Source organism: Ahaetulla prasina, chromosome 6, assembly GCF_028640845.1.
Source record: "Ahaetulla prasina isolate Xishuangbanna chromosome 6, ASM2864084v1, whole genome shotgun sequence".
Taxonomy (NCBI): domain Eukaryota; kingdom Metazoa; phylum Chordata; class Lepidosauria; order Squamata; family Colubridae; genus Ahaetulla; species Ahaetulla prasina.
Genome location: NC_080544.1, coordinates 107,980,379 through 108,093,838, shown reverse-complemented (window position 1 = coordinate 108,093,838; position 113,460 = coordinate 107,980,379). Strand labels below are relative to the sequence as shown.

The window sequence follows — 113,460 nt, the reverse complement described above, 5'->3', positions numbered from 1 at the left end:
TATAATTCCAAGAACTAGGCATTGGGGAACTGATACCAGACATTGGGGGAGGCAACACAATATGTTTGTTCTGATACCAGACTTCAGTTGGAGCATGACAAGAGGATATGGTTATCTAAGCTCAGCATATTTATGGGTGCAACTTGGCCTTCCTATGGTCATATATCAAGCTGAGAAAGCGGTTTCCTTAATATAGCTGACAAGGCATTTCCTTATGCAGGGGGAGCCTGCTTGACCAAAGTTTCTTTCCAGGCTTGAGGCCTGTTATGTGTACCTTTGTTTTGAACAGGGTTTGCAAGCCACCTTATTCCCTCCTTTGTTACTCATCTCAATCCTCGAGAAGAGTAACATATTCAGGTTCTTCTGGTACCTCGGTGACCATGCGCTCCAATTGCCACATAGCCATGACCTGGGCTGTAGCCTTTCTTTCAGCTAAGAGGGATATTGTGTTAGAAATAGTTCGCACAAAGATTGGCATCACACAGGGTATGAGTACACAGCCAGCAGCAATCAGGCCAATGAGAGCCACAATTGCCTGTAAGCCTGGCAGTTTGGGAAATCAAGTACCAAAGACCTCTTGCAGGTTGAAGCCCTTCTTCCATACCTGGTCAGGATTATAAGTGAGCTGCCGGATTTCAGTAGTCAACTGTTTTATCACTTTTCCAGTCTCATCTATTTTCAGACAACAATTAGAAAGGTTAAATTTACCACATACACCTCCCTCCCGGGCTAGGATATAGTCAAGGGCAAGCCTATTCTGATAGACTGCAGTCCGCAGCCGGTCAGTGGTGTCTGACAGTATGCTCAGGGCATTGCTGATTCTCACTCCTGCCATGTCAAGGATCGCTTGTAACCTTATAAGCCGATTGAGTAAATAGACCGGAGTACGATACCCCTATGAGCCATCTTCGGCCCAGGTTGCTCTCCCATAGGTGCATACAATTCTTTCGTTGGTCCACCTTTGTTCATTTTTTGTATCAAGTGCTTCGTACTCGGCCAGATTCTTACAAGGAAAGGAAGAAAATGGTGAAGAGGAATCATCAGTGTCATATTTAATGGACCTCGTTTGTCTGTGTCCTAATTGCTCATATACTGGTACGCCCAATACCTGTCTTGATTGAATAGGCAAGAGGAAAAAGGAAGGTTTAATCCAGCCCAAGATACAGGAGCCTGACCAATCATGAGGCAGTTGTTCATATGCCAGCTTTCCACAGATCCAATACATGTTTTCTGGAGCAACCCACATCTGGTTAGGGTCGGACGTATTAAGATAGGGTAAGTAGGTTCTGTCAAATTTTTCAGGCTGTGAGGTGTTACCTGGTGACTGCCAGATTGTATAGGTTTCATCCCAGGAGCCAAGACATATTAAGTTACCTACTTCATTAGACCCATTGCGGGCAAAGCAGTTGCGTCCTACCAGGTTTGTAGTTAGTGTCCAAATAATGTCTTGTCCTTTTTGTCTAACCGATATATTACCAGCTTTCGACATGTTATTGTATAGTGAAGAGGTTGTTTCAGTTGCTTCCCAGGGCCATTGTTCACCCATGTTTGTACCTCCACACACAAAACAGTTCTTAACAGTCAGGGCTGCACCTTCTGTTTCATCTTCTGCTTCGTATACAACTTTGTTTTTGTGGCTTCTGGACGTTTGCCAGGAAGGGCCTTTGGCAGTTTGCCTAATTAGACCAAGGTTTGTGAGATAACTGAGGAATTTGTCTTGGGAGGCATTTATTTTAATTTGAGTTGAATGGCGCTGGGAATGAAGTAATTCCCAGCTGTTCGAATAAAGTTTGTTTTTCCACGGACTGAGTTTATTACTACTTACTTGGGCCTGGGTCACAACATAGGCAGAGAAATTACGGTACGGCAGTGTATATCTGGAGTGTCTGATAATTGGAAATATGGCGGCCGCTCATGGGGCATGTGACCTCAGTATTTAGTACTGGTCTCATGTTTTGCCCCTTCATTTCATTCAACTCATTCACCTGATAAGTAGACCTGGCCTGGGTTTAGACTGTTGTTTTTAAATGCCAGGTCAGCCTAAACAAGGCTGTGCGAAAAGGAAGATAGTAGGACCAAATGGAAAGTAACGTATTTATTGGCATCCAAAAGAAAACTAAGCTAAAATGTAACAAACTTACTTAGCGTATTATTCACACCAGACCTCCTAGTTGACCTGGTTAGGTATGTTTCTGAATCCAGCAATAGGCTGAAAAAGTTTTAAAGTACAATAAATGAAAGAAAAAGAATAAATTAAGTGAAGGAGCATATAGGAAACAGTTTTATGCTTTTTTAGAATAGAATAGAATAGAATAGAATAGAATAGAATAGAATAGAATAGAATAGAATAGAATAGAATAGAATAGAATAGAATAGAATAGAATTTTATTGGCCAAGTGTGATTGGACACACAAGGAATTTGTCTTGGTGCATCTGCTCTCAGTGTACATAAAAGAAAAGATACCTTCATCAAGGTACAACATTTACAACACAATTGATGGTCAATATATCAATATAAATCATAAGGATTGCCAGCAACAAGTTATAGTCATACAGTCATAAGTGGAAAGAGATTGGTGATGGGAACGATGAGAAGATTAATAGTAGTGCAGATTCAGTAAATAGTCTGACAGTGTTGATGGAATTATTTGTTTAGCAGAGTGATGGCCTTCGGGGAAAAACTGTTCTTGTGTCTAGTTGTTCTGGTGTGCAGTGCTCTATAGCGTCGTTTTGAGGGTAGGAGTTGAAACAGTTTATGTCCAGGATGCAAGTGATCTGCAAATATTTTCACGCAAATATGCAAATAAATCTGCAAATATTTTATGGTGTTTTTAAAAGTTTACGCCTGTGTGGGAATAGCACACAATTTGTAAGGGTGGGGATGCGTTGATATCTCTGCAACAGGGGTTTCGTTGAGTTTTTTCACTCCTTCAGGCAACCGGAAGCTGAAGGCCCTCAACAAGCTGGTCAGAAGGATGAAGATCTCAGTTCTTGCCAGCTGCTGTCCCACACAGACACGTAGACCTGTAGAGGAGACAAAGCATGGATGAAGCAGATAACAAACCAGAGTGTACCCCATCAACAAGGAAATCTGAAACATCTGGTAATAGCCAAAACAGATTTCCATGCCGAATCCTAGTGTCTTCCAGCAGATTCCATTCTTAGTGACGTTATAACAATAACAATAACAACAACCGAGTTGGAAGGGACCTTGGAGGCCTTCTAGTCCAACCCCCTGGCCAGGCAGGAAGCCCTACACCATCTCAGACAGATAGTTATCCAACATTTTCTTAAAAATTTCCAATGTTGGAGCATTCACAACTTCTCCCGTGTTTTCTCCCATTTAACTCTGTTGACACCTATCAGAGGGATGACTTTAACTCGGGTCCAGTGGTGGGTTGCTACCGGTTCTCCCCAGTTCGGGAAAGCTGTTAATGTAGTTGTTGATGTGAGAGTGAACCGGTGCGCTCCGACCATCAGCTGGGCCCTCCCACCCACCTCTGTGCTATATGTATCTTTATTCCTTCGTTTTTAGCCCAGCTCAAAGTCACAGCAGAACAGCTGTTCCAGAGATTCAATGCGCGTGTGCAAAGAGAACCGGTGATAACACCAGTTGGAACCCCCACCACTGCTCAGGTCGTACTAGACAGCAGACCATTTCAAATTGTTTCCTGATTGCTTATTTGTACACTATGATTATCATTAAGTGTTGTATCATTAAGTGTTAAATTTGTACCCTATGACCATCATTAAGTGTTGTAAGTGTTGTACCTTGATGAAGGTATCTTTTCTTTTCTTTTATGTACACTGAGACCATATGCACCAAGACAAATTCCTTGTGTGTCCAATCACACTTGGCCAATAAAGAATAACAACAACAACAACAACAACAACAGAGTTGGAAGGGACCTTGGGGGTCTTCTAGTCCAACCCCCTGCCCAGGCAGGAAACCCTACACCATTTCAGACAAATGGTTATCCAACATTTTCTTTAAAATTTCCAGTGTTGGAGCATTTACAACATTCTATTCTATTCTATTCTATTCTATTCTATTCTATTCTATTCTATTCTATTCTATTCTATTCTATTCTATTCTAAAGGCAAAGCTATGCATCCATGAAAAAACTGATCAGGCATATTTTTCCAGGGAGTAGCCTACAAAAGGGAAGTCACTTTCTCACCTTCTGTTCAATAACTTATTTTACACTGCATCAGACTACAACTGGAGTAGTGGGAGGAGTTATGGACATAATCTATAGGAATTCCCTTTTCACTGATCACAGGCCTATTCTTGTTATTCTTTGCTTGCTCCACCTGGCTATCTGGACAATTGTGAGAATAATAGTTAATAATAATAAAAGTCTGCAAGGCAGCTTTTCTTCCTGTCCTCCTCAGAGTAATTGAACTGCATTTTTTATTTATTTATTTATTTATTGGCCAGGGACTTAAATACTCATGCTCATCTTGTCAGTTCAGGAATGGTCCAGGATGTCACATTTGCCATGGATCTTCCCCAACTACAAGAAGAAGTTAGGATTCCGTGATTTCCTATTCAGAGCATGATAGAATAGAATAGAATAGAATAGAATAGAATAGAATAGAATAGAATAGAATAGAATAGAATAGAATAGAATAGAATAGAATAGAATTTTTAATTGGCCAAGTGTGATTGGACACACAAGGAATATGTCTTGGTGCATATGCTCTCAGTGTACATAAAAAAATAGAATACAATAGAAAAGAATAGAATAGAATAGAATGGGATGGGATGGGATGGGATGGGAGAGAAGAGAAGAGAAGAGAAGAGAAGAGAAGAGAAGAGAAGAGAAGAGAAGAGAAGAGAAGAGAAGAGAAGAGAAGAGAAGAGAAGAGAAGAGAAGAGAAGAGAAGAGAAGAGAAGAGAATTTTTTATTGGCCAAGTGTGATTGGACACACAAGGAATATGTCTTGGTGCATATGCTCCATTGTACATAAAAGGTACAACACTTATAACACTTAATGAGAGTCATAGGGTACAAATAAGCAATCAGGAAACAATCATGTTTGATCCAGATTATTTTCAAAACAATCATTTATTTCTTTTTAAAATTTAACCAGATTTCCCAACTGGTTGGAATTAAAATCAGGAGATTGACTTGTCTGCGGAGAGTCATCGGAATTTTTGAATTAAATCACCAATTTATCTCAATTGACCTCAGCACAACTCAGGTAATGTGGTGGCAGGAATCCGTAAGTTGTAAGCTGCCCAGAATCACTTGCTAATGAGATGCATGGAATATAAGTAAATGAAATAAGAAATGAGCCTCTTTGGGCTCAAGTATTTACCTATTCCAAAGGGCAGAAACTCTTCCCGTTCAATGAACTTCCCATTCTTATCTAAAAAGTGATTTGGGTTGAATTCTTCAGGTGTCTCCCATTTTTCAGGATCAAGAAGAACGGAGCGCAAGTCTGGGACAATAACGGTCCCCTGTTTGTTTGTTTTTTTAAAAAGAGATTAAACAGAACAGTTTCATAAAGGAAACAGGGAAAGTAGTTCAAACAGTATTGATAAAACCGTTGCTCATAGCTTGCCTTTACTGATACATGTTTGTTCATTTCTCAGAGCAGTTTCTGAGAGCAGTGGCTGCTCAACAGCTTAGCTTCCTTTCTCTTAACTGAAGTCACCTTGTTTCTTGAAGAAGGGGACAAAGAAGCATGGGTATTGTTGTGCCTCGCCCGCCCCCCTCTCCGCAGCCGGGCCCCTCTCATCTCCTGTTATCTCAGCCAGGGACTGATAGTGCAGACGAACGGCCTGGCATGCCTCCAGCCCCCAGTCCTGGCACCATGCCCGGACAGACCGAGCAAGACGAATGGCCTGCCATGCCTCCAGCCCCCAGTCCTGTCACCATGCCCGGACAGACCGAGCAAATAAACCCCTCCCCCACAGCATGTGAACATGAGGAGCCTGAAGCCAGTCACGAGCTGGAATTGCTGGCAGCTGGAGGGTGGATGGATCCACGCTTCCGGAGAATGGAGAGGCGACGTCAGCAAAAGGAAGGGAGGGGCAGGCCTGGATAAGTGCTGAGTCATGGAGCTACACCCCATGGCCTATATAAAGGATCTGCTTTCTGGCATTCTTTGAGTCAGGCAAAGTCTAATTTGGATTGCTGAAGTCACATCTTGGACTCCTGCCTGCCCTGAGAACTCTGACAGAACTTTGGCAAAGCTGCAGAGGCTTTGTGGCCACGCTTGATACAGACTTCCCCGACCCGGCCATCAGAGGAGGAGTGGGACACGACAGGTATAGATCAGCGGTCACCAACTGGTGGTCCGTGGACCACTGGTAGTCCGTGAGAAAATTTTGGTGGTCCCCAGAAAAACGATTTGTATTTTTTATATTGCACTAAATTAGAGGTCCTCAAACTACAGCCCCTGGGCTGGATATACATGCAATGAACGTTTGTGTTGCTGCAGAGTCTCCCCCTTCGGGGTCCTTTTGTTACGGTCAGAAGGGGGCAGTTATTCTGACTTGGAGTCTGCTTCAGCCTCCTGGTGCAGGGCTTTGGGTGGAGGGAAGTGCTGTTGGTGGCAAAGAGCCGGAGGACCTTGTTCCGGTGGGACTGCATCATGGCCTGGAACTGACTGACCATTTCAGCCCACTGAGCCTCCAGGCGCTGGCACCTGGCCTTGCACTCCCACAGGTCTTCTCACTTCTTGGAAAGCCTATGCTCCTAGTCCTCAGTGAGGTGCTTCTGCTGAGCCTCCTTCTCGGTCAGATCCAATTTGAACTGAGCTCTTTTGCCAACTCTTTATTGTGGTGGCTGCTTAGCTCCAGCAACTGCTTCCTGTTGGGGTCCTAAGGAGCCCGGGTGGGCAGGTGAGGAGTGGCTGGGAGGCGAGGGGCGAGTAGAGACTGGAAAAGCACCCCTCGACGTGAGTGACATAGAGTTGGCAACGCCCACCCAGTCACATGACCACCTAACCACACCTACCCAGATGGTCATTAGGCAGATCATATTAGTGGTCCGCGGGATTTAATATTATGAATTTAGTGGTCCCTAAAGTCCGAAAGGTTTAGTGGACCCCTGGTATAGATGACTATCATTCTGATCTCAAGCTCAGCCCCTAAACTCTTTATCATCTTCCTAGGATAAAAATAAGTGCTTAAGGTTGTAATTTTGAAATCTGAGTGGTGTTTGGATTTAAACCCATCATTCGTCCCTCCAAAGTTTTTGCTTATTCTCGCTTATTCAGTTTTGCACGACTAATTGTCAGAGACCAGGACAGAGATCTGCCTAGTGCCTTATTCTCTTCTTCCTTCCATGTTGGTTACTGCAATGCAGCCTGAATACGTTTCTCACCTTTGGAATGTGATATCCCCTCATTGTCACATCCTTTGCGCTTTGCCTGGGAACCCCATATAGCAAGACATATTTTAAACGCTGCATTTCATGAATGACAGCGTTGGTATAGGGCAGCTTCTTCCGATCCTGATAGGATATTGACCCCGAGGAACCAAACACATCTTCAATCTCTTTCTGGACTTTCTCTAGGAAAACAATAATAGAAACAGAACCTTCATATTCAATATTGTATTGTTGTTTTTTTCACTCCTTTGTTCATTTATTTATTCGTTTCCCAATTTTAATCCTCAGAAGTATCAATCAATCCTTTATTACGGTCACAGACCAGAGTTAAAAATTAAAACTTTTAAAACAATTAAACAGAACAAGACGAAATATTACATTGCTATGTATGGTGAGAACATCAAGAGATGGCCTAATTTTACCTTCTTATAGAATAAGTTAGCTACATTCAAAGAAACTGTCATACTGATCCAGTAGTAACACCTGTGCATAACAGAGATGAGAATCTCCCAGAATATATTACCAGGTAAGAAGTTAAAAAGGGCCTCTGGTGGCTCAGACTGCTAAGACAGTCTGTTATTAACAGCAGCTGCTTGCAATTACTGCAGGTTCTAGTCCCACCAGGCCCAAGGTTGGCTCAGCCTTCCATCCTTTATAAGGTAGGTAAAATGAGGACCCAGATTGTTGGGGGCAATAAGTTGACTTTGTATATAATATACAAATGGATGAAGACTATTGCTTGACATAGAGTAAGCCGCCCTGAGTCTTCGGAGAAGGGCGGGATATAAATGCAAAAAAAAAAAAAAAGAGTGCAGAATCCTTATAGACTAGAGGGAATAATATAACAGGGCCTGAACTGTATTTTCAGGGGCCCCTTGTCCACAGGGGTACGTCAACTCATAAACTATAAATATCAAGGTTGCTCCTGTCCAGTTATGTCTGACTCTAGGGGGCAGTGCTCACCTCCATTTCTTAGTCCAGGGAGCCAGCATTGTCTGAAGACATTTCCATGGTCATGCTCATGTGGCCAGCATGACTATACACCGAGGCTCCAGAATGCTTTTACCTTCCCACCAAAGTGGTATCTATTTATCTACTCTCCTTTGCTCTCTCTCGAACTGCTAGGTGGGCAGGAGCTGCAGCAAGTAACAGGAGCTCACCCTGTCCTACAGCGCTCGGGTCTCGAACCTGGAGTTTTTATGGAATAGTTCTAACCCTTATTGGTTTATCGTTATCCTATGTAAGAAAAGAGCTCAAAGCTGTGGGAAAGAACAGTTAATTCAGTAATATAGCTGGTCAGGGCTTTCAAGGCTATATGAATCTGGCTCATATTAATCTATGAATAATGTTTGTGGGAAAATACAATGTCATCTGTATACAACAAATTTGTAAAATGCCTTTTTGCTAACTTTGGAGGGTGACCTAATCCAGCGGTCTCCAACCTTGGCAACTTTAAGACTTGTGGACTGTGGGAGTTGAAGTCCACAAGTCTTAAAGTTGCCAAGATTGGAGACCCCTGATCTAATCAATTCAATTTTGCCCCAAGTGGATTTATATATACATTAAACAAAAGAAGACTAAAATACAACCCTGCCTCACTCCTCTCTGAGTTGGGATCCTGTTGGCATAGTGGCCTTGTATCCTGAAGTGAACTTTGGATCTCGAGTTCTTATAAAAATAATGCATTAGCAGTAATAACAGTCTATTAATAGCATCCCCAGTAATATTTTTAGGATGTAGAATAGTCTTTAGACTCTAAAGTGTACTCTACAGTATTTATTTCTTTTTTCTTTTTTTATTTATTTTATTTGTCAATCATATACAGTATAAGATAACAGGTAAAAGTATAAACATAATTTGGATACATGAAAAGAGTAAGTAAAAAAGAAATATTAGGACAGGGACGGTAGGCACGCAGGTGCTCTTATTCACGCCCCTTACAGATCTCTTAGAAATGGGGTGAGGTCTGGCCTTTGTTCCCAGAGCCCAGATTTTGCTCACCTTGGGTGTCGGGGTGATTTGTCAAGAGAAGCAGTGCCCACATCATAGTTGTAAAAGTTGTGTCTGTTCCAGCAGTAAAGAAATCGAAAATACACTGAACCAGGTTCTCTTCACTGTAGGTAGAGTCGGGGTCATTCCTGCTCTGATGTTTAAAACGGAAAATGAACATTACAATGAATTCTATGTAGCTTTCCTGTGGTTACTTTTGTTTCTGGGGGTTCTCCTAGACTCACAACTCCTGCTCGAACAGCAGGTGGCAGCCGTAGCTAGTAGAATCTTTGTGCAACTTCACGTGGTGCCTTTTCCTGGATCATGAAGCCCGTGCAGGCACTCATGTCTTGGTTGGATTATTTTATTTTATTTATTTATTAATCATACTTTTATACCGCACCATCTCCCGTAGGACTCAGGGCAGTTCACAGGCATATTAAAAGACAATATAATAAATAAGCATTAAAAACCCAATAGCTAATTCTTTTTTTCCCCAATATTGTCCAATCAGCAGCCTTGCTGCTGTTATTAAGTTCAAAATCAATTTAACCTCAGTCACTGTACAATCCGTTATAATTCCCTACAGGAAAAATTGCGGCAGGAAGTTTATCTTCTTCTTCAAGACATTTTGAATAATCCACCAAATTCTTATCCAAAAGGCCTTAATTTTCTTGCAAGTCCACCAAATATGAAAATATGTAGCGTCATCACAGTCACATCTCCAACTAAATATTATCATAGCCAAATCACTAAAAACGGTAAAAAACGGTTAAAAACCCCATTAAAATTTAGCTAAAACATTTTATTCTTAGGCTAGTCCAGCGCGCTGAAATAATAAAGTCTTCAATTCACATCTGAAGGTCCGGAGGTCGGGGAGTTGTCGTAATCCCGGAGGAAGCTCGTTCCACAGGGTTGGTGCCACCACAGAGAAGGCCCTCCCCCTGGGGGTCGCCAACCTACATTGTTTGGTCGACGGCACCCTATAGCATGTTATTGGAACATGCTCTACATGGGGCTACCCTTGAAGAGTATTTGGAAGCGATCACGGGTGTAGAATGCAGCAATGGTGAAATCTGAACCAATTAACTACCAGTTCGCTGGCTGGGCATGCACACTGTGTGCCAAATGCATGCTGTGCATGCGTATGCACAGTGCACGCCATGCATCAAATGCGAGGTATGCGTGAGCACAGTGCACGCCAAAAGGAGGCATGGGGTAAGTAGAACAGTGCATGGAGGGGGTGTGATCAGCTTTGGCGCGTGATTTTTTTTTTTACTTTTAAAAGCATTTTTTACAACATATTTGGCCGAATAGGTTGTCAAAAAAGGCTTTTAAAAATAAAAAAAAAGTCTCTGACGATCGCGCAGCTCAGCTGTGATCATCAGAGCCTCTTTTTTTACCTTTTAAAAGCAATTTTTTTACAATCTATTCGGCCAAATAGGTTGTAAAAAATGCTTTTAAAAGTAAAAAAAAAAGGCTCTGAAGATCAGGCAGCTCAGCTGGGATCGTCAGAACCTTTTTTTTTTTACCTTTTAAAAGCGTTTTTTAAAAGAAGCAGCAAGAGGGCAAGTGGACAACCAGCAGGCATTGGCGGGGAGGGATGGCAGGGATTTTTGCTACGGGTTCTCCAAACCACCTGCTGTCATTGCTACTGGATCGGCCAATGTGGTCCGAACCGGGAGCCTTTCACCCCTGGAATGCAGCGGTGTAGACAGTTCCTGAGACCACTCAGGTGGCCCCTGTAACACCACTGTTGTATGAGCCACGCTGATTGCCAGTTTGCTTCCAGGTCCAATTCAAGGTATTGGTTATTTTTCCATAAAGCCCTTTATGGCAGGGGTCCAAGGTATCTAAGGAGACAACACGCCCCAATGAGATTTCCCTATCCCACTCAATCCAGTAGAAGAAGCCCTCTTCAGATTTCATCTGCGAAAAACATTTCCAAGGGAAGAGCCTTTCCTGCTGTGGTCCCTGCCCCATGGAATATTTTCCCCCTGGAGGTGAGGTTGGTCTCCAGTCTTATGATCTCTTGAGAAAGCTAAAAATGTGGTTCTGTTATTTGGTCTAGGGCAGGGGTCTGCAAACTTGGCTCTTTTAAGACTTATAGACTTTTGGACTTGTGGCAAAGCTGGCTTAGGAACTCTGGGAGTTGAAGTCCACAAGTCTTAAAAGAGCCAAGTTTGCAGACCCCTGGTCTAGGGTCTTGTGACTGTAAAGAAACTAAGAACATATGCAAAGGTGAGCACAGTGCTAAACTGAGCACAAATTGATAAGTTACTTCTAACAAAATCATTCTGGGTCTTTTCCACAAAACATTGGAAAGTATTGTGTTGCTTGAAATAGATTCAGAAAAGGATTTGGTAAAGGATTGTATGATAAAATGGGCACAGAATATTCAGGAACCAATAATGTTGGAAACATGGGAGAATATCTGGGTTAGAAATGTTAAGTTTACACAAGGACAGAATCTAAGGGAAAATTTTTATAAGATGTTTTATAGATGGCACTTAGATCCCAAAAAATTATCATGTATGTACCCTGATATCCAAGCGAAATGTTGGAGATGTGACTGTGATGACGCCACATATTTTCATATTTGGTGGACTTGCAAGAAAATTAAGGCCTTTTGGATAAGAATTTGGTGGATTATTCAAAATGTCTTGAAGAAGAAGATAAACTTCCTGCCGCAATTTTTCCTGTAGGGAATTATAACGGATTGTACAGTGACTGAGGTTAAATTGATTTTGAACTTAATAACAGCAGCAAGGCTGCTGATTGGACAATATTGGGGGGAAAAAGAATTAGCTACAATAGAAGAATGGATATTGAAAGTTACTAACTTGGCTGAGATGGCTAAAATCTCAGCATTTTTGAAAGACAATACGCAGGAAAGATATTTAATTGAATGGAAAAAATGGATTGATTATTTACAAAACAGATATCAGATTAAGAGATATCAGACTGCCTTTGAATAATTAGGATGTATTATTTTAGAATGTAATGGTGGAAGTTAGGAAATGAAAAGACTCGGATGAGGTTAATTGGATTAGAAGGGAAAATTTTACTCTATATTTGGTTCATGTATAACAATACCTTGTGATTGACCCGGGAAGCCGGGGGGGGGGTGAAGGGAGGAGGGAGGAGGGAAGGGGGTTTGGAGGGGGGGAGGGGGGAGAAAGGGGAAAAATATTTTTGTTTGTTAAAACTTTTTCAATTAAAAAAAAAACATTGGAAAGTATTACCTTTTTCCCCCCCTTGTTTTAAAATATTTTACATTTTTACTTATGGCCAAGGTTATGAAAGTATCCTTTTCTTTCCAATGGTGGGTTTCAAATTTTTTTACTACCAGTTCTGTGGGTGTGGCTTGGTGGGCGTGGAATTGCATGGTGGGTGTGGCATGGTGGACGTGGCAGGAGAAGGATACTGAAAAATATCCATTCCCTCCACAATCCAGGGGAAGGATACTATAAAATCCCCATTCCCACCCCACTCCAGGGGAAGGATACTGTAAAATCCCCATTTCCTCCCGATCAGCTGGGACTCAGGAGGCAGAGAATAGATGGGGGCGAGGCCAGTCAGAATTTTTACTACCGGTTCTCCGAACTACTCAAAATTTCTGCTACCAGTTCTCCAGAACTGGTCAGAACCTGCTGAAACCTACCTCTGGTCCTTTCCCAATCTTTTCAGGGATTAGGTATGAATTAATCAAAATCCCTACCCTATTAATACTTTTTCCAGTGGTGAAATGTAAAATTTGATACTATCGGTTCTGTGGCCGTGGCTTGGTGGGGGGGTGTAATGTGACTAGGTGGGCATGGCCAACTTTTTTTTTTTACTTTTAAAAGCATTTAAAAGCATTTAAAAAGGCTTTTAAAGGCTCCAATGATGATCCGAGCTGAGTTGCCTGATTGTCAGAGGCTTTTGTTTTCTTTTAAAAGGTGTTTTTTTTGTCTTTAAAAGAAAAAAAAGGCTCTGACGATCAAGCAACTCAGCTGGGATCGTCAGAGCCTTTTAAAAGCATTTTTTCTACCAAAGGCTCTGACAATCAGGCAACTCAGCTGGGATCGTCAGAGCCTTTTAAAAGCATTTTTTCTACCAAAGGCTCTGACAATCAGGCAACTCAGCTGGGATCGTCAGAGCCTTTTAAAAGCATTTTTTCTACCAAAGGCTCTGACAATCAGGCAACTCAGCTGGGATCTTCAGAGCCTTTTAAAAGCATTTTTTACAACCTCTACAGCTAAAGAGGTTGTAGAAAAAAAAGCTTTTAAAAGGCTCTAACAATCCCAGCTGAGCCGCGCGATCATCAGAGGCTTTTTTTTTTACTTTTAAAAGCATTTTTTCGGCCGAAAAATGGGGGGGGCAGGGATTTTTGCTACCGGTTCTCTGAACTATCTGCCGCCATCGCTACTGGATCGGGTGATCCGGTCTGAACCTGGAGCATTTCACCCCAACTTTTTCCTTTATAATGGAACTTCTTTAGAAAAAGGAGTGGCAGGAAAACATGAGAGGCTAACAAACAGGAGCCATTGATTTCTGTTTTCACCCACCTTCCACATTTAACAAAAACAGAGGCACAATATAGTTCTCATTTCAAAGCATAGGATATATTCGCAATTGGAGCTGAATAGGAAAGAAAGAAAAATCCAAGATGAAGGAATACGTTATCAGTAGCTCTGCCTGTTTATTTACAGCAAGGGATGTAATAATTCCTTGCTCGTGTATTGAACCACTATAAATCCATACCTTCTCCATCTGAAGGAAATAGTAATCAATGAAATCTTGTGGCTCGTGCAGAGAGTGAGATTCCTTGTGTTTCTCTATTTCCAGCTTTGCAAACGCATGGATAATATCCACAGAAGCCAGGGTTTTCTTGTGAGGGCCTGGGAGGTACCTCATTAATTGTGGGAACAAATCATACAGCTAATAGAAAAAGAAGAGGACAAGTTATTGATTCCCTGCCATAACTGAAGCAGGGAAGGGTCAAACACATCATAAACACATCATAAACACATCATCGCAAAAAAGGCATTAAGAGTTGTTAACCTAATCTTACATAGCTTCTTCTCCAGAAACACTACACTACTAACCAGAGCTTATAAAACATTTGCTAGACCAATTCTTGAATACAGCTCGCCGGTCTGGAACCCACACCTCATTTCAGACATCAATACAATTGAACGTGTCCAGAAATATTTTACAAGAAGAGTTCTCCATTCCTCTGAATACAACAAAATACCTTATGCTACCAGACTTAAAATCTTTGGTTTAGAAAATTTAGAACTTCGCCACCTTCAACAGGACCTATGTTTAACTCATAGAATCATCTGTTGCAATGTCCTTCCAGTTGAGGATTACTTCAGCTTCAATCACAACAATACAAGAGCAAACAATAGATTTAAACTTAATGTTAACCGCTTTAATCTTGATTGCAGAAAATATGACTTCAGTAACAGAGTTATTAATGCTTGGAACACACTACCAGACTCTGTGATATCTACTCAAAATCCCCAAAGCTTTAACCAAAAACTGTCTACTGTTGACCTCACCCCATTCCTAAGAGGTCTTTAAGGGCATAAGAGCACAAACGTGCCTACTGTTCCTGTCCTACTGTTTCCTTTCATTATATCCAATTTATATAGTTATTACATACATACTCATATATATGCTTATAAATGCATATATATGCTTATATACTCATATATATTCTTATATAAGAAGGACTAGGGGAGACACGATAGCAGTGTTCCAATATCTCAGGGGTTGCCACAAAGAAGAGGGAGCCAAACTATTCTCCAATGCACCTGAGGGTAGAACAAGAAGCAATGGGTGGAAACTAATCAAGGAGAGAAGCAACTTAGAACTAAGGAGAAATTTCCTGACAGTTAGAACAATTAATCGGTGGAACAACTTGCCTGCAGAAGTTGTAAATGCTCCAACACTGGAAATTTTTAAGAAAATGTTGGATAGGCATTTGTCTGAAATGGTGTAGGGTTTCCTGCCTGGGCAGGGGGTTGGACTAGAAGGCCTCCAAGGTACCTTCCAACTCTGATATTATTATTATTATTATTATTTATTATTGTTATTGTTATTGTTATTGTTATTGTTGTTGTTGTTGTTGTTGTTGTTGTTGTTGTTGTTATTATTATTATTATTATTATTATTATTATTATTATTATTATTATTATTATATAGTTACTTCATGCTTATGCTTATATACACTGTTGTGACAAAATAAATAAAATAAAACAAATAAAATAAAAAATAAGTCCCTGCATGCCCACAAGAGAATGCCTTGAATGCCTTTCTTTACTCCCGCAAATTTCCCTGGGCCTTTAGTAGCTCAGATTCTTGTAGAGAGCTTGCGATAAAACTTTACACTCATTTGAATTGCCTGGCTGTCCTGATTTCCTTGCCACTTGATAGCAGAATACCGATGGCTTATGGGCTCAAGCTGTTGGAAGTTCAAGATGGATATTACAAGCTATTAGACTGAAATAGTCAAGCTATAGATTCATGAGAAAGGGGACTATTTAATGCTACTCCCGAGACATTTTATTGGACAATTGTCCCAATGCAGACCCACACAGAGTTGCCTTTAGAATTTAGAATAGAATAGAGCTGGAAGGGACCTTGGAGGTCTTCTAGACCAGCCCCCTGCTGGTCTGTTTGCTTGTTTGTGTGAATGGAAAAGAAAGCCCTCCCACCAGTGGTAAAATTTAATTTTTTTACTGCCGGTTCTGTGGGCATGGCTTGGTGAGCGTGGCAGGGGAAGGATACTGCAAAATCTCCATTCCCACTCCACTCCAGGAGAAGGGTATGCGAAATTCCCATTCCCTCCCCACTCCTGGGGGAAGGATATTGCAAAATCTCCATTCCCAACCCACTCTGGGGCCAGCCAGAGGTGAAATTTGTCGGTTCTCTGAACTACTCCAAATTTCTGCTACTGGTTCTCTGAACTACTCAAAATTTCTACTACCGGTTCTCCGAACTACTCAAAATTTCCGCTACCAGTTCTCTAGAACCTGTTAGAACCTGCTGGATTTCACCCCTGCCTCCTACCCACCTGCTCACCCTCCCTCTCCCTCCTTTTCTCTCTCTCTTTCTCTGTCTCTCTCTCTCTCTGTACTTAGTGTATGCAGCCAAATGTTTAACCATTTTTCACATGAGATCACATGAAAAGATGCTAAAATATGGGTTGCACATTGGGACAGAGGTGACTGAACAATAGCACCCAATGAGGACCTACTGTATGACTTGCTCTACTTCAGGCTATAATGAGGTATTGAGAGGTATAACTGTCTGGTTCGGTTCTGCAACCCAACAAGAAAGACACAGACTTCAGAGGATAATTAGAACTGCAGAAAAAATAATTGCTACCAACCTGCCTTCCATTGAGGATCTGTATACTGCACGAATCAAGAAGAGGGCCGTGAAAATATTTACAGACCCCTCACATCCAGGACATAAACTGTTTCAGCTCCTACCCTCAAAAGGACGCTATAGAGCACTGCACAACAGAACAACTAGACACAAAAACAGTTTTTTCCCGAAGACCATCACTCTGCTAAACAAATAATTCCCTCAACACTGTCAAACTATTGACTAAATCTGCACTACTATTAATCATCATTCCCATCACCCATCTCTTTCCACTTATGACTGTATGACTGTAACTTTGTTGCTGGCAATCCTTATGAGTTATATTGATATATTGACCATCATTTGTGTTGTAAATGTTGTACCTTGATGAAGGTATCTTTTCTTTTATGTACACTGAGAGCATATGCACCAAGACAAATTCCTTGTGTGTCCAATCACACTTGGCCAATAAAAAATTCTATTCTATTCTATTCTATTCTATTCTATTCTATTCTATTCTATTCTATTCTATTCTATTCTATTCCACAAGGCTGTATTCTGGGCCTTACATTACTCTCTCTCTCTCTTTCTGAAATGACAAAAAAATTACGAGTGGCCCCAAGGATAAGAACACATCTTAGAGAACAGAAGAATCTTGAAAGGATCCATGCAAAAATCTTGCATACGAATAGGAAAAATCAAAGGAATATAAAAGCTTTATGGGAAATGTTATGTATGAAAAATATCTAGCTGTCTTGTTGGATCATTAGCTGACCATATGCCAGCAATGAGATGGAGCTCAACAATGACTTAAATCAAGATATTCATGACTCTTCCACAAAGGTATGTGTTATGGCCCAGGTGGTCACGGTTAAGAAAGCCTCCATAAAGTTCTTAATTTCTCTTGGGAAAGGTTAAACAAATGACCCTTCACCAAACAGTAAGTCTTCAAGGCTAGGACAAAACCAGAACAGTCTTCAAAGCAAGGCAAATGTCCAGGCTGAGGGAGTGTAATCTGAAAACAAACACTTGTTCCTGGCAAAAGCACGGCATCTCCCTAAATCCTATTCCCCAAGTGAGCCTTGTGAGGAAGGGCAGGACAACCTCCACCCGAGTAGTCAGGTCAGCCTGCGCTGACTCTGACTCCTCTCCATTCTCCAAGCTCAGGATGAGGCAGGGTGTTCTGTCCTCCTTCGCCTCCATCCAAGTGATGGCTTAATTAGCCGGCACTATCAGCTCTGGCAGCAGAATAGCCAGCGTCTGCCAAGAGCCTTCGTTATCTTCCATGACGCTGGTGAGTCACCCAGGAACAAACTTCAGCTCTTAGTCAATCAGTGGATTTGCCTGTTACAAAGAGACACAGCAGCTCTCGCTGCCTTTTATATCCTGTGGGGTGTGGCTCCATGACTCAGCACTTCCTAGGCCTGCCCCACCCCTGCTTCTGTTGTTCCCTCCTCTCCTGCCTATGAAACCTAGGGTCCAACCAAGCCTGATTGCCATCAGCTGGGTCTGAAGGCATGGCCTGGGGGGGGAAGAGTCAGGGGACGGAGGCCTCGTTATCTCTTCCACTTGGCCTGCCTCTGGCTCCTGGAGCTGAAACAGGGAAGCCGGTGCTCCCGAGGTAAGTCCTGACGGCCCTTCCCCCTCACTGTCCAAGTCACTTTCCGGCAGCAGGCTAATCCTAATCAGGCACAAGTCGACTAGGTGACCTTGAGCCAGTCTTTAGGAAGTGGCCAATGCTAAACCACTCCCAAAATCTTGACAAGAAATCTGTGGAAACTTGTCCAGGCTGTCACCAAGAGTCAAGACTCATTCGAGGATACACACACACACACACACACACACACACACACACACACACACATACACAAAAGAAGAAACTTTCGCTATGCCATCCATTTTAGGCTTCTAGGAAAATACTGGTGGTAACATAACTCGTTTCGGGGGCTTTATTTCCTTAGTAGAAAACATAACTCACCACATGAAAAGAGTTACCAATGAAATTCAAAATAATTTTAAGGGCTTGAACCAGCTTCTGGAAGTTTTCGTCTTCAAGATCAAACCGATGTCCAAAGCTCAAAGCACATATGACATTAGAAATTGCGTTTAGGATTGAAAATGAAGGGTCAAATGGCTGCCCTGCAATTAAAAGATATTTCACAATGAATTAGATAAAGGGGGAAGGAGCCCAAACTGAGTAATCAGTAATGAGAAGAAAACGAAACTTCAAAAGGATCCCATCTAACTTATCAGGCAGTAAAAGCAAATTGCAGGAGATCGCCTTCGACAAGACCTAAGTTTAATTCATAGAATTATCTATTGTAATATCCTTCCTGTTAAAGACTACTTCAGCTTTAACTGCAATAATACAAGAGCAACCAACAGATTTAAACTTAATGTTAACCGCTTTAATCTAGATTGAAGAAAATATGACTTCTGTAACAGAATCATCAGTGCTTGGAATACTTTACCTGACTCTGTGGTCTCTTCCCATAATCCTAAAAGCTTTAACCAAAAACTTTCTACTATTGACCTCACCCCATTCCTAAGAGGACCATAAGGGGCGTGCATAAGAGCACAAATGTGCCTACCGTTCCTGTCCTATTGTTTTTCTTTTCTTCTTCCTATATATATATAGATGCTTATACCTCCTAATATTTACTCATATATATGTTTATATATTATAAAATCCTTTTATATGATGTTGTGACAAAATAAATAAATAAATAAAATAAATCTGTGCTTTCAAACTTGCAAGACTCTGTTACAATAAAGTAGAATTAGTTAATCTTGTCATATCCCTTGTCTAATCAATTTGGGAAGGAAGAGAAATGGGAAGTCTGTTTTAAAAAAAATAAGAAAATGCATCTATTTTTATTTAAAATACTCAAAATGGAAAAGAACTTGGCTGATGGGGATTTGAGTTACTACCCGAAATGACATACCTTCTGTTTGTCTAAAGATCTCCACCAAAGACTGAGCCACATCTTCTATCTGATGCTCAATGCTTTTCTTCCCCAGGCCCAGCTTCCGCAGAGAAGTGACGCCAATACGTCGCTGCTGTTTCCAGGTGTGGCCGTTGGAAAGAATAATTCCTGAAGGTATCAGCAGACAATGATAAATAATTCCGGATTACCTTTGTGTTAAAAAAACAGTGAGGTCCAGTTCTTGCCAAACATCTCTCTGAATTTCTGGTGGGAATACTAAACCCTTGTGACCTGTTTGCCATTTTTGTTTAATTCTGGGCATGTTATTTTTTCTTTACAAAATATCCATTTATTTTGGGATTCATATGAACACTAGGAGACATACGTGCTGTGGTGACCACAGGTGCATCGCTTGCCAACCTCTGTCATGTATGATGAACATCAAAACCTTCTAATTGTTCTTGCACAAGAACTTCTGTTATAGGCACCAGAGGCAGGATCTTCTCACAGATTGCAGAGTCCATCTGCACCTTCTTCCCACAACACCGAAACCAACCACCAAAATAGGCAAATGGCTTTTTTTTTATTCATCTGGTTTAATCTGCAATGTTTTCTACATGGGGCTCCCCTTGAGGTGCACCCAGAGACTTCAGTTGGTTCAGAATGCAGCCGCGCGGGTGATAGAGGGAGCCACTCGTGGCTCCCATATAACACCGATCCTGCGCAGGCTGCACTGGCTACCTGTGGTTTTCCAAGTGCACTTCAAGGTGCTGGTTACCACCTTTAAAGCGCTCCATGGCATAGGACCGGGATATCTTCGGGACCGCCTTCTGTTACCACATGCCTCCCACCGGCCGGTACGCTCTCATAGAGAGGGTCTTCTCAGGGTGCCGTCAGCCAAACAGTGTAGGCTGGTGACCCCCAGGGGGAGAGCCTTCTCTGTGGGGGCACCTACCCTCTGGAATGAGCTTCCCCCAGGACTTCAACAACTTCCTGACCTCCAGACCTTTCGCCGCGAGCTGAAGACGTATCTATTCTTCCGAGCAGGACTGGCTTAAATAGGGTTTTTAAATAAGGATTTTATTGGGGTTTATTTTATATTTTGTATTGTATTTTAAATTTTAGGCCATATTGAATAAGTTTTTTAAAGAGTGTTTTTATTGTAATATGTTGTATTATTTTATCTGCCTGTTCACCGCCCTGAGTCCTTCGGGAGAAGGGCGGTATAAAAATTAAATTATTATTATTATTATTATTATTATTATTATTATTATTATTATTATTATTATTATTATTATTAATCACGTTCCTATTGCATTTATGTGTCAAAGATTAATTAAAACAGTTTAAAATGCTTATTATGGGCCTTAGTTTCACTGGTCAGTTAACCCAACCAAAAAAACAACAACACCTTTGATGACCCAGGTTCAAGTCTCTACCCTCCCAAGCTTGTCAGGATCACAGTAAAATAAGTACATGCCACAGATATCTCAATAAATTTCAAGCCTGGGTTGGAAGAAATAACCATCTGGTTCAGTTCCAAACTGGGAGAAAGACACTTGGAAACATGGAGGGTGATTGGAAAGATGGTTTAATGATGAAGCAGAACTCCATGGGTTTGGCTGAAGTTTGGACTCTCTGAGATGATGTAATGAAGAGGCTTGTGTCCTGAAAGGACGCTGGGCAATCCCTATTGTGTCTTTCCTCCTGTTTTGGATCCCAGGTGAGGAGTAATCCCATTCTGCCTTTGTTCAGACCTGCAGGGAATTTATGCCTATGAATAGAGCTATCTCTCTCTTTATCTCTTAAGTGCTGACATCTGCTGTGGGGTATTAAGGAAGGTGGGGGCTGCTTTCTCCCTCTAAGAAAACATGTTTCTCCATTTCTCATCCAGGGAAATATATTCTTTCTTTTTACTATTACTCAAAATGTTTCATTCTTCTATGTAAGAATTGAATAGTCTTTGTGATTTCAGGACTATTCCCATGAAGATCGATAGGTTGGTGTGATTGCACGACCGCTTTAAGAAAGGATGCTGAATGGCTGCTTTCAGATTTATAATAAAGGTTTTAATAAATGCAAGAATATAATGACAACTATAGAACAACCTCTAAGGATGTTTTGGGGAATGAGGGTAAGATTACAGATTAAGAGAGGGAAGGAAAAAAATGAGTATTGAAAATTTAATAGGTTATTTTTCTTACTCTTTTTTGCTTTTTTTTTTGCTTTCTAAGAACATGCGAGGAATTTAAAATGTGTAGTGATAAAACTTCCACGGGAACAGTAACAAAAAAACCCCTCTCAACTTTAAGCTGGTTTTTGTTTTTGTTTTATTGAAATTGATGATATTGAAGCATATATTATTTAGAGGCAGAGGAAGTTGACAAGAGGGAATAGTCTTTGTGATTTCAGGGCTACTCCTAAATGAGATGGAAATGTCTATGTGATTGCAGGGCAGCTTTATGAAAAGGTTTTTAGATGGTCTGACCTCTGATTAAAAGTAATTTAGATGTGTTTAAATTTGTGGAATTTAAGAAGTTAATAGAAGAATTATTAATGAGGTTTTGGGGGATTTAAATTGGGGACTAGACTTCATTTAAACTTTAATGGTACGGAACACAATTTTTACTAGAGACGTGCAATAATTATTAATTTGAATGAAGGAGAAGGGAATATATTGTATAGAATACAATCCAGGATGAAATTTGAAATGTGTTTAAGGATATACCTGACTGACACTCTGTTCACAATGATGTTTTTTATTATTATGTTTATAAAAAATAAAAAAAATTGCAAAATTTTTTTTTATTCTTCTAGGAGAAGGGTGGGTGCTAATTTTCTATAATTGGTGCCATGTTACTAAGCCTTGTTATCATGAGAGAAAACTAAAAGAATTGGAAGGAAGATCCACTTACTATCAGTGAGCAATCATGTCGCCTTGCCCACTCTGAAGCAATGCAAGAGACTCCTGTCCCAAACGTGCTTTTTCAAGAGGCAACTGGACTTTCTGGAAACCAAGGAAGTCCAGTTGCCTCTTGAAAAAAAGCACCTTTGGGACAACCATGATCTGGACGATGCATACTGCAATTTATCCTTGCAATCCATTTGCAAGAATACTGCAGAATCCCCATTTTCTCCCGATCAGCTGGGACTCGGGAGGCAGGGAATAAATGGCCAGTCAGAATTTTTACCACCGGTTCTCCGAACAACTCAAAATTTCTGCTACCGGTTCTCCAGCACTGGTCAGAACCTGCTGAAACCCACCTCTTCTACAGGCCACCCAATCAAGCAGAAAAAATAGCTGTACTTTTTGCCAACTAACTAACAGATATGTGTAGGAAACACAGGGAAGGCAGCTGGGGAATGGGAGTGGTTGGCAGAGGAGCCGCTTTCGAGCCATTGATTTTTGCTGGGTGGAGAGTCTCCCCCTAGTTACACAGGCAGAGGTGCGCTTCCCATATCGGTACGTAGGAAGTTAGCATTCACCCCTCTCCTAGAAGAATGAAATATTTTAGAAAATATTAAAAAGGGCAGAATATTATATTTCCCTGGATGACAAATGGAGAAACCTGTTTTAAAGACAAAGCAGCTTCCTGCCTCCTCACACCTTTGTCAATGGGCCATTAAGGCTTCAACCAAGCTCACTCAATCCCCCCACCTTTGTCAATGGACCATCATCTGCAACACAATAGGACCCATCTAACAACAGAAACTCACCACATGGCAAGGCTCAAGCAAGCTTGAGAGGCAACCTACAAAGTTAGCTAAGACCCCGTAGACCACCTGGGAGTTTGACAACCAATCAGGGTACATTTCTTATGCAGGAACAGCAAACACCAAGGTGGGGCCCCACAGAGAGTATAAACTCAGGCACTCAGCATCTTCTTCTCCCCTTCATCTTCTCTTCTCCTTTCTTCTCTGGTTCTTCACCCAACACCTTGAAGCATGCAATCACCTTTTCTACTCAGGAACGCAAGCCACATGCTCCTGTTCAGGAACTCAAGCTATGTGATTCCTGTCCACCATTAAACCATCTTTCCAAGCAGTCTCCATGTTTCCAGTGTCTTTATCCCCATTTGAAACAGAACCCAGATGGACATTTCTTCCAACAGGTAGCCCCCCATGGGGGAAAAAACGTGGCTTGGGCTAGGCTGCCGGGCTAGCGGCAGAACCTCGCCACCCAGGATTGACCTGCTATGCCACCCAAACATGTGTATCTGCCGGCAGTGGATGGTGTTTACAAAATAAGAGGCTTTACCTCCCCTGGGCAATCGAGCAGCATCTTTCGGTGGTGTGCTTTTCCTCTTTCTTTCTTTCCTCCCCCCCACCCACCGGAGACTCCTGAATTCCCTCCCCAACCCGGCGTGGCCCATACAGGCACCACCCACATGAGTGATGTCGAGTTGGCCACGCCCACCCAGTCATGTGACTATCCAGCCACACCCACCCAGCCGGTGATTAGGGCAGAGAGCCGGTTGTTAAATTACTTATTTATTTATTTATTTATTTTGTCACACAGTATATATAAGCATAAGCATGAAATAATTATACAATATATAAGCATATATATGAGTATGAGCATGTAATAACTATATTAATTGGATACAATTAAAGGGAACTTTAGGACAGGAACGGTAGGCATGTTTGTGCTCTTATGCACGCCCCTTATAGACCTCTTAGGAATAGGGTGAAGTCAATGGTAGACAGTTTTTTGTTGAAGATTTTGGGATTTTGGGAAGACACCACAGAGTCAGGTAGTGTATTCCAAGCATTAACAACTCTGTTACTGAAGTCATATTTTCTGCAATCAAGATCGGAGCGGTTAACATTAAGCTTAAATCTATTGTGTGCTTGTGTCTTGTTGCAATTGAAGCTGAAGTAGTCTTCAATAGAAAGGACATTGTAATAGATGATTCTATGAGTTAAACTCAGGTCATGTCGAAGGCGGCGTAGTTCTAAATTTTCTAAACCCAGGATTTCAAGTCTGGTGGCATAAGGTATTTTGTTGTATTTGGAGGAGTGGAGAACTCTTCTTGTAAAATATTTCTGGACACGTTCAATTGTATTGATGTCAGAAATGTGGTATGGGTTCCAGACAGGCGAGCTGTATTCAAGAATTGGTCTAGCAAATGTTTTATATGCTCTGGTTAGTAGTGTAGTGTTTCTGGAGAAGAAGCTACGCAAGATCAGGTTTACAACTTTTAAGGCCTTTTCTGCAATGTAGTTGCAGTGGGCTTTGGCACTTAGATCATTTGATATGAAAACTCCAAGATCTTTAACAGGGTGGGGGTTATCAGTAAGGTAATGTCCATCAAGCTTGTACTTAGTGTTTACGTTCTTTTTTTCAATATGTAAGACTGGACTGGTTCTATAGAACCGGTCGTAAAACTGGCGGGAGGCTCTGCCCAGTGACCCAAACATCATCAAAACGCTTCTGCTCATGCACGGAAGCTTCTGCGCATGTGGGCAAGATTTGAACCAGTCGTAAAGGTAAGTAGAACCCACCCATGCACCACTACCTACAAGGTCGCTTCCAACTCTGTTAATCTATATCTCTATCTGTATCTGAAAACGGTAATGCCTAAATCAATATAGGAATGTAATATTCCAGACAGAAAGTTAGGGATAGGTATAATCTTTTGGTATAAAGTAGATTAAGCAATATTTCTTTTGCTTGTCTCATCCCAGTAAATCATTTTGTTTACTACATCTTGCTCTTTTTTTTCCTATGCTACGCATAATATTACGACAAATAGAAAGTTTCATAGTTAATAATAATAAATAATGTTTAATAAATAGCAATGACAATTATTTGCACTTACCCTTTCTTTTCCCAAAATCATTCATGAACGCAGTCTCTACTCGAACTGAGAATTCTTCTGGGAAATTGGTCATTCCTTCTTTCACAGCTTTGAACCCAGACAGCACTACCATCAGTTGTTGCCCATACCACAAGGAATAAATATTTCCATATCGTTTTACAGGCTATCAAGTGAATCAAAGATGAGACATGTTACGATCAAATACACGGATTATTCCCATTTAATACTATAGGCCAGGGGTCTCCAACCTTGTTCCCTTTAAGACTTGTGGACTTCAACTCTGGGAGTTGAAGTCCACAAGTCTTAAAGGGACCAAGGTTGGAGACCCCTGCTATAGGCCATCTACAGCTGTTCTTCAATCCTGAATTCTAAGATTTTTCACCATATGCAATTCTTTCTTTAGATAAAGATAAAGGTTCCCCTCACACATATGTGCTAGTTGTTCCTGACTCTAGGGGGCAGTGCCCATCTCCGTTTCAAAGCTGAAGAGCCAGCATTGTCCAAAGATGTCTCCATGGTCATGTGGCCGGCATAACTCAACGCCAAAGGCGCACGGAATGCTGTTCCCTTCCCACCAAAGGTGGTCCCTATTTTTCTACTTGCATTTTTTAGGTGCTTTCGAACTGCTAGGTTGGCAGAAGCTGTGACAAGGAACGGGCGCTCACCCCGTTACGCGGCACTAGGGATTCAAACCGCTGAACTGCCGACCTTTCGATTGACAAGCTCAGCGTCTTACCCTCTAAGCCACCGCGGCCCTCTGTTCTCTCTTTAGAATTCTTTTTTCTCTCTCTAAGATTCCTGCCAAGAATTTCTTTCTGATTTTCTGAATTATTTTTCTAAGAAATCACATCTTTTTATTTTTTTATAACTAACCAAGGAGAGAAGCAACTAGAAATTTCCTAACAGTGGGAACAATCAACCAGTGGAACAATTTGCCTCCAGAGGTTATGGGTGCTCCAACACAATAATGGAACCCAGGCGAAGAATATAATTTTCTTCCCTAGGCCAAATTCTAAGAGAACATGGAGCTGGAGAACATGCAGTGCGAGATGCAGTTAAATTAGACTTTACAAATACCAATATCTAGGTCATACTATATCACATACAAAGCAGATATAAGTGTCTGTTAGGAGAAAACTGTTCTATTCCTGTCTTCTGCACCTAGCTATATGAGTCATTATCTAATGTATCTAAAATAGAAATTGCTCTTCAGAACTCAAACCCAGAACATTTTTGAAATTATTATACATTTGCAGAATTAGCCATTTAGGCTATAAGGCCATTTAGGCTATAAGGTTCTACTTACTGTCCACCATAGGAACATAGAACAAAGCACTTTTAAAGTGCTTCATGGCATAGGACCGGGTTATCTACGGGACCGTTGCTGCTACCAATAGCCTCCCATCGACCCGTGCGCTCCCATAGGGAGGGTCTCCTCGGGGTGCCGTCAGTCAAACAATGTCGACTGGTGGCCCCCAGGGGGAGGGCCTTCTCTGTGGAGGCTCCTGCCCTCTGGAATGAGCTGCCTCCAGGGATATGTCAACTCCCTGACCTCCGGACCTTCTGACGCGAGTTGAAGACATTCTTATTTCATCGCGCAGGGTTGGCTTAATGTAATTTTAATATGGGTTTTATTATAGTTTTAGTCTATTCTCGGCCTAATTGAATTAGTTTTTTAAAATGTTTTTAATTTTTGTGGAATCTGTTTTTTATCTGGCTGGAAACTGAGTCCTTCGGCAGAAGGGCGGTATATAAATTGAATGAATGAATGAATGAATGAATGAATGAATGAATGAATGAATGAATGAATAAATAAATAAATAAATAAATAAATAAATAAATAAATAAATAAATAAATAAATAAATAAATCTTCAACCGAAGCATATCTAGCTTCATTTGAACAAAATGAAGGGAAACCCAACTCTTTCTCTCTCTCTCTCTCTCTCTGAAGAATTAGAATTAGTTCCATTTTATTGGTAAAATGGAATTAGAATCTGTCTTCTAAATATTCAGCTCCATTGTTTCACATTGTTCTCAGTGAAGCAGTTTAAGCAAGTCTTGCCTGAATATTGTGGCATGATAAATTATACCATAATTTTGGTATAAAGAAAACAATTGAGAATTATCTTGCATACTACTAGTTAGAATTAAATACCTTAAGGAAGTAATCTTCATGCAGCCAAAGCCCAAATGACAGGAAGGTCCCAATGAGTGGCAGAGCCAAAGGACCAGGAGGCAAATGTCTTCGGGACCAGAGTTGTTTCAGGAAGAAGAGAATCAACAGAACAAGCAGCAAAAAAATCAGAATTATTCCTATCACCATCATTGTTCTGCTAGTTCTTTTTCTTTAACGCTCGCTAGTAGATCTGGAGACGGTTGTATCCTTTCGCCTGGTGCTTTTTCCTCTTCCTCCTGTTTTACGTATTCATCGATGGGAACGAATTGGAAGGCATCTTTTGATTCTCTCTTTGATTGCCACTGGTATATTGCAAACGAGTTCTATTAATCCACATGAATGAGGTTCCCTCTGACCCTGCGTCACTCAAGTAATAAAGAGATGTCCAATAGATTCCTAAAACGATATTATGCCAGCATTATTTGGAAATCATGATGAAATCATAACAAACATCATGGTGCTTCATACATCCATGAAATATACAGAAAAAATCTTGTTGGGCCACAGAGATATTATCTAGTCCAGAATTATGCCTCGTACTTACCCTTGCAAGCCCAGTATCAGGACATTATCACGATACGATAAAAAAAAAACCTCACTCAACTTTGCTTAGAAATAAGGGAACGTCTTCACGAAGGCCTCATACTGAGCACAGTCTCTGGCACTGTGCAGCCATTTGCAACTAAAACAAGTATAACCACTATGTTAATCAGGAAGGGCTGTTGTACTGCATTCTGAAGTAGATGTTCTTGATAGAAAGGCATCCTAAATCCGAGCAGCAAATTATAGGTAGAGAGCTGTGGGTGTCGAGAAGTACCTATTTAAAAATGAGGTCAACAATCCAGCTGCCTAACCCATGACCACATCTGGAAACGATCCATGCTAAAGCTCTACCAGGAACAATTGCCCAATTCTGAAGCATCCTTAAACCCCATAGAGGTCAGGTGGCTTGAGTAGCACCTAGCCATCCTTTGTGATATTGTGCTTTGAGTTATGGCCCAATACTTTTCTATTCTACTGGCATCCTTCAGTCTCAAAAGACTATGGTATCGTGCTCTGGAAACAGCATCTAGTGTGGCTAAAAAGGCCAATTCGAGAGCGGCAATCCCTTCCACACCGAGGGCAGATACATTCCATCCCCTGCCCAGTCCGAAAAAATGCTTTTAAAAGTAAAAAAAAAAAGCCTCTGATGATCAGGCAACTCAGCTGGGATCATCAGAGGAGCCTTTTAAAAGCATTTTTTGTACAACCTCTTCGGTCAAAAAGGTTGTAGAAAAAATGCTTTTAAAAACCTCTGACGATCTCAGCTGAGTTGCCCGATTGTCAGAGGCTTTTTTTTTCTTTTAAAGGCAAAAAAATGGTTTTAAAAGAAAACAAAAGCCTCTGGCAATGAGGCAACTCAGCTGGGATCGTCAGAGGAGCCTTTTAAAAGCATTTTTTTACAATCTCTTTAACGCTTTTAAAAGTTTTTTTAAAAAGTTGGCCCCGCCCACCCAATCACTTTACACCCACCACCACCAAGCCACACCCACAGAACCGGGATTAACAAATTTTACATTTCACCATTGTAAGAGATGGTGGATTTTAAGCAGAAACATAGAGAAAAGAACATCCCAGGAGAATTTTAAAAAGTAGATAGAGAAGGTCTTTGCAGGAATCTTAGAGAGAGAGAAAAGAATTCTAAGGGGCAGAGAATTGTATAATTCAGGATTTAAGAAAACTGTTGGTAGCATAGGTAAAAGTAAAGGTTCCCCTCGCACATACGTGGTAGTCGTTGCCGACTCTAGGGGGCGGTGCTCATCTCCGTTTCAAAGCCGAAGAGCCAGCGCTGTCCGAAGACGTCTCCGTGGTCATGTGGCCGGCATGACTCAACTCCAAAGGCACACGGAACGCTGTTCCCTTCCCACCAAAGGTGGTCCCTATTTTTTCTACTAGCATTTTTACGTGCTTTCGAACTGCTAGGTTGGCAGAAGCTGGGACAAGTAACAGGAGCTCACCCCGTTACACAGCAGCACTAGGGTTTCGAACCGCTGAGCTGCCAACCTTTCGATCAACAAGCTCAACATCCTAGCCCCTGAGCCACCGCGTCCCTATGGTAGCATATTAGCTCCAAATACCCTGTTTTATTTGATTGTAATATTTCTCATCTTTGATTCACTTGGCAGCATGTAAAACGATATGAAAATATATACTCCATGTGGCTCGGACCTTACCATGAGATAGTGCTGTCTGGATTCAAAGCTGTGAAAGAAGAAATGACCAGGTTCTCAGAAGAATTCTCTGATTGGCCAGACGATCCTTTCTTGACTGCTTTAGGAAAAGGAAAAGGTAGGTGCAGATTGTAAGGAATCATATCTCAATAACCATCACACTATTATAATTTGTGGTAATATTATTCATAATATTACCACAATATGGGGTAAGACAAAATAAACAAAATGATTTAAAGCAGGGGTGAAATGTAAAATTTGTTACTACCGGTTCTGCGGGCGTGGCTTGGTGGGGGGCGATAATGTGACTGGGTGGCCAACTTTTTTTTTTTACTTTTAAAAGCATTTTTTCTACAACCTCTTTGGCTGAAGAGGTTGTAAAAAATGCTTTTAAAAGCCTCTGATGATCAGGCACTCAGCTGGAGTCTTTTAAAAGCACTTTTTAAATAGCCTCTTCAGCTGAAGTAATTGTAGAAAAAAATGCTTTTAAAAGCCTCTGATGATCAGGCACTGAGCTGGAGTCTTTTAAAAGCACTTTTTAAATAGCCTCTTCAGCTGAAGTAATTGTAGAAAAAAATGCTTTTAAAAGGTTCAAACGATCCCAGCTGAGCCGCGTGATCATCAGAGGCTTCTTTTTTTACTTTTAAAAGCATTTTTTCAGGGGAAGGAAAAGTAAAAAAAAAAACCTCTGATGATCGCGCAGCTCAGCTGGGCATGCGGGGTGGGGCAGGGATTTTTGCTACCAGTTCTCTGAACCCACCCACTGCCATTGCTACCGGATTGGGCGATCCGGTCCAAACCGGGAGCATTTCACCCCTGGGAATAACTTATTTTCTGCTAGTGCCCACAGGAATTATTCTTTCCAATGGCCACACCTGGAAATAGCAGCAACACCTTGGCATCACTTCTCTGTGGAAGCTGGGCCCGGGGCAGAAAAGCATTGAGCATCGAACAGAAGACGTTGCTCAGACGTTGGTAGATGTCTTTAGACAAACAAAAGGTATGTTAATTGTGATAATGACAATGGTTAGAGTCCCCTATCTGCAGAAATCTTTTCCATTCTGAGCATTTCGAATAAAAACCTGGGTATTTGATTTGGTTTTTCTATTTCTTAAACAATTAGTTCCAAATTCTTTTCCTTCTTCCCCTTAGAAGTTCTGTTCCCTAAACGTCCGTTATAAAATATCTTCATTTGCAGGACAGCCATTTGACCCTTCAAGTTCAGTGCTAAATGCAGTTTCTAATGTCATGTGTGTTTTGAGTTTTGGACGTCAGTTTGCTCTTGAAGATGAGAACTTCCAGAAGTTAATTCAAGCCCTTGAAATTATTGTGAAAGTCACGGTAGCTTTTTTCATATGGTGAGTCATATGGTGAGTCATTTTCTCTACAAGAGGGACAAAACTCCCCACCCCCCAAATCTATATTTTCACCAGTATTTTCATGGAGGCATGTAAGGCATGGAGAAAGCCTTACAAATCATCTAATGTACTCTTCTCCAGTGGTGGGATTCAGCCAGTTCGCACCACTTCGGGAGAACCGGTTGTTAACTTTCAGAGTAATTTGGCAAACTGGTTGTTGGAAGAAATCATTAGGGCAGAGAACCGGTTGTTAAATTATTTGAATCCCACCACTGCTCTTCTCCCCAGTATGTGTATATGCCCCCAAGTAAGTCTTGAGGGTTTTTAAAGTCTGACACTACTATGTATTGTTTACCATGTTTTAATCTGTTTATAATATGTTTTTTTTGTTTGATTAGTGTAAGTGCTGTCTGTTACTGTCAGCTGCTGAGAGTCTTCTCTAATTGTTTGTTTATTTTTATTTATTTATTTGTCAATCATATATAAGATAACAGGTAAAAGTATAAACATAATCTGGATATATGAAAAGAGTAAGTAAAAAAGGAATATTAGGACAGGAACGGTAGCAGTGGTGGGATTCAGCCAGTTCGTACCACTTCGGGAGAACCGGTTGTTAACTTTCTGAGCAGTTTGGTGAACTGGTTGTTGGAAAAAATCACTAAGGCAGAGAACCGGTTGTTAATAGAATAGAATAGAATAGAATAGAATTTTATTGGCCAAGTGTGATTGGACACACAAGGAATTTGTCTTGGTGCATATGCTCTCAGTGTACATAAAAGAAAAGATACGTTCATCAAGGTACAACATTTACCACACAATTGATGATCAATATATCAATATAAATCATAAGGATTGCCAGCAACAAGTTATAGTCATACAGTCATAAGTGGAAAGAGATTGGTGATGGGAACTATGAAACGATTAATAGTAGTGCAGATTCAGTAAATAGTCTGACAGTGTTGAGGGAATTATTTGTTTAGCAGAGTGATGGCCTTCGGGAAAAAACTAAATTATTTGAATCCCATCACTGGACGGTAGGCACGCATGTGCACTTATGCATGCCCCTTACAGACCTCTTATTTATTTATTTATTTATTTATTATTTAAATTTGTATACCGCCCTTCTCCCGAAGGACTCTTAGAGATGGGGTGAGGTCAACAGTAGACAGTTTAAGCTTAAAGTTTTGGGGGTTTGGGGAAGAAACTACAGAGTCAGGTAGTGCGTTCCAGGCATTGACCACTCTGTTGCTGAAGTCATATTTTCTGCAATCAAGTTTGGAGCAGTTTACCTTGAGTTTGTATCTATCATTCGCTCGTGTATTTTTGTGGTTGAAGCTGAAATAGTCATTGCCAGGTAGGACATTGTGGTAGATAATTTTATGTAGGGACCTAATCTTAGGTCAGACTGAAGTCGGCATAATTCTAAGTTGTCTAAGCCCAACATTTGGAGTCTGGTGGCATTTTATTGCAAGCAGAGGAGTGGAGGACTCTTCTTATGAGATATCTCTGGACTCTCTCAATTGTATTTATGTCCAATATGCAGTGTGGGTTCCAGACAGATGAGCTGTATTCACGAATTGGTCCGGCAAATGTTTTGTATGCTCTATATAATATTATTATATTAATAATTGTGGTGGGAAATAAGTAACTTTTCCTCTTCTTTTTCTGTTAGGTGTATGATTTGTTCCCCCCATTGATGAACTACCTCCCAGGCCCTCACAAGAAAGCCCTGGCTTCTGCAGCCTGGATCCTTTCCTTTGCAAACCACGAAATACAGAAACACAAGGAATTTGGCTCTCTCCAAGAGCCACAAGATTTCATTGATTACTATCTTCTTGAGATGGAGAAGGTAGGAGTTTATTGCAGTTTCAATACATGGACAAGGAAAGGGATACAGTGATTCAGTAGGTAAGACGCTGAGCTTGTCGATCGAAAGGTCGGCAGTTCAGCGGTTCGAATCCTGAGTGCCGCGGAACGGGGTGAGCTCCCGTAACTTGTCCCAGCTTCTGCCAACCTAGCAGTTCGAAAGCATGTAAAAAATGCAAATAGAAAAATAGGAACCACCTTTGGTGGGAAAGTAACAGCATTCCGTGCGCCTTTGGTGTTGAGTCATGGCGGCCACATGACCATGGAGACGTGTTTGGATAACGCTGGCTCTTCGGCTTTGAAACGAAGATGAGCACCGCCCTCAAGAGTCGGGAACGACTAGCACATATGTGTGAGGGGAACCTTTACCTTTTTACATGGGCAAGGAAACAAGAGAGGTACTTGTTACTGTATCTTAATGAGTCACCTGTGGAGGTGGTTAGCAGCATCAGGTTTCTGGGTGTGCAGCTAACTAGCTTGGTCACTCAACGGGGAGACACTGATGAAGCAGGCACAGGTGCACCTGAGTTTGACACCCCTGCTCCAGAGGGACATATCTCTAAATGAGAATACATGCAGGTAACATTGGTGTTAATTTTTGTGATTCACTGTAATAGTACACAGTAGTGACGCAGGCAGACATTTACTGAAGTAACCAACTATAAACTAAAACAATATTCATTAACGTTCTTCCAAAGCCAAACTTCTCTTTGATCTGGCCTTGTCGTGTCCCACTCCTCCGCTGACGGCCGGGTCAGGGAAATCCAAATCAGGCTTGCCTCTGCAGCTCTGCCCAAAGTCCTAGCAAAGTCCTCAGAGCAGGCAGGAGACCAGAAAGTGACTTCAGCAAGATAAGTTCGACTTTGCCTGACTCAGAGACTGCCAGAAGGCAGATCCTTTATATAGGCCATGGGGTGTGGCTCCATGACTCAGCACTTATCCAGGCCTGCCCCTCCCTTCCTTCTGTTGCCTCCACCTATCCAGTCTTCTGATGCGAGGGTCACTCCAATCAGCAGCTGTTGGAAATAAACTTTCCTCAGGCTCACATGCTGTGGAGGAGGGGGAGGGGTCTAGCTGCTCCATTTGCCTGGGCATGGAGCCAGGGCTGGGGCCGGGGGGTGCTCCCTCCTCTGCAGCCTGCTTGGGCATGGAGCCAGGGCTGGGGCCGGGAGGTGCCCCCTCCTCTTCAGCTTGTCTGGGCATGGAGCCAGGACTGGGGCCGGGAGGCATACATTCCTCCGTGTTCGGGAGCAGATAAGAAAGCCCCGGCTGCTGTGAGAGCGGACAAGACACAACAGGCCTACTTTAACCCAGAGTCTTACTAAGTATAAATCTACCGCTATAATTATTACTCTCCTGCATTGATTTACCTATACATATTTATTCTCATGATTTGCGACACGGAAGCAAAAATAACCACCGAAAAGCTGCATAGAATTTTTTTTTTAATTTGCATTTATATCCCGCCCTTCTCCGAAGACTCAGGGTGGCTTACATTGTGTAAGGCAATAGTCTCATCCTATTTGTATATTTATATACAAAGTCAACTTATTGCCCCCCCAACAATCTGGGTCCTCATTTTACCTCCCTTATAAAGGATGGAAGGCTGAGTCAACCTTGGGCCTGGTGGGACTCGAACCTGCAGTAATTGTAATTGCAGGCAGCTGTGTTAATAACAGACTGCATTAGCCTGTTGAGCCACAAGAATTGATTGTAAATGTCGCTTTCGCATTTCAAACTTCAGAGTAAGAATGACCCCAACTCTACCTACAATGAAGAAAACCTGTCTCAATGTGTTTATGATTTTTTTTTGCTGCTGGAACAGACACATCCTTTGTATCTATGAAGTGGGCACTGATCCTATTGGCAAGCCATCCTGATATCCAAGGTGAGAGAAATCTGGACAGTAAGAACCAGGGCCACTGTCAGGATCTAAAACACACAGGAATCATTTAAAATTAATTGAGGTATCAATGGTTAGATATCAGTGGTTAGATAGTAGTACTGTCTACTGTTGACCTCACCCCATTCCTAAGAGGTCTGTAAGGGGCATGCATAAGAGCACCAGCGTGCCTACCGTTCCTGTCCTAATGTTCCCTTTGGTTGTATCCAATTCATATGGTTATTTCATGCTTATATATATTGTTAAACTGAATCTGTTCTTCATACTAATTTCATAGCTGGATTTTTGAACCTATAATCACAAACTACGAATTTAGCAGGATTGGACGGGTGGAGAGGGGAGAGGGGTGGAAACTAATCAAGGAGAGAAGCAACTTAGAACTAAGGAGAAATTTCCTGACAGTTAGAACAATCAACCAGTGGAATCAACCAGCCTCCAGAAGTTGGGAATGCTCCAACACTGGAAGTTTTTAAGAAGATGTTGGATAACCATCTGCCTGAAGTGGTGTAGGGTGTCCTGTCTAAGCAGAGGGTTGGACTAGAAGACCTCCAAGGTCTCTTCCAACTCTGTTATTCTATTCTATTCTATTCTAACCAAGGAGAGAAGCAACCTAGAACTAAGGAGGAATTTCCTGACAGTTAGAACAATTAATAAGTGGAACAACTTGCCTCCAGAAGTTGTGAATGCTCCAACATTGGAAAGTTTTAAGAAGATGTTGGATAACCATTTGTCTGAAATGGTTTAGGGTTTCCTGCCTGGGCAGGGGGTTGGACTAGAAGACCTCCAAGGTCCCTTCCAACTCTGTTATTCTATTCTATATTCTAATAGAGCCTTCTTTCCTATCCTCAATACAATTCTGAGTGGTGAGCAAAAAGTAGAAACCAATACAGAGCTAAAATATTTAACACGCTTTAAATGTAAAAACCCACCAGGATTTTCAGGTTTGGTACTGGTTCTTAACCTAGCTTGCATGTAGAAGAACAAATTAGAGTATGAGAATCGACACAAGAGGGCTGTGCGAAAATTTGGTTGTGAATATTTTCAAGACAGTTATTGGGTTTGGTTTTGTTTTTTAACTGAGTCAGATGTTGGGACTGAATTCTGACAACTGACTTGACCAAAGGAGATTCAACGGAATCTTTGAAGTAAATCAACAATTTGCATTAATTCGGACCTGATCTAATCATTGCCGCGAAAATGCATTTTTAATCAGTACTCCTTCATGACACTCAAAAAGAGAACGGAATTACATTTAATGCCGTAAAAAGCTATTCTATAGTAGGATTAGCTGAGGATTAATATTAGGAAATATATTAGGAAATAGTGAACCACAATACTGAAAATGAACCTTCTAGTCCCATATTTTTTTTTTCCTAGAGAAAGTCCAGAAGGAGATTGAAGACGTGTTTGGCTTCTCGCGGTCAATTTCCTATCAGGATCGGAAACAGCTGCCCTACACCAAAGCTGTCATTCATGAAATGCAGCGTGTAAAGTATGCCTTGCTATTTGGGGTCCCCAGGCAAAGTAAAAAGGACATGAAGATGAGGGGATACCACATTCCAAAGGTGAGAAACGTGGTCAGGATGCATTCCAGTACTCCAACATAGAAGGAAAAGCAAAAAACAGGTAGTCCTCAACTTATGGTCACTTAACAAATGTTCAGAGTTTCAACAGACCTCCCGCCCCAACTCCCAAAGCTATTTTTTAACCCAGTTTCAAAGTTACAGTCACGACAGGACCCCCATAGCAGGGGGGAAATCCAGCAGGTTCTGATAGGTTCCAGAGAACTGGTAGCGGAAATTTTGAGCAGTTCGGAGAACCAGTAGCGGAAATTTAGAATAGTTTGGACAACCGGCAAATACCATCTCTGTGTTCTGTCCCCCTCGCCTCAGTCCGAGCGATGACTTAATTACTATCAGCTCTGGCAGTAAACTAGCAAGCGTCTGCCAAGTGTCTCTGTTATCTCTCTTGATGAGTCAACCTGGAACAAACAGTACTTCAGCTCTAGTTAAGCAGTTGATTTGCTTGCTACAAAGAAATATAGCAGCCCTTGCTGCTTTTATATCCTGTGTGGTGTGGCTCCATGACTCAGCACTTCCTAGGCCTGCCCCACCCCTGCTTCTGTTGTTCCCGCCTCTCCTGCCTACGAAACCTAGGGTCCAGCCAGGCCTGATTGCCATCAGCCGGGTCTGGAGGTGTGGCCTGGGGGGAAAGAGTCAGGGGACGGAGGCCTCGTTATCTCCTCCACCTGGCCTGCCTCTGGCTCCTGTAGCTGAGCCAGGGAAGCCAGTGCTCCCGAGGTAAGTCCTGATGGCCCTTCCCCCTCACTTTCCAAGTCATTTGTGGCAGGGGGCCCGGCTCAGGGGACGCAGACACAACACTCTGGCTGACACAACACCTCGGAGGAATTTGGCAAAGCTGCAGAGGCTTCGTTGCCACGCCTGATATGGACTTCCTAGACCCGGTTGTCGGAGGGGGAGGGGGAGGGGGCACGACAACACATTCAATGGTTAAATGCTTCCTATATGCCTATTCTCTTAATTTGAGCTTCCGCCTCCATTTACTCTACACATCTTTAACCTATTGCATAATATACTTAACCAGATCACCAAAAGATCTGGAAGTTGTGGCTGAACAATGTGCTAAGTAAGCTTGTTTAGTTTTGCCTTTGTTTCCTTTCGGATGCCAATAAAACATATTCATTTCAATTTACCCTTAGTATCTTTTTTTCAGTTTGTAATGCATTTCTTCCCTTGGCGTCACCCAGAACAAACGGTAACATTTCTTAAAACTGCCCTTTTTAATCGTATGTCTTTCAAAGAGAAAAGAGAAGCATTTTTTTTGCAGATCGTCTTGGTAAAGTATGCTTGCTAATTTATAAAGCATCCAACCCAGAGCCTTTCTTAAATTTCGGGATAATGACTCAAAATACATTTTACATTGGCTGCCTTTACAAGCCACTTAAATTGCAGCTAGTCTAAAACACTGGCCTGTGTGCTAACTGTACCTATCCAACAGGCCCTGCAGTGACTGCCACTTATTTTCTGGATGTAATCTGAAGAGATGGTTTTGACCTCTAAAGCCCTTTGTACTTGAATCAGGGGTGCTATTCAGCAGGTTCTGATAGGTTCTGGAAAACCGGTAGCGGAAATTTTGAGTAGTTCAGAGAACTGGCAAATACCACCTCTGGCTGGCCCCATAGTGGGGTGGGAATGGATATTTTGCAATATCCTTCCCCCAGGAGTGGGGAAGAAATAGGGATTTTGTAGTCTCCTTCCCCTGCCAGGCCCACCAAGCCACACCCACCAAGCCACACCAAGCCACGCCCACAGAACCGGTAGTAAAAAAAATGAATTTCACCACTCAACTGAATGCCTTATGCTCATAGAATTTTTTTGCAAGACAACTTACTGGTTTTTTTTTTATTTGCATTTATATCCCGCCCTTCTCCGAAGACTCAGGGCGGCTTACACTATGTCAAGCAATAGTCTTCATCCATTTGTATATTATATACAAAGTCATCTTATTGCCCCCAACAATCTGGGTCCTCATTTTACCTACCTTATAAAGGATGGAAGGCTGAGTCAACCTTGGGCCTGGTGGGGCTTGAACCTGCAGTAATTGCAAGCAGTTGCTGTTAATAACAGACTGTCTTAGCAGTCTGAGCCACCAGAGGCCCTGGTGCCTGCTACAACCAGGATTATTTCAATTTATTAGGGTCAGCGGAAGAAAATGTCTTGTAGTGTCTCACTTTCCAGAAATTAAAAGATCTAGAAATGAGGATGGACTGTTCCTCACTTGCAGTGCCTGTTTTCGTTTTACAAACCTGTATTTAGACCTTATCTCTGGGATTCTATTAAACTGACAAAAGCTATTCAGCTTTTCTCCTCATGACCAAAATACAATGCACGTTTACATTTTCCTGGTGTGCATGGCATAGACATTTTTGGAATAATAGATTGTGTTGTGGTCCGCCAGCAGCCTACGGAGCTGGCAACGGAGTCGGACAGCGATGAGGCTGAGGTGAGGCCAGGGCCATCGGGAAGTGAGGTGCGGACTCCAGAGCCTCCAGAGCCTGATAGTAGTGAGGCAGAGGAACAGGAGGAGCGTGTTCTTGATGCACGCATGAGAAGAGCTGCCAGAAGGCAAGAGCAGCTCAAGCAGAGAGGACAACTCGGGAGTAGGGCCAAGAGATGATTGGCCCCTCCCACAAGGCTTAAAACAGACCAGCACCAGTGTTTCAGCTTTGCCAGAAAACAACGTTGTAGCTGCGTCTTCTGCTCCCGTCTTCTTCTTCGTGTACGTCTTTGTTTTTGTGGCTTCTGGATCTTTGCCAGGAAGGGCCTTTGGCAGTTTGCCTAATTAGACTAAGGTTTGTGAGATAACTGAGGAATTTGTGTTGGGAGGCATTCGTTTTACTTTGAATTGAACGACGCTGGGAATGAAGTAATTCCCAGCTGTTCGAATAAAGTTTGTTTTTCCACAGACTAAGTTTATTACTACCTATTTGGGCCTGGGTCACAACAGATTGCTCTTAACATGTAACACTCAATGTGATCTAATAATCAACTTGTAAAAGAGAATGTACCATATTCCAAATGCTACTTTATTTAATAAACACCCTCAAGATTTTTTTCAAAGACACGAAGATAATTTATTGTTATGTATTATAATACAATGAGTGCACCAGTGGATACCTGAAAGAACAGACTAGGGATACATTATCATGGAGAAAATCTATATTTACGGTCACTCGAGTTAAAAATGACTTCATGGCACATAATCCAAAAGTGCTATGCACTGCAAAGACTCAAATAGGGTCTTTGCAGTGCATAGAGGGATAGAATCAAGATCACGTGAAGTGTTAGTGACACTTTATAATGCCTTGGTAAGGCCACACTTGGAATACTGCATTCAGTTTTGGTCGCCGTGATGTAAAAAAGATGCTGAGACTCTAGAAAGAGTGCAGAGAAGAGCAACAAAGAGGATCAGGGGACTGGAGGCTAAAACATACGAAGAACAGTTGCAGGAACTGAGTATGTCCAGTTTAATAAAAAGAAGGACTAGGGGAGACATGATAGCAGTGTTCCAATATCTCAGGGGTTGCCACAAAGAAGAGAAAGTCAAACTATTCTCCAAAGTATCTGAAGGCAGGACAAGAAGCAATGGGTGGAAATTAATCAAGGAAAGAAGCAACTTAGAACTAAGGAGAAATTTCCTGACAGTTAGAACAATTAATAAGTGGAACAACTTGCCTGCAGAAGTTGTAAATGCTCCAATACTGGAAATTTAAAAAAAAAATGTTGGATAGCCATTTCTCTGAAATGGTGTAGGGTTTCCTGCCTGGGTAGGGGGTTGAACTAGAAGGCCTCCAAGTCCCTTCCAAATCTGTTATTATTTTTATTATTATTATTATTATTATAAATATTGTACGTTCAGTTAGTAATGTCAAACAAGGAAGAATGTGTCAGGCAATCATCACAGACTCAGCGATCCAATCCGTCAAAGAGGCGATTCATTATGTGAATTTCTACTCAAGATTGAATTGAGCGAGTTGAGATTGAGCCTCACAGTGGGGGAAAAGCGATTGTAAAATCGGCGTGTGTTATTGATCATTAGAATTTAGGATGTCTTGCGGTGAGGAACAGCACAGATTTTATAAGAATGAGGACACGTTGTCAACCCAATCCTAGGTTGTTCGCTGGTTTTGTTCTCCCCTTCTGGTAACTGGAAGACGAATGACTTGAGCAGATTTATAAAGAAGGTAAAGGACTCCACTCTTGCTAATTTATCCTCTAAAGAACCATCTGTGGAGGAAATGGGAGGCATAAGTATAAAATAATCATGAAACAACAATTCATGATAACATTGAGAATTTTTATCATATCATCTGGCATTGCTCCAGGAACTGGCCTGTGTCATGTCATAAGTCATTTTTTTCATTCTCTCAACATGCTGAAGTTTATTCTTGAATTGATCTACTGTATAACTTCATGCAGTACAGACAGTCCTCGACTTACAACGCAATTGGCACCAGAATTTCCATTGCCAAGTAAGGATGTTGTTAAGTCAGTCAGGCTTAATTTTCCCAACTTTTTAAGGCCCTGGCTGTTAAGCAAATCACTGCAGTTGTTGAGCCCCGGGCTGGGGCTTGTCATACCTGGCGGGGGGGTGGATGCAGCGGGAGTGACAAGCCCCACAGATGTGGCCCCACATCTGATGACACCAAATAGCCACAGCGTTGCCTGCCAAACCTGCGCCACCCAGCTGACCAGGCCCGATGGCCTGCCACAGTAGCCACATGCCCCCCGTTGGGCCATTTCGGACAGCAAAGAGGACATTGCCATCAGCAGGTACGGCAGCGGCTGGACATACGCTGCAGAGGTGGGTTTCAGCCGGTTCTGGCCAGTTCTGGAGAACCGGTAGCGGAAATTTTGAGTAGTTCGGAGAACCGGTAGTAAAAATTCTGACTGGCCCCGCCCCCATCTATTCTCTGCCTCCCGAGTCCCAGCTGATTGGGAGGAAATGGGGATTTTGCAGTAACCTTCCCCTGGAGTAGGGTATGTGTTCTGTTAAGATACAGCCTGTTAGGCTTTAAAATGGCATCTACTGTACTGCCTTAAAATGGCTTCTACTGTGCAACACAATGGAGTTGCCATGGTAATGGCTTCACAATACTCCACAAGAGGGCTGCCTCTGGTAAGAGGGAAAATCCTAATACAGGATTGGGATAAATAAATACCCAGGCAACGCTGGGTAATCAGCTACTTTAAAATAAAAATCACATCATCTGTATGACAATAAATCACTTTTATATTTACCACCAGCAAGGAATTGAAATTCTTTTTTGGCAACAAATTCTCCAACCTTGTCCAAAAAATGACTTGGATTGAATTTTTCAGGTGTCTCCCATAGTTCAGGATCAAGTAATACTGAATTCAGATCCGGGTTAATAAAAGTTCCCTGGAAGTAATTGAAAAAAAGTTGACTCTCACAAGAATGATATATAGTAGAATGGAGAAAATGGATTGATTATATTCAAAATAAGTTTCAGACTAAAAAGTATCGAATAGCTTATGAGTGATTGTAGGGAATGTATTGTATTTGTGTATTTCAGTGGTTCTCAACCTGTGGGTCGCGACCCCATTGGGGGTCGAATGACGATTTGCCAGGGATCGCCTAAGACCATCGGAAATATGGAAAGTATACTTGTGAGTCAAAGAATCGCGCTCCAATGATTGACTCTACAAGCCAGCTGCAGGCTCTTCAAATCGCTAGCCGAATTCGGCTTCAGGCGCGATGAATTAAAAAAGAGAGAAATCTTTGCTCTGATGTCTCCCTCTCAAGGCAGCTGCAATCACTCCCAATCGCTAGCCTAATCTGGCTTCAGGCGCGATAAACTTAATAGGGGAGGAGTCTCCGCTTTAATGCCTCCGTCCTCAAGGCAATCGCAAGCAGTTCAGATCGCTAGCCAATACGGCTTCAGGCGTGATAAATTCAAAACGGAAATAATTTTATGGTTGGGGTCGCCACATCGTGGGGAATTGTATTAAAGGGGTCACCACATCGTGGGGAATTGTATTAAAGGGGTCGCAGCACTATAAATGTTGAGAACCGCTGGTGTATTTGTTTAAAAGGGAAAGGGGAGTTAAGGGAGCAAAGGGAGAGAAGAGATCATGGGTTATGGTTTTTGTAGTATTCTAGCATATATTTGTTAGATGTTATACCCTGTATTTTGCTCTGGAAAGTCTCCGGGGAGGGGAGGGGGGAAGGGAGGGGAGGAGGGGGGAGGGGGGATATAATTGTTAAAAAAAAATATTGCAAAACTTTTTCAATAAAAAAATAAAGAAAAAAAGTTGACTCAAAGCATCCAAATTATCCCATTTCAAATTACTTCCTCACTTTCACGGGACCAGTCCTCGAGCACTTTTCACACAATGCGTGCAAACTTCAACAATTCGAAACTAATCATAGTGCATTTTCATAGTGGCGCATCTGAACTTTGATCAATTTGTGGTGCCTCTTATAAAACAGAGCTAGCAAAAACTCACCCTGACCATGTACCGTATAAAGTAAACCAGGGGTCTCCAACCTTGGCAACTTTAAGACTTGTGGATTTCAACTCCCAGAGTTCCTCAGCCAACAAAGCTGGCTGAGGAATTCTGGGAGTTGAAGTCCACAAGTCTGAAAGTTGCCAAGGTTGGAGACCCCTGAAGTAAACGGTTCTTGGTGCTCTCTGAGCTTGCTTGTTTTCTTGCAGACTTTTCATTACCCTAACTAGGCAACATCTTCAGTGCTAGCATCATTTACCGTGTTTCCCCAAAAATAAGACCCTGCCTTATATTTAACATAATAACAGAGTTGGAAGGGACCTTGGAGGTCTTCTAGTCCAACCCCCTACTGAGGCAGGAAACCCTACACCACTTCAGACAAATGGCTATCCAACATTTGCTTAAAAATTTCCAGTGTTGGAGCATTCACAACTTCTGCAGGCAAGTTGTTCCACTGATTCATTGTTCTCACTGTCAGGAAATTTCTCCTTAGTTCTAAGTTGCTTCTCTCCTTGATTAGTTTCCACTCATTGCTTCTTGTTCTACCCTCAGGTGCTTTGGAGAATAGCTTGACTCCCACTTCTTTGTGGCAACCCCTGAGATATTGGAACGCTGCTATCATGTCTCCCCTAGTCCTCCTTTTCATTAAGCTAGACATACCCAGTTCCTGCAACCGTTCTTCATATGTTTTAGCCTCCAGTCCCCTGATCCTCTTTGTTGCTCTTCTCTGCACTCTTTCTAGAGTCTCAACATCTTTTTTACATCGTGGCGACCAAAACTGAATGCAGTATTCCAAGTGTGGCCTTACCAAGGCATTATAAAGTGGTATTAACACTTCACGTGATCTTGATTCTATCCCTCTGTTTGAACCTAACCTAACCTAATTTTTTGAACCTAACCCTAACACTTGGCCTTATTTTTGGGGAGGTCTTATTATTTTGGGTCAGGTGGAGCAAGACGGGGCTCCTCTTGCCATCTTACTGATTTCCAGCTCTGTCTCCCTTACCCTAACCAGAGAAAATGGCAGGAACCAGCTGCACATGCATTTAAATATTTTTGGGGAGGGCTTATTTTCAGGGGGGGACTTGTTTTAGCGCATGTGCTCAAAAGCCCGATTGGGCCTATTATCAGGGGATGTCTTATTTTCGGGGAAACACGGTATAAAGTAATATTATACTCTTCCTGGTGTTTTTTTTAAAATCCTCATGAAACCCATAAGCTATAGGTAGCCGCTATTGAAAAGAAATAATGGAAATTTCAGTATAGCTTCACTGGAAGTCTTCAAACAAAGTTTGAGGATCATCTATCTGAGATGCTTCTATGAATGTTGCACTGAGAAGGGCTTATATTGGATGTCTATAATCAGCCTACGGTACTTTACAACTCTAGGATTCTATGACAAGAAGAAATCAGAAGCTGTTCCTGAACTATTTTAGAAAGTCTTTGAAAAGTATCACTGTTTCTTCTTGACATGAATCTCATTACCAATGCAATAGCAGCTATGAATAGTTATTTACTTAAAATACCTTGATTGTCACCCATTTTACATGCCATAACCTTGTAAATTAAAGATCAAAACCCATAAAATTATAACAAAAACTCCCAACATCCCAAAGGCAAGCACTCCTCCATCCTTCAATGTTCAATTTTGCTTGGCCTACCTCAGTGTTAGTGGAAAGGCCTTCAGGAAGGCTAGAAGGATAGGGGCCTACTGGATCTTGAGGAAAGAGTGTTTCACAGAGCTGGGACCACTACAGAGTCACTGGCAGAATATATAGGAGCTATGTATTCATTCATTTATTCAGTCATTTATTCACTCATTGATGTATCACCATTCTTCTATACCAGTGTCGGCAAACCTATGCCAGCGCGCGAAACCATCCCGCGAAGAATGTGTGGTCACGCTGGCTCCTATTCCGCATTCCTGTGATCACACGCGCACCGGTCAGCTGGCTGTCACACGCGCGGTAGTAGTGGAAACTGGAAGAGCTACGTTCCGTCACACATATGCAGGCCGGGACCCGACCCTCCGAGTTGACGTTGCACGCATGCGTGATGGCCAGCTGTTCGTCAGGCGCGTTTCCATGCTGGTATCTAGGTGTTCAGGTGCTGGCTCGTGCATGTGCGATGAACCGCCGCTCTTCCAGGTAACAGCGCTCCCTCGCATGTGAAGGCCAGCAGGGCCATGCATACCTCACGGGATGGTTTCGCGTGCCACTTCCGGCACACTGGCCGGCATGTGGGGACATCAAAGGTTCGTCATCACTGTTCTATACCTTGGGAGCAAGAAAACCAAAGATATTCACATCCTTTGCACATTGTTTGAGGATTCTGAAGAAAAACGCATGTTTCGTTCGCTGGATCTCGTGAATCACAGCACTGGTGTAAGGGAGTTTCTTCCAATCTTGATGGCTAACAGCATTTGAAGAACCCAAAACCTTTTCTATCTCCTTATGGACTTTATCTGGAAAAAAAAAACGAAAGGAGTGAGTGTCAGGAAATTGTTATTTGCCTAATTAGTTGGCCAGGCAATATATAAACTAACTATGTATGTTTGTAGAAAGGCATGATATTGCTTTAAGGCTGTGCTGCATCATGCAAGCATCCTGATTGGTTGAGCTCTGTAGCCAATGTATAAAAGGACTACTAAATTATGGCTTGTGGGGAATCTACAGGGACACTACAGCATTGTAACCTAATGACATGCTGCAGCTGTACATTTGAGCTTTATGATCGTTGCTTGATCATGGCTAGTTACTGATTCCTCAAGATACTGACTGTTGTGAATTGAACTGTGTTTTGCCGAACTGAAAGAAGACCTTGTTTGTTGTCCAAGTCTATGTTGGTAAGAAGACTTGATATTTGTAACATCCCTGACTGACTTTATATGTGTATGACCTGGAATTGTTTTTGGACTATGTCTTTGCCTTTTCCCTAAAAGTAAAGGAATATCAAACCCCATTTTGTCTGCAAGTGACTGTTATTGTATACAACCAGTCTCAGTCGTTTTCATGAGTAAGGTACTCTGCTCAACAGTCCACAATTTTCGTTGTGAACCCAGATTACCCTTAACAGTGGGGAACATTTTACTTTGGGAAATGCTTGTTCCTATGTCGCATTTGCAAAGCAAGGCAGGCCTAGTTAGGTTTCTCCCCATAACAACAACCCTATGAAGGTTGGACTGAAAGAACATCACAGAGCAATGTCAGTGAAGGTAGATTTGAACCTGGGTCTATGGGGACCTATATCATATGCCAACTTTTGTTGCCAAAACCTGAATGTCTGAGGTTAATCTTTCCCAGATGGGTAGTAGCACGGCTCCCAATATTCCAAGCCAATATGTCCATGGAAAATCTATTGCAGCGCATCTGGAAGGCAGGATAATGGTCTATTGAAAAGACCTTGTTGTGTCTGCGCCCCCCGAGTCGGGCCCCCTGCCAAAAAGTGACTCGGAAAGTGAGGGGGAAGGGCCATCAGGACTTACCTCTGGAGCACCAGCTTCTCTGGCTCAGCTCCAGGAGCCAGAGGCAGGCCAGGTTGAGGAAATAACGAGACCTCCGTCCCCTGACTCTTCCCCCCTAGGCCACGCCTCCAGACCCGGCTGCTGGTAATCAGGCCTGGCTAGATCCCAGGTTTCGGAGATACGAGAGGTGGCTACAACAAAGGAAGGGGTGGGGCAGGCCTAGAGAGTGCTGAGTCAAGGAGCCACACCCCACAGAGTATAAAAGCAGCCCTGGCTGCTCTTCTGCTCCGTGACGAGCAAAAATTGAGCTGAACTATTTGACTCGTGGAGAAGTGAGCTGAACTCTTTGACTCGTGGAGAATTGAGCTGAACATTCGGCCTGGATTGCTGACTTTCTGGTTGCCCGGCAACCCCAAGATAAGGGAGACTTTGGCAGGCAGCTGCAGATTCCCTGCCAGGACTGATAGCAGCCGTGAACTCAATTACTGGCTCGTTTAGCCAGCTCACGTGGCTGAGGCCGGGAGGGGACAGAACAGACCTTGCGAGACAGGCTGAGGAGATGCTGCCTAGGAAACTGGTCAAATAAGAGAGGGCATAGCCTGCAGCAGGATAGCAGGTTGGAGCAAGAAACTCAGAGGGCACCCTCTCTAGTTTCTCAGGGTGTAAAGGAGATGGCAGAAGACCTGAGGCTTCAAACTTGCAAGATTCTGTTAAAATAGCTTTACAATAAAGTTAGAATATGAATGAGCCATATAGAAACCTTATGGATAGGAAGGGAGAGTTTCCTATCCAGATAGAATAAAATAACAGAGTTGGAAGGGACCTTGGAGGTCTTCTAGTCCAACCCCCTGCTTAGGCAGGAAACACTACATTATTTCAGATTAATGGTTGTCCGATCTCTTCTTTAAAACTTCCAGTGTTGGAGCATTCACAACTTCTGGAGGCAAGTTGTTCTACAGTTGTTAATTTTTCTAACTGTTTGAAAATCCTCCTTAGTTCTAGGTTGCTTCTCTCCTTGATTAGTTTCCACCCATTGCTTCTTATCTTGCCCTCAGGTGCTTTGGAGAATAGGTTGACTCCCTCTTCTTTGTGGCAGCTCCTGAGATATTGGAACATTGCTATCATGTCTCCCCTAGTCCTTCTTTTCATTAAATTAGACCTGTTTTAGCCTCCAGTCCCTAATGTCTACTGTAGACCTCACCCCATTCCTAAGAGGTCTTTAAGGGGTGTGCTTAAGCGTGCCAGCGTGCCTACTGTCCCTGTCCTAATGTTCCCTTTTATTCACATCCATTGTCAGCATTCCAGAAAATGTTCCATGCTAGGCCGAAGGCTTCCACATGCTGCCATCCATTTCATGGATTCATAATTATGTTTACATTTGTATCTGTTATCAAATACATGATTGATGATTTATTTTGTAAAATTGCTCCATGAACAACTCTTCAGAAGCTACCAAAGCAATTATTCTCTCATCAAATGCCACTCCTCTCTCCAAGAATTGCTGCTGGGAGCAAATTATACATTTCCACTCACTGCAAAACTTCTTGAGAAGTTTAGGCTGCCAAGATCAGCTCAAGCACTGCTTAGAGCCACAGTTTCCTTCTTTAATTATTCCTTTTCTTTTCAGGAGGGAGAGATTTCGCAAGCGTTGGGTGCTGTGTTAAAATGAAATCCCTCCCTTCTGATCTACCTGGGATCAGTAACAATCTTCTTCCCGTGGTCTACCCCTCTCTCACCTTGGACATCTGGATGAGACGCCATCAGCAACAGTGCCCACTGAAGAGTGATTGCAGTTGATTCTGCGGCCGAAATAAGAAAGTTGAAAATACATTCAGCCAGGTTCTCTTCATTGTAGGCAGAATTCTCGCCACCTTTGCTCTGTTTGGGGCCAAAGGAAAGGAAATGTCATTGAAAAGGTATCGCCTGGTCTTCCAAACCTTGCTGTATCTCCATCTGTGCTGCTCCCTGTTCTACAACCCGATACGTTCACTAAAAATGTACTATGATCTTTGGTGCTCTCTGAGCTTGGTTGTTGCTGTTGTTGCTGCTGTTGTGCAGATATTTCATTACCTAATTAGGTAACGTCATGAAACATCAGCAAGCCAACAGCCAAACTCAAAGAGCGCCAAGGATTCCACAATTCAGATGACAGATTAACAGGGTTGGAAGGGACTTTGTCGGTCATCTAGTACAACTTCCCACCCAAGCAGGAGACCCTACACCATTTCTGACAAATGGCAGTCCAATCTCTTCTTGAAAGCCTCCAGCAATGAAGCTCCCACAACTTTCAAAGGCAACCTCTGTTCCGTGGGTTGATTGCTTTCACAGTCAGAAAACTTCTCCTTTTTTCTAAGTTGAATATCTCCTTGATCAGTTTCCATCCATTATTCCTTGTCTGGCCTTCAGGTGCCTTGGAAAATAGCTTGACCCCCTCCTCTGTGGCAGCCCCTCAAATATTGGAACACTGCTTTCATGTCTCCCCCGATCCTTCTCTTCACTGGACTAGCCATGCCCAGTTCCTGCAACATGTTCCTTCGACATGACCTGAATTTAACTCATAGAATCATCTATTACAAGGTCCTTCCTGTCGAAGACTACTTCAGCTTCAATTGCAACAATACACGAGCACACAACAGATTTAAGCTTAATGTTAACCGCTCCAATCCTGATTGCAGAAAATATGAATTCAGTAACAGAGTTGTTAATGCCTGGAATAAGCTACCTGACTCTGTGGTCTCTTTCCAAAATCCCCAAAGCTTCAACCAAAAATTATCTACCATTGATCTCACCCCATTCCTAAGAGGTCTGTAAGGGGCATACATAAGAGCACAAGCGTGCCTACCATTCTTGTCCTATTGTTTCCTTTCGTTATATCCAATTATTACATACTCATACTTACATATATGCTTATATACTGTATAATTATTTCATACTTATGCTTATATATACTGTGTGACAAAAATAAATAAATAAAAATAAAATAAATAAACTCTTCTTCATATGTTATAGTCTCCAGTCCCCTAATCATCCTGGTTGCTCTTCTCTGTACTTTTTCTGGAGTCTCAACATCTTTTTTATAGTGTGATGACCAAACCTGGATGCAGTATTCTAGGTGTGGTCTTACTAAGGCTTTATAGAGTGGTGTTAGTACTTCACTTGATTTTGATTGTATCCCTCTGTTAATGCAATTTAGGATTGTGTTAGCTTTTTTGGCTACCGCTGCACTTTTTTTTTTATTTCTTTTTGTCACAACAGTATATACAAACAATTGTCATAGATAAAACAACATATTTGAAGAAAATATATACATATATGTAAAAAAATATGCATCAACTATATCAATTTGATATGATGAAGGGAACAATAGGACAGGAACGGTAGGCACTTTTGTGCTCTTATGCACGCCCCTTATAGTCCTCTTAGGAATGGGGTGAGGTCAATAATAGACAGTTTTTGGTTGAAGATTTTGGGATTTTGAGTAGAGACTATGGAGTCAGGTAATGAGTTCCAAGCATTAACAACTCTGTTACAGAAGTCATATTTTCTGCAATCAAGTTTGAAGCGGTTGACATTTAGCTTGAATCTATTTTTTGCTCTTGTAATATTGCAATTGAAGCTGAAGTAGTCTTTTATAGGAAGGATATTGCAATAGATGATTTTGTGTGTTAAACACAGGTCATGTCGAAGTCGACGGAGTTGTAAGTTTTCTAATCCCAGGATTTCAAGTCTGGTGGGATAAGGTATTTTGTTGTTTACGGAGGAACGAAGAACTCTTCTAGTAAAATATTTCTGGATGCGTTCAATTGTATTAATATCAGAGATGTGGTATAGGTTCCAGACAGATGAGCTGTATTCAAGAATAGGTCTGGCAAATGTTTTGTATGCTCTAGTTAGTAGTGTAGAGTTTTTAGAAAAGAAGCTGCGTAAAATTAGGTTTACAACTCTTAGGGCTTTTTTCGCTATGTAGTTGCAGTGGGCTTTGGCATTAAGGTCATTTGATATGAGAACTCCAAGATCTTTGACAGGGTGGGGGTCATCAGTTAGGTAATGTCCATCAAGTTTGTACTTGATGTTAGGGTTCTTTTTTCCAATATGTAAGACTGAGCATTTGCTTGTTGAGATTTGGAGTTGCCAGGTTTTAGACCAATCGGAAATTAAGTCGAGGTCTTCTTGAAGGGTAGAGGTATTATTAGTGGTATTAAATAGTTTGACATCGTCAGCAAAGAGAACACAATAACTTGAATGAGGTCGCAGAGATCATTTATGTATAGTATGAAGAGTGTTGAACATTGCTGGCTCATATTTAACTGGTGGTCCACTAAGACTTCAAGATCCCTCACAGTCACTGCTACTAAGCTTGGTTTCACCCAGTCTATATGTGTACTTTTGGCTTTTCTTGCCTAAGTGTAAGACTTTACTTTTCTCTACATTGAATTTCATTTTGTTAAGTAGGGCCCAGTGTTAGAGTGTGTCAAGATCAGGGCTGAAATGCTACCGGATTGGACTGAAGCATGCAATCCAGTAGCGATCGCGGCCAGTAGTTTGGCGATTCGGGTGTCATCACTTCTGTTCTGTCCCCCTTCGCCTCCGTCCGAGCGATGGCTTAATTAGCCGGCACTATCAGCCCTGGCAGCAAAATAGCGAGCGTCTGCCAAGTGTCTCTGTTATCTCCCTCGACGCTGATGAGTCAAACAGTACTTCAGCTCTTAGTTAAGCAGTTAATTTGCCTGCTACGAAGAGGCACAGCAGCTCTTGCTGCCTTTATATCCTGTGGGGTGTGGCTCCATGACTCAGCACTTCCTAGGCCTGCCCCACCCCTGCTTCTGTTGTTCCCTCCTCTCCTACCTATGAAACCTAGGGTCCAGCCAGGCCTGATTGCCATCAGCTGGGTCTGGAGGCGTGGCCTGGGGCGGGGAAAGAGTCAGGGATGGAGGCCTCATTATCTCTTTCACCTGGCCTGCCTCTGGCTCCTGGAGCTGAGCCGGGGAAGCCGGTGCTCCCGAGGTAAGTCCTGACGGTCCTTCCCCCTCACTTTCCAAATCACTTTCTGGCAGGAGGCCCGGCTCAGGGAGTGCAGACACAACAACTTCCTAGTTTTTTGCAGAAGGTTTTGCGCATGTGCAGAAGGTCTACGCACACATGTGATGCGTGTGCGAAGGTGGTGTGCGCACTCCCGAGCTGGTAAGGAAGGTAAGTAAATTTCATCCCTGGTCAAGATCCACAACTCTTTGATTCTACACAAATAAAATCCTTAAAGACCAACCAGCTATTGTTTAAACTTCCTGGCCATTCATTGGCATTCACCACTTGTGTTCTTCGATGCCCTTCAGAGGTATCCACAAGTTTGGATGTTTTTCCCAAGTATTTCCAATCCATGTTTATTTGTGAATAATCTTCCATTGTAATGGCAAAGAGAAATGTGGGGAAATGCAACAAGCAAGAGTTCCAAAAATATGCATAATAATGAGAAGCTCAGATGACCTCTTGGCATTTAAAGAAACTCAGTATACCAAGGAATGCATCGATTCCTTTGACTGGCCCCTTTTGCAAAAAATACAGATGGGAATGGGAATTTTGCAGTATTCTTCCCCCTGGAGTGGGATGGGAATGGGGATTTTGCAGTATCCTTCCCTGGAGTGGGGAGGGAATGGAGATTTTGGAGTACCTTTCCCCTGGAGTGGGATGGGAATGGGAATTTTGCAGTATTCTTCCCCCTGGAGTGGGATGGGAATGGGAATTTTGCAGTATCCTTCCCTGGAGTGGGGAGGGAATGGAGATTTTGGAGTACCTTTCCCCTGGAGTGGGATGGGAATGGAAATTTTGCAGTATCCTTCCCCCTGGAGTGGGGTGGGAATGGGGAATTTGCAGTATCCTTCCCCTGGAATGGGGTGGGAATGGGAATTTTGCAGTATCCTTCCCCCTGGAGTGGGGTGGGAATGGAGATTTTGCAGTATCCTTCCCCCTGGAGTGGGGTGGGAATGGAGATTTTGCAGTATCCTTCCCCTGGAGTGGGGTGGGAATGGAGATTTTGCAGTATCCTTCCCCTGGAGTGGGGTGGGAATGGAGATTTTGCAGTATCCTTCCCCTGGAGTGGGGTGGGAATGGAGATTTTGCAGTATCCTTCCCCTGGAGTGGAGTGGGAATGGAGATTTTGCAGTATCCTTCCCCTGGAGTGGGGTGGGAATGGAGATTTTGCAGTATCCTTCCCCTGGAGTGGGGTGGGAATGGAAATTTTGCAGTATCCTTCCCCGTGGAGTGGGGCGGGAATGGAGATTTTGCAGTATCCTTCCCCCTGGAGTGGGGTGGGAATGGAGATTTTGCAGTATCCTTCCCCCTGGAGTGGGGTGGGAATGCGAATTTTGCAGTATCCTTCCCCCTGGAGTGAGGTGGGAATGGGAATTTTGCAGTATCCTTCCCCCTGGAGTGGGGTGGGAATGGAGATTTTGCAGTATCCTTCCCCCTGGAGTGAGGTGGGAATGGGAATTTTGCAGTATCCTTCCCCCTTGAGTGGGATGGGAATGGAGATTTTGCAGTATCCTTCCCCGTGGAGTGGGGTGGGAATGGAGATTTTGCAGTATCCTTCTCCTGCCACGCCCACCAAGCCACGCCCACCAAACCATGCCCACACAACCGGTAGCAAAAAAAAAAGTTTGGATTTCACCACTCTATATAAGTAACTGGTACTTACTTTCTCCATTTGTGACAAGTAGAAATCAGTGAAATCTTGTGGCTCCTTCACTGGCTTTGCGTCTTTATGTTTCTGCATTGCCTTCTTCGTCAAGGAAAGCACCAGCTCCTTGCTAGACAGGGCATTTTTCTGTGGCCCTGGGAAATATTTCATGAGCCATGAGAGCTGTTCATGTAACTACAGAGAAAACATAAGCAAAGTAATGTGACGATCAAGGGTCCCATGCCTGGGACCAACCCACCTTAGGCCGTGAATTTCTTAATTTTTTATTTTTTTTGCATTTATATTTATTTATTTATTTATTTATTTATTTATTTATTTAATCGCATTTTTATACCACCCTATCTCCCAAGGGACTCATGGCGGTTTACAGCCTAATAAAAACATACATATAAATACAAAATAAAACACCAATTAAAAAACTTATTAAAGAAGGCCGAATATTAAAAATTACAATAAGATAATAAAACCCCGTTAAAACCAAATTTAAAATTTGAAATTCTAGTCCAGTCCTGCGCAAATAAATAGATGTGTCTTAAGCTCGCGGCGAAAGGTTCGAAGGTCAGAAAGTTGGCGAAGTCCTGGGGGAAGTTCGTTCCAGAGGGTGGGAGCCCCCACAGAAAAGGCCCTTCCCCTGAGCGTCGCCAGCCGGCACTGCCCGGCTGACGGCACCCTGAGGAGTCCCTCCCTGTGAGAGCACACGGGTCGGTGGGAGGCGATCGGTAGCAGCAGACGGTCCCGTAAGTAACCCGGCCCTATGCCATGGAGCGCTTCTATATCCCGCCCTTCTCCGAAGACTCAGGGCGGCTTACACTATGTCAAGCAATAGTCTTCATCCATTTGTATATTATATACAAAGTCAACTTATTGCCCCCAACAATCTGGGTCCTCATTTTACCTACCTTATAAAGGATGGAAGGCTGAGTCAACCTTGGGCCTGGTGGGACTAGAACCTGCAGTAATTGCAAGCAGCTGCTGTTAATAACAGACTGTCTTACCAGTCTGAGCCACCAGAGGCTCTCTAATAAGAGCTGCTTTATCTCCTGAAGTTGCAGATGCATTCTCTGGGGAATGTCTATGGAGATTCTCAGTCAGCCAGGTCAGGGGTCTCCAACCTTGGCCACTTTACAACTTGTGGACTTCAACTCCCAGAATTCCTCAGCCAACTTTACAACAAGTCGTAAAGTGGCCAAGGTTGGAGACCTCCTGATCCAGGCAGGTCACGGTTGTCCCAAAGGTGCTTTTTTTCAAAAGGCAACTGGGCTTCCTTGCTTTTGCTTGAAGATGTTTCGCTTGTCATCGAAGAAGCTTCTTCCGTTCTGAACTGCAGAAGCTTCTCAGATGAGAAGCGAAACGTCTTCAAGCAAAAACAAAGGAAGTCCAGTTGCCTTTTGAAAAAGCACCTTTGGGATTCTCCGATGAAGATTAAATGAAGGAGACCAATGATAGAAGAGAAGAGAAGAGAGAGAGAGAGAGAGAGAGAGAGGAGAGGAGAGGAGAGAGGAGAGGAGGAGAGGAGGAGAGGAGGAGGAGAGAGGAGGAGAGGAGGAGAGGAGGAGAGGAGAGAGAAGAGAAGAGAAGAGAAGAGAGAGAGAAGAGAAGAGAAGAGAAGAGAAGAGAAGAGAAGAGAATTTTTTATTGGCCAAGTGTGATTGGACACACAAGGAATTTGTCGGTGCATATGCTCTCAGTGTACATAAAAGAAAAGATACGTTCATCAAGAATTATGAATAGGATAGGATAGGATAGGATAGGATAGGATAGGATAGGATAGGATAGGATAGGATAGGATAGGATAGGATAGGATAGGATAGAATTTTTTATTGGCCAAGTGTGATTGGACACACAAGGAATTTGTCTTGGTGCATATGCTCTCAGTGTACATAAAAGAAAAGATACGTTCATCAAGAATTATGAATAGGATAGGATAGGATAGGATAGGATAGGATAGGATAGGATAGGATAGGATAGGATAGGATAGGATAGGATAGGATAGGATAGGATAGGAGGGAAGGGAAGGGAAGGGAAGGGAAGGGAAGGGAAGGGAAGGGAAGAGAAGAGAAGAGAATTTTTTATTGGCCAAGTGTGATTGGACACCCAAGGAATTTGTCTTGGTGCATACGCTCTCAGTGTACATAAAAGAAAAGCTACCTTCATCAAGGTACAACACTTACAACACTTAATGATAGTCATAGGGTCTCATGATACAAAATCATGATAATCATGAACTGGAAAACTCCTTTTCTCTTCCGCTCTGTCCTTCTGCTGTCTTATTTCCTCCTTCTCTCTCTTTTGCTCCCTTTTATTCTCTCTTATACACTTTTCTGTCCATTGATCTATATCTACCTTTACATCTGGGCCCATGTCTAGACTGAACTCTGTCACTTCACCTCTTTTATCTGCCTATCTTTATGAACTCGATTACACACCAATGAATACAGGTAGTCCTTGACTTATAACTCATATTTATGATGGTTACGGTGTCCCGGGGTCATGTGATCATCCTTTGCGACCTTCTGAGAAACCAAGATGTACATTTTATACTTTCTCTTCTACAAAGTCACCGGGGGAGCCAGATTTACTTAAGAGATTCACTTCACAATTATGACAAGAAAAGGTCAAAAGATGGGACAAAACTCACTGAATCAATGTCTCGCTTAGCAACAGAAATGTTGGGCTCAATTCTGGTCGTAAGTCAAGGACTACCTGTAATGCAATAGTGTTGTGACCAGGCCCAAGTAGGTAGTAGGAAACTCAGTCAGTGAAAAAACAAACTTTATTCGAACAGCTGAGAATTATTTCATTCCCAGGGTAGTTCAACTAACCAACACAAATTCCTCAGTCCTATCACAAACCTTGGTCCAATTAGGCAAACTGCCAAAGGCCTTTCTTGGCAAACATTCAGAAGTCACTGATACAAAAATAAATGCAAGAAGATGAAGCTACCAACGTTGTTTTCCGGCAAAGCCCAAACGCCGTTGCTGGTCTGTTTTAAGCCTTATGGGAGGGGCCAATCATCTCTTGGCCCTACTCCCGAATTGTCCTTTTTGCTTGAGCTGCTCTTGCCTTCTGGCTGCTCTTCTCACACGTGCATTAGGAACAGGCTCCTCCTGTTCCTCTGCCTCATTACTATCAGCCTCTAGAGGCTCTGGAGTCCGCACCTCACTTCCCGATGGCCCTGGCCCCACCTCAGCCTCATCGCTGTCCAGCTCCGTTGCCAGCTCTGCAGGCAGCTGGCAGACCACAACAAATATGAGTGAGCGAGAGGAGAAGGGAGCGGGAAATACAGGCAACTATAATATTTTAATGTAGGAGTTGTAAGGAAGTAAACCTGTAGAATAAAAATTTCTCCATCAGCGAAGCTGAATGGTTAATCTTGTGTCGGTCTACTCCAATCACAAACTCTAGTTGTACCTTGATGAACGTATCTTTTCTTTTATGTACACTGAGAGCATATGCACCAAGACAAATTCCTTGTGTGTCCAATCACACTTGGCCAATAAAATTCTATTCTATTCTATTTGGGACAAGATGGGATCACAATTCTTTTCACGTTCGTCCAAGATCATTGCAATGGCTCTCCGAAAGCTTTGGGGAGAAATATCCGTTACGGTAATAAAGCAGAGAATGTCTTACAGTGTAAACAAAGCTCCCTCCAGATTTTACGGCAGATTCAATGGCATCGGTCAATTGTTGGCTGTCCTTGTCTTCAAGAGGGGAACGGTCGCCGAAACTCACAGTCCAGACCATTTTGCAAAGGGAACCAATGATGGCATTCAAAGGGTCAAATGGCTGCCCTACAAATGAAATGGTAGATAAATATTTTTCACTTGACCTCCAATCTTTCAGCTTGGAGGCTAAAGACGCAGCATGGCCCTCTCCCATTCAAAGAGACATTTGCTCGGCAGGCTGAGGCAAAGAAGCAGTCCTGGAACCAGTGAAATCTGGGGGCTGGGCAGGGGACGGAATGTATCTGCCTTCAGTGTGGAAGGGATTAAAGGTAAAGGTAAAGGTAAAGATTCCCCTCACACATTGTGCTAGTCGTTCCCGACTCTAGGGGGTGGTGCTCATCTCCGTTTCAAAGCCGAAAAGCCAGCGCTGTGCGAAGATGTCTCTGTGGTCATGTGGCCGGCATGACTCAACATTAGATAGGTAGATAGCTCGATAGATAGATAGATAGATTAGGTAGATAGGGAGAGAGAGAGAGAGAGAGAGAGAGAGAGATGATAGAGAGAGAGAGAAATAGAGGGAGAGAGGAAGAGAGAGAGAGGTAGAGATAGAGATAGAGGGATAGAGGGATAGATAGATAGGTAGATAGATAGATGGATGATGATAGACAGACAGATAGATAGATAGAAATAGATAGATAGATAGATAGATAGATAGATAGATAGATAGATAGATAGATAGATAGATAGATAGATAGATAGATAGATAGATGAAACAGAGAGATAGAAATAGAGGAAGAGAGGAAGCGAGAGAGAGGTAGAGATAGAGACAGAGGGATAGATAGATAGATAGATATATGAAACAGAGAGAGAGAGAGAAATAGAGGAAGAGGGGAAGAGAGAGAGAGAGGGAGAGATAGATATAGAGGGATAGTGGGATAGATAGATAGATAGATAGATAGATAGATAGATAGATAGATAGATAGATAGATAGATAGATAGATAGATAGATAGATAGATAGATAGATGAAACAGAGAGAGAGAGAAATAGAGGGAGAGAGGAAGAGAGAGAGAGAGAGGGAGAGGGAGAGGGAGAGGGGGGGAGAGAGAGAGAGAGATGAAACAGAGAGAGACAGAGAAATAGAGGGAGAGGGGAAGAGAGAGAGGGGGAGAGAGATAGAGATAGAGGGATAGAGAGATAGAGAGATAGATATATGAAACAGAGAGAGAGAGAGAAATAGAGGGAGAGAGGAAGAGAGGAAGAGAGAGAGAGAGGGAGAGAGGGAGAGATAAAGATAGAGGGATAGAGGGATAGATAGATAGATAGATAGATAGATAGATAGATAGATAGATAGATAGATAGATAGATAGATAGATAGATAGATAGATAGATAGATAGATAGATGATACAGAGAGAGAGAGAAATAGAGGGAGAGAGGGAGAGAGAGAGAGAGGTAGAGATAGATAGATAGATAGATAGATAGATAGATAGATAGATAGAGAGAGAGAGAGAGAGAGAGAGAGAGATAGAGAGATAGATAGAGAGATAGATGAAACAGAGAGAGAGAGAGAGAGAGAGAGAGAGAGAGAGAGAGAAATAGAGGGAGAGGGGAAGAGAGAGATAGAAGTAGAGGTAGAGGTAGAGGTATAGGAGATAGATAGATAGATATTAGAATATAACTGAAAAGGTGCCAAATTGTATTTCAAAGCATGCGAAGACTCCATGAACTCTAGAGTAGAGCAGAATAAGAGCCAATGTAACCTCCTAATGCTACCTACCATTTACACGCGCGAAAGTCTCCACCAGCCGAGGGGCCTCCTCTTCCACCAGGCTCTCCACTCCTTTCTTTTCTCTCTCGTGCTTTGACAGAATAAGATCCCCAATTTCTTTTTGCTGCTTCCATAGTTCTCCACCTAAAAATACCAGATTAAAAGAAGTAAAGACATGACTGATAGCGAAAATCAATCGATCGATAAAATAACGCAATATATTTTGTCAACTCCCAGAAGGTAGTTCATATCCAGGACAAAAGGGTCCGTCAGTTAAATTTTCTCACAAATGTTTCATCTTAAATTCATGTTTTTCTTTGTGTTTTGCATTAGCAAAAGAAATTAGCAGTGTGAGACCCATCTCCAGTGAGCAGTGGAGCCGTTCGGCCAGTCAGTACTCCAAGGAAAAGAGATGGAAATATAGAGTGTCTGAAAAATAAGATTCTTCATTATAAAACTCAGCAGTAGAGTCCCTAGTACAGACTGGCTGACAACACACAAATTATGTCCAATATGTCTCCCTTTTCCTTATTAATTTGAAGCACCTGAATGTTACAAATAGAAAGAACTGATGTCTGTGGGAAGGTCTACTTTGTAGGTTCATTTGTATCCCATAGAAGTGAATCCTATATTCAGTTAGCTCATTCTGTTAGCTCTAGTTCAGTGTGCTTCTTAGCCTTAGCAACTTGTAAAAGATAGAATAGAATAGAATAGAATAGAATAGAATAGAATAGAATAGAATAGAATAGAATAGAATAGAATAGAATAGAAAATATGAAATGGAATGGAACGGAGCAGAGCAGAGCAGGGCAGAGCAGGGCGGAGCACGGCGGAGCAGAGCAGAGCAGAACAGAACAGAACAGAACAGAACAGAACAGAACAGAACAGAATAGAATAGAATAGAATAGAAAATATGGAATGGAATGGAATGGAATGGAATGGTATGGAACAGAATGGAATGGACTGGTATGGAACAGAATGGAACGGAGCGGAGCGGAGCAGAGCAGATCGGAGCAGAGCAGAGCAGAGCAGAACAGAACAGAATAGAATAGAAAATATGGAATGGAATGGAATGGAATGGAATGGAATAGTATGGAACAGAATGGAATGGAATGGTATGGAACAGAATGGAACGGAGCGGAGCGGAGCAGAGCAGATCGGAGCAGAGCAGAGCAGAGCAGAGCAGAACAGAATAGAATAGAATAGAAAATATGGAATGGAATGGAATGGTATGGTATGGAATGGAATGGAGCAGAGCGGAGCAGACCAGACCAGACCAGACCAGAACAGACCAGAACATCATCTGTATGCTGATGATACTCAGCTGTACTTTTCCACCCCGGACCACCCCAACGAAGCGGTCGAAGTGCTGTCCCGGTGCCTGGAAGCTGTACGGGTCTGGATGGGGAGAAACAGACTCAAGCTCAATCCCTCCAAGACGGAGTGGCTGTGGATGCCGGCACCCCAGTACAGTCAGCTGCACCTGCAGCTGACTGTTGGGGATGAGTTAGTGGCCCCAAAGGAGGTGATTCGCAACTTGGGCGTCCTCCTGGATGGACGGCTGTCCTTTGATGAACATCTGGCGGCCGTCTCCAGGAGGGCCTTTTACCAAGTTCGCTTAGTCCGCCAGTTGCGTCCCTTCCTTGACCGGGATGCCTTATGCACAGTCACTCACGCTCTGGTTACGTCTCGGTTGGATTACTGCAATGCTCTCTACATGGGGCTGCCCTTGAGGTGCACCTGGAGGCTGCAGTTAGTCCAGAATGCAGCTGCGTGAGTAGTAATGGGAGCCGCGCGTGGCTCCCACGTAACACCACTGCTCCGTAGTCTGCACTGGCTTCCTGTGGTCTTTCGGGTTCACTTCAAGATTTTGGTTACCACCTTTAAAGCACTCCATGGCTTAGGACCCGGGTACTTACGAGACCGCCTGCTGTTACCCTATGCCTCCCACCGACCCGTACGCTCTCACAGAGAGGGTCTCCTCAGGGTGCTGTCCGCCAAACAATGTCGGCTGGCGGCCCCCAGGAGTAGGGCCTTCTCTGTGGGAGCATCGATGCTCTGGAATGAACTCCCCCCTGGCCTACGTCAAGTGCCTGATCTTCGGACCTTCCGTCGTGAGCTAAAAACATATCTATTTATTCAAGCGGGACTGGCATAACAGTTTGATTTTAACTTGGGGTTTTATTAATATTTTAAATCTTTTAAATTTAATTTTAACTATCAGCTGTTTTGTAATTTTGCTACATTTTAATTCGTTTTAACTGTATATATCTTGTATTTTATTTCTGGCTGTACACCGCCCTGAGTCCTTCGGGAGAAGGGCGGTATAAAAATTTAATAAAATAAAATAAATAACAGAACAGAACAGAACAGAACAGAACAGAATAGAATAGAATAGAATAACAGAGTTGGAGGGGACCTTGGAGGTCTTCTAGTCCAACCCGCTGCCCAGGCAGGAAACCCTATCCCACTTCAACTTGAAGATGGCTGGACTTCAACTCCCAGAATTCCCCAACCAGCAGTATTTCTCAGCCTTGGCCACTGGGAGATGGGTGGACTTCAACTCCCAGAATGTCCGAGGCAGCATTCTACTGGCTGTGGAATTCTGGGAGTTGAAGACCCCACATCTTCCAGATGCCAAGGTTGGGAAACACCAATCTAAAATTTCCAAAGAGAAGTCCAACCCAAATACTTCTATATTTTATAAACACTTACCATTGTCGTTGAATATGCTACCGTAAGGAGTCATGGAGATCTTAGAATTGCCATTTTGTTCTTTCAATTGCTGTTTGGATCAAGAGAAAAAGAAAGTTTTATCCTTGGGTGTGGGTCAGTGGTGGGTTGCTCCCAGTTTGCCACAGTTCGGGCGAACTGGTAATGGCAGCTGCAGGAGGCTCCGCCCACCTGCCCAGACATCATCAAAAACGCTCTGCGCATGTGCAAAAGTGCTGCACGCTCACAAAGCGAGTGAGCACGCCCACGCACTGCCAATAGTGAACCGGTAGCACCAGGATTTGAAATCCAATACTGGTGTGGGTTGCTGTTTTGTGTTGTTTTTCAAGTAAAAATTGGATTTTCAGCTTCTCCTGATGGGAAACATTCAGTTTTGCTCATCCCTACCTCTCTGTCCATGGCAAAAAAAGAAAAAGTTATAAAGGAATGAGAATATTCTTTCCTAGTTTTAGTTTTAGAGAACGAATAAACACGATTGCAGGATGTAACAAAATAAACACCGTTAAAGACCTTGGTGTTTTCATGTCAAATGATCTAAGTGCCAAAGCCCACTGTAACTACATAGCAAAAAAGGCTCTAAGAGTTGTAAACCTAATCCTGCGTAGCTTCTTTTCCAAAAACACCACACTACTAACCAGAGCATATAAAACATTTGCTAGACCAATTCTAGAATACAGCTCGCCTGTCTGGAACCCTCACCACATCTCTGACATCAATACAATTGAGCGAGTCCAGAAATATTTTACAAGAAGAGTTCTCCACTCCTCTGAAAACAACAAAATACTTTATCCCACCAGACTTGAAATCCTAGGCTTAGAAAACTTGGAACTCTGTCGCCTTCGACAAGACCTAAGTTTAACTCATAGAATCATCTATTGTAATGTCCTTCCTGTTAAAGACTACTTCAGCTTCAATTGCAACAATACAAGAGCAACCAACAGATTTAAACTTAATGTTAACCGCTTTAATCTAGATTGCAGAGAATATGACTTCTGTAACAGAATCATCAGTGCTTGGAATACTTTACCTGACTCTGTGGTCTCTTCCCATAATCCCAAAAGCTTCAACCAAAAACTTTCTACTATTGACCTCACCCCATTCCTAAGAGGATCATAAGGGGTGTGCATAAGAGCACAAACGTGCCTACCGTTCCTGTCCTATTGTTTTTTTTCTTTTCTTTTCTTCTTCCTATATATATATTGGTGCTTATACCTCCTAATATCTACTCATATATATGTTTATATACTATATAATCCTTTTTATATGATGTTGTGACAAAAATAAATAAATAAAAAATAAATAAACAGAGTTGGAAGGGACCTTGGAGATCTTCTAGTCCAGCCCTCTGCTCAAGCAGGAAACCCTGTGCCATTTCAGACAAATAGCTGTCTAGTCTCTTCTTAAAATCCTGCAGTGTTAGAGCGCCCACAACTTCTGGAGGCAAGTCATTCCACTGATTAATTTTTCTAACTGTCGGGAAATTCCTCCTTAGTTCTAGGTTGCTTCTCTCCTTGATTAGTTTCCACCCATTGCTTCTTGTCCTGCCCTCAGGGGCTCTGGAGAATAGCTTGACTCCCTCTTCTTTGGGGCAGCCCCTGAGATATTGGAACACTGCTATCATGTCTCCCTAATCCTTTTTTTCATTAAACTAAACTTACCCAATTCCAGCAACCGTTCTTTATATGTTTCAGCCTCCAATCCCCTAATTATCTTTGTTGCTCTTCTCTGCACTCTTTCCAGAGTCTCAAGAAGGCAAGAAATGTTTTCCCAGGTTCATTCCATATAGCAAATTCAGCAGGTTAATTTACTTAGTTGATTCTTTTCCAACCTACCGATAGATATTATATGAGCCCCAAATATTTTAATTACTGTAACAAGTTTTTTTTTTGCATTTATATCCCACCCTTCTCCGAAGATTCAGGGCGGCTTACACTATATCAGTTCCTGAAGTCAGTTTCAAGAACGCACGTGATTCCTTCTCCTATCTAATATTTTTTATTTATTTATTTATTTTATTTTGTCATACAGTATATATAAGCATAAGCATGAAATAACTATACAATATATAAGCATGTATATAAGCATAAGTATGTAATAACTATATTAATTGGATATAATGAAAGGAAACAATAGGACAGGAACGGTAGGCATGCTTGTGCTCTTATGCACGCCCCTTACAGACCTCTTAGGAATAGGGTGAGATCAATAGTAGACAGTTTTTGATTGAAGCTTTGGGGATTTTGGGAAGAGACCACAGAGTCAGGTAGTGCATTCCAAGTATTAACAACTCTGTTACTGAAGTCATATTTTCTGCAAACCAGATTGGAGCGTTTAACATTAAGCTTAAATCTATTGTTTGCTCGTGTATTGTTGCAATTGAAGCTTAAGTAGTCTTTGACAGGAAGGACATTGTAATAGATGATTCTATGAGTTAAACTCAAGTCATGCCGAAGGTGGCGTAGTTCTAAATTTTCTAAACCCAGGATTTCAAGTCTGGTGGCATAAGGTATTTTGTTGTATTCAGAGGAGTGGAGAACTCTTCTTGTAAAATATTTCTGGACACGTTCAGTTGTATTGATGTCTGAAATGTGATATGGGTTCCAGACAGTCGAGCTGTATTCAAGAATTGGTTTGTTTAATAGTTGTTTAATTGGTTTATTTAATAGTTTGTTTAATAGTTTGTTCGTTTGCACTAACAGGAGTGCAAACTCAAAGGCATCTTATGACCGATTACCCACAAGGAGGCAACAGAATTGTAGATAGCATTCAGGGTTTATTTTGCATTCCCTCTTAGACAAAGAGATAAACAACGTTAATTTTATGCCTTTCTTCCCTGAAATCTATCCACACTTTCACTCTGCTCCAGGCAAGGTGTGGGTAGCTAGGTGCTAAGCTTTGCCTATCTCTATACCATTATTTCACAATCTCAGTAGATTTAAGACAGGTGTGTCCAAACTTGTCAACTTTAAGACGTGTGGACTTCAACTCCCAGAATTCCTCAGCCAGCCATTGTTGGCTAGGGAATTAAGGGAGTTGAAGTCCACAGATCTGCATAAACCTTCGGAAGTTTATTTTTTTATGTACTTATTTATTGAATTTATATTGAAATGGTATTTTATATTTATATTGAAATGGTAGAAATGGTGGTAGACTTTAGGAGAAACCCTTCCATACTCCCACCTCTCACAATACTTGACAACACAGTATCAACAGTAGAAACCTTCAAATTTCTAGATTCTACCATCTCGCAAGATCTAAAATGGACAGCTAACATCAAAAACGTCATCAAAAAAGCACAACCAAGAATGTTCTTTCTGCGCCAACTCAGTAAACTCAAACTGCCCAAGGAGCTGCTGATCCAGTTCTACAGAGGAATGATTGAGTCTGTCATTTGCACCTCTATAACTGTCTGGTTCGGTTCTGCAACCCAACAAGAAAAACACAGACTTCAGAGGATAATTAGAACTACAGAAAAAATAATTGCTACCAACCTGCCTTCCATTGAGGACCTGTATACTGCACAAATCAAGAAGAGGGCCGTGAAAATATTTACAGATCCCTCACATCCTGGACATAAACAGTTTCAACTCCTACCCTCAAAACGACGCTATAGAGCACTGCACACCAGAACAACTAGACACAAGAACAGTTTTTTCCCGAAGGCCATCACTCTGCTAAACAAATAATTCCCTCAACACTGTCAGACTATTTACTGAATCTGCACTACTATTAATCGTTTCATAGTTCCCATCACCAATCTCTTTCCACTTATGACTGTATGACTATAACTTGTTGCTGGCAATCCTTATGATTTATATTGCTATATTGATCATCAATTGTGTTGTAAATGTTGTACCTTGATGAACGTATATTTTCTTTTATGTACATTGAGAGCATATGCACCAAGACAAATTCCTTGTGTGTCCAATCACACTTGGCCAATAAAAATTCTATTCTATTCTATTCTATTCTATTCTATTCTATTCTATTCTATTCTATTCTATTCTAATATAGTATAATATAATAAAAATCACATGCCCCGCCCTAGTGACCAGCAGATCACATGAGCCATTTAATGGGCTCCATCCCGCTCTGGATTCCCCAGGCTCGCTGGCAGAACCAGGTCTTCAGCGCCTTCTGGAAGAGTGTTAGAGGAGGGCAGGAGTGCAATAAAAAAAAATCCCCTACTGGTTCTGTGGGCGTGGCTTGTTGGGGGAGGTCATGTGACTGGGTGGGCGTGGCCAAGTCGACATCACTCACATCGAGGGGCTCCTCACTGGCCTCTCCCCTCCCAGCCACTCCTTATCGTGAATGTCGGGAAAATGGGGAGGGGAATATTCCTGCCTCCCTTCCTTCCCTCAGTCTGTGCTGAGATTGAGGAATGGATGACAGGCAGGAAAAGGCCCTTCCCCATTTTCCTGCCTTGCACAAAAAACGACTCCATTCCAGATGCTCCCCGTCCCCCTGTCCCCCTCCCTCCTGGGGACTACCTTAAAAGGGATAGGCTGCAGCAGCTCCGTTGGGAATGGAGGGAGAAAAGTTAGCATTCTCTGCTGCATTTAATACTGAATTCTGTGGAATATGAGCGGCCAGAAGAGGTGAGCGGTGACCAGCTAGGCATGGGTGGGGCCAAGGAGAGGTAATTACAACTGGTTCAGCAAACTGATGCCCATAATCCCTAGCGGTTTTTCCGAACCGGTAGGATTTCACCCCTGGAGTAGGGGCCGTTCTAATCTCTGGGGGAATGATGCTCCAGAGAGAGAAGGAGCCACCATGGAGAAGGCCCTTCTTCTGGGTTGTTCTGTCCTCCTTCGCCTCCATCCGAGCGATGGCTTAATTAGCTGGCACTATCAGCCCTGGCAGCAAAAGAGCGAGCGTATGCCAATTGGTTCCGTTATCTCCCTCGACGCCGATAAGTCAAACAGTACTTCAGCTCTTAGTTCAGCAGTTAATTTGCCTGCTACGAAGAGGCATAGCAGCTCTCGCTGCCTTTATATCCTGTGGAGTGTGGCTCCATGACTCAGCACTTCCTAGGCCTGCCCCACCCCTGCTTCTGTTGTTCCCTCCTCTCCTGCCTACAAATCCTAGGGTCCAACCAAGCCTGATTGCCATCAGCTGGATCTGAAGGCATGGCCTGGGGGGAAGAGTCAGTGGACGGAGGCCTCATTATCTCTTCCACCTGGCCTGCTTCTGGCTCCTGGAGCTGAGCCAGGGAAGCCGGTGCTTCCGAGGTAAGTCCTGACGGCCCTTCCCTCTCACTTTCTAAGTCACCTTCTGGCAGGAGGCCTGGCTCCAAGTCACTTTCTGGCAGGAGGCCCGGCTCGGGTGGCGCAGATACAACATGGGTCCCACCAAGTGTATTTCCCTCAGGGATGGGACCCGCAACATTCCCTGCCTCCCTGCTTTGTTGGGTCAGGTAGATGTGACCAGCAAGAGACGGCCCCTCAGATAACCTGGTCCTGAACCATGGAGGGCTTTAAAGATGACAACCAGCACTTCAAATTGCACCCAGAAGCAAATTGGCAACCAATGCAGCTCCCGCAGGAGAGGTGATACATGTACACACCAGGGTCTGCACAAAACCATGCATTTTGCAGCAACTGGAGCTTCTGGATGCTTTTCAAGGGTAGCCCCATATAGAGGGTGTTGCGATAGTCAAGACAGGAAGTGACTAGGGCATGAGTGACTGTGACAAGTTCATTGATTGTTGCTCGGACAACTCTCACAAATGCTCAGGTGCACAAATAGAACATTCCCAGTTCCAACATTCAGGTTTATGTAACTTTCAGGTGGTGAAGAGAAGAACCAAGCTGGAGCATGACAGATTCACAAGCTTCCTCTTCCCCAACCCTATGAGCTATGGGTTATAAATCCACACCTTCAACCCTATCATAGCCCTTCAAGTATGTAAAAATTGCACTCCGATCTCCTGTTAATATTCTCTTGTTTAAGCTAAACAGGCCCGACAGCACTGATCATAGAAAGCTATCATCTAGTGGAGAGGTTTGCAAACGTGGCTCTTTTAAGATTTGTGGACTTCAACTCCCAGAGTTCCTCAGCCAGCTTTGCTTTGCTGGCTGAAGAACTCTGGGAGTTGAAGTCCACAAGTCTTAAAGGGACCAAGGTTGATGACCCCTGATCTACTGCAAATGAAGCATTGACTGGCTTGAGTCCCATAGCAAAATATGGCATAGTTTTCCTATATGGGAAGCCACCACCCACTCCTAGAAGAATGAAATATTTTGAGGAATATTTTTAAAAAGGCAGAATATTATATTTCCCTAAAGGAGAAATGGAAAAACGTGCTCTTGGAGGCAGAAAGCAACCCCCACCTTCCTTAATAGCCCACAGCAGATGTCAGCACTTAAGAGATAAAGAGCTTATTGAAAACTAGATAGCTCTACTCAGAGGCGAAGCAAATACCGCAGGCAGAAATCCATTTAAGGCAGGATATTTTGAAACTCTCTGCAGCAAAGTCTGAGCAAAAGTAGAATGATAGGATTAGCCCTCACTCAAGGTCCAACACAGGAAAAAGCTATTAAGCCACAATGGGAATTGCCCAACTCCCTTTCAGAACACAAGTCCCTTCATTACATCACCCTGAGAAACTTCAACCAAACTTAGTTCAAACAAACACCTAAGATATGGAGCCAGCTATGACCCCTAAGTAACCCCATGGGAGTCTAACGACAGCCAATAGAATACATGTTTTTTTTTTATTTAATTTTGTCACAACAGTATACATAAACATTGTCATAGTAAAAAGAAAAACATATCATGAAATATAAGTAAATATAAGTAAATATTATATAATATTATATAATATTATATAATATAAGTAAATATAAGTAAAAGATATGCATAGCTATATTAATTAGATATAATAAAGAGAACAAAAATCAAATAAATAAAAAATCGAATATGCACGCCCCTTATAGTCCTCTTAGGAATGCGGTGAGGTCAATAGTAGACAGTTTTTGGTTGAAGATTTTGGGATTTTTTGTAGAAACTATGGAGTCAGGTAATGAGTTCCAAGCATTAACAACTCTGTTGCAGAAGTCATATTTTCTGCAATCAAGTTTGAAGCGGTTGACATTAAGCTTGAATCTATTTTTTGCTCTTGTAATATTGCGATTGAAGCTGAAGTAGTCATTTACAGGAAGGATATTGCAATAGATGATTTTGTGTGTTAAACATAGGTCATGTCGAAGTCGATGGAGTTGTAAGTTTTCTAATCCCAGGATTTGAAGCCTGGTGGCATAAGGTGTTTTGTTGTTTTCGGAGGAGTGAAGAACTCTTCTAGTAAAATATTTCTGGACGCGTTCTATTGTATTTATGTCAGAGATGTGGTGTGGGTTCCAGACTGATGAGCAGTATTCAAGAATAGGTCTGGCAAATGTAGTGTAGAGTTTTTGGAAAAGAAGCTGCGTAAAATTAGGTTAACTACTTTTAGAGCCTTTTTTGCTATGTAGTTGCAGTGGGCTTTGGGATTTAGGTCATTTGATATGAGAACTCCAAGATCTTTGACAGGGTGAGGGTCGTCAGTAAGGTAATGACCATCAAGTTTGTACTTGTTGATAGGATTCTTTTTTCCAATATGTAAGACTGAGCATTCGCTGGTAGAGATTTGGAGTTGCCAAGTTTTAGACCAATCCGAAACTAAGTCGAGGTCTTCTTGAAGGGTAGAAGTATTGTTAGTGGTATTAAATAGTTTGACATCGTCAGCAAAGAGAACACAATAACTTGAGATGAGGTCACAGAGATCATTTATGTATAGTATGAAGAGCGTTGGATCAAGAACACTACCTTGGGGAACGCCACTTTTGACAGGAACAGGATTTGATATAGCATTACCAATTTTGACCACTTGTTGTCTGTTTGACAGGAAGGCGTTTATCCAATTGTGAAGAGGTCTCAAAATGCCGTAGGATTTTAGTTTGAGCAGTAGTTTATCATGTACTACTGAATCAAAAGCTTTGCAGAAATCTATGTAGATTGCATCTATTGCTTTACCTTGATCAAGGTTGGTAGTTCATATGTTTTTGCAATGAAGAAGTTGTAAGTTACAAGACAATTTTTTTCTGAAACCAAATTGTTTATTAGAGAGAAGGTTGTTTGTTTCAAGGTGGAATGTAATGGATTGGTTTATGATAGATTCCATTACTTTGCATGAGACACAGCATAGAGAGTTAGGTCTGTAATTTTCAACTAGGCTTGGATCTCCTTTTTTGAAGATAGGGATGACTGTGGCTAGAGACCAGAGTTTTGGAAGGGAACTAGTTTTGAAGGCTTTATTAAAGATTATGCTTAAGGGTTCATCTATATTAATTGAAAGTTTTTTTAAAAAGTATGCACATAGTCCATCTGGTCCAATAGATAAAGATGGTTTCAGGTTGCGAAGGGCTTTTTCAACATTATCTTCAGTGAAGTCTATATGTGTTAGGTCGTTGTTTTCTTCTGTGAAGTTTATATGAGTTAAGTCGTTGTTAATATTATTGGTACGATTGGGGAATGTTGGATATGAGCCATCACTGTTTACAAAGACTGAGCCGAAGAATGTGTTGAAGAGGTTTGCTTTAACTGTATCGTCAGTACATTCTTTGCCGTTAGGTTCTTTTAGTGGTGGGATGGATCTTGTTTCTTTAAGTTTATTGTTTACAAAATTATAGAAAGCACGATTGGAATTAGTGCGTAGAAGGTCTTCTTGTTTGGTGTGGTAAGTGTTACATTCTGTTTTTATTTGGTTGCAAATATTCTTGTAGCGGTTTTTGAAGTTTGCTACATAACCCTTTTTGTTTTTTTCCAGAGGGATTTTTTTTTTGATTGTAGTTTTTTTATTGATATGGGTAATTTGCTTTTCTTTTTTGATTTTGGTGGTGATTTGTGGTACGTATAGTTTGATGATTTTATTGATTTCAAGTAGGAATATTTTATAGTAGTCTTCTACAGTGATACAGGTTGAGAATAGATTTTGCCAGTCAAGAAATGAGAGATCATTGTTTATAAGGTCATAGAATAGAATAGAATAGAATAGAATAGAATAGAATAGAATAGAATAGAATAGAATAGAATAGAATAGAATAGAATTTTATTGGCCAAGTGTGATTGGACACACAAGGAATTTGTCTTGGTGCATATGCTCTCAGTGTACATAAAAGAAAAGATACATTCATCAAGGTACAACATTTACAACACAATTGATGATCAATATATCAATGTAAATCATAAGGATTGCCAGCAACAAGTTATAGTCATTCAGTCATAAGTGGAAAGAGATTGGTGATGGGAACTATGAAACGATTAATAGTAGTGCAAATTCAGTAAATAGTCTGACAGTGTTGAGGGAATTATTTGTTTAGCAGAGTGATGGCCTTCGGGAAAAAACGGTTCTTGTGTCTAGTTGTTCTGGTGTGCAGTGCTCTATAGCGTCGTTTTGAGGGTAGTAGTTGAAACAGTTTATGTCCAGGATGCGAGGGATCTGCAAATATTTTCACGGCCCTCTTCTTGATTCGTGCAGTATACAGGTCCTCAATGGAAGGCAGGTTGGTAGCAATTATTTTTTCTGCAGTTCTAATTATCCTCTGAAGTCTGTGTTTTTCTTGTTGGGTTGCAGAACCGAACCAGACAGTTATAGAGGTGCAAATGACAGACTCAATAATTCCTCTGTAGAACTGAATCAGCAGCTCCTTGGGCAGTTTGAGCTTACTGAGTTGGCGCAGAAAGAACATTCTTTGTTGTCCTTTTTTAATGATGTTTTTGATGTTAGCTGTCCATTTTAATGATGTTTTTGATGTTAGCTGTCCATAGTTGGCTTTTTTTAAAATTGTAGTTTGGAGTACTATTGTTGTGATGATTTATGCGAGGGCGTATGTTTAGTATGTTCTTGCACAGGAACAGGAAGCTCAAATTCAAAGCCCAAGAGAAGGTATGAAAACTCCTCACTCTCAACTCAGTTTTGTCAGCTGCACCAGAATCACAAACGTGGTTCTGCTTCATCAATAAATGGACCCTCTTTCCAATGAGCCACCAGCCTCCATTTTGTCTCCAGTGCCTTTCTCCCAGCTTGGAACTGAATCAGATGGATATTTAGATATTCCCACACTACCTTTCAACAAGCTGCTTTTATTCCTCAACTCGACAAACTTAGCCCTTGGAACAACTCAAGACCAAGTTCCTATTCACAGCAGTATAACATTTTAGCCAACAGTAAGATTTAGCATCTCCTGACTTTAGAAGGAACCAAATTAAAAGTATTCCCAATACCAGCAAAGCAGAATATTTGTAGTTTAGGATTGAAATGAGGGGTCCTTGGTGCTCTCGGAGCTTGGTTATTTTTTGTGCAGACGTTTCATTACCAAAACTAGGTAACACCATCAATCTTAGCACTGAAGAAGCTGAAGAAGCTTCCTGGATGAGAAGCGAAACATCTTCAAAGAAAAACAAAAAAGTCAAGTTGCCTCTTGAAAAAGCACCTTTGGGAAGACATGGGCAGATTTAATATTATGATGCATCATTATTCTAGGGCATATTGCATAACCAGATGTTGCAAACGCCCAAAAAGATAACCATCTCGGCTGGCTGTTGTATTGTTTGTTCTAATCTACAAAGGTTGATATGATAGCTGCTTCAGTGATAGAAGCAGTGGTGAAATCTAATTTTTTTTACTACCAGTTCTGTGGGTGTGGCTTGGTGGACGTGGCAGGAGAAGGATACTGCAAAATCCCCATTCCCTCCCCACTCCTGGGGGAAGGATATTGCAAAAACTCCATTCCCACCCCACTCTGGGGCCAGCCAGAGGTGGTATTTGCCGGTTCACTGAACAACTCAAAATTTCCGCTACCGTTTCTCCGAACTGCTCAAAATTTCCGCTACCGGTTCTCCAGAACCTGTCAGAACCTGCTGGATTTCACCCTTGGATAGAAGTTAATTTTGGATAAACAGAACGGTCTCTTCCTCTGAGTGAAGTTTTAGCAACAACTTGAGAAATGCTAGGGCAGGGGTCTGCGAAATTGGCTTTTTTAAGACTTGTGGACTTCCACTCCCAGAATTCCTCAGCCAGCAAAGCTCTTCAACTCTTCAACTCTGGGAGTTGAAGTACACAAGTCTTAAAAGAACCAAGTCTGCAGACCCTTGTGCTAGGGCAACCATATGTTGCCAGAGATAACAGGTGTTAACATAGGATAACAATAGGATAACATAGGATAACAGGTGTTAACATAGGATAGCAATAGGACTATAAAGGGCATGCATAAGAGCACAAAAGTGCCTACCGTTCCTGTCTTATTGTTCCCTTTATTATATCAAATTAATATAGCTAATGCATATTCTTTACTTATATATATATATATATTTTCTTCATGATACTAGACAACACAGTATCAACAGTAGAAACCTTCAAATTTCTAGGTTCTATCCTATCGCAAGATCTAAAATGGACAGCTAACATCAAAAATATCATTAAAAAAGGACAACAAAGAATGTTCTTTCTGCGCCAACTCAGTAAGCTCAAACTGCCCAAGGAGCTGCTGATTCAGTTCTATAGAGGAATTATTGAGTCTGTCATTTGCACTTCTATAACTGTCTGACTTCAGAGGATAATTAGAACTGCAGAAAAAATAATTGCTACCAACCTGCCTTCCATTGAGGACCTGTATACTGCATGAATCAAGAAGAGGGCCGTGAAAATATTTACAGACCCCTCACATCCTGGACATAAATTGTTTCAACTACTACCCTCAAAACGACGCTATAGAGCACTGCACACCAGAACAACTAGACACAAGAACAGTTTTTTCCCAAAGGCCATCATCACTCTGCTAAACAAATAATTCCATCAACACTGTCAAACTATTTACTGAATCTGCACTACTATTAATCTTCTCATAGTTCCCATCACCAATCTCTTTCCATTTATGACTGTATGACTATAACTTGTTGCTGGCAATCCTTATGATTTATATTGATATATTGACCATCAATTGTGTTGTAAATGTTGTACCTTGATGAACGTATCTTTTCTTTTATGTACACTGAGAGCATATGCACCAAGACAAATTCCTTGTGTGTCCAATCACACTTGGCCAATAAAAATTCTATTCTATTCTATTCTATGATATGTTTTTTTACTTATGACAATGTTTATGTATACTGTTATGACAAAATTAAATAAAAAAAATTAACATTGGTATTAATAAACTTACCACAAGGAACCGAGGGAGAAGATGAAAACTTTGGGGATTGTGGGGGCTAAGAATGTGAAATCATTCCCCTGAAATGACAACAGGGGCCTCTGTGGCTCAGACTGGTAAGACAGTCTGTTATTAACACAGCTGCCTGCAATTACTGCAGGTTCAAGTCCCACCAGGCCCAAGGTTGACTCAGCCTTCCATCCTTATAAGATAGGTAAAATGAGGACCCAGATTGTTCGGGGCAATAAGTTGACTTTGTATATAAATATACAAATAGGATGAAGACTATTGCTTGACATAGTGTAAGCCGCCCTGAGTCTTCAGAGAAAGGCGGGATATAAATGCAAATTTTTAAAAAAAACTAGTAAGTTGTCTTGCATTGCAATGGCTTCTGTGCTCTTATTTTAAGCTATTATGACAAAAAGCTTCTTGGATGAGAAGCGAAATGTCTTCAAAGAAAAACCAGAAAGTCCAGTTGCCTCTTGGAAAAAAAGCACCTTTGAGACATCCATGACCTGGATGGCTGAGAATCTTCATAGACAGCTACAGTATATGGCAATTTTTCCTACGGCTTTACTTTAGTTGTATTTATTCATTTTGTTAAGGGTAATCTGGGTTCACAACCAAAGTTGTGAGTTATTGAGCGGAGTACCCTACGCATGAAAACGACTGAGACCGGTTGTGGACAGTAACAGTTACTACACAGACAATTACATTGGTATCTTACTGCAATCAGAATGTATTTATTTATTCAGAAATTTTAATTGAGTCTCGATGGGTCACAGCTTAGCACCTTCCTTCTTAGAATACATTTCAGATTGTTTTAGGCTGGGTATGTTTTCTCTTTTATTGGTCAGTTATGTGCAGACTGGTTTGCCCGAACTGATAGGGGTGGTAATTTCTGCTATCAGTTCGGGCAAACCAGTCTGAATGGCTGAATATCACCTCTGGTTATGTGTTAGTCTACAGTCTCATCAGATAGTAGACTATAAGCCATGATTGTCCCTGAAGTCATGTTCTATCAAGAAATAATTGAGTTGGACCCTTCTCGAAGTATACCTGATAAAATATTTGTCCAAAAGTCCTCTGCTTCTCAGACTCTATCCGGTTCCAAATGTCTTTCAATCAAAAAACCTTCTCTATGCCAGATAGCATAAAATGTTTTCATTTAACACCTAATAACATCTGAGCCACAAACATCTGGAGGACCAAGAGAGTTTTATGTATCTCTTGGCTGCCATCTAGTGGGAATCTGGAGTATCCCACCTGGAAATGAGCTAGCACTAGAATGTCAGACTAGATTAGGAGCGAGGAGACCCCCAGACTCAAATTTCGATTCTACCTTGAAACTCAAAGACTAAGCCTGGTTGTGCTCATCTTTTGCAACTAAACCTCTGTTACAGTGTTGGTGTGAAAACAAGGCTGTGTTTGTCCAAGATGGTTGTTGTTAGTTGCGAAGTCGTGTCCAACCCATCACGACCCCATGGACAACATTCCTCCAGGCCTTCCTGTCCATTATCATCCTCTGGAGTCCATTTAAGCTTACGCCAACTGTTTCAGTGACTCCATCCAGCCACCTCGTTCTCTGCCGTCCCCTTCTTCTTTTGCCCTCAACTGTTCCCAGCATGAGGCTCTTCTCCAGGGAGTCCTTCCTTCTCATTAGGTGGCCAAAGTATTTCAGTTTCATCTTCAGGATCTGGCCTTCTAAAGAGCAGTCAGGGTTGATCTCCTCTAGGACTGACCGGTTGGATCACCTTGCAGTCCAAGGGACTTGCAGGAGTCTTCTCCAGCACCAGAGTTCAAAGGCCTCAATTCTTTGGCGCTCAGCCTTTCTTATGGTCCAACTTTCACAGCCATACATTGCAACTGGGAAAACTATGGCCTTGACTATACGCACTTTTGTTGGCAGGGTGATGTCTCTGCTTTTTAGTACGCTGTCTGGTTTTGCCATAGCTTTCCTCCCCAGGAGCAAGCGTCTTTTAATTTCTTGGCTGCAGTCCCCATCTGCGATGATCTTGGAGCCCAGGAAAATAAAATCTGTCACTACCTCCATTTCTTTCCCATCTATCTGTCAGGAATTGAGAGGGCCGGATGCCATGATCTTAGTGTTCTTAATGTTGAGTTTCAACCCAATTTTTGCACTCTCCTCCTTCACCCGCATCAAGAGGCTTTTTAATTCCTCTTCGCTTTCTGCCATTAGAGTGGTATCATCTGCATATCTGAGGTTGTTGATATTTCTCCCGGCAATCTTAATTCCAACTTTTGATTCATCCAGCCCCGCCTTTCTCATGATGTGCTCTGCATATAAGTTAAATAGGCAGGGCGATAGTATACAGTTTGTACAAGATAACCGTAGCCATTAAAAACATAATGGCTGCGTAAATATTATAAATGTGCAATACATGCTGTCCTTGTTTTGCAACCACAATTGGGTTTGGCAGTTTCTGCTGATTGCCGGCTGCAACCAATTTGGCAGTTCAATTCTCACCAGGCTCCAGGTTGATGCAGCCTTCCATCCAGGAGTGAAATGCTCCCGGTTCAACCCGGTTCGGCCGAGCCGGTAGCGATTGTGGCTTGTGATTCGGAGAATCGGCAGCGATGGCGGTGTTTTTTTACTCTCTGCACATGCGCAGAAGGTTTTGCGCATGTGCAGAGGGTCTGTGTGCGCCTGTGACACGTGCGCAGAAGTGAAGCGAGCACATGCATGGAGACCATGCACTTCCAAGCTAGTAAGGAAGGTAAGTAGATTTCACCCCGCTTTCATCCTTCCAAGGTCGGTGAAATGAAGACCCAGACTGTTGGGGGCAAATACGCTGACTCTGTAAACCGCTTAGAGAGGGCTGTAAAGCACTGTGAAGCGGTATATAAATCTAAGTGATATTGCTATTGTTATTAGCTCTCACATATTTCCCTTAATGGCCAGTTGGTCAGATTCCTGTAGAGACCTTAAGCTTGCAATGTGTCTTTATACTCATTTGAGCTGCCTGAATCTCTTGATTTTTCCCGTCACTCCCACCAGTTTTTCTCCTGAGGAGCCTTGCTACAGAGTACGTGTTCCCAGGGATCTTCCTGTAAAGATAATTATACCTTACACATCACCTCTTCCCTTGTCCACGTGCATTTGCTGCATGATCTCTCCCAACCTCACTCCATAGTACTCGTGCGTCCTCTTGGCCTGCTTGGGATTCACCTAGGATTTGCAACTTCCTGCTGGCTTCCTCATTGACTTTACTCGTGGGAAGCTGTCAGGAAGTCATAAGCTATGGTCATGTGACATCCTCACTTAACCCCATTCCTAAGAGGACTATAAGGGGCGTGCATAAGAGCACAAAAGTGCCTACCATTCCTGTCCTATTGTTCCCTTTATTATATCAAATTAATATAGCTAATGCATATTCTTTACTTATATATATATATATTTTTTCTTCATGATATGTTTTTTTTTTCCTTATGACAATGTTTGTGTATACTGTTGTGACAAAATGAAATAAAAAAAAATGAGCCATGATATTTACTTAACAAAAGCAACAGGGTCATGTGAAGTACTCACTTAATGACCCAATGACCTTTAACAATAGCAATGGGGGTACCCGAACTTGCGAGCTAAATGCTGGAGATGTGACTGTGAAGATGCTACTTATTACCGTCTACGGTGGACTTTTTAAAAAATCAAATCATTTTGGATAAGGATATGGTGGGTTATGCAAAATGTTTTGAAAAAGAAGATAAAAGTTTACTCCGCAATTGTTTTTATTGGGTATAACTATAGATTGTACGGTAATAGATTAAACTGATCTTAAATTTAATATCAGCAGCCAGACTATTGGTAGCGCAGTACTGGAAGAAGGAACATTTGTCTACGATTGATGAATGGATATTAAAAGTTGCTAACCTGGTGGAAATGGGAAAAATCTCAGCATATTTGAAAGACTGTTCACAAGAGAAATACATAGTGGAATGGAGAAGATGGACTGACTATATTCAAAATAAATATCAGACTAAGAAATATCAAATAGCTTTTGAATGAACAAAGTGTAATGGAAATTAAGGCTCTATGGAGGGATGAGAGTTTATGGACAGTTAGCATAAGTTTAGTTTATGATTATTGGAAGTTTACTACACCCTGTATTTTGCTCTGGAAAGTCTCGGGGGGTGGGGGGCTGAGAGTGGGGGAGGGGTGGGGAGGTAGGGGAGGGGAAGGAGGGGGGGATATTTTTTAAAACCTTGTAAAACTTTTTCAATAAAAAAAAAACAATAGCAATGGGGAATGTCAGGATTGTTGTCACTAAGCGATGCGGCCACATTATCCCTGCCCCCGCACCATTCTCCCTTCCTCCTTACTAGTAGAGAAGCAGGATCAGAAAATATCTGCTCAAAGATTCCCATTGATGACACCAAATTTAGACCTGGTGAGTTCCTAAACTCTGAGAAGCTGTAGAGCAGTGGTTCTCAACCTTTATAGTGCTGCGACCCCTTTAATACATGCTGCGACCCCTTTAATACAGGACGGAGGCATTAAAGCGGAGACTCCTCCCCTATTAAGTTGATTGTGCCTGAAGCCAGATTAGGCTAGCGATTGGGAGTGATTGCAGCTGGCTTGAGAGGGAGACATCAGAGCAAAGATTTCTCTCTTTTTTAATTCATCATGCCTGAAGCCGAATTCGGCTAGCAATTTGAAGAGCCTGCAGCTGGCTTGTGGAGTCAACCATTGGAGCGTGATTCTTCAACTTGCAAGTATACTTCCCATATTTCCAATGGTCTTAGGTGACCCCTGGCAAATCGTCATTCGACCCCCAACGGTGTCGCGACCCACAGGTTGAGAACCGCTGCTGTAGAGGCTTTATTTGCCAGATGCTAACAGAGAATAAACCCGGGCAAGAACAGATCTTGACAAGAAGGCCCTCAGAATGCCTAAGAACTCTGTGAGTGGATAGAGAAAAACCCTCCTTATACAGGAGGCATAAATGGATATTGTAATTAAGGAGGGTCAAATGAATGACACAGGAGGCCTTCATTTCTGAAGATTTCCATGTGTGAAATTAGAATAAAGCTGTAAGAAATAGGGGGATCTGAATTTTGAGACGTTCTTCTAAGAGGCTCTAAAACAGGGGTGTCAAACTCAATGCCTGAGGGCTGGATCCGGCCTTTGGGGTGCTTAGATCTGACCCACAGGACCACCTTGAAAACAGCAAAGGACCGGCCTGCAGTGCCTCTGGTAGCAAAAAAAGAGCTCGGGAACCCCTTTTTGCTGGCAGAGGGCTCAGCCCACCACACATGCCCCCGAGACGAGTGATGTTGAGCTGGCCATGCCAACCCTGGCCACACTCAGTCTACCTCCCCCTCCACCACCACCCCCGAGGTCAAACACAATCCTGATGTGGCCCTCAATGAAATTGAGTTTGACATCCCCGCTCTAAACTGTAGCTCGTTTACCCTACGCCTACAGCTGCCAGGACAACTGAAAGAATAATTCAGAGATCAGGTCTGATGACATCTCTGTCCATCTCTCTTCCTTCCTCGAAGATCGAGATCCAAGAAGCCTTTATGGAATTCCTTCCCGGGGTTTACATCAATATACCCAAGGACGGCCTAGATCATTTTAACCAACATTGCTTTTCGCTGGAAAACGATTGACGGTTCTCTCCCCCCCCAAATCCTTTAACTCACCGAACGCAACAGATTTAATTTAGCAATGAATTCAAAAGGGTTACCTTAGACAGAGTCTCTTGATAAAGCCTGATGCCAGCTTGCCATAAGCTTCCAGTGGCAGGCAACGGAAGCCATCCCGAAGGATAACGACTGCGAAACCAGAATTGTCTTAGGAAGTAGAGCATCAAAAGACTCAGGAGAATGGTGACTGACAAAAGCTCTGTTACGGACATTCTCCTTTTATCCCTTTTTTTTACTTTGTCCGGACTTGTCAACTTTACATGGAGATCTGCTGATCCTTCTCTCTCCGGCCTCACAAACTTTTCCAGTTCTTTCAGTCAGCCCACAGGCTCCCTTTTAAATGAAAGTGCAAAATCACTCACATCATTAGACTAATAAGCAAGCTTGCAAGGTCAGCTGCTAGGTATGGTTTTACATTAAGGTTCAAGCAATTTAATTTTTAACCACACCACCCACGTGCACCTAGAATTAACCTATGGTTAATTCAAGCATGCATTGCTCACATAATTGAAGGAGCTGGAAGGTAGGTCTGATATGGAAGGCACCAAGATCCAATTCGGTATTGTTGTTGTTAGTTGCGAAGTCGTGTCCGACCCATCGCGACCCCATGGACAACGTTCCTCCAGGCCTTCCTATCCTCTACCATCCTCTGGAGTCCATTTAAGCTCACGCCTACTACTTCAGTGACTCCATTCAGCCACCTCGTTCTCTGCCGTCCCCTTCTTCTTTTGCCCTCCATCTTTCCCAGCATTAGGCTCTTCTCCAGTGAGACCTTCCTTCTCATTAGGTGGCCAAAGTATTTGAGTTTCCTCTTCAGGATCTGGCCTTCTAAGGAGCAGTCAGGGTTGATCTCCTCTAGGACTGACTTGTTTGTTTGCCTTGCAGTCCAAAGGACTCGCAGGTGTCTTCTCCAGCACCAGAGTTCAAAGGCCTCAATTCTTTGGCGCTCAGCCTTTCTTATGGTCCAACTTTCACAGCCATACATTGCAACTGGGAAAACAATAGCCTTGATTATACGCACGTTTGTTGGCAGGGTGATGTCTCTGCTTTTTAGTACGCTGTCTAGATTTGCCATAGCTTTCCTCCCCAGGAGCAAGTGTCTTTTAATTTCTTGGCTGCAGTCCCCATCTGCGGTGATCTTGGAGCCCAGGAAAATAAAAACTATCACTACCTCCATTTCTTTCCCATCTATCTGCCAGGAATTGAGAGAGCCAGATGCCATGATCTTAGTTTTCTTAATGTTGAGTTTCAAGCCAGCTTTTGCGCTCTCCTCCTTCATCCACATCAAGAGGCTCTTTAGTTCCTCTTCACTTTCTGCCATTAGAGTGGTATCATCTGCATATCTGAGGTTGTGGATATTTCTCCCAACAATCTTAATTCCAATTTTTGATTCATCCAGCCCTACCTTTCTCATGATGTGCTCTGCATATAAGTTAAATAGGCAGGGCAATAGTATACCGCCTTTCCGGACTCCTTTCTCAATTTTGGGAAATTTGGTATATAAGATCAAAAATATCTACTCATGGGTTGCATTCAAAGAACGCATTTAACAAAGTTACTGATCTAGACTATTTTCTGGGTTTATAGATTCCTTGTATGTATGTTTGTGATTAGAGGATTTGGAAATTTAAAAATGAGATAAAAAGCTTTGGGAAATGTTTAAGGATGATAATTCAATAGAAAGGAAGGGGGAGACAAAAATCATATTTTTTCCCTTTTTTTAATTTCTTTTCTGTTTCTCTATTTCTTATGTCTCTGTTCTTCTTTGTATATATAAAAGCTTTTTGAATCTTCATTCTTTTTTGGGTCAGTTCTCATTACTGCCACAATGTAAGCAAGGATGGCTGTTTGAGATTCAGAAACTTGAGTTTTTGTGAATGTTAAAAGTTGAGACTTGATGCCAGAGGAACTGTTGTGTCTGCGCCCCCCGAGCCGGGCCTCCTGCCAGAAAGTGACTTGGAAAGTGAGGGGGAAGGGTCGTCAGGACTTACCTCGGGAGCACCGGTTTCCCTGGCTCAGCTCCAGGAGCCAGAGGCAGACCAGGTGGAAGAGATAATGAGGCCTCCATCCCCTGATTCTTCCCCCCCCCCCAGGCCATGCCTCCAGTCCCAGCTGATGGCAATCAGGCCTGGCTGGACCCTAGGTTTTGTAGGCAGGAGAGGTGGGAACAACAGAAGCAGGGGTGGGGCAGGCCTAGGAAGTGCTGAGTCATGGAGCCTCACCCCATAGAATATAAAGGCAGCAAGAGTTGCTGTGTCTCTTCGTAGCAAGCAAATCAACTGATTAACTAAGAGCTGAAGTACTGTTTGTTCCTGGGTGACTCATCAACGTCGAGGGAGATAACAAAGACACTTGGCAGACGCTCGCTAGTTTGCTGCCAGGGCTGATAGTGCCGGCTAATTAAGCCATCGCTCGGATGGAGGCAAGGGGGGACAGAACAGGAACTGTAATGAGAGGAGTGACTACATTCGATTTTTAATTCATGGGATAATAATGCCTAGTCCAGTGATGGCTAACCTTTTTTTCCTCAGTTGTCGAAAACGCAGGCATGCTCGCAACAGCAAATGCGCGTGTGCCCACACCCATAATGCAATGCCCCACACACTCACCCTGCCCCCTGCACGTGTACACATGACCTCCCCACGCTCCCCCCAAGCCACCCACATGCACACACACCCCTCCAGCACCCCATTTTGGGCCTAGCAGGCCTCCCTGAAGCCTCCTGGGACCAAAAATGGGCCGTGGGGGGGGGGAGAGCTCCGCGTACCAAAAGTTCGCCATCATGGGCTTAGTTTATATTGCACCAAATGCTATATGTGGAATATTGGAATTAGAATATTGGAATATTCTTCATTGGCCAAGTGTGTTTGTCTCCGGTACGTAAACTCTGAATGTATGTACAAACAACGAAGTGGTCAATCATAAATCGTAAGATACAATAATAAATCATAAGATACAAAGTGATAATTATAAGATATCAATAAGGTAAGGTGGTAGGAAAGACGAAAAGGATAAATGCAATGCAGCCTAAATATATTTACATGGGTAAATATATTTAGGCATAAGGCAGTGCTGTGGGAATTAGGTGTTTAACAGGGTGATGGCACAGGGGGAGCGGGGGGAGACTGTATTTGGGTCTATTTGTTTCAACATTATTGTTGAACATTATATATACATTATATTATGTATATATACATTATATAATATTATATATAAATACTATAGAATAGAATAGAATAGAATAGAATAGAATAGAATAGAATAGAATAGAATAGAATAGAATAGAATAGAATAGAATTCTTTATTGGCCAAGTGTGATTGGACACACAAGGAATTTGTCTTCGGTACATATGCTCTCAGTGTACATAAAAGAAAAGATACGTTCATCAAGGTACAACATTTACAACACAAATGATGGTCAATATATCAATATAAATCATAAGGATTGCCAGCAACAAAGTTACAGTCATACAGTCATAAGTGGAAAGAGATTGGTGATGGGAACAATGAGAAGATTAATAGTAGTGCAGATTTAATAAATAGTTTGACAGTGTTGAGGGAATTATTTGTTTAGCAGAGTGATGGCCTTCGGGAAAAAACTGTTCTTGTGTCTAGTTGTTCTGGTGTGCAGTGCTCTGTAGCGTCGTTTTGAGGGTAGGAGTTGAAACAGTTTATGTCCAGGATGTGAGGGATCTGTAAATATTTTCACGGCCCTCTTCTTGACTCGTGCAGTATACAGATCCTCAATGGAAGGCAGGTTGTTAGCAATTATTTTTTCTGCAGTTCTAATTATCCTCTGAAGTCTGTGTTTTTCTTGTTGGGTTGCAGAACCGAACCAGACAGTTATAGAGGTGCAAATGACAGACTCAATAATATATATATATGCTGTATTTGGCCAGAAATGGCTCTTCCCATTCTTCTTCCTTCCTTCCTTCCTTCCTCCCTCCCTCCCTCCCTTCCTTCCTTCCATCAAACTTAAACATCCTCAAACTTAATCCCTCCAAGACGGAGTGGCTGTGGATGCCGGCACCTCGGTACAGTCAGCTGCAGATGCGGCTGTCTGTCGGGGGTGAATCATTGGCCCCGATGGAGAAGGTACGCAACTTGGGCATGCTCCTGGATGGTCGGTTGTCCTTTGAAGACCATTTGGCGACCGTCTCCAGGAGAGCATTTTACCAGGTTCGCCTGATCCGCCAGTTGCGTCCCTTCCTGGACCGGGATGCCTTATGCACAGTCACTCATGCTCTCGTTACCTCTCGCCTGGACTACTGCAATGCTCTCTACATGGGGCTCCCCTTGAAGAGCACCCGGAGACTTCAGCTAGTTCAGAATGCGGCTGCGGGTTATTGAGGGCGTCTCGGAGCCCCCATATAACACCTATCCTGCGCAGACTGCACTGGCTACCTGTTGTTTTCCGGGTGTGCTTCAAGGTATTGGTTACCACCTTTAAAGCGCTCCATGGCTTAGGACCGGGCTATCTACGGGACCGTCTACTGCCGGCTTCTATCTCCCATCGTCCGGTACGTTCCCACAGAGAGGGACTCCTCAGGGTGCCGTCAGCCAAACAGTGTCGACTGGCGGTCCCAGGAGGGCCTTCTCTGTGGGGACTCCACCCTGTGGAACGAACTTCCCTCGGACTTCGACAATTACCTGACCTTAGGACCTTTCGCCGCGAACTTAAAACTTATTTATTCCGTATGGCTGGACTAGCCTGATTCTTATTTTTATTGGATGGGTTTTTAAAATTCTGTGATTTTACGGGGAAGTACGTTTTTTAATATTTTGGGCATTTAAATTAGTTTTTTAAGGGATGTTTTTTAATTATTGTGTGTATGTATATTTTATTTGCCTGTTCACCGCCCTGAGTCCTTCGGGAGAAGGGCGGTATACAAATTAAAATATTATTATTATTATTATTATTATTATTATTATTATTATTATTATTATTATTATTATTATTATTATCCATCCAACCAATGTTTTGCTATCCATAAAGCAAGTAGAGAATCAGTGTGATTCATACACCCCATGTAGGTTTCCAGTTCATTTTCATTAATTCCTTTTGAAAACACTTCGGGACCAGTAAAATGAAAGAAAGTTCAGCAGTCCCTGCGTTTGTGCATGAACGGATGTGATGTAAGTGCACGCTTGCATTTTGTTAGGTAACCCAGCTTTAATCAAGTTAAAGGGGATGCACAGAAAAGCATCTCAAAGACTGATCTGCATCTGCAATAGATATTCCTTCCATTGAGGACCTGTATACTGCACGAATCAAGAAGGGGGCCGTGAAAATATTTACAGATCCCTCACATCCAGGACATAAAATGTTTCAACTCCTACCTTCAAAACGACGCTACAGAGCATTGCACGCCAGAACAACTAGACACAAGGACAGTTTTTTCCCAAAGGCCATCACTCTGCTAAACAAATAATTCCCTCAACACTGTCAAACTATTGACTAAATCTGCACTACTATTAATCTTCTCATCGTTCCCATCATCAATCTCTTTCCACTTATGACTGTATGAGTGTAACTTTCTTGCTGGCAATCCTTATGATTTATATTGATATATTGACCATCATTTGTGTTGTAAATGTTGTACCTTGATGAACGTATCTTTTCTTTTATGTACACTGAGAGGATATGCATCAAGTCAAATTCCTTGTATGTCCAATCACACTTGGCCAATAAAAAATTCTATTCTATTCTATTCTATTCTAATTAGAGTGTTACTGGGGAAAAAAGCTCAGTTTCAAGCTCTCTTGTGGCCAGAGTCAACAGATTTGCATATCCAGCCCATGCTGTGTTCCCTTGAAAAATGAAACCGGCCAGCAAAACTTGCCTGCCTGCCTGCCTGCCTGCCTGCCTGCCTGCCTGCCTGCCTGCCTGCTAGCCAGCCAGGTCTGCTGGCCAGCCAGCCAGGCCACCCAACCAGTCAACCAGACATACAAACAGACAGACAGACAGACGTCCTTCAAAGAATGGTGCTTCCACAATTCTGAGACCCCTTAGAACAGGGGTCCCCAACCCCCGGTCCATGAACCAGCACCGGTCTGCACCATGGCAGAAACTGGGCCGTGCGAACAAGTGAAGTCCCATCTGTGGGATGCAGGCATCATGCGAAACCACCACGCCCCCTCCGGTCCACGGAAAAAACTCTCTCCATGGAACCGGTAGCTTCAATGCCCAAAAGGGTTGGGGGCCACTGCCTTAGAAGTAGGTCTAATTATGAGAGGAGCAGCTAGATCCACAGGTGGCACACGGAGCCATATCTGTGGGCACGCGAGTGTTGCCCTAGCTCAGCTCCAGTGCGCATGTGCGTGCCGACGACTTGATTTTTGGGCCTTCCAGGCCCACTGGAAGTCGGGAAATGGGCCTTTGGGGGGCCTCTAGAGGGTGGGGAGGGTGAAAAATGGGCCTACCAGGCCCACCATGCCATTGCGTGCCAAAAGTGGGGGACCGTGGGGGGAGTTCCGCGTGGAGGCAGGGTGCATTGAGTTATGGGTGCGGACACGCATGCGACCACCTGCGCTCCTCCCGCTTTTGGCATGCGACGGCAAAAAGGTTAGCCATTACTGAGCTAGATGTTTGTCTCTATTTGGGTTAAGGTGAGGGTTTGTTTGGGAATGGAGGAGCAGGTTGCCTCCCTGTTGGACAATATAATCCTGATCTACCAAGATAAGCAACTTGGAATATATAGTCCCTCCCACAAACTGGAGGACGGGGGAGTAGAAGACACAAAAGTCCGGGTTATTGCTTTCGCCTCTTCCCACCATCCCTGAATGAAGTGCTGTGGGCAAATGCCAGTCAGATTGCCCAAGGAGTTTCCTTCTTCACCCCACCGGCACTTTTTCAATGTGATTTTTCACTTCTCCATGCCATCCTCTGGCCTTACCGTGAGGTCCAGTGTGACCAGAGGTATTTTGCTGAATAATATCTTGACTAGGTCATTCTGACTCAAGAGGAGACATGGTCATTTGGGCCTTAGTGATCATTCATATGGATTGCCAATAAGTTTATCCTGATTATGCACTGGGAAAGAGTGGGTGGTAATTGCCCTGCTGACTCCTCAAAGTATTATCTTGTGTGTAGTGACGATCACCTGAACACCTAGATTAAACTTGATAGCTGGGAAATTATTTATACTTAAACACAGGTAGCATAACCTGCACCTCCTTTCCTGTAAAGATAATTATATCTTTGGACAATCTTAAGTTGTCCCTTGGGAGGTCATAGAATAGAATAGAATAGAATAGAATAGAATAGAATAGAATAGAATAGAATAGAATAGAATAGAATAGAATAGAATAGAATAGAATAGAATTTTATTGGCCAAGGGTGATTGGACACACAAGGAATTTGTCTTGGTGCATATGCTCTCAGTGTACATAAAAGAAAAGATACCTTCATCAAGGTACAACATTTACAACACAAATGATGGTCATAGGATACAATTTAACACTTAATGATACGACACTTAATGATAAGCATAGGGTACATAGGGTACAAATGCATAGGGTACAAATGGGATTCCCTGTGCACAGTCACTCATGCCCTCGTCACTTCCCGCCTGGACTACTGCAACGCTCTCTACATGGGGCTCCCCTTGAAGAGTACCCAGAGGCTCCAACTGGTTCAGAATGCAGCCATGCGGATGATAGAGGGAGCAACACGTGGCTCCCATATAACACCTCTCCTGCATAGGGTGCACTAGTTACCAGTGGTCTTCCGGGTGCAATTCAAGGTGTTGGTTACCACCTTTAAAGCGCTCCATGGCATAGGACCGGGTTATTTACGGGACCGCCTACTGCCACCGATAGCCTCCCATCGACCAGTGCGCTCCCATAGGGAGGGTCTCCTCAGGGTGCCGTCGGCCAGGCAATGTCAGCTGGCGACCCCCAGGGGGAGGGCCTTCTCTGTGGGGGCTACAACCCTCTGGAACGAGCTACCACCAGGGATCCGCCAACTCCCTGATTTCCAGACCTTTCAACGCGAGCTGAAAATGTTTTTATTCCATTGTGCAGGACTGGCCTAATGTTTTTTTAAAATGGGGTTTTTTATTGGATTTTAGAGTTTTTAGCCAATTTGAATATTTGTTTTTAAATCTGTTCTTAATTTTTGTATCTTGTTGTTTTTATCCTGGCTGTAAACCGCCCTGAGTCCTTTGGGAGAAGGGCGGTATACAAATCAAATAAACCTAAACTTAACCTAAACCTAAATAAGCAATCAGGAACAATCAATATCAATATAAACCATAAGGATTACCAGCAAAAAAGTTACAGTCATACAGTCATAAGTGGAAAGAGATGGGTGATGGAAACGATGAGAAGATTAATAGTAGTGCAGATTTAGTAAATAGTTTGACAGTGTTGAGGGAATTATTTGTTTAGCAGAGTGATGGCCTTCGGGAAAAAACTGTTCTTGTGTCTAGTTGTTCTGGTGTGCAGTGCTCTGTAGCGTTGTTTTGAGGGTAGGAGTTGAAACAGTTTTTATCCTGGATGTGAGGGATCTGTAAATATTTTCACGGCCCTCTTCTTGATTCGTGCAGTATACAGGTCCTCAATGGAAGGCAGGTTGGTAGCAATTATTTTTTCTGCAGTTCTAATTATCCTCTGAAGTCTGTGTCTTTCTTGTTGGGTTGCAGAACCGAACCAGACAGTTATAGAGGCGCAAATGATAGACTCAATAATTCCTCTGTAGAACTGGATCAGCAGCTCCTTGGGCAGTTTGAGCTTACTGAGTTGGCGCAGAAAGAACATTCTTTGTTGTCCTTTTTTGATGATGTTTTTGATGCTAGCTGTCCATTTTAGATCTTGCGATATGATAGAACCTAGAAATTTAAAGGTTTCTACTGTTGATACTGTGTTGTCTAGTATTGTGAGAGGTGGAAGTATGGAAGGGTTTCTCCTAAAGTCTACCACCATCTCTACAGTTTTGAGTGTGTTCAGTTCCAGATTGTTTTGGTCGCACCACAAGGCTAGTCGCTCGACCTCTCGTCTATATGCGGATTCGTCATTGTCTCGAATGAGACCAATCACTGTTGTGTCATCTGAGAACTTCAGTAGTTTAACAGATGGATCGTTGGAGATGCAGTCATTGGTATACAGAGAGAAGTGGGGAGAGCACACAGCCTTGGGGGGGCCCTGTGCTAATTGTACAGGTATCTGATGTGATCTTAATTAGCTTCACCTGCTGCTTCCTGTTTGTTAGGAAGCTTGTGATCCACTTACAAGTCTGTTCAGGTACCTTTAGCTGGTTTACCTTAGTTAGAAGGGTGTCTGGAATGATGGTATTGAATGCTGAACTAAAGTCTACAAAGAGGACCCTTGCATATTTATTTATTTATTTATTTAATTAGATTTTTATACCGCCCTTCTCCCGAAGGACTCAGGGTGTTGAACAGCCAAATAAAAACAACTAATACATAAATAAGCTTAAAAACATATTAAAAACTAATTATAAACTGGCCAAATTTAAAATTAACAATAAAATCCACAATCCTAAAACCCCTCTTAAAATTTCCTCAAGCTAGCCCTGCACAGTGGAATAAAAAAGTCTTGAGCTCACGTTTAAAAGACCGGAGGTCGGGGAGTTGACGCAGCCCCGGAGGCAGCTCGTTCCATAGGGCTGGAGCCCCCACAGAAAAGGCCCTCCCCCTGGGGGCCACCAGTCGACATTGTTTGACTGACAGCACCCTGAGGAGGCCCTCCCTATGGGAGCGCACAGGTCGATGGGAGGCAATCGGTGGCAGAAGGCGGTCCCGAAGATAACCCGGTCCTGTGCCATGGAGCGCTTTAAAGGTGATGACCAGTACCTTGAATTGCACCCGGAAGACCACCGGCAACCAGTGCAGGCTGCGCAGGAGCGGTGTTATATGGGAGCATCGCTGTTGTGACCCAGGTTCCTGGACCCGGACTCCTGGACTCGGATGATTCAGAAAGTGAGGGAGAAGACCTGGCCAGCCCTGCTTCTCTTGAGCCCTTTCCCTCACTGGCACCCACTCAAAGGGAGGAGGAGGGGCCGGCACAGCCTGATTCCATGGAGCCTCCTTCTGGTTTGGCAACGCCCCAAGAACAGTTTTGGAGCGATGCAAGGTTACGTAGACGTGATCGCCGTGCGCAGCAGCGGAAGAGTTGGGACAAAGCCAAGTCATAATTGTCATGCAGTGACATCTGCAGAGACTATAAATAGGAGGCGGGACTTCCTGGTTTTTTGTCTTGGACAAAGTAATGAGTTGGCGCGAGCTAATGAATTGGCGCGAGCTAACTGTTTCAATGGAGGGAAGAATATATTCGTGAGTAATTCTGGCCTTATCTATAATTTCCTCGTTATCTCCAGAAACTTGGCAGGCCCGTGGGTAGACGTGGCCAGGACATGTATCTATGTAAATAAAAGGAAAAAAGGAAGGCCTCTGACGGACTCTTTGCTGGGAGTATTGGGGGAAGGGAAACAGAACAATCGCGGTGCCCCTTCTATTACCCACGCAGCCACATTCTGGACCAGTTGGAGCCTCCTGGTGCTCTTCAAGGGGAGCCCCATGTAGAGAGCATTGCAGTAGTCCAGGCGGGAAGTGACGAGGGCATGAGTGACCGTGCAAAGGGAATCCCGGTCGAGAAAGGGACGCAACTGGCGAATCAGGCAGACCTGATAAAAAGCTCCCCTGGCGACGGCCGTCAAATGTTCTTCTAAGGACAGTCGATCGTCCAGGAGAACGCCTAAATTACGAACCCTCCCCCGGGGGGCCAATGATTCGCCCCCAACAGTCAGCAATGGTGTAAGCTGGCTGTACCGGGATGCCGGCATCCCGGCATAGGTCTTTGGAGACTCAAGATGTTGTAGGATGTAGTGCAGAGCCATATTAACAGCATCATCTGTTGATCTATTTGCTAGGTATGCAAATTGCAAGGGGTCTAACAGCGGATCCGTGATGGTTTTCAAGTAGGAAAGCACTAGCCTTTCAAAGGTTTTCATGACTACAGATGTTAAAGCAACTGGTCTGTTTTAGCATCTACAGATGTTAAAGCTCCATACTCAGACACAGGTAGTCCTCAACTTACCACAGTTCATTTAGTGTCCATTCAAAGTTACAACGGCACTGAAAAATGTGACTTATGACCATTTTTCACGTTTATGATCTTTGCAGCATCCCCCCCATATGGTCACATGATCAGAATTCAGATGCTGGGCAACTGGAACCATTGCTGGGTCCCAAGGTCATAAGTCTGATCTCCTCTGGCAATCTTCTCACAAGCCAAGGCAATGGGGAAGGCAGTTTCACTGAACAACTGGGTTACTAATTTATCCAACTCTTGGCGATCCTGTGAGGTCTCTCTACATCATCTGATCTTGCACTTCTTCCTGGGGTGAAATATAAAATCTGTTACTACCCGTTCTGTGGGCGTGGCTTGGTGGTGGTGGGGGTGTAATGTGACTGGGTGGGCGTGGCCAACTTTTTTTTTTTTTACTTTTAAAAGCATTTTTTCTACAACCTCTTCGGCCGAAGAGGTTGTAAAAAAATGCTTTTAAAAGCCTGTGATGATCAGGCAACTCAGCTGGGATCGCCAGAGGGGAAAAAAGCTTTTAAAGGGTTCTGACGATCCCAGCTGAGTTGCCTGATCGCCAGAACCTCCTTACTAGCACTGATGATATAACCTAGTTGGGTCATGAAACACCTTCAAGAAAACAAGCAAGGTCAGAGATCCCCTCACTGTTTCTTTCGGTGGGTCTCTGCTCTGGCTGGTCTCATCTTTGATGGTGTCCAGCCATCATGTTCTTTGGTGGCCTGGTTTCCTTTTACTGCTGATGTCAAGGTTCTGATTGATGAACCCAACCAAAAGCAAGCACAGCTGAGATGATCCAGTCTCTTAGTGTGAAACTTTAATGAGTACATCGTATCGGCAAAAATGAGGGCAATGTTGTGACCGAGGCCCAAGTAGTGATTACCAAATACAATTCGGTCCTGAACAAACTTATTTTATTAAAACAGCTGAGCATGAATTAGTCCAAAACAAGTTCTTCATAAACAGTCCTTCGGCCTTATCACCAACATTTGTTGTCTTTGGCAACCTGCCAAAGGCTTTTCTTGGCAAAAAACCCACAAAGTTCAAGAGACGCTGACAAGAAGCAAGGGAATCAACGTTGCTTTTCTACAAAGCATCCAATGGCTCGTTGCTACTCTTTTAAGCCTTATGGGAATGGCCAATCATCTTCTGGCCTTACTCCTGAGTCGTCCTTTTTTCTTCAGCTGCTCTTGCCTTCTGGCAGCTCTTCGTATACGTGCACTAGGAACAGGATCCTACTGTTCCTCTGTCTCTCTGCTGTCCATCTCTGGAGGCTTCAGAGTCCGTGCATCGCTCCTAGATGACCCTAGCCCCATCTCTGCCTCTGACGCAGAGCCCTCATCCGGGCCTTCCCCTGACTCCAGGACTGGCCCATGGTGCTCCCCAGCCTCCTCACTGTCCGACTCTGCTGCCAGGTCCGCAGGCTGCTGGCGGACCACAACAGGTAAAACCAGATCTAACTAACTATTTCCCACGCAGTCCCAAATAGTTAATGTTCATGTTTTCCCTCTCCCCTATTAGACCAGGTCACATTGTCCAATGGAGAAAGTCTTTTTTGACTCTGGTAAACCCCTGCCAAAGCATCCTTGTTTCTCATGGCTGGCATCTTGATATCTGGCGCATCGCTCTATCTAGCCCTTCCCTCCTCCCATAGTTTGTCAGCAAGCATAGAAGTGAGAATAGTTGCCTTAACAAAGCCGCCATTTGAAGCTTGATAGCGAACTCTTCCAAACATAATTGTTTACTCCAGTAAATTCCCCCGCATAACATGATCAAAATAAGTGAGGACATATTTTCATGATTTTGCCTTTTGGTGTACGTCTGGCGTTATGTGCTCCAGTATTTGCTCGTTAGTCACGTTAAGCAAACTCGTTAGTTTGCTGTCCCAATGAGGCAGGAGCCTTCACCGGCACCATAGCTCAAACAAGTTGGTTTTCTTCCTGTCTTAGCAATAGCAATAGCACTTAGACTTACATACAGCTTCATAGTGCTTTACAACCTTCTCTAAGCGGTTTACAGAGTCAGCCTCTTGCCCCTAACAGTCCGGATCCTCATTTTACCCACGTCGGAAGGATGGAAGGCTGAGTCAACCTTGAGCCTGGGGAGATTCAAACTGCCAAACTGCCGGCAGTCAGCAGGAGTAGCCTGCAGTACTGCACTCTAACCACTGAGCCACCGTGGCTCTGTGCTTTTTTAAGGTCCAACTTTCACAACTCTAGGTAACTCCAAGGAACCCAATGGGACAGACTAATCTACATTTGGTTGCCTGTCTGATGTCCTTGGTTTTCCATATTTGGCTCATTATGATTGAATTATTATGGAAGTAGTTCACTCCTTATAATCGCTACTCGTAGACTATGGTTGTGAGTTCTTGTTCTTCAAGGAAGAACTGATCTGAAACTACGTCCAGCATCTATGCAACCAACTATAAATCCTGGCTTAACTCTAATTAGGGTGGGGCCATAATTGTCACAGCTGTTGGGAGAGATGGATGAAAAAGTCTCCCTGCCCATAATTTTATACATGTCAATGAACCTTTCCCACCTAATGGAATATTGGAAGGAATTTATATAGGGATGGAGGCAGCTGTGGGTTTCAGTTATTGCTACCAGTGTTCAAAATTAAACTGGGACAAGCAGCTGAGAAAAAATGTCTCCCCAATTCCACCTCTTCTGTGCATCCCTAGACGAGATACCGCTAGGCCAGGGCTTTGCTGGCTGGGGGGTTCTGGGAGTTGAAGTCTGCCAGGCTTAAAGTTGCCAAGATTGGAGATCTCTGTGTCAGAATTCCAGAAAACCCCCTCCTGCAGAAAAGACTCCGAAGCAAACATTTTTCAAAGTCCTTTTACTAGCATAGGTAAACTGGCACAGCTGGGGAAACTCCGAGTCTGGAGATCCGGGTTTTTCCTCAGTAAGACAAATTCCAAAATCACCACCCCCTTGACCCCTCTGCCGATCACATGCTCCAATCGCCAACCGTCCCATCTCGAGACATCACTCCGGCCACTCCTTCTCCAGATGTAGGCTCAGCCTGACCTTGACCGGCAGGAAGAATGTTATTATGTCTAATGGCCCCTTCTACCAAATCCCCCCTCCTACTTTCACCACACAGGAGAAAGTGGCAGTGCGGAAGCCTAGTATGGCTTCCAAAGCTGATACTCTGCACTAGGCAGTGTCTCAGAGCATCACCAACTCTTTCATTCTAAGCACCCCTCTTTCCTGGTCACCTGATCCAGCCTGGAGTGTATTGTTTGTTTGTTTATTTTTTAAATGCATATCCCACCTTTATTATTTTTTTATAAACAAATCAAGGTAGGGAACGTATCTAGTGCTCCTTCTTCCTCCTATTTTCCCAACAACAATCCTGTGAAGTCCTGTCGTGTCCCACTCCTCCTCTGACGGCCGGGTCTGGGAAGTCTGTATCAAGCATGGCTACAAAGCCTCTGCAGCTTTGCCAAAGTTCTGTCAGAGTTCTCAGGGCAGGCAGGAGTCCAAGGTGTGTGACTTCAGCAATCCAGATTAGACTTTGCCTGACTCAAAGAATGCCAGAAAGCAGATCCTTTATATAGGCCATGGGGTGTGGCTCCATGACTCAGCACTTATCCAGGCCTGCCCCTCCCTTCCTTTTGCTGACGTCGCCTCTCCATTCTCCAGAAGCATGGATCTGTCCACCCTCCAGCTGCCGGCAATTCCAGCTCGTGACTGGCTTCATGCTCCTCATGCTCACATGCTGTGAGGGAGGGGTTTATTTGCTCGGTCTGTCCGGGCATGGTGCCAGGACTGGGGGCTGGAGGCATGCCATGCCATTCGTCTTGCTTGGTCTGTCGGGGCATGGTGCCAGGACTGGGGGCTGGAGGCATGCCAGGCCATTTGTCTGCACTATCAGTCCCTGGCTGAGATAACAGGAGATGAGAGGGGTCCGGCCGCGGAGAGGGGGGTGGACGAGGCAAAACAAGTCCTATCCTATTGGTGCTAAAGCACTTCCGAGTTGAAAGGATGAGGCGGTGACATCGCCGTAGCCCAGGGAATGCCCGTAGGGGCTCCTTTCATGTCCCCATCAAGGAGCTGGAGCGAATGACAGGAGCTCACCCCACCATGCAGCAGCACTTGGGTTTCAGATGCAGGGTTCTTAACCTCAAACTCAGCATCCTAGCCACATTAGTCACAGCAATGACCCCATGAAGTGGGTTGGGCTGAGAGAAACTGGTTGAAAGTCACCCAGCTGGCTTTCATGTCTAAGGTGGGACTTGAACTCACAGCCTCTTGCTTTCTAGCAGGGGTGGCATTCACTTACCTTCACTACCAGTTCGCAAATGGGAGCACATGGGGACACCAACTCCATGCATGTGTGGGGCCTTCCGCGCATGCGCAGAGCATCACAAACATGGATAAATGGGATGTGATTACATCTAGGTGGTTGGGCGGAGTCAACTGCAGCCATCGCTACTGGATAGAACCGGCTGAATACCACCACTACTTTCTAGCCTGGTGCCTTAACCCACTAGACCAGTGATGGCTAACCTTTTCCAGACTGAGTGCCCAAAGTGTGCATGCATGAGTGCGAATGCACACACATGCGCACGAACTCCCGAAATGCAATGTGTGTGTCAGTTTTGGAAGGCAGTTTTCTTTTTGCTTCTTAACTGCCACATATTTTAGCTGGGGAAGTTGGGAGGGGGTTGTTGTTGGAGCGGTAGAAAGTTAGTCTTAACAACATTCTGTATTCAAGGACATCCTGCGTCTGATGGAGACTGCCTGAAGATTGTATCCAAATGTGATGAACTTGTGGGGCAGGGCTGTGAACTGTCAACTGGGTGTGGAAAACCTGGAAGCTTTCAGATTCGGGTTTTCCCAGCTGTGCCAACATGACATCTCTAATAACTTGGAACTTTGAGGAACTTCAAGCCTCAGAGCTTTATTTTGTTGGTGGTGTTCCTTGGAACCCTGACATTGTACACAGCTCCCACACATGCATCCTGCCCCTCACATGTGCCCCACCTGCCATGCATGCACGTGTAGCCCTTCCACATGTATCCCACCCCCATGCTTGTCCCGTCCCCCGCATGTATTCTGCCCCCGCGCATGCACGGCAGAGACCCGAAGACCAGATGGCTAGCAGGAGGAGCGAACACATGCACAGCAGAGCTGAACTGGGGCAACGGCTTGGATGCCATAGGTTCACTATCACGGCACTAAACCAAACATGAAAAGAAGTCCGGTTGCCTTTTGAAAAAGCACCTTTGGGATAAAGTTTGATTGCTTGTTTGATTCCTGACAAGATGAAGAATTTGAAAGACTGAACTCTGACAAGATGAAGATCTTGAGAAAGTGGAGAATTTAGCTATTTTAAAACAGATTAAAATCCTCCTAGAAGAATAGGTACATGGCCTGGGAATGCTCCTAAGATCATCATTGTTCAAATGACTGCTATGATTAGGCGTGCCTATTCGTGTTTTAGAATATGCTGCACCTCTAGAATTTGGAAAGTATGATCATCTTCTAGTGGACTAACCCCATTCTCGGCAGGGTACCATAAGTGGACCAGTCAGCCACCTGATGAAATTGGAAAAAACAGAATTTTCTACTATCTCTTCATTGCCATCTACTGGACTTCCAGCTAGATTTGACTGACCTGAAGGAGGAGTAAAGCTGGTGGATCATAAGCATTGATAAGCAACCAGTTTTACCTCTTGAGATACAACTTGTATATTTAAATCACTTAAACATGAGCTAGAGAAATATGCGGCAATAGCATGCGGCTACAGCCAAAAAAGTTAATACAAAAAAGCTAATACAATCCCCTAAATAGAGGGATAGGATCAAAATCACGTAAGTATTAGTACTGCTTTATAAATCCTTAGTAAGACCATACCTGGAATACTGCATCCAGTTTTGGTCACCACGTTACAAAAAAGAGGTTGAGACTTTGGAAAAAGTACAGAGAAAAACAGCTAAGATGATTAAAAGCCTGGAAACTAAAATATATGAAGAACGGTTGGTGGATTTGGATTTGGCTAGTCTAAAGAAAGGGATGCGATGTCTCAGTGGCTAAGATGCTGAGCTTGTTGATCAAAAGGTCGGCAGTTCAGCGTTTTGAATCCCTAGTGCCGCATAACAGGGTGAGCTCCCGTTACTTGTCCCAGCTTCTGCCAACCTAGCAGTTCGAAAGTATGTAAAAAATGCAAGTAGAAAAATAGGGACCACCTTTGGTGGGAAGGTAACAGCGTTACGTGCACCTTTGGCATTTAATCATGTCGGCCACATGACCACAGAGACGTCTTCGGACAGCGCTGGCTCTTCAGCTTTGAAACAGAGATGAACCCTCTAGAGTCAGGAACGACTAGCACATATGTATATAATATAACAACAGAGTTGGAAGGGACCTTGGAGGCCTTCTAGTCCAACCCCCTGCCCAGGCAGGAAACCTACACCATCTCAGTCAGATGGTTATCCAACATTTTCTTAAAAATTTCCAGTGTTGGAGCATTCACAACTTCTGCAGGCAAGTCGTTCCACTTGTTAATTGTTCTGTCAGGAAATTTCTCCTTAGTTCTAAGTTGCTTCTTTCTTTTATCAGTTTCCACCCATTGCTTCTTGTTCTACCCTCAGGTGCTTTGGAGAACAGCCCGACTCCCTCTTCTTTGTGGCAACCCCTGAGATATTGGAACACTGCTATCATGTCTCCCCTAGTCCTTCTTTTTATTAAACTAGACATACCCAGTTCCTGCAACCATTCTTCGTATGTTTTAGCCTCCAGTCCCCTAATCATCTTTTTGCTCTTCTCTGCACTCTTTCTAGAGTCTCAACATCTTTTTTACATTGTAAATTTACATAATTTTACATTTAAAAATTTACATAATTTCTCCTTAATTCTAAGTTGCTTCTCTCCTTGATTAGTTTCCACCCGTTGCTTCTCATTCTGCCCTCAGGGGCTTTGAGAAGAGTGGCACAATTTATAGTGGCTTGTTTCTCATGTTGCTTTTCCAGATGGACTGTATTGTGTCATTTGTCCCACAATTCTTCATGAAATTGCACCAGTCAATGAAAGATTGATAATATCTCACCAAAATCTAGCATTCTATGTATTCCATAAATTGACATAGTGCGGCATAGCAGCCACAAAAGCTTGTAGTTCGAGACATCACTTTGGGCATAATTTAAAATTAGAATGCATGTAAATAATGCTGCCTGTGAAGTTTTATGATTCACTCTAATAGGTACAAATTAAGTCATTATTCCCTATGCAAAAATGTACTGAGGTAATTAACCATAAAATAAAAGGAAACATATTCATCTAAAGCTGAACCTCTCTTTGATCCGGGCTACTTATATTCATATTGATATATTGACCATCATTTGTGTTGTAAATGTTGTACCTTGATGAAGGTATCTTTTCTTTTATTACACCAAGAGCATATGCACCAAGACAAATTCCTTGTGTGTCCAATCACACTTGGCCAATAAAAAATTCTATTCTATTCTGTTCTATTCTACTTTAACATACCATTTTACTCGGCGTAAATCGAACACTCTAATTATTACTCTCATGCATTGATTTTCCTATACAAAACCGCCCCCCCAGAAATATATTTATTCTCATGATGAGTGACACAGATGCAAAGATAATCACAGAGAATTTGCACAGAATTCATTCTAATTTTTATTTTCCATTTTACACATCAGAGCAGAAATGACCCCAACCCTACCTACGATGAAGAGAATCTGGCTGTGTGTATTATGGATTTTTTCGCTGCTGGAACGGAGTCAACTTTTGCTAGTATGATATGGGCTCTGCTCATGTTGACCAATCATCCTGACATCCAAGGTGAGACAGACATGAGTAGTGGGAACAGGTGTCACTCTCAGGTTTTAAAACACAGAACTTATTTCAAATACAAAGGTCTGAAAGATGAACTGAATCTATTCGTCATAATAATTTTCCTATGTAGTTTAATAAAAAAAAAAATTTCTATGTAGTTTCTTGACCCTAGAAGCCAAGAGTATGAACTTAATAGTTGAAAGAAAAGCCAAGAAAGTACATGCATCAAGACTTATTTAAATCCTCAGTAAAATATTAGTCAGGAAGTAAAAACTGGGAATATAACATAACATAACATAACATCAGAGTTGGAAGGGACCTTGGAGGCCTTCTAGTCCAACCCCCTGCCCAGGCAGGAAACCTACACCATCTCAGTCAGATGGTTATCCAACATTTTCTTAAAACTTTCCAGTGTTGGAGCATTCACAACTTCTGAAGGCAAGTCGTTCCACTTATTAATTGTTCTAACTGTCAGGAAATTTCTCCTTAGTTCTAAGTTGCTTCTTTCTTTGATCAGTTTCCACCCATTGCTTCTTGTCCTGCCCTCAGGTGCTTTGGAGAACAGCCCGACTCCCTCTTCTTTGTGGCAACCCCTGAGATATTGGAACACAGCTATCGTGTCTCCCCTAGTCCTTCTTTTTGTTAAACTAGACATACCCAGTTCCTGCAACCGTTCTTCATATGTTTTAGCCTCCAGTCCCCTAATCATCTTTGTTGCTCTTCTCTGCACTCTTTCTAGAGTCTCAACATCTTTTTTACATCGTGGCGACCAAAACTGGATGCAATATTCCAAGTGTGGCCTTACCAAGGCATTATAAAGTGGTACTAACACTTCACGTGATCTTGATTCTATCCCTCTGTTTATGCAGCCCAGAACTGTGTTGGCTTTTTTAACAGCTGCTGCACACTGCTGGCTCATATCTAAATGGTTATCCACTAGGACTCCAAGATCCCTCTCACAGGTACTACTATTGAGCAAGGTACCACATATACGGTATTGGTGCATTTTGTTTTTTTGGCCTAAATGTAGAACCTTACTTTTTCAGTGTTGAATTTCATTTTGTTAGATAGCGCCCAATGTTCAAGTCTGTCAAGATCTTTCTGTAACTTGAGCCTATCTTCTGGAGTGTTGGCTATTCCTGCCAGCTTGGTGTCATCTGCAAATTTGATGAGTTCCCCGTCCAAGTCATTGATGAAGATGTTGAAGAGTACTGGGCCTAAAACAGAGCCTTGGGGTACTCCACTGCATACTTCCCTCCATGTGGATGTAGTTCCGCTGAGGACTACACGTTGAGTGCGGTTGGTCAGCCAGTTACGAATCCATCTGGTGGTGGTGCTGTCTAACCCACATTTTTCTACTTTATCTAGTAGTAGGTTATGGTCTACTTTATCAAATGCTTTACTGAAGTCCAAGTAAATTATATCGACAGCATTCCTCTGGTCTACTAATTTTGTCATTTTGTCAAAGAATGCGATAAGATTAGTCTGGCATGATCTGTTTTTGACAAACCCATGTTGGCTTTTGGTTATTACTTTGTTTGCTTCTAGGTGTTCGGTGATTCGTTGCTTGATTATCTTTCCAGAATCTTCCCCGGTATTGAGGTCAGGCTGATAGGTCTGTAGTTTCCTGCGTCTGTTTTTTTCCTTTTTGAAGATGGGAACTACATCAGCTCTTTTCCAGTCCTCTGGCAGCTCCCCTGTGCTCCAGGATCTTTGAAAGATATAGTTCAGTGGTTCTGAGATCACGTCTGCCAGTTCCTTCAGAACCTTGGGGTGTAATCCATCCGTCCTGGTGATTTGAACTCGCCTAGGGTAGACAGGTGTTCACTTACCATTTTCTTCCCTATTTTAACTTGTGTTTCTAATCTGTTTTTGTAGTGCTGTTTTGATAGGTTGGATTGTTTTTTCCTTTTGTGTAAAGACAGATGCAAAAATGAGTTAAGTAGATCTGCTTTCTCCCTGTTGCTTGTCATCTTCTTGCCACTTTCTCCCAGCAATGGGCCAATTGTTTCCTTGACTTTTTTCTTGTTTTTAACATGTTGGAAGAAGCTTTTTTTGTTATTTTTTACTTTTGTCGCTAGCCTTTGTTCATTGTGAGCCTTAGCTTTCCTCACTTCATCTTTACAGGCTCGGGCTATTTGCTGATATTCTGCCTTAGTTATTTGCCCCTCTTTCCACTTTTTATATTTGTCCTTTTTGTCTTTCAATTTGTCAGATAGTTCTTTATGCATCCATGCTGGTTTCTTTTGAGATCTATTATTTTTCTTCTTCATTGGTATTGTGCTAGACTGCGCTTTTATAATCTCACTTTTCAAAATTTCCCAAGCTTCTTGAGTTGTTTTCCCCTGAGGATTCTCATCCATTGAATCCTTCTCAAGCTCTCTCTAAGTTTATTGAAATTAGCTCTCTTAAAGTCCAAGACTCTAGTTTGACTTTGTTCTACTACTTGTATTTGCTTAATGTCAAATTCCAATATTGCGTGGTCACTTGCCCCCAAGGTTCCTATAACTTCAACACCTTCTATCATTTCATCTCTGTTAGTGAGAATTAAGTCCAATATGGCTGATCCCCTTGTTGCCTTCTCTATTTTTTGGGGAAAAAAGTTGTCTGCTAGGTTTGTTAGGAACCTGTTGGATCTTCCACTTGGTGCAGAGTTTGTTTCCCAGTTGATGTCAGGGTAGAAATCATTGACTGGTTTTGCGCTAGAAGAAGCATGATTTAGCTGTTAACTCTAGTCTGTAAAGCTGTCAGGACATCAAATCTGGGTCCACAGCTTGGACTTTCCTGGGCAAAGGAGGAAAGTTGAGCAATTAGGTTGAGGTTGAGATGCCCTAATAAGCTTTTAAAGTTTATGGAAGTTCTCCTTCTATAACCTGATAAGCTCCTGGCTAGGTGAGGCATTTGCCTTATGGCAAACAAAATCAGGCCCAATTTCCACGACAGGAATTGATTTAATGATGGATTGTAACGTGGACGGAGCAGAAACTGGAGTTCTAGCACCTGTTTGTAAGAAGACTGTGAGCCCCTGAGGATTTATTTCCTGCGAAGATAGGAGAGAAGAAAGCAAATGGCGGTTTTGTGGAATGTGTGTTCTTAAAACGAAAGTAGAAATGCTTATTAACGGCTAGTGTTGAAACAGAAGAAAGAAGATACATAGAAACATACTGACTAAACGGAAGATATGAGAATTTTTTGATTTATATCTTTTCTTTTTCTTTGGGATTATAGTGATTTAGAAGAAAAGTTTTTTGAATTTTTTTTTTCTAAATATTTTTTCTTTTCTCTTGGCCTGTTATTAAGTTATATTTTCTTTTTTTTAAAAAATGGCTTTTAAGCAAATAGTGCCAAAAGTGTGTTGAAAAAGAAGATATATAGGAAGATACTGACTAAATGGAAGAAATGAGAATCTTATGATTTATATTTTTTCTTCTTCCTTGGGATTATAGTGATTCAGAAGATAAGTTTTTTGAAACTTTCTTTTATAATTTTTTTTTCTTTTTCTGGTCTATTATTGTTATCCTTTTTTAAATGGCTTTTAAGCAAATAGTGCCAAAAGTCATTAAAACTTTGAAATTTCTTCAGCTCAGATTCAAAATTAAAGAAGAAATTAAAAGGAAGTAAGAAATTTTTACAGGAGTTTTTGGAGTGTCACTTTTTAGAAATAGATCAAAAATTTGACGAAATAGAGAAAGAGATGTTGGATTTCAAGGAAGTGGTGGAAGAGCAGAAGAGGGAAATAAAATGGTAAAGGATGCAATTGCGCAAATATTAAGTTCTTGTATTCAGATGCAGGATGATTTCAAGAATTAATAAAGCTAATTTAGAGTTGCAAAGGAAAATAGAAGAAATTCAAAAATCAAAACAATTGGAACTTAGATAATAAGATGGAAGATATAAAGGCAAAGGTAGATAGGGCAGATGAAGAAAGAGTAACATTACAATATAGATTAATGGAATATGCTATAAGGGTGAGGGGGTTGAAACAAAATAGGAAGAAAATTTAAAGAGATTTTTACGCAAGCCTTTTGCACAGATAAAGGGTGTGGAGCCAGAAGATTTTGAGATTAATATTGAAAGAATTTATCGTGTTAATTCTGGTGGGCAAGACAAAATAGAGTACCTAGGGATGTGGTTATTTATTTACAACAAAAAGGTTAGGTATGAAATCTGCAAGCCTTTTATAAAAATAAATTTCAGATATTGGGACAAGATATAAAATGATGAAGGAAATTCCTCCTAAAATGTTAAGAAACAGAAGAGAATTTGCTTTTTGGTGGATGAGTTTAAGAAATATCAGATATATTTTAGATGGGAAGTCCCAATGGGTTTGTCAGTGAATTTTAGAGGTAGAAAGTATTTTCTTAATTCTGTTATGAAAGCGAGACATTTTTATATTAATGTTTTAAAGAGTGGGAATCCTTTGTTGTTAGATGCTAAGTTAACTGGTTTGGAAATGATGGAAAATAGAATGGGAGAGGGGAGGAATGTTTAAGATGTGAATAGGATGATTATGGTTAATTTTTGGAATTGATTTGTTTAGGATATAAATTATAGGATTTTTGTTATTTGCTATTTGTATGGTATAAATCTATGGGATGATATTACTCAATTGTGAAGGATGGAAAGTGAAATTTATGAATTTAGATAATGTGGATGTACATCACAGACAAAAAATGTGGATCACAGACAAAAGCCAGGAAAAGCTCCAGGCCCAGACAAGATAACTCCTTCTTGCTTAAAAGTCTGTGCTGACCAATTGGCCCCCATCTTCACCCATATTTTCAATAAATCACTAGAGATGTGCTATGTTCCTTCTTGCTTCAAACGCTCTACCATCATCCCAGTGAAGAAGCCACCATCAGGAACTGAATGACTACAGACCAGTTGCTCTAACATCTGTAGTCATGAAAACCTTTGAAAGGCTAGTGCTTTCCTACCTGAAAACCATCACGAATCCGCTCTTAGACCCCTTGCAATTTGCATACCGAGCAAACAGATCTACAGATGATGCTGTTAATATGGCTCTGCACTACATCCTACAACATCTTGAGTCTCCAAAGACCTATGCAAGGGTCCTTTTTGTAGACTTTAGTTCAGCATTCAATACCATCATTCCAGACATTCTTCTAACTAAGCTAAACCAGCTACAGGTACCGGAACAGACTTGTAAGGATCACAAGCTTCCTAACAAACAGGAAGCAGCAGGTGAAGCTAAGCAAGATCACATCAAATACCTGTACAATTAGCACAGGGCCCCCAAGGCTGTGTGCTCTCCCACTTCTCTTCTCTGTATACCAATGACTGCATCTCCAATGATCCATTTGTTAAGCTACTGAAGTTCGCAGATGACACAACAGTGATTGGTCTCATTCGAGACAATGACAATCCGCATATAGACAAGAGGTCGAATAACTAGCCTTGTGGTGCAACCAAAACAATCTGGAACTGAACACACTCAAAACCGTAGAAATGGTGGTAGACTTTAGGAAAAACCTTCCATACTTCCACCTCTCACAATACTTGACAACACAGTATCAACAGTAGAAACCTTCAAATTTCTGGGTTCTATCATATCGCAAGATCTCAAATGGACAGCTAACATCAAAACATCATTAAAAAGGACAACAAAGAATGTTCTTTCATACTCAACTCAGTAAGCTCAAACTGCCCAAGGAGCTGCTGATCCAATTCTACAGAGGAATTATTGAGTCTGTCATTTGCACCTCTATAACTGTCTGGTTCGGTTCTGCAACCCAACAAGAAAAACACAGACTTCAGAGGATAATTAGAACTGCAGAAAAAATAATTGCTACCAACTTGCCTTCCATTGAGGACCTGTATACTGCACGAATCAAGAAGAGGGCCGTGAAAATATTTGCAGATCCCTCGCATCCTGGACATAAACTGTTTCAACTCCTACCCTCAAAACGACGCTATAGAGCACTGCACACCAGAACAACTAGACACAAGAACAGTTTTTTCCCGAAGGCCATCACTCTGCTAAACAAATAATTCCCTCAACACTGTCAGACTATTTACTGAATCTGCACTACTATTAATCGTTTCATAGTTCCCACCACCAATCTCTTTCCACTTATGCCTGTATGACTGTAACTTGTTGCTGGCAATCCTTATGATTTATATTGATATATTGACCATCAATTGAGTTGTAAATGTTGTACCTTGATGAACGTATCTTTTCTTTTATGTACACTGAGAGCATATGCACCAAGACAAATTCCTTTTGTGTCCAATCACACTTGGCCAATAAAAAAAAAAATTCTATTCTATTCTAATGATTTTAACTGTTTACTGTTATATTGAGGATGTAGTCTAAATGATTATTTGCTTGATATTTGATTGATGGAGTAGTATTGGAAGACTGAATATTAAATCTTATGACAATTGAAGAAATATATAAGTGATGAAAACTTGAATTTGAGAAGCTGGATTGTAATTTAAGAAATGGACTTATGAAATTTGAAGGAATATATAAGTGGGAGGGGGAAAAAATTTGAACTTTAGAAGATGGACTAATTTTTAAAATGGACTGTAAGAAGAATGGATATTAAATGTTATGGCAATTGAAGAAATATACAAGTGATAAAAATTTGAGTTTGAGAAGATGGACTGTAATTTGAGAAATGGACTTATGAAATTTGAAGAAATATACAAGTGGGGGGAAAAATTGAATTTGAGAAGATGGATTAATTTTAAAAAATGGACTGTAAGAAGAAGTAATATGTGAAGTTGGTATTGTTTCTTTTCTTTTTTTTTATTATTCTTTCCTATCTTTTTATTTTTATTGTGAGGGGATCTATAGTTTTAAAAAAATTTTAAGGTGGGAGGTTATGTATATTTTGTATACTTTAGCTTGTGATTGTTTTAAATACCTATTTGTTTAAGTCTAAAAAGAAATAATCAATAATGATACATGGATTGATTATTAATGTACAGTAATTTTTGAAGATATGAAATTAAAAATTTAAAATGATATTGGGATGCTCGACTGCCATTTCAGGAAGAAAAGGAGAGAGGAGAAGGAGGAAGAAAGTAGATAGGAAAGTGTAGAGAAGGAGGAAATAAATTAGATATATTAAGAATGAGAAGGAGGAGAGGAAGTAGTAAAACAAGGATCAGTAGAGGTAGAGAATTGAGAAGGAAGTGGCATCCAGGCCAAATCAGTAATAAATAAAAATTTAACGATTAATGATGGATAATAGTTTGTACATAAATATGATGTTGAAAAATGAAAATAAAAAAACATTACAGTCTTAAAAAAAAAATCCCCCATTACTACTGTGATGTGCTTCCTACATACCTTAGTTAGCTGACTAGCAAAGAGTTCATCTACTTCCTCTGTTTGGGTGGGTGGCCTATAGTATAGACCTATGGCAATATCGTTTCTCACCCCTTTTATATTGACCCAAATTCATTCAAGATGATTTTCATCATTGTTGTGCTCTATTTCTGTAGAGATGTAGTTATTTCTTATATATAGTGCAACTCCACCTCCTCTTTTATTTGGTCTATTTCTTTTAAATAATTTATATCCCTCTAGCTGTATGTTCCATTTGTCAGTTTCATCCCACCAAGTTTCCGTAATGGCAACAATATCATATTTGCCCTCATTTACTTGAATTTCTAATTCACCCCGTTTATTCCTCATACTCTGTGCATTGGTGTATAGACATTTGAGTCCATTTGGATTGACCTTGTGTTTACTGTCTACATAACCTGTGTTGACTGCCCCTACTTTCTTGCCACCTGTTGGTTTAGTGCACATGGTATGGCACTCACTGTTAAATGCTTGGTTTTGCTTGATAGCAGGGCTGATAGTCTTACCCATACAGACATCTATGTTACATGCACTGATAACCCTTTTAGTTTTCGATTGCTGGGGACAGAAAATTTCTGTATCAGTTAATTCTCTGTCCCCACTGTTCAGTTTAAATGTTTATCCAGAAAATCTGTGAATGTATTGCTAAGTAACTCAGTCCCTTTCCTTGATGGATGCAATCCATCTCTTTTGTACAGTTTTTCATTGGACCAGTTGCAGATATCATGACTAATAAAACCAAAGCCTTCCCTTTTACACCACTCCTTTAGCCACACATTAAACTCCACTACACGCTGGCCTTTACCTTTTTGTTCCTTATGTACTGGTAAAACCTCTGAAAAGATAAGCCTACAACCTATGCTCTTAAGTTCGTACCCCAAGCTCTGGAAATCATTCTGCACAGAAAGTACATCCTTTTGGGACAGATCATTTGTGCCAAGATGTATAATAGCATCAACATCAGAATCCTTACTGGCATTCTTGACTATCTTAAGAATACGCCTTTTATCTCTTGTCTTGTGCAAGGGGAACCTTTACCTTTACCTTTACTTTAGTCTAGAGAAGGACTAGGGGGGACATGATAGCAGTATTCCAGTATTTGAGCGGCTGCCACAAAGAAGAGGGGGTCAATTTATTTTCCAAAGCACCAAAAGGCAAGGCAAGGAACAATGAATGGAAACTAATCAAGGAGAGAAGCAACCTGGAATTAAGGAGTGAGGACAATTAACCAGTGAGGACAATTAACCTGGAATTAAGGAGTGGGAATTAACCTGGACTTAACTAGTGGAACAGCTTGCCTTCAGACATTGTGGGTGCTTCATCACTGGAGGTCTTTTGACTGGACAGCCATCTGTCTGAAATGGTATAGATGGTTGGACTAGAAGACCTCCAGCTCTATCCTGATTGACTGATTTTAAGATTGATTCTCATTCCATCCAAAGGATTTTCCCCATTTATACCTTACAATGACACATTGCTAACTTCTTTTTTTCTTTTTTTTCTTTTTTTGCTGGTCCTAAGGACATTGTCCTTGTCACGTCTGCAGCCCATGAGTAGACAACCGTTACTCATAACGCTGTGAAAAGCGTTATTTCGTTAACCCAATCAGGGACCACTGTATTATTTCTTCTTAGATATAAGGACAGGGGGAGGGGGGGGAATAGCAATTTTTGTGGTGTCAGCGTCTTCTTTTCCCTTTGCGCCGAGACTAGTTCAGCTAGTTGCTTCGGATTATTATACGTCATAATATAATGTTATAATCAATGGATGGTCTGGAAAAAAAATAGCTGCTTCTTTAAATAAATGTATGGTGTAACACTGCCCTCTAGCAGCACATATCGTTTATTAATTCTACAGAGGAATTATTGAGTCTGTCATTTGCACCTCTATAACTGTCTGGTTCGGTTCTGCAACCCAACAAGAAAAACACAGACTTCAGAGGATAATTAGAACTGCAGAAAAAATAATTGCTACCAACCTGCCTTCCATTGAGGACCTGTATACTGCACGAATCAAGAAGAAGGCCGTGAAAATATTTGCAGATCACTCGCATCCTGGACATAAACTGTTTCAACTCCTACCCTCAAAACGACGCTATAGAGCACTGCACACCAGAACAACTAGACACAAGAACAGTTTTTTCCCGAAGGCCATCACTCTGCTAAACAAATAATTCCCTCAACACTGTCAGACTATTTACTGAATCTGCACTACTATTAATCTTCTCAGTCCCCACCACCAATCTCTTTCCACTTATGCCTGTATGACTGTAACTTGTTGCTGGCAATCCTTATGATTTATATTGATATATTGACCATCAATTGAGTTGTAAATGTTGTACCTTGATGAACGTATCTTTTCTTTTATGTATACTGAGAGCATATGCACCAAGACAAATTCCTTGTGTGTCTAATCACACTTGGCCAATAAAAATTCTATTCTATTCTATTCTATGCCGGGATCCAAGAACAGAAAGTAACAGTAGCAGTAAAGTAGTTGGAAGGGACCTTGGAGGTCATCTAGTCCAGGGGTCCCCAACCTTGGCAACTTTAAGCCTGGTGGACTTCAACTCCCAGAATTCCCCAGCCAGCTTTTGCTTTGCTTTGCTTTGCTTTGCTTTGCTTTGCTTTGCTTTGCTTTGCTTTGCTTTGCTTTGCTTTGCTTTGCTTTGCTTTGCTTTGCTTTGCTTTGCTTTGCTTTGCTTTGCTTTGCTTTGCTTGCTGGGGTATTCAGGGAGTTGAAGTCCTCCAGGCTTAAAGTTGTCAAGGTTGGGGACGCCTGATCTAGTCCAACCCCCTGCTCACGCAGGAGACCGACACTAGGGATTCGAACCGCCGACCTTTCTGATCGACAAGCTCAGCGTCTTAGCCACTGAGCCACCTCAAGTGGAATGCACAATGGCATCTGCAGGGAAAGTAATAATCTTCTTAAAACATTAACCAGCAACACTTGCTTCCCTCAACAAATATTTTTTCGTATATAGAAAGGATTTGTCCTGAAACTGAAGCCAGGTGCTAGCTTGGACTGAAGGATTCCCATCAAATAATTCCCTCAACACTGTCAAACTATTTACTAAATCTGCAGTACTGTTGTCGTGTCCCACTCCTCCGCTGATGACCGGGTCAGGGAAATCCGAATCAGGCGTGCCTCTGCAGCTCTGCCAAAGTCCTAGCAAAGTTCTCAAGGCAGGCAGGAGACCAGAAAGCAACTTCAGCAAGATATGTTAGACTTTGCCTGACTCAGAGAATGCCAGAAAACAGATCCTTTATATAGGCCATGGGGTGTGGCTCCATGACTCAGCACTTATCCAGGCCTGCCCCTCCCTTCCTTCTGTCGCCGCCGCCTATCAATTCTTCTGAAGCCAGGGTCACTCCAGTCTCCAGCTATTGGTAATTGACCTTCTTCAGGCTCACATGCTGTGGGGGAGGGGGAGGGGTCTAGTTACTCCGTTTGCCTGGACATGGAGCCAGAGCTGGGGGCTGGAGGTACTTCTTCCTCTTCAGCCTGTCTGGGCATGGAGCCAGGGCTGGGGCCGGGAGGCATACTAGGACATTCCTCAGCGTTCGGAAGCAGATAAGAAGGCCCCGGCTGCGGTGAAAGCAGGCGAGACACAACAACTGTTAATCTTCTCATCGTCCCCATCACCAATCTCTTTCCACTTACGACTGTATAACTGTAACTTTGTTGCTGGTAATCCTTACGATTTATACTGATATTGTTTCCTGATTGCTTAATTGTACCCTATGACTATCATTAAGTGTTGTAAGTGTTGTACTTTGATGAAGGTATCTTTTCTTTTAATGTCCACCGAGAGCGTATGCACCGAAGACAAATTCTTATGTGTCCAATCACACTTGGCCAATAAAAAAATTCTATTCTATTCTATTCTATTCTATCCTATCCTATCCTATTCTATTCTATTAACAGAAGGATTTCCAAAACACATTCAGTGAAAAGAAAAACTGGCTCTCCATCTCTTACAATGGCACCATTGGATTAATACAGGGGCCGTGGTAGCTCAGGCTGTAAGAAGCCTGTTATTAAAACACAGCAGCCTGCAATTACTGCAGGTTCAAGCCCCACCAGGCCCAAGGTTGACTCAGCCTTCCATCCTTTATAAGGTAGGAAAAATGAGGACCCAGATTGTTGGGGGGGCAATAAGTTGACTTTGTAAAAATATACAAATAGAATGAGACTATTGCCTTATACACTGTAAGCCGCCCTGAGTCTTCGGAGAAGGGCGGGGTATAAATGTAAATTAAAAAAAATACCATTTTCCTCAAGTTTCGGCAACTTTAAGACTTCAACTCCCAGAGGCTGGGTGATTCTGGAAGTTAAAGTCCACACATCTTAAAGTTGCCAAGGTTGAGAAAAACAGTATTTAATTCCTGGAACACAGTTTTCCAAGAAGTAGATATGCTCCTCGCCAGAGTTAAGCCTCAAAATGTCTCGGACAGAGGTGGTATTCACTTACTTTCCCTACCGGTTGGCAAATGTGAGCGTGCACATCCACGCATATGCCCGGCCTTCTGTGTATGCGTTTTGTGGTTGGAGAGAATGGTGACAGTGGTGGGTTTCACATTTTGTTACTACCGGCTTGCCGCATGGACGCACACTCACTTCGCGCATGCGCATGCCTTCCACGCACACGCCCAGTCTTCTGTGCATGTGCTTTGCTCGGGCACGCGCCTTCTGCGCATGCAGCCAGCCTCAAAAACGTGCCTAAATAGGATGGAATAGAGCTAGGGTGGGAGGGTCCGCACTTTATGCTACCAGTTCGGGCGAACTGGTCTGAACTGGCTGAATACCATCTCTGGTTTCAGGAGAAAAAAATAACAAAAAGGTTTCATCCATAGAGACATCACTCTAATTTTCCTTAAATTAGAAGAATAGGTTAAATTTTAAATAAATTTTAAATAAATTTAAAGCTACAATAGGTTAGATTTTAAACTTTCCACTTTTACACATGATCTCATCCAAATGACGATGGATCTAGTCAGGGGGAGGGAAATTCCGCAGGTTCTGACAGGTTCTGGAGAACCGGTAGCGGAAATTTTGAGCAGTTCGGAGAATCGGCAAATATCATCTCTGGCTGGCCCCAGAGTGGGGAGGGAATGGAGATTTTGCAATATCCTTCCCCTGGAGTGGGGTGGGAATGGAGATTCTGCAATATCCTTCCCCCAGGAGTTGGGAGGGAATGGGGATTTTGCAGTATCCTTCCCCTGGAGTGGGGTGGGAATGGAGATTCTGCAATATCCTTCCCCCAGGAATGGGGAGGGAATGGGGATTTTGCAATATCCTTCCCCCAGGAGTGGGGAGGGAATGGGGATTTTGCAATATCCTTCCCTTGCCAAGCCCACCAAGCCACACCCACTAAGCCACACCACGCTCACCAAGCCACGCCTACAGAACCGGTAGTAAAAAAAATTAAATTTCACCACTGGATTTAGTTCTGCTTACCTTTTAAGCCCAGATGTGTGCTCAAAGCTATATGCTGCTCAACAGCTATGATTGATTTTACGTTCAGACATTCCAAAATCTGAGGACTTTCACTTCAGGGTGTTCTTCTGTCAATTTATAAGACAGATAGTGAGGATGACACTTCTATTAACAGAATGACAAAGTTGGGAGGGACCTTGGAGGTCTTCTAGTCCAACCCCCTTCTCAAGCGGGAGACCCTATACTATTTCAGATAAATGATTGTCCAAGCTCTTCTTAAAAATCTCCAGTGTTGAAGTATCCACAGCATCTGAAGGAAAGCCGTTCCACTGATCAATTATTCTAACTGTTAGGAAATTTCTCCTTAGTTCTAGGTTATTTTTCTCCTTGATTAGTTTCCATCGATTGTTTCTTGTTCTGCCTTCAGGAGCTTTAGAGGATAGGTTGACCCTTTCTTATGGCTTCTATATATACTTGTTATTAATAAATCATTTTGACATACAGATGCTATGAAATAAGTGGGGAAAAAGAATTAGAGGCACCTAGAAAATCTGAGATTGTTTTTACTTTTGTTCCAGCAGTGCCAATGGACCATAAAATATGGGTTATACAACAAAAAATAATAGCTAAAATTTATTGGACTCCGTTATGCCTGTACAGAACAGGATTGCCTAAACAGCATTTTGCTGGAGATATAATAAGGATAATAGTACTTTAAAAGACATGTCTTAACAATGCCCTTTACTTACTTTAGGAGAGAGTTAGTAGACTATTAAATGTGACTTTGCATTCAAAAATGAACATTTTCAGATGATAACTTCTTTTTGAAATATATACTTAGCATTTGGAATTTGACAACTCAGCAACATGACCTGTGTTTAACACACATGACCTGTGTTTAACACACAACATGACCTTGTGTTTAACACACAAAATCATCTATTGCAATATCCTTCCTGTAAAAGACTACTTCAGCTTCAATCGCAATATTACAAGAGCAAAAAATAGATTCAAGCTTATTGTTAAGCGCTTCAAACTCGATTGCAGAAAATATGACTTCTGTAACAGAGTTGTTAATGCTTGGAACTCATTACCTGACTCTATAGTCTCTACTCAAAATCCCAAAATCTTCAACCAAAAACTGTCTACTATTGACCTCACCCCATTCCTAAGAGGACTATAAGGGGCGTGCATAAGAGCACAAAAATGCCTACCGTTCTTGTCCTATTGTTCCCTTCATTATATCAAATTAATATAGTTGATGCATATTTTTTACTTAGATATATATATATATATATATATATATATATATATATATATATATTCTTCAAGATATGTTGTATTATTTATGACAATGTTTGTGTATACTGTTGTGACAAAATGAAATTTAAAGATATGGCGGAGGGGGGGGGCCGTATCGAGTGTTGGGAGCACGTGCTCGATGTTTGACGGTGATCACGTGCTCCGGCCCCTCAGTCCCTACCCGTTCCTCAGGCGGCCATGATCCTCAGAGCCTGGATCTTCAGTTGATGTTATGTAATGCCCGGTCCGTGGCTAATAAAGCCCCCCTGATTTGTGATCTTATTCAGGGGGAGTCCGCGGACCTTATGGGCATTACGGAGACCTGGTTGGGTCCGGAGGGGGGGTTCCCCTCGTTGAGCTGTGCCCCCCAGGTTTTCGAGCATTTCATCAGCCGAGGGCCCAAGGTAGGGGTGGGGGGGTGGCGGTTGTTATTAAGGAAGATCTAGAGCCGAGGGAGGCCGCTGTTCCTCAGATTGCCGGTTGTGAATCCCTCTATGTGAGGTGGGGCCATAGGAATCAGTTGGGCTTGTTGATCGCGTACCTGGCTCCTCGCTGCGTGACCACAGCCCTGCCCGAGCTGTTGGAGGTGCTTGCCTCCGTGGCGGTTGAGACCCCCAGACTTATAGTCATGGGGGATTTCAACTTGCCATCGGCTGGCTTGTTATCGACTGCAGCTCGGGAGTTCCAGGCTTCCATGACGGCCTTGGACCTGATTCGGGTAAATGATGGCCCCACGCACATGGGGGGAGGCATACTGGACTTGATTTATATCTCTGGACAGTGGTTAAATGATTTGGAATTAGATGACTTAGTAACCGAACCGATGTCATGGTCCGATCATTTCCTCCTTCGACTAGACTTCGAACCACCATCCACCATCCCAGGGAGACGGAACCTCCACGTTGGTCCCGCCCCAGGCGCCTGATGGACCCTGAGAGGTTCCTGACGGAGCTTGGGCCATTCCCTGAGGATCTGGCCCACGGCACGACTGAGGAACTAGTTGCTGGGGCCTTGGACCGTGTCGTGCCTTTGCGGCCTCTGACCCGGCGCAGATCTCATCCGGCCCCTTGGTTCTCCAAGGGGCTGAGAGAGATGAAACGCCGGAGAAGACGCCTAGAGAGCACTTGGGGGTCCAGCCGCTCCGTTGATCGACACTAGTTAGGTCCTATTCTAGGACCTACCTAGTGGCAATGAGGGAGGCGAGGCGCCATATACCTCCACCCTCATTGCGCCGGCAGATAACCGCCTGCCGCCTGGGTGACCCGCCTCCTTCATCAGGAGGTGCGGATGACCCGCTGCAGGGACGTGCT

General features: G+C 42.5%; 2 protein-coding genes and 1 pseudogene across 4 annotated transcripts; 1 reads left to right on the top strand and 2 right to left on the bottom strand.

Moving 5' to 3' along the window:
• Positions 1-2,298: 2,298 nt before the first annotated feature.
• On the bottom strand, positions 2,299-28,311 carry LOC131200524 (cytochrome P450 2J5-like). 2 transcript variants are annotated; one of them, XM_058187390.1, is made up of 10 exons: positions 28,168-28,310; positions 27,603-28,019; positions 25,447-25,609; positions 19,643-19,792; positions 18,676-18,836; positions 14,082-14,258; positions 9,348-9,489; positions 7,341-7,528; positions 5,326-5,467; positions 2,299-3,024 (listed from the first exon to the last, which is right to left on the bottom strand). In XM_058187390.1, exons 2-10 carry the CDS (start codon positions 27,771-27,773, stop codon positions 2,840-2,842), a joined length of 1,479 nt encoding a protein of 492 aa, XP_058043373.1. In that variant the 5' UTR covers positions 27,774-28,019; positions 28,168-28,310; the 3' UTR covers positions 2,299-2,839. The 2 variants fall into 2 exon arrangements, with proteins under 2 accessions (XP_058043373.1, XP_058043374.1); XM_058187391.1 differs by lacking the exon at positions 5,326-5,467 and having other exon boundaries at positions 28,168-28,311.
• Positions 28,312-28,502: 191 nt separating this feature from the next.
• LOC131201339 (cytochrome P450 2J5-like) lies at positions 28,503-37,921 on the top strand (annotated as a pseudogene).
• A 1,806-nt stretch (positions 37,922-39,727) lies between these two features.
• Positions 39,728-79,524, bottom strand: LOC131200997 (cytochrome P450 2J2-like). Of its 2 annotated transcripts, none has more exons than XM_058188470.1 (9): positions 79,233-79,524; positions 61,316-61,385; positions 58,610-58,744; positions 56,799-56,959; positions 53,163-53,339; positions 48,211-48,352; positions 45,288-45,475; positions 41,782-41,923; positions 39,728-40,767 (listed from the first exon to the last, which is right to left on the bottom strand). In XM_058188470.1, exons 1-9 carry the CDS (start codon positions 79,401-79,403, stop codon positions 40,583-40,585), a joined length of 1,371 nt encoding a protein of 456 aa, XP_058044453.1. In that variant the 5' UTR covers positions 79,404-79,524; the 3' UTR covers positions 39,728-40,582. The 2 variants fall into 2 exon arrangements, with proteins under 2 accessions (XP_058044453.1, XP_058044454.1); XM_058188471.1 differs by lacking the exon at positions 79,233-79,524 and adding an exon at positions 76,609-76,675.
• Positions 79,525-113,460: the final 33,936 nt, after the last annotated feature.

Bases quoted from the DNA above. Each gene is read 5' to 3' on its own strand.
- LOC131200524 (XM_058187390.1), bottom strand. From the start codon at position 27,773: ATGATGGTGATAGGAATAATTCTGATTTTTTTGCTGCTTGTTCTGTTG. The intron at 25,610-27,602 runs GTATTTAATTCT...TTCACTTGATAG, and splicing joins ATGAAGATTACTTCCTTAAG to CCTGTAAAACGATATGGAAA. The intron at 19,793-25,446 runs GTAAGTGCAAAT...TGATACCTTCAG, and splicing joins TGATTTTGGGAAAAGAAAGG to GAATTATTCTTTCCAACGGC.
- LOC131200997 (XM_058188470.1), bottom strand. From the start codon at position 79,403: ATGTCCGTAACAGAGCTTTTGTCAGTCACCATTCTCCTGAGTCTTTTG. The intron at 58,745-61,315 runs GTAAGTGTTTAT...TGGTATTTTTAG, and splicing joins TAGCATATTCAACGACAATG to GTGGAGAACTATGGAAGCAG. The intron at 41,924-45,287 runs GTATAGAACAGT...AATTACTTCCAG, and splicing joins TTGGTTTTCTTGCTCCCAAG to GGAACTTTTATTAACCCGGA.